Below are 144,179 nucleotides of genomic sequence, written 5' to 3'. Positions count from 1 at the left end.
ATGATTGTACTAAGCTGATTTATGAGTCAACTATAAAATACAGAGGATGTTAGAGGTGTATAATTGAATTTCTAAATAAGAAAATGGACCTACTTTTAATCTAAATATTGTGACTTCAATCCAAGATGGGGCAAAATATAAATTTGATCTTGGATTGAAGTACCAGATTTAAAATGAAAATATATTACATTAGTATTGGATTAGTGATCAATTAGTGTAAGATTCTTTCACAAATTTTATAATTATTTTTTTAACACTCACCCATTATATATCAAGATTAATAGATTGTAAGAAAGTATAACTAGGGCTTACTATTTCATATTTCTACCAATGATTATGAAAATTCATTCCAAGAACTATTTATAGTTAAATCTTTAAAAAAAAGACATTTAAAATTATTAATGTTTCTATTTTTTATTTTTTTATTTAGTAATTTAAATTTAAAAAGAATATGTAAGCATGTAAACAAGTATAGAAAAATTCTCTTCAAATCTAGATTGAAATGTTTCTATTTATTATCTAGTAGCTCATATTAAAAAAGAATCTAAAAAACTTTTAAAACTTATTAAAAAGTATAGAAAGTTTCTATAAAAAAAATAAAATATAAATATGCAAATATGTAAAAAATATTGAAAGATTTCACTATATATAAAAGTATACAAAGATTATATTAAAATCTAGATTTTTTCATGACTCATTTTACAAAAAAAAGGTTTGATGATGATTATTATTTAAATATGTTTTTTTTTTAAATATTTATTTATTTATAAAATTATTAACATTTTAGGCAAGAGCCTACAACACAATGGTAAATTGTGAGCCTCTTGTTTGAGAGGTCTTGGGTTCGAATCTACTCAAATTAAATAAATAAATAATAATTAATTAAAATACATAATAATTAATCTTGGCTTCGACCTCTTACCGATCTAAATATATATATATATATTAAAAGATATCAACATTTCTATTTTCTATTTAGTAATCTTTTTTATATGTTAAAAATATAGGGAAAAAAAATGGTTCATGAATTTTGAATTGATTTGAATGCAACCAAAATATTGCTTAAATATCTTTAAAATTACTCCTACAAAATAACTTTATAGATTTTACAATCTTGTTGCTCTAAACTTGAATATCTATATACATTACAAAAACAAAAATATTTTAACAAACATCCTACTTCTAAATATTACCTTACTTTTACATTTCCAAATGCCAATGTATCAACAATTTCTATAAGTAAACTACCGTTCTTCATTTCTATTTTAAAGAATTAATTAAATTTTAGAACTATTCATGTTCACTAATGTTATCATTCTACAAGGTAATAATGCATTACACTAAACATATCATTATTCATCTTAATATTTATGCTTTGTTCCCAAAAATGCATTTTGCTACTGGAAAAGTTGTAAGACTCTTCTCGGAAAATTAACTTTTCCCTTGAATTATTAACTTAATTAAAAATAATAATTTTAAATTTAAACTAAAAAGAAAAGAAATAATTTTTTTTTGATTTAAAATATTTAACCATCGATAATACAAATAATTCTCTTCCTTAAATAAATCTCATATATTTTCAATTAAGAATACAAATAGTAATTCTTGTTAGTACTTGCCTATAGGCTAAGTACTCTTGTATCACTTTTGATCGGTAAACGACTGAAGCCTTGTATTATATTAGATGTAAAAATTAGTAATTACAAAGTACTCTGTTCAAATAGGCATTGGTAGGAAAGAACAGAGGAAGAAAACCTCCAATCTTGCCCAGGACCGAAGTCCTATATTATAGAGAATTAAAAGAGGCATACCCCAGTAAATATGAAGCTCTATTGTTTAGGTTGATACATAATTAGAAGAAACAATTTATTAAAAATAAACTTTCAAGAGAAAGGCAATAACTCAAATATGTAGCATTAGGAATCCATCCATGTTATAGTGATCTACAAGCCATCTGCATGTTAAAGACAACTATCTTCTAATAGAGGATTAGTAACCCAACTCAAAATGATAAGAACAAGATGGAAGGAAAAAATTCCAATCATCATACTAAAATGATCTTCATAATTGAGCTATTAAGACGTGATTTCGTATCATTCCTAGTTTGATTTACCACATCTCAAAACTTCATATTCAGAGTTTTAATCAAATTATTATTATCGGTTAGAATACATAAATTCAACTTATCTAATGTTAGGCATTAATCAGAAGACTACTAAACAAAATCACTAAATTACCTATATTGTATTGATGGAATTTTGGACAATTTTAGTATTATGTATTAAATATATCCTTATCTTGATTTTCGTCCCACGACCTTTTCAATTAACAATTTATACTAAGAGAGGATTAGATATTCAAGGTCCCTTCCTAGCTCGACTATAAAACAAACACGATAATATTAAATAAATCCAATAATTTAAGATATTCATAGATCCATATGATAATAATCATGTGATAATGAGATAGAGAGGAGAAGTCCTCAACAACCAAACAAACTAATTGCCCACCTGAATTCATGCAAAGATCCAATCAAGATTATAAAATAGAAATATGGGGGGAAAAGACAACAAGCTTTGCAAAAGCATAATGAAGTGCAATCAAAACAAGTCAAAGAAAGGAAAGGGGAAAGAACACAGATCTCTGAGCATCATACAAAACCAAGCGTACAGACCCAGAGGTGTTTTAAATTTCCTCTAAAGTATAGAGCAACTAATATTTTAACCAAGCCACCTTCATTAATTATTACTGAGGAAGCAACACCATATAAATATTGCTCATCAATAGTAGCTTAAACCAACAATATTTGTTCATTTATAAGTATTATTTACAAAAGAAAAATCTGACATAGTCCCAAAAGACCAGAGATAGGAGACCAAAAAAGGATCAAGAGAGGCTTGCATCCAAGCTAGGGTTAGGCAACAACTAAACTTGTCATAAAATTCATATAAGATTCTTGCTTTACATTTAAGGAACCAAACTACACAATAATCTACATCCAGATAAGGAAATAAAAGAAAACACCAAAAGGGCACACCTAGGGCCAAAACTAATACAATTTAGTAATGCTAATATAATTAAACTAGAGCTAGGAAAGATGGACATAAACAATACGAACCAAAAAACCTAAACCACCAGAACACAAACGAATCATTGGGCCTTCTCCTCCTTCTTCCAATCGGCCATCACAATGCCTTTAGCTTTGTCCATGTCATAAGCTCTTGAACCCAGTGGGAACACATATGCTGTGAACTCTTTACTAGACTTAATGAAATTGGGCAGTATGAATTCCAACCTACCCAGATCCTCAAAGTTGATGTCAAGCTCGATGTAGGCTTCAAACACTTGAATAAAGTCAATCAACCAATCCTTGTTAGGGTCTTCACGGACTCCTCTCCATCCCAGCAAGAAATTGATAGAGGCCTCCATTTTTTGCCATGCATTGAAGAATTTTATATTATCCCTAATAAAAATTTACAACCTCTTGGCAACATTAACAAGCTGGAGCTCCTTTGGTTCATATGCCATATAGACCTTAGGGAGTAGGATTCACAACTTCTCATCCATGCTCAGAACTACATTCTCTAGACCCACAAGCCAGGTGAGGTCAAAGATGTTATAACATAACCTAACTATTTCCCCTTTCTCAACATTAGCCCTAGCCAAGCAACCTATAAATAAACCTATGCCAAAGTTGTTAGTTCTCTAGGTATAATCGTAATTAAACACTTTCTCCCCAATAGGCCAAGCGATAGCAAGCCTAGAAATATCATTTACCAGGTTAAGAATCCTATTCCACCTCTCTTGTTTTATAGACCCTCTAAACACCATAGTCCTCACTTCTAGAGAGTAAAAGAGGGCAATTGAAGACTCGTGCTAACAAAGTTCCTACAAGAATACCAAAGGAAGAAGAATCGTAAAAAAAATTTTGGAAGTCAAGCCTTAAATAATAGATGGCAATGCTTGGGGTACACAAAATGATTAAAATGATTAAAACCCTTTACTTCTACCAATGAAAATCAATTATTTTTATGTTTTCTTATAAAATTAATACACTGTCTTGTGAAGATGCAATTTTTTAATGCTTAGAAATGAAAAAACTAATTTATAACTATCTCATTGGCTAAAAGCATTTAGCCTCTTATACATGCTTTTTATGAAAGCACTATAAAAATACAATTTTTGAGGCATTTTTTTCAGGTTTATGAAATTGATGTAATAACTTACCCAATACTATTCATGATGCATATTAATAATGTTGGGATATAACATTAAAAATTATAATATAATACAATATTATAATCTATTTTTATTTAAATAATTTTATTACTATATAAAATATTATACTATAATATGATATATAATATAATACTACATCATATAAAATATTAATGATGATATATAATGTTAGTGAACAGATTGTCCCTTTAGAAAATACATGTAAATCTGACCTTGAATGCCCAAGTGGAAGGACAAGCTAACACCAACAGTTGGATAGGTTATCACAGGGTTGATAACCTTCCTCTAAATTTTACCGGATACAACTTCCCGTATGAAATATTCAATGAATCAAATGTGAATGCTTTTACCAGAAAGCATAAAAGGATATCAAACATCTACCCATAAATACAGCATAGATGCGTAAACTTATATTACTGCATAGAAAGAAAGAAAAGAATAGCAAGTGACACAAAGTTCATTTGTTGGACACTGCATTGTGTAATGAAATAAAATATATCTTCCATTCTCTTGAGAGAAACAAAACTCAGAGCCTTTAAAGATGTTTGAACTGATGATGTAACAAGAAAACAATGATATTGAAATGTAATTCAGAGAAAACTGAAAATGACACAAAGTTCATAATCAGTGGAAGGAAAATACACCATAATCAAAGTTTTGATATACTTAACCCTCAGTCTCCCTTCCCTGACTGCAAAAGATCACAAAATATCTTGTGCAAATTACAACCAAACCGCTATTTCAAGAAAGATAGAAACTCCTTTCACAATATTACATCAACTATCAAAATCTTATTTCTATCTCAGGCACACAGTTCTGAAAAAGAAAAGGAGGAAAAAGCCCATGCTCTACCTCTCATAACCTCTTAAGAAAAATAGAACAGTTTTGCAGAATCTCCTTCCCTTCTGGAGCACAAAGTCTACAGTCGGAAGTAGGAAGAATGGAACCCTTGATTACTCTGCTGTTCACTTATTTATTCCTCCTTCTGTCAGTTTCTCAGTCGTTTCCAATAATTGATTCTTGAAAGATTTTTTACCACCCCTTTTCTGTTTAGTCCCATGTCTTTCCATATACCTCTTTTCCCCCGATTCCTGGATATGTCCCTAATGTTTAATTGATCATTAAACATCTATCATGATCTTTTTTAAATCATTACATTAAGCTTCTTTTATTTGGAATGAAAAGTTTCCTTTGGGTTTTCATTCCATTAAGAAATAACCCTTACTTAAAAAGGGGGCTCCACATGTCATTATTTACTGACATCATACTTTTCTTTTTATTTGGAATGAAAAGTTTCCTTTGGGTTTTCATTCCATTAAGAAATAACCCTTACTTAAAAAGGGGGCTCCACATGTCATTATTTACTGACATCATACTTTTCTTCTTATCACATCTCTTGGGTTTTCGTTTTTATTTGATCTTTGAGTAATATTACCAAACAGAGATAATATAATGTTTATTAAAGCATTATAATATCTTTTCTCTTCTCTAATTAGAATTGTTGTAGTTGCCACCTGATTTATGTAATACTCGTTCGTGATGCACAGTAGCATCCCACGTTTTAATTATGCGGCCTTGGGTTTGTCTTCTTCAAAAAGTTTAGTTGGAATTGTATGGGATTTATCACGATCACCTTGAAGAGTATTATGGTCTCTTAATTCTGGTTCGAAATGTGAGTCTGGAACAAAATGCAGACGCCCATTATCAACTGTGAAGTTGTCAATGGCAAGCTAAAATGATGCAGTCTTGGTATCTTCTATTATTGTCCAGTAAGCCAAATCTTGGTGCCAATGAAATATGGTATCGGGCTTATTTCGTGGCTTGGCAAGTATCATAGTTACACTGCATATCAGGTCCCAAGATTTGCTTCGATATGGATGCTGCTCCTCTTTCAATAACTCAAATCCTTTCCAATATTCCTATGGCAAAAATTCGGTGTTATGGGAGAAACCCGTAGGCAGAACTCGGACTTTGGTGACAGAACATTGATCTTTCAAAAAATGAAGACCACATGGAGGTGGTTTATATCTGCGTGTGGATCTAAACTGTTATTGTGATGATTCAATATATACCTCTCAAACAAGATTTTGCTGAATGAGCGACACTGACACGAGATTGAATTGTCAAATACTTGCTACTATCGATATTTTCCAACAATATTTGATGCCGCCAATACTCTTCCCATATTTCTTTGATTAATATGTGTCATGATAATGTCAGCTGTATCTTCATTATAAAGGCGGCTGAGACAGTGGGGGCAGCACCCATGTCTTATCAAACAAATGGATCCATCTGTTTCTTTGATTTTCAATCCCACTTCCATCTCCATTTCCATCAAGAATGAACTTTCGGGTTTTCAATTTCCCTATGTGATATACGACTTGGATCATAGTTTAATATCATCATTATTTACTTTGACTGAGTATGTCTTCAACTCTGGCGCTATGGGAATTCTGGTGCAACACGCATATGAGGCATTAAATTTAGGTATCTCCAACCAGTCAGCTGGCATGCGATAATAGTCAAACATTTTGGGGGAAACTTCTATATCCCCCCATATGCTCGTGATAGAGGATAGGTGAAAAGGTTCCATGGTGAAGAGGTGCTTGTCAACAATCTATCAAATTGCTCAAACTGTGGACTTGAAGTGCAGAATAGAACTCTGAAACTGTCAAGCCACCTAGACTATTGAACTTTTGAAATTTTGAAAGGAACCTCAAAATCCAAATTAGCTTTTTGAAATGGACTGAAAGTGGATCCTAAACCTTCCTAAGTCAGCCAGTCTGTACTTTGAAAAATCTTAAATGCTCAAGTTCCAAAGCTCCGCACTTGTGAATGTTATACATTCTTAATTAATGAATCATCAATCCATACTATGAACTTGGGGTCTGAATGAACTCTTGAACGTGCATCTTAAACTGTGAACTTGTCAGACCTCTACTCTCGAATTGACTCATATCTTCAATCCCTAAGCTTTAGATCTTAGCATTGAACATGAGCATTTGAATCATTATACTCTGAACCTTTGGGACATTATGAAATTTGCTTGTGTTGAACCTGCAGGACAAGTCGTTTGAACCACTGAACCTTTGAATGAACCTCTCAGAATAGATCATTGAACCTGCACTTCTGATAACTTTTCTTTGAACACTTCTACTATGAATCAATGGAGTTGATAGTTTTGATTCTAAGATTCTGAATCTGCATGTTGAACTGATTTAAACCATCGAACCACTTTGAACTACTTCGAACTGAAGTTTGAAATGGTTCAAAAACTCTACACTTGAAGTTTTAAAACCATGTTCAAATTGGGTGCTAACATATAATTAGAAAAATACAACACTAAACTACAATTAAGATTATTAAATGATACAATTAAAATGTATTTAATTAAAATTAGAATTATGGTTTAAAGGGTCACATAAATACTTTTATGATATTATTAGGTTTTTGTACTTAAAATTTCAACAAACAAAAGGCAAGTACTTACGTATGACACTTGTTTCTATTTTGTTGGAGTTAAATTGTAGTGCTATGAAATCATAAATAGTAAATTACCTTATTTTTGAGCTTTTCTAAATCTAATTTTCTTTTTCTTGTATAAGTAACAAAATAAGAAATATTACATCTAGTCTTAAATGTGGAGGGATTAAGTAATCTAGCCATGTATTATAATATAATTGATCAAATAGGTTTCATGTTTTATGAGATGAAACGATGTTGCAATATAACTTTATTTGTTTTATAAGAGATTTATTGTGGTTTTCTTGTAAATCTTTTAGACTTTGATCTATAATAGATTTCTTTCATGTAAAAAATTTTTATTAGCGGTCATCGATCAAGTCACAATCTTTTGTTTAGAAAGAGATCTTTCTTTGATTTTTTCATTCAACAACCATTTCCAACTAAAATGAATGATAATTTTATGTTTGAAAATTTGGCTCGATAGTTTTGACTTAAGGAATGGGAAGGTCAATTCTAGGTAAAATGGTGGATTTTGCATATTAAAAATTATAACAAAATTAGTGTGACGTGGTAATTGCATTGTAATTTTTTTTAATGTTTCCATCTTAGATTTTTTAATTCTCAAAAGCCAGTACATTAAGAATCTACATTTGTTATTATTGTATTTGTCATAGACTAATATTATTACAATCACTTCAACTTAATACTGATTAATATTTTTAATTTCAATCAATTAGATCTATGCATTTTTATTCCAATTTTGATTCTTGATTTTTCTAATGCGTATGTGTGAGTTATTTAATTTCTAAAATCAATTAGGGAAAATATAAGCCACTATGTGGCACTTGCTTTTCTTGATCAAGAAAGCACATGCACTAATTTATTTTATTTTTCTCATGGATTCATATTTTAGTGAAAATGCATTAAGGAAGACACTAATGTGTATCTCCCTCAATTTAATTTAGTCTTAGCAATAATAATTTAACCCACTGATGTTGTATAAGTATATTCTTCCAATGACAAAATCTTTGTATAATCATTTGCATTCAATTGATAAAGTTAGTTGTAGGTGAAAAATAATTTCCTATTACATTAATTCCTTTTCAATATTTTGTTTGTTTGTAGTGTTTTCTAAAAGAATGTTGCACCTCAAACTTTTAGGTTATTTATTTATTAGTCATACACATCCATTTTTTTTTATTAAGTAAAACAGGTTTTAGAGGGGTGCTTGAAACCCACCAATCAACAACAAAAGGCGATAAAATTTCAGAGCATGTTTTAAAACAACAATTAACAACAAGCCATACCAGGTTGCCATAACCAAACTAAAGAAAAAATAGCCTCAAAGAGGAACAGGTAGGCTTAAACTACCAAAAGCTAGGAGCAAGACAAAAAACTAGGAACGTCGATCAGGGCACCGCTTCTTTGACCAACTCCACAGCATTGAGCTCCAACTTTTCCATGGTCTTAGCCACAATAGTCATCAAATGAATGTCATTCAGAGAATCCTCCTTTTCCCTCTTCCTCTTATCCGCTCTCCTTCTGTTGCTCAGGCTCTCTACCAGTAGGTAGTCATCTTCTTCAACGACCCTAATATACTCATTGTCCTTATCCTCTTTCCCCCTAGTGCTTTCCTCCATCACCGAGTGCAACTATTTTATATTATCATTCGAACCTTTGATAATGTTGAGGCTCTAGTTAGCCAAGTTGTGGAGGGAGCTCTCCATCCTTTCCACTCTTTTTTCCATCTCGGTTACCCTCACATCCAACTTGCTAATTCTGTCAGTCCCGTCCTCCTCTTCCTTCCTTTCCTGCCCCTACATTCTGATCTTAATCTCTTCTATTTCATGAAAAATCCACCTAATAGACCGAAAATTGTCCACCATATTGTTGCGGGCGTTGTTTAGGAGGTTCATCCCCACCTCCCTTGCATCATTTCTTAGAATCACCAAAGCCAAGTTGATGAGTTCCTCCAAATGAATCCTACCATCAGTTCCCTCCAAGACCTTCGGCTGGATATGTTCTCTCACTAGGCCCATTTTCACTGTACTAGTAACAAAGTTCCTCCAAGCTATTCTCTTGCCCTTAGCACCAAGAGTACAAGTGGTGTTTTCTAAACCATAATCCTCTTTACTCTCCTACTGAGCATTTGGATGGGTTTCCTTTCCCTTACCATGCGCCTTCTTAGCTTCCTTATCTCCTCCCCTCATCCTTTTGGTCAGGCTGTCAACCTTCCCACTTACCTGTACCTTATTGCTACTTTCCTCTTTCACATCATCCTCATCATCCGTTTCCATCCCCTCTCCCTCTTCATTGTGATCCTCCATAGAATTAACCTTAGGCTTAATATTCCTACCCTTTGGACCTTTCCCAGTCATTTTCTTCTTTTTCCTACCTAAGTCCTTCATAATCTTGGCCACTTCCTCTTCGTAATCCGAATGTAACCCTTCACTATCCTCAGTATTCGAAGGAAGGTAAGAGATTTTCATTTCCTTCGAGGACTTCACTTTATGGGCAATAGCTCTTCCACGGGTTTGAGCCTTAAAGTACTCATAAATAATTTTAAAAAAATAGTATACATCCATTATTATTTTTTAGTGATTTTTAAAATAAAATAATTTATAATTAATTTGCATTGATATATTATTATAGAATTTTATTATTTAATTTTGACTTATTAATGAAAAAATTATTTGTATTCATGAAAAAACTATTTTTTGTATGCATAATTGTAAAATTTAAGTTATTTTTTATATGTCATTTTATTAATTTTATAACTAATTTGATATTAAAAATTCTTATGTTCCAATGATTTTGATAATTTTTATCTAGGTTTTTAATTTTCCAATGTTGGAAAAAAATCATTTTTAGAAATTTCAAGGTTAACTTTCCTACAAGTTTCTAATCTTTTAGGCAAGTTTCTAATTTTCTTGTATATCTATAAAATTATTAAGAGTGTTCTATAAAATATATTTCTATATACTTCAAGTTCATTATCTAGTTAGAAGTTCATTATCTTTATTTTTCTAACTAGAGAGAGAATTTGGCTAAGATGTGATCACCAATACAATTCTAAGTGTAAATATTAAGCAAAACTAATTGATTGGTTTACCTTGGTCACCTAAAAAGTCACAAAAATTTGTGAAGGTCCATTAGACAATGCAAGATATAAATGGTATATATTTATATGGAGTGTTAGATAACTTGCCCCAATTTTTTTTTTTTGTAAGTTTGAGAGTTTTCCTTACCAAATTAAATTCAATATCTTGTTCAAGTTATTTGTTATAGAGTTTTGTTGTTCATCACTTAAGATTACTACCTCTCCCTCTGTGCACAGTAGCATAGTAGAAAACCTCTTCAAATGCATTCAATTACACAAATCATTTCTATCGACTAATTGTTCTACATACATAAACGCACAACTGCTAGTTTTATTAGCTGATAGAGTATTATAAGTGAAGACTTCATACAAAACCTATCCGTTCATACCAATAACATCACTTGTTTTAATCTTTGTTCAAAACTGCCCAACCAATAATAAATGAATATCTTTTTGCAATCACTTTTTAAGATTTCTGCAATCTGCCAATAGTGGCATGTTGTGATGGTTAAGTTAGTGCGTTGATATCCTTGCCATCAAAATTCAAATCTCATGGGGATGAGGTCTCCCGTTTGTGGCCTCACTGGTTCATAGCTCCAAGTCAAAGCATTTACCCCTCAAAAACAAAACTTTTTAAGATTTCTGCAATCTTATTAATATCTCAATCAATCTTTTTACAATTCGTAAAATCTGCTCATTGACAATATTAGTTGGCTAACTATGATATTTGATCTCCACGGACGGTATTAATTGGCTAGCTCTGATCTGCACGTACCATATACATTGATTTACTCAAATACGGCATTTTGGATATCTCCATATCTGAAAAGATCTTGTACTGATCCTGAAATCTAGCTCATTCCCCATTAATAATATTTGATACGTTTCCGGCTACTTGCATCTTCTATATAAATATCTGGAACATAAGTAGGAGCAGAAGACAAAGAGGGCAAAGCAAAATTTGCTTTGAGGAGAAGATAATAAAAAATCCTATGGTGATCCTCCAGCTGAAGCAATGCCAAGGCCTTGTGCTTCTCTTCTTCCGCATCCATCTCAGCTCAAATTCTTCGCATTTCTTGCATCACTTCAAACACCTCCTCCGACGTATCTGGAGGCTTCCTCTGCCTCTTCAAAGTCTGCAAACACATATCCTTTGTGGCATCCACATTTCTTATAAGGACCAGAGCTGCTTCCACCATCTTCATTCGACTGGGGAGGCAAACTCTTGTGCGTTCTTGTGACCTCCTGCACCACTTCTCCAAATTCCTCATCCTGCATTTGGAGGAAAACTCTTGTGATTCGAACCCGGGACGATCAACAAGTCTAAAACCCAGAAGTGAATTGCTTAAAAAACCCACACCGTCCTTTTATATCTTGTTTGCTTTGCTTCCCACCAACCTGATCTACCCTTTTCACATGAATCTCACCATATTCTCCATGTCTGAAACGTGAAACTTGGTGGTGTGAAAACTTTATCTCATCGTAGGAATCCCACCTCCCTATTTTATAGCTCCTCTTCTTCCATGTAGCCTTCACTCTTTCATCACTGTGTACAATTTATTTCCCTCTCTACTCTAAGATCACTCACAAGAAAAGAACACATTAAGCATAATCTGGGTTTTACAAATCATAACTTTCTTGAACATCCCCAATTGGTTGAAATGCTCTCAAACCATTGAAAACACATTAAGCATAATCTGGTTGAAAAAAATCCCTGCTATATAGTTGGTGTGCCATAGTTGACAACCTAAAACATGGATGGTAAAATCATAGTGCCACATGGAAAGACAAGGAAATCAGGGGGCTTTACAATAGGTGGTATCATGAATTTTTTTAGTAACATTTGATATTAAAAAATATGAGATCTCTTCCATGGCCAGAGGTTAAAGATGCGAAGGCTGCCACTCTTAATGATGGCTGGACTGTTCCCCAGCCCGCCCCCCAATCCTAAAGATGATTGGGGTTTTCAAGACAAAGATGATCCACCACCCTTGGCTGGCACTGCTTTGGCAGCCTGAGGTTGCCTTATATGTTTTTTTAATGAATAGTTTCTAATTCTGGCTTCGACCGTGTGATCTCTTTCGCAAGGTGATCTTGTATATCCCGACCCTTTTTTTTTTGTGAATTGTAAACTTAGTATATTTCATTAATAGAAAAGGTCACTATTCATTAAAAAAAAAAAAGAGTTGTTGGAAAATTTTGAGGGAGCTAATGGTATTATAACTGTTCAAACCTTAAAGAAATATTTAAAATATTTAAAATTGAGAATTGAAAATACACAATGAATAATAAATTTTGGATGATGAATAAGTGGAAATTTAATAGTTATATTTTGCATAGAGAGCTCAATCTTACGATATTTCTATTTAGTTATCTCACATGTCTTGTCCCTTTGTAACAGTAAATCTTTGAGGACCCTTCTCTCTCATGCACAATCCTTGCACATAATAGGCTATTCCCGAAGCCACTATTCCCTGCAGATTACTCTCTTGTTATCACCATGTCTCGAGTTCTACTTGGAAAAAAGGAGGAGTTTGGCTTAAATAGTGTACTCTTGGCATTGATTTGTTTGGGTGGGTCATCTTAAATCATACTAATAGATGGGTTCTATTGAAGAAGTGAGAGCGATGTCAAATAAGCCACATAATAAGTCACATCTTAGAAAACTGCTTAGGTGGCTTATTTGAAATTAGACCAATAGATGGAGTTTTACTAGAGAAGAAGATTTGATTAAGAAAAGAGTGTGCTTATGTGGCTCATCTTAAATCTTAACAATAGGCGGGTTGTACAAGAGAATTTGAATGTTATTCTAGGTAAGCCGCCTAAACAAGTCAAATCATAAAGTATGCTTATGTGACTTGTCCTAAATCACTCTTTAGGTAAGCTTTAGTGAATGAGATTTCAGATGAATCACCTTAGTAAGTCAGAATTAAGAGCGTGATGTTTAAGCCCGACCGAAAAAAAGAAAAAAGCAAATCTATCTTATAGAGTAGACTGTAGTAAGCAGGTTCATGTCAAATCTAATTTACAAGTTCATGATCTACCTGCTCCTATCATAAGAATATACACACTAATAATTTTCATAGGTGTTAGGTGTAGACACCTAAATTTGATTACACTGCTTTGGTAATCTAATTTAGCCATCTCTAAAAGCATCATTAATTAAATTCTTATTTAATTAATCCTTTTCCATCCCTAGCTGATTAATTTAATTAATCATCTATAGTCCTAATTGATAAATCAAATAAATCTATTATTTATCAATTAAATCCTATTCTTCTATCTAATTCCAAAAATCTCCATTTATTAAATAAATCTATTTGATAAATAAAATCCTCAAATCCAAAAACCCCTAACCTATCTCTAATCCTCCATTTAGTCTAATCCACCCCATCCACCCATACTAACCAAGCTTAGCCACTAACTCACCCACTCTCATTAATGTCATCCACTTGCACATCTCTAACATCCCTAATCTAATCCTAAACCCAAGCCTAATCCACCCCCTAATGTTGTCACATTCCCTAAACAAGTTTAAGACTTTCATAAACCAAACCAAAGTCTGCCCTCAAAAATCCCAACCACCAAGTCATGAGTGCTCTTACAAACCATAAAAGACTCTTACAAGCCCACTCATGACTCTTACATCCATCTTCCACACTCTTCCCTCTTCCACACTCATTCCTCTTACATCTCTCTTACATACTCAACCCCACTCATCATGCCTTTAACCAACCTTTTACCCTACCCTCTCACACTCATCCTCCTTGTGACAAGTGTCACCTTCCCATTGGTGCTAAACAAGCATAATCCATGTGCTCCCCTTTGAGTGCATCTTAGCCCTCCTTAACCATCTCCCCATCCTTGCATCTAAGCCCTCCATCCCTCTACTCCTTGGCCTATAAATTGAATCTCATCCCAAGCCATTTCAACGACAATCCTTGAGCTAAAGTTATCATGCCCTTTTGAGAGCCAAAATCCATACCCATACCCTTATAATGCCAAATTGAGAGCTCTCAAAGCTACCAATTTTCCATTACCCATCTCCATTCAAGTAGCTTTGAGCATCTTGAGCATACATCCACATCAAAAGACACATCTACAAAATCAAGAAAGCATGGAGTGTTTTCTCTTTTGATGTTTGCACTTCTTGTTTGCTTTTCTTTTTCTAAAAATATATGTGAATTTAGTTTTGGTTTGTGAATGTTTACTTTATTGTTAATGTTCTTTGCATACTAAATCTTGTTCTACATTTTGGCACGCCTGGTGGGATCCCACTATGGGTCATTTAATCATCAATTTCTATCTATATGTTGTTTTAAACTAACCATCTAATGTTAGTTGTTGTTTGAGTGTGTTGTGAGGGTGTTTTTCTTATTTTTGCAGGTTAAAGAATGCACTTGGGAAGAAGACATACCCTCAAAAATAACAAAAAATTAAAAAAAAATTCTGAAAAAAATCCACATTTTTCAGCTCTTTTTTTCGCGCAGCGTCGTCTCCGCAGTTTGGCGTCTGCACCTACAAACTATTGTCTCCGCAGATCAGTGCCTCAGTCGGCTACTCTGTCATCTCTGCAACCTAGACTGACCTCTCCGCCGCCGCCAACTTAATCTGTCATCTCCGCCTCTTCCTTTGTCGTCTCTACAGATTAGCGTCTCTGCAGATCAGCGTCTCTACAGTTTAGCATCTGCGCCTGATGAACTGTCGTCTTCGCCTGTCTCTGTTGCACTTCTGTTTTAAAATCTTTATTTCTGCACTTTGTAGTTTTAAAAAAAAAAAAAAGAGTATAAATCAAAATTTGACTTTTAGTGGTTCCATAGGATTTAGACCATTTTAAGCATTTTTACGCATAGGAAAAACAACAAAAAAAGTTAAATTTTTTTCCATAGTTAAACTCTCATTTTTGAAGATTTTGGGTAACTAACTAAATTGCTTTTTTTTGTCTCATTGCAGGTTGGAGCACATATGGAACCACTAACCATGTTTCTTGCAAGTTCTCATGTTGCTAAAAAATGAACTTGAATGTTTAACCATTTGTCTTTAAATGCATGTTACTAAAATGAACTTGAATGGTTAAACACATTTTCCATTGAATGAATGTTGCTCAAAACACACTCTTGAATGCCATGGATTAAAATCAATTTTCCTTAGAATGCATGCTTAAAACAACAAATCCAATCTTGAATGCCAAGGATCAATTAACCATTGCAATATCAAACACTTCATTTGGAGATTCTAAAATTGAACAAAACAAATCTCTTTTTCACATGCAATTTAGGTAAAGTTTGATTTTTGGACAATTAAGAAACTTTGTTAAGTTAAATACAAATTTGCAAAAATCAATTTGAGTAGTTCCTTAGACTCACCTCTTTTCTAATCACCCATCAATTCAACCATTGGTTGCAATCTCAGCGCCATTTATGGGGATGGGTCTACTTGAAAAAGGTGTTAAATGTTCCACAATCTAACTAACTCACTTGGTCTTTGAACATTTGCTTTAACTTTACCAAAAAATTTAAATGATCAAAACTCTAGATTAAGTCGATCACACTTCAAGTTTGGGCACTAAAATTGAACAACAATTGACGTGGAGAGCCTCCGGGCGTGCACTTGAAATCGAATCTCACACACTTTTGTTTTGGGCTTAAAACAAACTCACACTCAATTTGGAATTGAACATTGTCTCTTAAACATGAGTGCTTGCAAAATCTAGATTAGCACACATAAGATTTAGTTGGTAAAAGAACAAGCATATTTTTTAGCCCAAGGTCATCCAAGTCTTCTCTCCCCTTGTTGTCTTTCAAGGCCATCTTGGGTGCATAAGATTAGGATCCAAAACCTTGTTTCTTTTTAGGAGGTCTGCTTGAGGATTTCATCACCCCTTGGATGACCTCAACTCCAGCATTCCGACGGAGTATAAGAATTGGGAGGTGAATCGAAAGACACCTCTCTTGGGATCAAGATTTTGTCACTCGGGCTAAGCCTCAAGGAACTTTATACCCTTGAGAAGTGAAAGAGGAGAAGTGGGTTACTGCTCCTCCCGGCTGTGTGACATCTTTTTGGCCTCATCTACGGATTTGGGCCTCCGACAAAGCACTTCAAGAGGCCTAGTTAGAGAGCACCATCAAATTTAGCCAACATCCAAGAGTTAATCCTGCTTATGCCTTACCAACTAGGCATGATTTCTATGATTAGACACCCTTGTTTCTCCACATATTCTTGAATAAGCTTCACTTTAGAGTCATCTTTGTAGAAAAGCCAGCCATCTTAGGTCATCCCCTTAAGCATTATTAGCTCATCCATCTCATTTAGAATCAAACCATCTAGCCAGCACTCCAAAAACATTCACAACCAAGCCTTCAAAATTGTTGTCACCTTGCCAAAAGTTTTCCATTCCTTAAATCTTCCAAATCCACCAATCTCACCAAGGTTATCCCTTTGACAGAGCTTTGTTTAGGGTAATCTAGCTTTATCACTTGTTATCCCTCATCACCTTGAGCTAAAGGTTGGGATCCACAAGTGGTCAATCTCGTGTTATTCCTAAAAGATCATCAGTCTATCCTTAAGTTGACACAATCACCACCAAGCTTGCATATAGGAAAGCAGACCTTTTGTGCTTTGGCAACATATTTTTGAAGTTAGAATCCCCAACCCAATCCTCCTTAGGTTTTGTCATATAGCTTTTCCTCAACCTAGGAAATCATTTGCATAGAAAAGCCTTCCCCCCTTTTGCATCCACCAACATTTGTTGCATCTCATCCCTAGGAACATTCTGCATCTTCATGCCACCCATCACTCGCTTAGCCAAGAAGAAAGAAACAATGGAGCCCTATCATTTGGACCGAACAGCATCACCCCCCTTGAGCACTTAGCCATCCTTCAGCCTAGAAAAAGCTATGCCATCACTTACTGGCATTGAAGCTTTCATGAACCAACCAGGAAATGCAGTATTGGTAAACGCCATTATATACAAGAACAAAGAGACAATCATGGCTAATTTTCGAAGGGACAATGTAGGAACCTTTGACTTTGGAAGACCCCCTCCATTATCAGATCCATCTCACCCGTTGTTTGGGTAGCTGCCACCACCCATAGGCTCTTATGATCCAAATTATCCTCAATATATGCCAAAAGAAGAGCCTCCAGCCAATCCATATGATCCAACAGACCCAAACATACCATCATCCACCCAAGTTGAAATCTCTATGCCGCAAGCCAACCCAGCCACCACCACTCCATCCTTGGTTCATACCTCTCCGCTCCAAACCCCCTTTACCCAAAACACCTCACCATTCACCCCCTTCACTATTGCTGTTGTTGCTCCCCAACCCAGCCTTTCAAATCAACCCATCTCCCAAATCAGTGCTAGCATCTTTGGCCAACATACAACAGGGATGCCACCCATGGGGCCAAGTAATCAACCTTTCATCACCCCCAGCTTGTTCACCACAGCCCAAAGCACAATCCCATCATTTCCATTAGGTCTTGAGAGCTCAATACCATCAGCCACAAATCCACAAGCTACTACCCTCACTCCACAAAGCTATCAAATCCCACAAGCTACTGCCAATTTTCTACCAAGCTCCCAAGTGACCCCAGCTCCCACCACCACTCTACCAAGCTTCCAAATCCAGCCACCAAGCTATCAAACCCCATCAGTTCCATTCCCAAGCTTTCAAATCCCACCACCTCCACCACCAACTAATCCATTACCTCCTATTACCAACTACTTTTCAATGCCACTTCTAGGAGGCAATCCACCAATCCAGCCAACCACCAATTATTTGCAGGTACCATCCCAAATGGGGGTGCAACCCACATACCTTTTTCAAACCCCACAAGCCCCCCGATCCTTTCCCCAAGCTTCACAACCATCTTATACCTTACCTCCACAAAGCAATCCATTTATCCCACAGCCAGCTTATGTTCCTCAATCCCTACCTCAAATCCCACATCAACAGCAAGCCTCGCAACACATGCAGCAATATGTGCCACCTCCCCCTCAACAACCCGTCATCCACCATGCAGCTGCCCAAACAATGTACAATCCCTATCAGCAAATCCCTCACAGCCATCCATATTCAGTGGCCCCATCTAGTGCATACCTACCTCAAGGCACTCCTACAATGGGGGCACCCCAGCCATCACCTATCAATTTAGAATGAGAGCAAATGAAGACAGCTCTGAAAGCCATCCAAGAAGGGAATGATCCGAAGACATTCAAGTTTGAGAATGTGTGTCCTTACCCATTTGACAGAGCCATTACCATGACACCATTTCCCAAACACTTTGAGGTACCCAAATTTGACAAATTCAGAGGAAAAGGAGACCCTGTCACACATATCAAAGAATTTTACATGCATTGCCAGGACGTAGCATACAATGATGTCTTCCTCTTGCGCCTTTTTCCCAAAAGCTTGGCTGGGCCAGCTCTTGAATGGTTTTACAGAATCCCCTATGGCACAATTAAAAACTTTGCTGAATTATCTGAAGCATTTGTAGCCCAATATGCCCATCTTGTTGAAACAGAGCTATCAATAGTTGATCTTGTCCACACCAAGAAAAAAGGTGGAGAAAGCCTTGCCGAATACCTGCAAAGATGGCAAGCCCTTACCACCCGCATATCCTGCACCTTGCCAAAACGCTATGTGGTGAAAATGTTTATTGATAATGCCCATCTTAGCTTGGCACACCACATGACCATGAACTGTTTGCAGACCTATAAGGATATCAAAGAGAAAGGAATGATCCTTGAGCAAGGACTCATTAAAGATGGTGTGGTCAAGATTTACAAAGAGGCCAACCAAAATCAATCACATTCCAATGACAAGTCTAGGTATTGGAACAAAAATAAGCATGTTGCAACAGATAGGGTTACTGACACAAAACATGTGAATATTGTTGGTCCTTCTCAAAACTAGTCTAACCCACCATATCAAACAAACAACCAACAAGCTATCAATTACCAACAACGAAATAACCAAAGCTATCAAAACCACAATACAAGACGCAATTTTCAAGGGTCTAACAATCAAGCTAATGCCATCAATGTAGCTACAGGGCAAAAAACCAGATTCCAACCCGCACTTAGAAACTATACACCCCTTGGTGAGCCATTGGATGTCATTTTTTAGAAATTGGCTAAGGAAAACCTCATCAAATTTCTTCCTACCCAGCAAATTGATCCAAGCCAATCCAAAGCTGCATGGTACAAGGACAATGAGTATTGCAAGTTCCATAGAGTAAATGGTTACACCACCCTCCGATGCATGAAACTGAAAGATTATGTGCAGGACCTCATTGATCGAAAAGAAATCACTGTTGGTGCCCAAACCTCTCCCAATGCAAGCTTACAGATTTATCAAAATGCTTTTCCTCCACACAACAACCAAAATCCTGGAAAAGCACCTGTCCAAAACAACACCAACAACCACCAGCCAAACCAACAGCATGGGAAGAACAATGACCACACTTCATCCTATATAGACTATGGTAGCCTCATAGGTTGTATATCTGAGAAAGAGCCTTCTATCAATGTTATCAATATCCGAGGACCAGACAATGAGTGTGCAGTCACCACTCGAAGAGCATGATTTAACATCGCAGGCCCACTAGTTTCATCAGCACCATTAGCTCCATCAAAAAGCCGGTACAATATCTTGGAACACCTTGGGAACATGCCAGCCCAAATCTCCATTTTAGACCTTCTCTGCACTAGTCTTGTGTACAAAGACATCCTTGATAGTGCTCTCATAAAATCCCATGTCCCTTCTGATATCAATGCTACTGATTTTCGTAATCTTGTTGGACACCTATCCTCCTCATGTGCCCTATCATTCAAACCCACCGACATACCCGCGATCGAGCCAGATCACACCCTTCCGCTTCGCATAGCCATCATGGTATCCAATTTTTCCGTGAAAAGAGTAATGATAGATAATGGATCAGCCTTGAACATTTGCACCCTAAAATTCATAAAACAAGCTGGGTATACTGAGGTAGATATGATAAGTGAAGTTATCACCATCAAAGCTTATGACAACTTGGAAAGAACCACAGAAGGAACTATTTTGCTACCAATCAAGGTTGGGTCGGTCATCCAAGAGATAGTTTGCCATGTTGTTGATCTAAACCTACCATTTAACATCCTCCTCGGTTGCCCATGGATTCACGCTATGAAGGCTATTCCATCCACCTACCATCAGTGCATCAAATTTTCGCATCAGGGCACTGAGGTGACCATCCATGCTGATCCAGAACCCTTTGCTTACTACAATGCGGTTGAAGCTTCATATACAAACCATTGCCCTAGAATAGACATCGGCACAGCCATCGCCAGCTCATCCCACACTTGTAATGACGCAAAAACCATCCTCGCCTCCACCCTATCTACTGTAAAGATCAACAACAAAGGCTATGGAGAATACAGTCTATCAAATGCATTTTCTGTCGGAGCAATCCCACTTGATCCACATACCCATGGATGGACGACATATCACAAAGCTAGGGAGATTCCACCTCTCGATACAAATAGTTTGGCCCAACCACCTTTGTGTCCTCAAAAACCCCTCTTCATGAGGAGCTCACTCCAGATATCAACAATTGGTTACATAAGGATGCACCTCCAAGAAATCAAGCACGCCTTGATCACTTCGGCTAGAAGTATCCCCAAGAACATAAGCTCATCATTGAAAAATGGAACTATCAAGGTGGTGGACTAGGACCAAAAGAAAGGGGCATGCAATGTCCCATCGAAGCACATAAGTGGGAAATGAAGTCAGGTCTTGGCTTTAGCATACCCACAACTAGGGGCACCAACAAGAATGGTCATGCTTTTTCGAACATCCACCGCGACCTTGTCAAAATCGAAGACATTCCTGACGAAGTTGAAAAGAGAGCCTACGACGATATCCCAGACCAAATCTTCCTAGGAGATTCTATTCTCTGAGAACTATCCATCCATCTCATTGACCTACCACTCACTCATCCATAAGTCATAGATTGGGACCAACCAAGCATCATACACATTGATGAATTCGCATCAGAGGAAGCACTTCTAAGATTCATGGGAGCTAAAACACCTCACAAGCAAAAAAAGCCAGATTTTGCCTATATCTACAAGCTAGATCCCAAGGGGTATTTTGGAGAAAATCCCCAACCTAGTTTCGATACACCCAAAATTGGAACTAAGGTGAATCTGAGACTAGCTAAGATAGCGAAGAGAACCCCTCAGCAAGAAAATCTAGAGCCACAAGCAGAACATGAGGATTTAGTATTGCCTCCTCAAGATAATTGACCAGAGGTTTCATCTATTATAATAGAGGATACTAGAGAAGTCAACATCAGTTCTTTAGAGATCCCCAGACTTGTTCACATTGTTGCATCCCTATCACAAGACCAAGCTGACCTCCTCTTTGAGGTCTTACGAGAGAACATTGGCCGATTTGCATGGTCATATCAGGACATGCCAGAACTTGATCCAAAGCTTGTAGTTCATCATCTTGCAGTCGATCCAAAGATCAAGCCCGTCAGACAAAAGGTTAGAAAAATGCACCCCAAGGTGGCATTACTGGTCAAAGCTGAATTAGAAAGAATGTTAGCTACTAAGGTTATTCGACCTATCGACTACTCAGAGTGGATCTCCAATATGGTCCCTGTCACTAAGCCTTCTGGTGACATCAAAATCTGCACTGATTTCAGAGATTTTAACAAAGCTTGTCCAAAGGATGATTTTCCCTTGCCCAACATAGATATGATTGTAGATCTTACAGCTAGACATGAAATTCTATCCCTTATGGATGGATTTTTCGGGTATAATCAAATCAAGATTGCAGAAGAGGATCAACATAAGACAGTATTCACTACCCCTTGGGGAACCTTTTGCTACACCATGATGCCTTTTGGCATAAAGAATGTTGAGGCTACCTATCAAAGAGCTATGATAGCCATTTTTCATGATCTTATCCATAGCATTTTGGAGGATTATGTGGATGATATCTTGGTCAAATCTCATACCTTCATGGATCATCTCGCTGACCTAGAGAAAGTCTTTGATAGGTTAGCCCAATATCATCTCATGCTAAATCCCAAGAAGTGTGTCTTTGGGGTCACATCTGGCAAGCTTCTGGGCTTCATAGTTTCTAAATGATGTATAGAGATCGACCCCAAAAAGTTCAAGGCTATCTTAGACATGCCTCCTCCCCAGACACTGCGACAGCTTCACTCTCTTCAGAGAAAGCTTCAATCTGTCCGGCGCTTCATCTCTCAGCTTGCAGATAAGTGTACACCATTTTCACATTTACTAAAGAAGGATGAGGACTTCAAGTGGGATCCTTTATGTTAGCACAGCTTCGATCAGCTCAAGCAGTATTTAGCCAATCCCCCTATCTTGGTCCCACTAGTTCCTGTTCGTCCCTTGATCTTGTACATATCAGCAACACCTACTACTCTAGGGGTGCTTCTAGCACAACATGATGATTATAGCAGAGAAAGAGCCATCTACTATATCAATAGAACCCTAGTTGGTTACGAACTCAATTATACTCCTATGGAAAAAGCTTGTTTGGCAGTTTTTTTCTCAACTCAAAAGCTTTGCCACTACATGCTAAGTCATACCATCCAACTAGTCTCCAAGATTGATCCTCTCAAGTATATGCTCTCTAGAACAGCACTCACAGGTCGGCTAGCAAAGTGGGTTATGCTACTAAGTGAGTTTGACATCCAGTATGTGGATAGAAAGGCAATCAAAGGGCAAGCTATAGCAGATCACCTAGCTGATGCACCTCTAGTAGATCCATATCCTTTGCTCATAGAATTCCCAGACGAGCATATCTGCCTAATTAAAGAACAGCCACTATGGAAGCTTTATTTTGATGGCTCATACACATCTCATGGATCAGGGGCAGGAATATTATTAGTTACACCTCAGGGAGATTATATTCCAAAAGCCTTCAAGCTACAATTCCCTAGCACCAACAATATAGCAGAATATGAAGCTCTTGTAGCAGGATTAAAGATAGCTGCAGAATGGAATATCACTGAGTTAGAAATCTTTGGCGATTCCCAGCTCATCATCAAAAAAGTCTTAAATGAATATCAAACCAAAGATTGAAAGCTATTACCCTACAAAGAGCTAGTTGATCAGCTGACCTAGCATTTTACAAAGCTTCAATTTACACAAGTGCCACGAATGTAGAACAAGGTAGCAGACACCATGGCCACTATCGACTCGCTCTTGGAAATTCCCCAAGAAGCTACGCAGTATGAGTTTTTAGTCAAGCAGCTCCTCACACCCGCCTATGCGAATGAGGATTCAAACCGTGTTTGTATCTTGGTTGGTCCCCAATCCCCTTGGTACCATGAAATTCACGCTTACCTTAACGATGGTATCATATCCCCTCACCTCACACGCACCCAACGCCAGAACCTTATTCAAAAATCATCCCGCTATGTCATCATAGCCAATACCCTATATCGTCAGGGTTATCACGATACCCTCTCTCGATGTTTAGATGAAAATGAGGCTGCGATGGCATTAAAAGAAGTACATTCCGAACTTTGTGGTGCCCACACGAGTGGTATTGTCCTAGCACGAAAAATCTTTAGAGCAGGCTACTATTGGCCTACCATTGAAGAAGACTCCTGTGACTTTGTCAAAAAGTGTCTCCCATGTCAACAGCATGCAAATCTTGTGCACGCTCCAGCATAGGATCTACAGTCTATTGCACCACCTTGGCCTTTCACTTGTTGGGGCCTTGATCTAGTTGGAACTATCACACCTCTCTCATCTGATGGACATAAATGGATAATAACAACTACAGACTATTTCACTAAGTGGGTGGAAGCAGTCCCCCTAGTCTCAGCTACAAGAGTTCAGGTCTCCAAGTTCATCTTGTACCACATTGTTTGCCGCTTCGGCATCCCATCCACCATCTTCACTGACCACGGTGGTAACTTTGAAAATATCAACATGGAAGAATTATGCACTTCCCTCCACATCCATCACCACTTTTCTAGCCCATATTTTCCACAAGGTAATGGCCAGGCAGAGGCAACTAATAAAACCCTCCTCAAAATCCTAAAGAAAGTTGTCAATGATTTTGGCCGTGATTGGCACCTTCAAATAAATTTAGCTCTATGGGCCTATCGAACTTCCTTCCGTACATCCACAGGAACAACTCCATACTCCTTAGTCTATGGTGCCGAAGCGGTATTACCTATAGAAGTTGAACTTCCCTCGCTACGCATATCTTTGCAAGGGAAAATCTCAGATGAAGAATACAAAGTAGCTCGGCTCACCCAGCTAGATCTCTTAGACGAGAAGAGACAACAAGCCTATGACCATCTCACAGTCTACCAAACTCATCTCAAAAGGAATTTCAACAAGAAAGTGCTCCCATGACACTTTCAGCCAAGTGACATGGTGCTCAAAGAAAATATGAAAGTCCAAGCAGATCGAGAAAAGAAAGGCAAGTTTGAACCTACATGGCTTGGTCCTTATGTTGTCACTACATCCTTTGGCTCTGGAGCTTATCAGTTATCTACACCAGAAGGGGAACTCTTGAATGATCCTACTAACATCATTCATCTCAAGAAGTTCTATGCTTGAAGATCCTTGGTATACCCAGCTTTTGAAAAATACAAAAAAATAGTAAAGAGAAATAAGCATCCAATGGTGAAAACCTAGTAATTCAGGCACCTTGTGTACTAAAGACTAATCCATTATCTATCACTATCCTATCCCTCATCCATCCACCTACCATCCCATAAAATACATGCTTGTTCCCTTGGTGTTCCAACCAAATATCCAAAATCTAATGGAGCTTGTAAATACCTCTTGTACAGCTTGTAAATCTTGTACCTCAGCTTGGAAATCTTGTACCAAAGCTTGTATTATACCTTGTAAATCTTGTACCATACCTTGTATATTCGAATCTTGTCCAAAGCTTGTACCATATTTCAGCTTGTAAATAATCTTGTATCTTAGCTTGTATACTATCACGTGCACACACAAAACCCCATTTTCACTTAAGCCTTTCACAAACCATCTAACTATCCACCTATCAACCATTACAGATATCCCACCCTTCACAAACATTTCCATCTCACAAAAAACCAAAACATGAAAAAACTTGTACATTTGTAACATATCTTGGTCCGTCAGCTTGTACATCCTTTTTAGCTTAGTACCATTGTATCTATCTAGATTTCGTGTCAGTTCCTCCTTGATCAGCATGTTGCACACATCGCACAACCCTTGGTTAGCTATTCCAATGCATCCTTTAGCTATATTTCCTATCACCAAAGTGTTATCCTTCTTAGTTCAGCTTGCCAGATGCATCACTCATCCAAATCCACCAGCTTAGGTGCTCTCCGATAGGTCCTTGTAGAATATAGCTTTCCTCATGTCTGATCTTGGTCCGTTAGTACCTCGTCCTACCCATCTTGTTGGCAAACGGTTCTCTTTTGGATTTTCACTTTCTTTTGATTTGGAATCTTTTGTTTTGGGTCTTGAAATATCTTTTCCAAGCAATCTCCTTATTCCCTCCTCAAGGTTGCCATGATCTTCCATATTATGGTATGTTGCGAATGGGGCAATTAGAGTGTAAGGTCTTGATTAGGTGGGCATATGCACCGAGTTGTGGTGCCAAAAAGGTGACAACAAATTTTTTTTTCCTATTTTAAACAGCGCGTACGCACTATAGCGCATGCGCGCTATAGTGCGTATGCACTTTTTAAAAAATAAAAAGCATGTATGATGGGCTGCAAACCCGCAACCCATCATTTTTATTACCATTTTCTTCTACTCCTACAGCGAGCAGCGTGTACGCGAGTTGAAGACTCAACATTTGCACCACCATTTGCCAAAATGCCTCCTCGTCGACGAAATCCAAGACCACAAGCGCACCCACGACGATGCCGTAAGTGATATAAACCTAACTTTGCATTGTTTGATATATTTTTCATATTGTTTTGTAAGTTTTTTATATTCTTTTGTAGGGTTTTTACAAATTTCATTTAGATTTGTTTATTTATTTGAATTTCAATTGATTTTTTATTAGAAAATGTTCATAATCAACCAGAAAATTCACAAGAACACCAAAACCCTCAAGAACCCCAAAACCAAAACCCTCCTCGAGAAGAAGAACAAATTCTACAACCCGAACCAATTGGAAGACCTCCACCAGACACACAAGAAAATCTAAGAAATGAAATAGAGAGAGGCAAAACTGAATTAGAAGGAATCATTGCTCGGTTGAAAGAATCCGGACAAACCAATCCAATGAGGGCTCAATTGGCATCATCCCTCAAATCCATTAACACTTAGATAGCCTCAGTTAGTGGTCAGTTAGATATTTGGTGGGCTAAGAGGGATGAACAAAAAAGATTTTATGCAAATAAATTGTCATTTGAAGATGTTAAAAAAAAGGAAATACCAAAAGGTAGTATATGTGCATTATTTAGAAAACTCGGTGAGCAAAATACTGTTAGAGAGGGTACTAAATGATTCCCCATCCATTGGTGCATAAATGATGCTATTAGAAATAATTTTTGGGATAGATGGTGGATGGTTTTTGATGCCCCTTCTTGCAACAATCATGAGGTCCCCATGTATTTTTTGAAGAAATTATATTGTGAGTTTGTCCTTGGGGAGATCCCCAATTATTTTGATATGTTAGACTCCCAGGGTAGAGGTGGGGGGTCATCATTTGAGAGGCTCAGAGCACGTCGTGACCCTAATGTAGTTAGGGCACCCGTGGTCCATCCACAGCGTGAGCATGTGATGATTCCTTCAGTTGTGAAGGAACATGTAGAGGCCAGCACTCTTGGGACCATTAATGCTTTGACACAGACCCTCATCCATTCCACGAGCCCATTATTTGAGGGGGAGCCTTCTATACAGCATGGTCACATGTGCACTTCATGCGGATCCCTATGCACATTTGGTACTCATGTCGGAGATGGTGCAGATGATGGGCTTGTCACCGATCAGTTCCTGAATGAGACATTTGGCACTGACACATAGGTAAATTACTAATTTGATCACATTTCATACGTATAGTGAATGATTAATTAATTAGGATTTATTGACATTGTTCAAAATTTAGGGTCAAAGTGTTCCTAGGCCTAGCAATGATCCTCCAGGCCCATTTTTTGTCCCTTCAACGAGTCCTGAGGTATGTATCAATTTAATCATTTTAATTAATACATATATTTATTACGTAATCATATTAAGGATTGACCAAAAAAAATATGCATGTGCATCAATTCTCCATAGGACCCTCAACCTTTACCACAGACGCAGAGCAGAGACATCATACGAGCTTCACACAGGTACAGTTGTTTCATGTTAATTTAATTCATTTGATTATATTTATTCCATGTTTTATGTTAGATATAACGTGTATTGTATGATGTGCAGCTCATGATGTCAGACACACCTCCTCATCTACGATAGTCTGTTGATAGTGGAGTGGCCGCAGCTGTGGCTAGCTCACAGCCATTGACGGAGGTATGAAAGAATTTTCTTCATTTTAGTTGTTGTTTATAATAGTTAATCTCAAAATTTCTAATGTTATTTATAAGTGATTATATTTATTGAATTGTTGTAGGGTCTTATCACGCTTGATCGTCCACGAGCATTTGAGGTGGACTTACAGAGTGACTATTTGTTGGCAGTAAGAAAATAATTGATTTTGTGAGTACATGTATTTGATTTCAACGTATAATAAATATTGATTCATATCTACTTTCTTTGTATTAGTTGGACCTGGAGAAGAGCCTCAACAAGAGGTCAAGTGAGCGTGTCAGGAAGGCCTCGTCATCTCCATTGTCTCCCTCCACACGACGGCAGAGGACATCGAGAGACTTGTTTCCTTCCCCTCGTGGGAAGGAAAAGATGTAGTTGAGATATTTGATACATATATATAGAGACTTGTTTCCTTCCCCATGTATATATATAGGCATCTGAGAGACATATTCGATACACATTTGATGTACATATGACATTCTATATTTGATGTATGACATTATTGGTTAATATATGATATGTTTGTTCATATACGACATTATTGGTTATCATAATAAATTATGTGTTTGTTAATGTATATGACATTATTGGTTATCATTTTATATTATATGTTTGTTCATGTATGACGTTAAATTAGATATGTTCGTGTATGACATTAAATTAGATATGTGCATTTATGAAATTAAATTCAATTGCTAGAAAGTTGCCATTATGTCTACCAACTAGTAGATGTTCTTTTTTGCTTTATTAGTATTTCTCAAAAACTGCAAAGAAGCTGTTTCTGGTAGTATCTACTATAGTCCTACTCAAATATGTTTTCAAAAATACTTAGTATGGCAAATAAATGTCTATGGAAAGCTTGTCAAATAGGATATTAAAGAACTAAATGTGGATAGTCATTAGTACCCATCAATAAGAACACAGACATCTTTCTCAAGCAAGCCATATGACATTAGCAAGTAATTTATAAATTTCCTTTGCAAATAACTAGAAGATGCTATGAATCTTAATACAGAGTTAATCACGAACTCATTATTCCATCCAAGAAGCATATATCACCCTAAGCCAATTAACCGACAGGATAAAAATTAATTCAATTTCAACAAAATTTTGAGTATAACAAGCATCTTAGGGATTCTTACAAGAATTAACACGATGTTCACAAGAGCATTACAAGTTCTTGTAATGCTATTTCACATATTGTAATCATATTCAGTTTTGAATGGCCATTTGTGTTACAAGCATAAATGTTCTTTAAGGTCTTTTAATTCTAGACATGAATTTTATTATGAAGCTTTTTTATGACAACCCACTCAATGCATATATTGTTGTTCCACATTATGCTAATTTGACTTTCATTGGTTGATTTGGGTCTAGACATGACATTATTCACTACCTTTTTTATATATTATTTTTTTGTAGTGGGGTTCTGGCCTGAATGAATGTATTAATCATCGAAGTTGTGAACCTTGGTTGAGATCCTTACAAATATATTTTCAAATTGGACCTCAAATAGTTTTCTCAGACACCCCCTATACACAGATACTGAAATTGTAGTTAATTACAAAATTAATACTGAATTAACACAAGTTTAATTGAGAAGTATTATGGACCTCAATAGGCTAGATTATTATTGACCGGGAAGCTTTATCTTAGAGCAGTTGGTTTCCTAAATCTTTAGCGCAATGACAGTCTTATGGAATGTGGAATTAGGTCTGCTAGCTAAGGAACGTTCTTTAAAAGGTAGAGGAAACTCAAGACTCACATGTTTCCAATCAATATAAATGTTTAAATCGCTTCTCTAATTTTTTCTATTTATGATCTTCTTCAAACTTAACTTTCTAAATGCATTGATGGGGAAATAAAGATCTTCTAGGAACTAAAGGCTAATCATGTTTAATACTTACAATTCTCTGTTTTTATCTAATAATTTAAAAAAGATTGTACAAGTGTTTTCAAAGCGCAACACTTGTCACTAACATCATAAGAAGGAATATCCAAGGAGTCTTACCACTGATCCCCCACCACCAAATTCAAGAGAAAACAAAATTCCACTACTAAAGAGATAGTAACAATGATCATCCCTAGTCTCTCCCTTATCACAAAATGATTACCATCAAAATTTGCATTTCCAATTGCGTCATGTGCGTTGAAGTGATAGTAACATTTTCACTTTCTTACCTAATGTCTCCCATTTCTGAAACTCCTGGGGAAGGGCAAGGCCATCTTCTCAGTACTTCAAAATACAACGAGTTCCATTTTTTCACATATTGATAATTGTTGACTTAAATTATAGTCAAAGTATTGACAGCCCATAGATATGCCCCGTCAAAGATCGCAGCCCTGTGGCATTTAGTGACCCTTGGGACATTCTGGTTCAGCATGCCTGATAACGTTCGAGCACTGAAGGGGATAGGAAGAGGTTGAGGATAGGGTTTACCCGGCCACCCAGAGCTAATGGAGTAGACAGTTTGATCCCATGACGAAAGATGAGAGAGATTTGGCAGTTGGCAACTTTGTACTGGCCAAAACTACAAGTTTAAGCATCACCCGAGATGGCATTGTAGAATGAAAATAGAATGTGATCTCCAAAAAGAGAGAGAGGTTATTGTAGGTCTCTGCAACATAGTCCTGTAGGAATTGGAATCTCATCCATATCTTGCACGAGCTCCGAGATATGCCCCGTCAAAGATCGCAGCCCTATGGCATTTAGTGACCCTTAGGGACATTCTGCTTCGGCGTGCTTGAGAACATTCAAGCATTGAAGGGGACAAAAGAAGGTTGGGGATAGGGTTTACCCGGCCACCTGGAGCTAATGGAGCAGACAGTTTGATCCCATGATGAAAGATGAGAGAGAGTTGGCAGATGACAACTTTGTACTGGCCAACACTACAAGTTTCAGCATCACCCGAGATGGTGTTGTAAAATGAAAATAGAATGTGATCTCCAAAAAGCGAGAGAGGTTATTGTAGTTCTCTGCAACACGGTCCTGTAGGAATTGGAATTGCATCCATACCTCGCACGAGCTCCGAGATATGCCCTGTCAAAGATCGCAGCCCTATGGCATTTAGTGACCCTTGGGGACATTCCGGATTGGCAAGCCTGAGAATGTTCGAGCACTAAAGGGGATAGGACGAGGTTGGGGATAGGTTTTACCCAGCCACTCAGAGCTAACGGAGCAGACAGTTCGATCCCACGACGAAAGGTGAGAGAGATTTGGCAGTTGGCAACTTTGTACTGGCCCACATTGCAAGTTTCAGCATCATCTGAGATGGCATTGTAAAACAAAAATAAAGTGTGATCTCCAAAAAGTGAGAGAGGTTATTGTAGGTCTCCGCAACATGATCCTATAGGAACTGGAATCGCATCCATACCTTGCACGAGCTCTGAGATATGCCCCGTCAAAGATCGCAGCCCTGTGGCATTTAGTGACCCTTAGGGACATTCTGGTTCAGCGTGCCTGAGAACATTTGAGCACTGAAGAGGATAGGAAGAGGTTGGGGATAAGGTTTACTCGGCCACCCAGAGCTAACGGAGCAGACAGTTCGATCCCACGACGAAAGGTGAGAGAGATTTGGCAGTTGGCAACTTTGTACTGGCCAACACTACAAGTTTCAGCATCACCCGAGATGGCATTGTAGAATGAAAATAGAATGTGATCTCCAAAAAGTGAGAGAGGTTATTGTAGGTCTCTGCAACATAGTCCTGTAGGAATTGGAATCTCATCCATATCTTGCACGAGCTCCGAGATATGCCCCGTCAAAGATCGCAGCCCTGTGGCATTTAGTGACCCTTAGGGACATTCTGGTTCGACGTGCCTGAGAACATTCAAGCATTGAAGGGGACAAGACAAGGTTGGGGATAGGTTTTACCCAGCCACCCAGAGCTAATGGAGCAGATAGTTTGATCCCACGACGAAAGATGAGAGAGATTTAGCAGTTGGCAACTTTGTACTGGCCAACACTACAAGTTTCAGCATCACTCGAGATGGTGTTGTAAAATGAAAACAGAATGTGATCTTCAAAAAGCGAGAGAGGTTATTGTAGGTCTCCGCAACACGGTCCTGTAGGAACTAGAATCGCATCCATACCTTGCACGAGCTTCGAGATATGCCCCATCAAAGATCGCAGCCCTATGGCATTTAGTGACCCATGGGGACATTCCAGATTGGCGTGCCTAAGAACGTTCGAGCACTAAAGGGGATAGGACGAGGTTGGGGATAGGGTTTACCCAACCACTCGGAGCTAACGGAGAAGACAGTTCGATCCCACAACAAAAGGTGAGAGAGATTTGGCAGTTGGCAACTTTGTACTGGCCCACACTACAAGTTTTAACATCACCTGAGATGGCATTGTAAAACAAAAATGAAGTGTGATCTCCAAAAAGTGAGAGAGGTTATTGTAGGTCTCCGCAACATGGTCCTGTAGGAATTGGAATTGCATCCATACCTCGCACAAGCTTCGAGATATGCCCCGTCAAAGATCGCAGCCCTATGGCATTTAGTGACCCTTGGGGACATTTCGGATTGGCGTGCCTGAGAACGTTCAAGCACTAAAGGGGATAGGGTGAGGTTGGGGATAGGGTTTACTCAACCACTCGGAGCTAACGGAGCAGACAGTTCGATCCCACGATGAAAGGTGAGAGAGATTTGGCAGTTGGCAACTTCGTACTGGCCAACACTACAAGTTTCAGCATCACCCGAGATGGTGTTGTAAAATGAAAAAAGAATGTGATCTCCAAAAAGTGGGAGAGGTTATTGTAGGTCTCCGCAACACGGTCCTATAAGAACTAGAATCGCATCCATACCTCGCACGAGCTCCGAGATATGCCCTGTCAAAGATCACAGCCCTATGGCATTTAGTGACCCTTGGGGACATTCCAGATTGGCGTGCCTGAGAACGTTCAAGCACTAAATGGGATAGGACGAGGTTGGGGATAGGGTTTACCTGGCCACTCGAAGCTAACGGAGCAGACAATTTGATCCCACGACGAAAGGTGAGAGAGATTTGGCAGTTGGCAACTTTGTACTGGCCAACACTACAAGTTTCAGCATCACCCGAGATGGTGTTGTAAAATGAAAACAGAATGTGATCTCCAAAAAGTGAGAGAGGTTATTGTAGGTCTCCGCAACACAGTCCTGTAAGAACTAGAATCGCATCCATACCTCGCACGAGCTCCGAGATATGCCCTGTCAAAGATCGCAGCCCTATGGCATTTAGTGACCCTTGGGGACATTCCAGATTGGCGTGCCTAAGAATGTTTGAGCACTAAAGGGGATAGGACGAGGTTGGGGATAGAGTTTACCCGGCCACTCGGAGCTAACAGAGCAGACAGTTTGATCCCACGACGAAAGGTGAGAGAGATTTGGCAGTTGGCAACTTTGTACTGGCCCACACTGCAAGTTTCAGCATCACCCGAGATGGCATTGTAAAACAAAAATGGAGTGTGCTCTCCAAAAAGTGAGAGAGGTTATTGTAGGTCTCCACAACACGGTCCTGTAGGAATTGGAATTGCATCCATACCTCGCACAAGCTTCGAGATATGCCCCATCAAAGATCGCAGCCCTGTGGCATTTAGTGACCCTTAGGGACATTTTGGTTCAGCGTGCCTGAGAATGTTCAAGCACTGAAGGGGACAGGAAGAGGTTGGGAATAAGGTTTACTCGGCCACCCAGAGCTAATGGAGGAGACAATTTGATCCCACGACAAAAGATGAGAGAGATTTGGCAGTTGGCAACTTTGTACTGGCCAACACTACAAGTTTCAGCATCACCCGAGATGGCATTGTAAAATGAAAACAGAATGTGATCTCCAAAAAGCGAGAGAGGTTATTGTAGGTCTTCACAACACGGTCCTGTAGGAACTAGAATCCCATCCATACCTTGCACGAGCTCCGAGATATGCCCCATCAAAGATCGCAGCCCTATGGCATTTAGTGACCCTTGGGGACATTTCGGATTGGCGTGCCTGAGAACATTCGAGCACTGAAGGGGATAGGAAGAGGTTGGGGATAGGGTTTCCCCGACCACCTAGAGCTAACAGAGCAGACAGTTCGATCCCACAACAAAAGGTGAGAGAGATTTGGCAGTTGGCAACTTTGTACTGGCCCACACTGCAAGTTTCAACATCACCCGAGATGGCATTGTAAAACAAAAACGGAGTGTGATCTCCAAAAAGTGAGAGAAGTTATTGTAGGTCTTCGCAACACGATCTTGTAGGAACTAGAATCACATCCATACCTCGCATGAGCTCCGAGATATGCCCCGTCAAAGATCGTAGCCCTATGGCATTTAGTGACCCTTGGGGACATTCTGGATTGGCGTGCCTGAGAACGTTCGAGCACTGAAGGGGATAGGATGAGGTTGGGGATAGGGTTTACCCGACCACGCAGAGCTAATAGAGTAGACAGTTTGATCCCACGAAGAAAGGTGAGAGAGATTTGGCAGTTGGCAACTTTGTACTAGCCGACATTGCAAGTTTCAGCATCACCCGAGATGGCATCGTAAAATGAAAAAGGAGTGTGATCTCCAAAAAGTGAGAGAGTTTATTGTAGGTCTCCAAAAAGAGTATTTAAAAATGCAAAAATAGAGGGGGGTCCTTTGTATGGTTTGGGAGTTTGACCATTAAAACTAGAAATTGTCTTAGTAGTAAGTGCTGGTAATAGTTTTGAAATTTGATTGTTGAGTGTTGAGAAACCTCAATTTGGGATTTTTCTTGTTGGTTTGAGTCTATAATAACCATTTCCATCTGAAAAGTCGAGTGTTGAAACCATTTAAGAAGTATTTGCATAGTTTTCCCTAAAATTTGAGTGCATAAAAAGGGGTATGTGATTGCTCCCAAGGTGGATTTAGTGTTTTCTCCAAACAAGAGTTGCATTTTATGTTTGAAGTCATCTAATATAACCAAAGTGAAGGTGGTTGAACCATTTTGGGGTTCTAGAGATGTTGCAAAGTAAGAGTTCTAGAAAGCCCTAGGGTAAAGGGGCTAGAAAGGAAGGTTTTGTAAAAACCATTGTAAAGTTGATCATGAGACCAAAAAAATAAAAGAATCCTTGCATTTGAGTCGTGTCTTAAGACTTTTTTGGGTCATGGGAGTTCCAAAAGTCAAGGGATTGTGAGTTGCTTTGTAAATGGCCTCAAACTAGGCCTAGTTGGCAGACTGAAATAGCCAGTTTTGAGTGATATTTTACAAAACAAGTGTAGTTGGTTTTGGAGTATATTTTAGAGTGAGGAAAAGGGTATTTTAATCACCCAATAGTTTAGGACTGGCAAGGGCTAGTTGCAACAAGCCTAGAAGAGGCAAAATTGAGAAAGTGTAAGAGATGAGTTGCAAGAAACAACTACTGTAGATGATGCAAATATTGATGAGCTGTAAAGCGAGGGGGAGGAAATCACTATTGAATCCTTCCTAAAAATCAATGGCTTATTAGATGAACCAATTAACACTTTGTTGAGGAGTTATGGACAAAATATGAAGGGACTAGGTACAATTGCACCTAAAAATACCCAACTAGAAAACCTGAACCAGCCAGTGGACTATTATAGGAGATAAAACCTTGAGCATACAACAAACATTGATATTAGATTAAGCTTGGTAATGCAAGATTCACAACCAGATTGGTTGTAAGAGGTTGTCACAAACCTTGGGTAACCAAATACTTGTGGGGATGAAAATAATTAAATAATAGAAACATCGTAGAATTAATAATTCAGTATAATCATAACAAATAGACACTAAACAATCCCAAATTCAAACATACGAAGGTCCAACTAGAATAATGACTTTAAATAACCAAATACCAAAGCCAAACAAAGGAAATGGGACTTTTACCTTAAATGAATAAATTACATGAAGAAGGGTAGCTAGCTGTTTGGAAATCTACTTATTTTTCTTCTCTCCCTCCTGTCACCCAAGAGAACATGCAATGAAAGAAAAATATCCTCACAATAAGAAAATATGAAAAATATTGTTCTAGCTTTAAAAAAATTGGAGACATCAAAACATAAAATCTAGATTCTAAACAAATCAAAACATAAAATCTATGATTTAAACTAAATCTCATCACTTACGCATCATAACAATACGGTCCACCTTAGTCATGTGGACAGTCTTGGGGAAGAGGTTGCAACAATGTATTTGGATCTAGTTGATGACTCTTTCTCTCTCTCCCTCTCTCTATATTCAATCTAATGAGCCAACTGGATCTGCTCGACGTTTTAATGTCTCAAGTATTGCCTCGTGATCTAACTTGCAAACTCTCCAAAGATTCTTATTATGTGGTTTTCCACCATATTTTATCAAGTGGACATTTTATGCGACAACAAGATTTGAATAATGAAGAATCTTCCTCTCTGTTTTCCAATCCTCAAATAACCACAAGTTAGGGTTCTTCATAGAATATCATCTAAGCCATGTGCCAGTTACAACCACCGCACCGACATGGTACTCTAAACCAAAGTAACAAGAATCAGAATCGGATAAGAATCGGCAAGGCCGAATCAAATCATGAATTGGCAATGAATCGGCAAATTTGAAAAAACCCTTTAAATTTAAAGATTTTAACAATTTAAAACTTATTTCATGCACCCTTTATTGAATATAACTTAAACACACTATAAGATCATCAAATAGAAGTTAAAACTTAACATACATAAACATGGAACATAAAATCCATCACATATGTAACTATGTTATTGAAAATGTAAATTGTAGGCTAGCTGAAGTAAATAGAAATCAAATGATCACAATGATTTAAATCATAGAATGTATGTAAGATGATCCATAAGACATCAAATCATAAATGTATGTAAGAATCTAAGATGAAGATCCATGAAAGTTTGAAATATATGTCTATCAATGATTCAATATCAATATCTGTAAACAAAATATAAAAACAAGGCTCCAGCTCAAGCCTCAGACTCATAGTCATCATCATCATCCTCAACATCATCCTGAAGCTCGGCTGCAGCCTCACCCTCAGCCTCTAAGTATCCAGTCTGCCTAGTAGCAAGGCGTCTAATGTAGGTCCTAGAGGACCGCCGAGCCATATCTCCCGCATGTAAGATGGGCTCATGAATGTTGCTAGGGCTTGTGCCTATGCGTGCACGTGTGCGTCTACCAATGCCTGAAGAACGTGCTCTAGCTACCTCAACCTCTATATCCACCTGGTCAACCCACACACGGTCTTCCTCAGTGAAGACTGGATCCACAACCTCTGTGAGCCACTCTCATTCTGGATCAATCTCCTCCAGAATGATCGGAGAGGAGTCAGTGCCCAAAATCTGTCTGATCCTAAGACGGAGGTTGTAATGAACAAAGACAATATCCTTCAACTTCTGCACTGTCAACCTGTTTCTCCTCTTCGAATGGATGTGCTCGAACATGGACCAACTATGCTCACATCCAGAAGCACTGCTTGGCTGACTCAGAATACGAATGGCAATTTTTTGAAGTTTTGGGGAAAAATTGAAAATAGAAACAATTAGTCTCATTTACAAATTACAAGTTAACTCTAAAATTACATAATCAACTTTAAGATTAGAATCTAGATTCATGAACATTGAATATATTATTTAATTTTTACTTGGCTGTAGTGTTGTCTGAGCATTTATGGCCATCCTGCCAGAGAAAAGTGGCCCCTCTTTATTGTTGAACTGGTCTAGCTCAACAATCGCAACAGCGCTATCTTCATCGTTACTCAACCTCTGAATCACTGTGTATAAGCCAGTGAGAACCTCCGCATCCGCCTTGAACTCAGGACGGAAACGATATGCCGAATTCAGAAAGTAAGCTTCTGCATGGATGGGTCGATGGAGCTGATTCTGCCATCTCCTATCGATGATGTCCCAAATAGGGCCATACCTCTCCTGCACTCCTGCATATTGGGCTCTGATGGCCTCCTTGGCCCTATCCATGCCCTCGTAAATGTAGCCCATAGAGGGCTTCTCCCCATCAGCAGTTCGTAGCAAAGCTACAAGGGGCTCAGTGACCTACATATAAAGTAAAACAAAAAACTTGAGTCAAAACTTAAATATAAAATAATATAACTTAAAGTAAAATTAAAATACTAAATGTTAAATTGCAATAAATTTACCTGCAGGATTTCTCTAGCGGGTTTCCAAAAACCATCCTCATCAAATATGCAATCAGCCACATCTATCCCTATAGTGGTCATAGCATAGGAAGAGGAAATCCACTCCCGCCCAAAAAACATGCTCCTCAATTCATCCCTTGATGTCAACAAGGACTGCAAGGTGATGAAATTCGAGGCAAACCTCGTGATACCTGGGCGAGCTAACTCTTTGCCTTCTGTGTACTTCCTCATTGTGCTAAGGACAAATGAATGATTATAAATGAATTTGCATATGTTTTTTGCCCTTTCCACACATGACTTGACAAACTCAAGTTTGCCAATTTCCTCCAACATGAGGTCAATGCAATGTGCCGCACAAGGGGACCAAAATATGGTGGGGTGCCTCTCCATCAAAAGTTTACCTACAACAATTTTAAGTCAATTAGAAATTCAAATTTCAAAATTCAAATAAATTTATTTTCAAAACTTGAAAAGTTAAAAGTTTACCTACAGCAACATAACTTGCTGCATTATCTGTCACCACCTGGATCACATTTTGTTCTCCCACCTCTGCTATGACTTCCTCAATAGCCTCACATAAGTATGTGGCATTTTTTACATGTGCAGAAGCATCAATGGATTTGATGAACATGGTATATCCTACAAGTAACAAAACAATGAATTAGAATATTAAAATTAAATGGATCATCAACAAATTAGCATTCAACAAATCAAAATTTACAATTATGTATGTAGGAAAGTAGAATGATCAATTACCTCCACAAGATACAAGAAAATTGAGGAGTGTTCTATTCCTCCTATCTATCCAACCATCAGTCATGATGGTGCAACCCTTTGCAATCCACTCCTTTCGGTTCTCCTCGAGCTCAGCCCTCATGTCCTCTACCATCTCATCCAAGAGGTATCCGCTCAACTTAGCCTCAGTTGGGGCTTTAAACTCCGGACCACAAATAGCAACCGTGTCTATCATGTTCTGCCAATAAGGAGCCCTGTCACAAATAAAAATTTAGATGTCAAAGACTCAAATTATAAAACAAGTAAATATAATTAAAGTTTTACTTTTACTTTTAATTTTAAGTTTAAAGAAAACAACGAAAAAAAATTCAATTACCTGGCTGCAATAAATGGAATGTTGCAAAAGTACCAAAATTTGCATATCTCCTTTCTGGCAGCATCATGAATTTTCTTGTTCAAACCCATGCCCTCAAGCATGGGTTGGGAACCAGGAGTAGTGCGGGGCACAAAGTAACTATCCATTCTATTTTTTCGCAGTCTAGGCTGCAATAGGTTGGTGTGGAACTCTATCTCAGTATGTGACCGACTAGCACTAGCACGAGAAGAAGAACTAGGATAAAAAGGAGGCCTAGAAGAACCCTCTCCAACACAACCTACAGATGCAAAAGCTGATGCAGATGCAGATGTGGATGCAGCTGCAGATGCGGATGTGGGAACATGGGAGCCAATACCCCTTAACCCTTCAAGTTGCATTTTCCTATTGGCTTTGTCTTTTTCAATTTTTTCTAATGCCATTAAGCAAGTGCATTTTGCCTCAGGAGTTTGGTGAGTGCAAATTGTAACATCGTGTCCAGGTATAGCAGCAATGTGGTATTTCAATCTATAAATACCCCCAGAAGTTATTTTTTCTTTACAAAAAATACATTTTGTTTGATATTTGGTTCTTCCAGGAAACTCTTCATTATATTTCCAACATGCATCTTTTATACCCATTGCAAATTTGCAAAAAATGAAAGCAAAGGCTGCTGCAATAAAAATTTATATGTAAAATATCAAAGTTTGAATCTAATAAAAGCTACAAAACAACAAACCCTAGTTTGCAACTTAGTAAAAATAAAGAACATTCAAGATCTAAACTAAAAATCTTGAAAACTATAAAAATTTAACAAAAAATGCATAATACACTAACATGCAAAAAAAAAAAGAGCACTTACCTCTTGCAAATGAGTTGAGGAGTGTTGAGATTGGCTCCCTAATGCTCCCAATGCAATTGATGGCCTCCCCAAATGGATTGCTAATCTCTTTTGTGCTCTTTCTTCTTGCTGGTTAGAAACCTATGGCTTTTCTTTTCTCTTCTTCTCTCTCACTTTTCCTCTCTTCTACTCATGTTAAACAAATAGAAGACCCTTTAGGGTTATAACAAAGAGAATAGGTCAAAAACAAAGTAAAAAAAAAAGCAATTTTTTTAAATTTTACAACTCTATACTTTATTGGCAGTGGGCGATTCCTACCGATTTTTCCAGGCAATTCATGCAATTTTTTGGATGAATCGCCTGAATCAGCGATTCAGGCGATTCACCTGAAGAAATCAGCAATGGCGATTTTCGACTCCAAAAAAATTGCCATTGCTGAATCTAATCGCCGATTCAGGCGATTTTATGGCGATTCTCGTTACTCTGCTCTAAACCTTCACCATCTATAACCGAGTGATCCAATTTTTGTTTGGCTTGAACACAACGACACAAATAATAATCTGTCCCTTCTTCATTGTCTTCAGGTGCAATAACAACAAAAACATGGCCTACAGTGACAAATGTACAAAATGCGATCATTCATTCAGAAAATACTTACGTAAAAGTTACAAAGTTACATATTGAAATTACAAAGATATATAAATATATATATTACCAGGTTGCACTAGATCAGACAAGCAGTCAAAGTCAATAGACGATTCCATCTGTACCATTTTCAGTGCTTGTGGGGGACGATAGGTGTCAATTTGGTCCAAAACCTGTATATCCCATTTGTCCACCCATTCAGTCGACTCACAGTCATCCCAATTTTCCTCTGCACATGATGGACAATAGCATGCCATTTTTCGTGTGTGGATACTCCATGAACTTGCATCAAAGCTTCTAAAAGAGTGCAACTCACTGGATCCTGTTAGTGTGCAACAATCTTGATATGGTGCAATGTTAGTATTATCTATCAACCAAAAAAATCTACGAACCATAGACTCACCTTCCTTACCTGGACCCATTGTAGCGTTACACCACTGGACGATGGATTTTGCATCTGTCAATATTGCTCCATCTTTGTACTTTAGTTCTTCACGAGCTAAGGCTCTTTTGATGCATGCGCCTACACCATCGTGCTCTCCCTTTCCATGACCAGCCTCTGTGAAATTCCACATGTATTGAATTCTACACAACTCGTGCATCCTACTCAACCAATAGAACATCTGTGCATTCTTGAATTGAGATGCACAATTGTCTGACCAAATAATGTGCTGACGATATGTGATGCCCCTGTTAGCCAAATCTCCATAAAATAGTTGAAAACAACCATGTACGAACTTCGTAGAATGTGATCGATCATTGCTGATGTAAAAATGGTACTCCCTCAAAATCTTCCTGTCATCCTCTGTACTTGTAGGTGAATGCATGAATGTTATGTGAACAAATATGGAAACCTGTTGAGAAGTATAATACTTTGCTTGCACCTCCTTTTGTGGTTGTAGTGTGTAGTTCTCTACGAAATCTACAACCGAAACAATGGTATCTAGTGGAAATGTATCCTTGCACAACTTGAATTGCAAATCCAGCCATCGAGCTCTATGGGTATGCCTTGCATACTCGTAAATAATGTTTTCATGAAAAATCTTCATGAACTCATACACTGAAATCTTTTCAATGACTAAATCACATCTTTTACCATGTTTCCCATCTTTTAGAGCTTATGTCACTGTCTTAAATTTTCCATAATCTACTATTTCATTTCCAATTGCATGTGTACTATCCATATGTTGACAAGTTGATAAAAGTTGCAAAGAACCACAAAATAAGCACGTACCATCCAAGCATGATGTCTTGTCAAATTATTCAAATATTTGAATTACTTAAAATGTGTAAATTACAAATTATTCAAATACATATAAAAATTATAATTATTTGAATGAATACACAATATATATATAAAACGACTTGTCAAATTTCTAACCATTTTGAAATAACATTTCATTGAAACATACAAATTTCAATGAATTCACTATATATTAAACAACATGTCAAATTATAATCAAATTTGTATCTATATATCAACAAACAATATTTAAAATAGATTGCACTAACCTTTTCTATACAAGGAATATTCAAAAAGTCTTCAAATCGTGTATCCAATGATTGAATTTGGTGTTTGTTAGCTTCCAAAAGTGTTTGCCACCTTGAAATAGTGTTTGTTAGCTTGAAATAGTGTTTGCCACTTTGAAAGAATGTTTGCTGTGTTGAAACCCGCAATTTTTGTCGGGATAACAGAGTGCAGAACAGAACAAAAGTAGAGAATGAATGAAACGGGCCCCAAAGTTGCTTTTTGACCATTTTTAGGTGATTTCACATAGTGCGTACGCACTATATGAGAACACATCACTCTCCACCCTCCCTACTCTCTCTCTCTCCCTACTCTCTCTCTCTCTTCCTACTCTCTCTCCCCTCTCCCATCCCCTACACTCTCTCTCTCTCCCCTCTCCCATCCTTTACTCTTTAGATCTCTCACACAAACTCCCATCCTCCCTCTCCCACTTCTTACTCTCTCTCTCTCTGCCACCTCCTACTCTCTCTCACACTCTCTCCCATCCCCTACTCTCTCTTACACACACTCCCATCCGCTACTCTCTCTCTCCCCTCTCCCTGTGAAGAACCTCCTTATAGCAATATTGTGAGAATGCTCGAAATAACAGAATACAAAGTGATAGCAGAACTCAGAATGAATCTACTGATCGCAGGCCACTTCGAGGGGGTAACCTCCTTTGAGCAAGCTCAATACAATAAATTCGTCCGTGCCCATCAAGGGCCTCAACCTATTCTTATATACTGGGTACGATCTAGAAAAGTAATACTACCTATGCATGTGGGATAATAAAATATACTCACGGGACGACTTACAAAGCATATGCGTCCAACAACACTACTCTAACAAAATAAACAGAAGGAACACACAGGTTCCTAACATCCCCTCTCCCTTAGAAAAAAGCTTTGTCCTCAAAGCTTAAGGTGTGGAAATTGTTGTTGAATCTGAAGAAGGGGTTCCCAGGTAGCATCCTCTGGTTGCATGCCATGCCACTGAATCAAGACCTCAGAGATGGAGCGAGAGCGAAGCTGGCGAGTGCGCTGGTCAATGATTGCCACCGGCTCCAGGATAATGGATCCTTCCGTATCCATTTCAGGGATAGTAGTTTGTGCTCTGACAGTAGTACCCAGAACTTTCTTTAGACAAGAAACATGAAAGACTGGATGAATGCGGGAAGAAGGAGGAAGTTCTAGTTTATAAGCAACTGAACCAATCTTCTGCAGAACCTTATAAGGCCCATAAAATTTTGGGGCCAGCTTATGACGCCCTTTCAGCTTTAGGGAGGATTGTTTGTATGGCTGTAGACGAAGAAAAACCATATCCCCAACTTGAAATGAGCGCTCAGAACGGTGTTGATCTGCTTGCTATTTCATCCGATTACGGGCCATGTGAAGATTATCCTGTAAGGTACGAAGAATCTGATCCCTGCTGCGGAGAACTATGTCAACTGCCTGGACTGGTGAGCTGTTGGGAGTGTAGGGAAGGAGCACTGGAGGTGCCTGACCATAGACTGCTTCATATGGAGTCATTTTAGAGGCAGTGTGGTAAGAGGTATTGTACCACCATTCAGCTAAAGGGAGCCACTTGGCCCACTGATGTTGTTGTTCGGAAGTGAAGCAACGAAGATAAGTTTCCAAGCATTTATTGACAATTTCAGTTTGACCATCAGTTTGTGGGTGATAGCCCGAACTCATCTTCAGTTTGGTGCCAGTTTTCTGAAACAGTTCAGTCCAAAAATGATTGGTAAAAGTTGCATCACGATCAGAGACAATGGAAGAAGGGAGTCCATGAAGACGAAATATCTGGTCCATGAAGATTTGTGCAACAGAGGAGGCAGTATAGGGGTGGCTGAGGGCACAAAAATGGCTATATTTCGAGAGACGATCAACCACAACCAAGATCACTGTCTTGCCACCGGATTTAGGAAGCCCTTCAATGAAATCCATAGAAATATCAGTCCAAATCCGTGTAGGGATGGGCAATGGTTCGAGCAAGCCAGGAAGGAGGGTCGTTTCACCCTTGTGGCGTTGGCAAGTATCACATTCAGCCACCATCTGTTGAATCGTCTGTTTCATCCCTTTCCAAAAGAAGTTTCTCCTTGCTCGCTCATAAGTTTTGAGGAAGCCTGAGTGCCCTGCTGAAGGAGAAGCATGGAGTTCATAAAAAATAGCCTGATGTAGAGCTGGGTTCTGAGGAAGCACTAGTCGACCCTTGTATCGAAGAGAAGCACCATCCCAAGAGTAATGTGGTATAGCAGAAGGATTATTGGCTAGCTGGTGAATGATTTGAGATAAAGAAGAGTCACTGTCATAGCCCTGCTGAACAGACGCTAACCAATTGGGAATGGGCATAGAAATAGCGGAAAGGGAAGCTTGATTATCAAATGTGCGAGAAAGAGCATCTGCCACAATATTCTCCTTACCCTTCTTGTAGGTGATCTCATAATCATACCCCATGAGTTTGCTGACCCATTTCTGTTGTGTAGGAGAGGATACCCGTTGTTCTAGGAAGTATTTCAGACTTTGGTGATCGGTTCTGATGCAAAAATGACTCCCTAAGAGGTATGGCCGCCACTTCTGTACAGCATGCAAAATAGCCATTATTTCTTTTTCATAAGTAGAGAGGGCTAGATTCTTACCAGAGAGGGCTTTGCTAGTGAACGCAATAGGATGGTCATCTTGCAGGAGAACAGCACCCAATCCATTGCCGCAAGCATCACTCTCAATAGTGAAGGGTTTGGAAAAATCTGGCATCGCGAGAACAGGTGTACTGCACATAGCCTGTTTCAGTTGTTCAAATGCAGTCTCAGCAACAGGGGTCCAGGAGAAGGCATCCTTTTTTAACAGAGCTGTCAATGGTGCTGCAATTTTCCCGTAATCTTTGACAAACTTGCGGTAGTAGCCAGTCAACCCCAAAAAACCCCGAAGGCTCTTGAGAGTTTTAGGATGCGGCCAAGTTTTCATGGCATCTATTTTTGTAGGATCCACCCGCACTCCATGGTGTGCAACAATATGCCCGAGATACTCCACTTCCTCCTGGCCAAACAGACATTTAGATAGTTTTGCACAAAGTTGATGATCAGAGAGAAGTTGCAAGACAAGCTCCAGATGATGGAGATGCTCAGCCCAAGTTTTGCTATATATGAGGATATCATCAAAGAAGACCAGAATGAATTTCCGGAGGTATGGTCGAAATATGTTATTCATCACTGCCTGAAATGTTGAAGGAGCATTCGTGAGGCCAAAGGGCATGACTAAAAATTCATAGTGACCATCATGTGTGTGGAAGGCAGTTTTAGGTATATCCTCCTCATTAACCTGAATTTGATGATACCCAGAACGAAGATCTAACTTGGAGAAAAAATGAGCCCCATGAAGTTCATCAAGAAGTTCATCAACAACTAGAATGGGAAACTTGTCCTTTATAGTGAGATGATTAAGTGCTCGGAAATCAATGCAGAGTCGCCATGACCCATCTTTTTTGCGAACAAGCAGAACTGGAGAAGAAAAGGAACTGGTACTAGGGCGAATAATACCTTGCTTCAGTAAGTCACGGACAAGTATCTCGATTTCGGTCTTCTGATGAAATGGGTAGCGGTAGGGCCTGATGTTGGGCGGAACACTGCCAGGAAGGAGCTGAATACGGTGGTCCTCTGGACGAGGAGGAGGTAATCCCACAGGTTCAGCAAATATACCAGAATACTTGTCCAAAATGTGTTGGAGATCGGCAGGAGTGCTAGAGACTGCTGATGGCTGCATCTGAATGGAATGGAGCTGAGCGATGACACCATGTGAATTCTTCTGAAGAAGTTTTTCCATACGGTGTGAACTGATGATGCTGAGAGACCCTGGTTGTAAGCCTTTCAAAGTGTGTTGGTGCCCCTCGGCTGAAAACTGCATCCAAAGTTCAGCAAAATCCCAGAGAATGGGGCCAAGAGTGCGTAACCATTGGGCACCCAAAACCATATCACAACCACCTAAGGGTAAGGCAAACATGTCAGAGCGCATGTTATAATCTCCAATAGAGAGACGCACATTGCGACATTTCCCTTTACAAGGTAAAGTGCCCCCATTGGCAATCATGACTTCAAAGCTAGAGCAGGGATGGATAAAGCAATCAGCCTATTTGGCTATTCGTGGATCAATGAAGTTATGAGTGCTACCAGAATCAATGAGTATAGTAAGAGGGATCTTCTTGAAGAAACCCTGGACCCGCATGGTTTGTGGGGTAGTGACTCCTGCCAAAGCATGGACAGATATCTCTGGTGGAGCTTCTGGTGAAGGAGGTTCAGGCTGGTGAGGCTCAACCTCATCATCCACTGTTTCCTGAGCATCTACATATTCTGCCAGTTCCGGTGGAGAATCCACATCCAAGAGATAGAGTTTTTGCTGAACACATCTATGGCCCCGAGACCATTTCTCATCACAATTATAACAAAGCCCTTTGTCTCGCCTGACTCGCATCTCTGTTTCAGACAAGTGCTTGATCGGAGTAGTTCTGGGAGCTGGTATGACTGGAGGGTTGTGAGAACCTATATTTCTGAATGGAACAAAATTAGATCTGGAGCGTTGTAGAGCACTAATCTTGTCTTCCGCTAACTTAGCCAACCCAAGGGCTTCCATCATTGTAGTAGGTCGAAACATTTTGACTTTTGAGCGAAGTGCATCCTTCAGACCACTGACAAAACAACTACGGAAGAATTCATCAGACAAGCCCTCTGTGTAATTAGCTAATTTTTCAAACTCTGTCTGGTATTCTCTTACAGTGCCTGTTTGACGCAGTTTAGTGAGTGCTCCTGTGAAATCATCAAAGGAACTAGGGCCAAAGCGCTCCAAAATGAGGGTGCACAATTCTCTCCACGTTGGGCCTACATTAGCCTTGATGTACCAACGGAACCATTGAAGAGCTTCATGTTCCAAATGAAAAGATGCAAGGGGGACTTTGTGGTTATCCAAAGTATTATGCAAGCTGAAATACTGCTCTGCCCTATAGATCCATCCAGTCGGATCAGAACCATCGAAGTGTGGAAAATCAAGCTTTGGTCCACGGAAATTGCCAGAAGAGGACCCAGTATCTCCTGAATGGTTTCGGCGCATGGCTGACTGCTGAAAGTTAAGACCCAGAATTTTGTCATCCAGATCTTGAAGTTTGGTTTTGAGGGATGCAATTTCCTCTTCCATGATTTTTGCTCCTGTACGCGTAACAACCATAAAACAAGGTTTTTTTTTTTTTTTTTTTTTTTTTTTTTTTTTTTTTTGGAATGGGTAGAAGATGAGAAACAAAAACTTTTTTAGTTACGGCAAACTTGGATTTGGGTAAAATTCATATAGGAAATGGGTGTTCAACAGGTGGTGGGAGACTATTTGGGGACAAGGGAAAAAGAAAAATGAGGGTTTCAAGGGTAGGGAGGCGAAATGAGGCGAACAGTCCAAGAGGGATAAGGGAGCAAAATGAGGAATTGAATCTTGTGGCTCAGTTTGGTGGCGATTGGATGAGAGGTGAAAAAGATAGGGCAAACCCTAAAATTAGATAAATGAGGGATTTAGGGCTTTGATATGTAAAATTTGGGGTTGGGTCGCCAAGGAAGGAAGTATGCGAAATGATATTGCAGACGTTCTGTGGAAGTATGAGCAGAAACAGAAAGCAAACAAGGAAGCTACGACTAAAAAACAGAAAAAATTTTACTCTTTTTTTTTTTTTTTTTTTTTTTTTGAACAGTCGACTCACTCACAGACAGAACAACTGAAAATAGTTATTGCAATAACAAGAGATATTAGAAGTGAGAGGAACCTGAAGGCCACGACAGAAAAAAAAAATTTGATGTAATTTCCACCCAGCGAGCCCAAGAGAGTGCTCTGATACCAGATGTGAAGAACCTCCTTATAGCAATATCGTGAGAATGCTCGAAATAACAGAATACAAAGTGATAGCAGAACTCAGAATGAATCTACTGATCGCAGGCCACTTCGATGGGGTAACCTCCTTTGAGCAAGCTCAATACAATAAATTCGTCCGTGCCCATCAAGGGCCTCAACCTATTCTTATATACTGGGTACGATCTAGAAAAGTAATACTACCTATGCATGTGGGATAATAAAATATACTCACGGGACGACTTACAAAGCATATGCGTCCAACAACACTACTCTAACAAAATAAACAGAAGGAACACACAGGTTCCTAACACTCCCATCCCCTAAACTCTCTCTTTTGCAGATACACACTCCCATCCCCCTCTCTCTGTCCCCTCTCCCATCCCTTAATCTCTAGATCGCTCACACGCACTCCCATCCCTCTCTCTCTCTCCCTCTCTACTCTCTCTCTCTCTCTCCCATCCCCTACTCTTACTCTCTCTCTCTCTCTCCAATCCCCAACTCTCTCTCACACTCTCTCCCATCCCCTACTCTCTTTGACACTCTCTCTCATCCTTTCACTCTGTCTCTCTCATCTCGTACTCTCTCTCTCTCTGTCACCTCCCACTCTCTCTCACACTCTTTCCCATCCTTTCACTCTGTCTCTCCCATCTCATACTCTCTCTTTGCCACCCCCTACTCTCTCTCACACTCTCACACTCTCTCATATCCCCTACTCTCTCTCTTTCACAGACACACACACACACACACTCACACTCCCATCCCCCCTCTCTCTTCTCTCCCATCCCCTACTCTCTAGATTTTTCACATGCACTCCCATCCCTCTCTCTCCTCCTCTCCCACTCCCTCTTCCAGGTCACCTACTATTTCTCTCTCTCAAGTTCTCTCTCTCCCTCTCTACTCTCTCTCTCCCATCCCCTACTCTTACTCTCTCTCTCTCTCCCATTCCCAACTCTCTCTCACACTCTCTCCCATCCCCTACTCTCTCTCACACTCTCTCCCATCCTTTCACTCTGTCTCTCCCATCCCGTACTCTCTCTCTCTCTCTCTGCCGCCCCCTACTCTCTCTCTCTCTCACTCTCTCCCATCCTTTCACTCTATCTCTCCCATCTCATACTCTCTCTCTGCCACCACCTACTCTCTCTCACACTCTCACACTCTCTCCCATCCCCTACTCTCTCTCTTTCACAGACACACACACTCTTATCCCCCCACTCTCTTCTCTCCCATCCCCTACTCTCTACATCTGTCATGCACACTCCCATCCCCCCTATCTCTCTCCCTCTCCCTCTCCTACCGCCTACTAGATCTCTCTCTCTCAAGTTCTCTCTCTCCCTCTCTACTCTCTCTCTCTCTCTCTCTCTCATCCCATCCCTTACTCTCACTCTCTCTCTCCCATCCCCTACTCTCTCTCACACTCCCATCCCCTAATCTCACTCTCTCTCTCCCATCCCATACGGGCTCTCTTTGCCACCACCTACTCTCTCTCACACTCTCACACTCTCTCCCATCCCCTACTCTATCTCTCTTACATTCCCATTCCCCCTCTCTCTCTCTCCCTCTCCCACTCCCTCTCCCCCATCCCCTACTCTCTCTCTCTCCCCTCTCCCATCCCCTACTCTCTCTCTTTCATAGACATGCACTCCCATCCCCCCCTCTCTCTCTCCTCTCCCATCCCCTACTCTCTAGATTTGTCACACACACTCCCATCCCCCCTCTCTCTCCCTCTCCCACTCCCTCTTGCACCACCTACTATCTCTCTCTCTCTCAAGTACTCTCTTTCCCTCTTTACTTTCTCTCTCCCATCCCCTACTCTCACTCTCTCTCTCTCTCACCCCCATCCTGTACAAGCTCTCTCTACCACCCCCTACTCTCTCTCAAACTCTCACACTCTCTCCCATCCCCTACTCTATCTCTCTTATACACATTCCCATTCCCTCCCCTCTCTCTCTCTCACTCCCTCTCCCATTGCCTACTCTCTCCCATCCCCAACTCTATCTCTCTTACACACTTCCATTCCCCCTCTCTCTCTCCCTCCCACTCCCTCTCCCATCGCCTACTATCTCTCTCTCTCTCTCTCTCCCTCTCTCTCCCATCCCCTACTCTCACTCTCTCTCTTTTCCACCCCTACTCTCTCTCACACTCTCTCCCATCCCCTACTTTCTCTCTTACACACACTTCCATCCCCCCTCTCTCTCCCTCTCCCACTCCCTCTACCATTGCCTAATCTCTTTCTCTTCCATCCACCCTCTCTCTCCCTCTCCCACTCCCTCTGCCATTGCCTACTCTCTTTCTATCCCATCCCCTACTCTCTCTATCTCTCTCTCCCCTCTCTCATTCCCTACTCTCTCTCTTTCACACACACCCATCCCCCCTCTCTCCTCTCCCATCCTCTACTTTTTCTCTCACTCGCTCTCCCTCTCCCACTGCCTACTCTCTCTCTCTCTCTCTCTCTCTCTCTCTCTCTCTTTGCTACCCCCTACCCTCTCTCACATTTTCACACTCTCTCTCTTTCTCTCTTACACACATTTCCATCCCCCCTCTCTCTCTCCCTATCCCACTCCCTCTCCCATCGCCTACTCTCTCTTCCATCCCCTACTCTCTCTCAAGCTACTCTATCTTCCCCCTCTCCCATTCCCTACTCTCTCTCTTTCACACACATGCACTCCCATCCTCCTCTCTCTCGCTCTTCCTCTCCCACTCCGTCTCCCACCACCTACTCTCTCTCTCTCCCCCATCCCCTACTCTCAATCTCTCTCTCCCAACTTGTACTCTCTCTCTCACTTCCTCTCTCTCCCATCCCCTACTTTCAATCTCTCTCCCCCATCCCATACTCTCTCTTTGCCACCTCTACTCTCTCTCTCACACTTCCTCTCTCTTGCATCTTGTACTCTCTTTGCCACCCCTACTCTCTCACATTTTCTCTATCTCCTATCCTATACTCTCTCTGCCACCCCTACTCTTTCTCACTTCCTCTCTCCCCTCTCCCATCCCCTACTTTCTCTCTATCTCTCTCACACACACAAATAGCCATTCCCTCGCCCCACCCCCCAGCTCTCTATTGGTTTTGGTTTGCAATTTAGGTCTCAATAGTGCGTGCACACTATAGCACGTGTGCACTACCTCGAATTCAATAGCGTTTTAATAGGGCGTGCACACTATAGGGTGCACGCGCTATTCAAAGCTTTGCATCAAAACCAAGCCTAAGGCTTGGTTTTGCCTTGGAGATCCAACCCAAAGGTTTGGAGTTTATGAACAGGTCTGAGACGTGTTTTCCAGTAAACATACAAAAAATGATTGATTTTTCTTGTGTGCTCCCCTTCAAGATTCTTCGTGGTTGGGTATCGATAAGATCAGGTTACATAACATTATAGGTCTCTGTGTTAGCTATCTAACCATATAATTTATTTTTAATTTGAACTATTTTAAGTCTTTCATCTGTAATTTCTTTTGAATGTATGTTCATTTTTTGTCAAAAACCACCATGTACTAATTGGGCTGTAGATTTTAGCTCATTCATCTAATTTTGTAACAACTTAGTTTTTTAGAAACTAGACTCCATTCTACACACTTTGAAAAAAAAAGTTTTGATTTTAGATTAGTTTTCAATCATTTCTAGGGGGAGCACACAGATATTTCACGTTTTTGGGATGGGTCTAATTTAAAAATTCATTAAAAAAAAAATACACATTATAAAATTACTCGAAAAATCTGGGATAAACTACATAGTGTTAGGTAACTTTTGACCGGAGCGATTCAAGAATTTCAAAAAAAAAGTTAAAATTTTAGGGTGGCCACACTTTGTACTATGTTATGTTTTTTTGGAATAAAAAGTACCACTTTTTGTGGCCCCCTTTTTTGAGGACCTAAAACTAAACCATTTTGAAAAAAAATTAGTAGTTTAGAAACTAGATTCAAAGGACTACGACTTTTGTTTTTGTCATATCTTAAAATTTTGAGCGTAACTATCTTCAAATTCTTGTTGAAGTCCAGAATTTGCTGATTTCAGGAAAAAGTTGTCCACTTATACCCCCCTTTTGGCACCACAACTTTGTGCACTTACCCAAGTCTTTTGCTTGTTTTCTTTTTCTGCTTGTGGGTTACCTAGTGTCGTTTCCACGTTGCTTCCTCTGGGATTCATGTGTGATATTGGTGCAATCCTTGCATGTTTGTTTCGAGTCAGTTCGTCAGTCCTTTGGACGGTTGGTGAAAAAGATTTGATGTTCTTGGTAACCTTGGCAATTAACCAACAGTCCTATAGCAAATCTAGTGCTCAACTACATGGTGGTACTTCTCTTTGAAGTATCCCCCCACTCAAAAAGCTTCAATGGATTCCCTTCATCTCTATTATCCCCCATCCATATCCAGCACCTATCCCAGTTTATGCATTAGTATCTCTTTGGATCACTCCTCACGCTTAGCTTTAAGGATCCACAATCCTAGTCGTAGGGATCCACCAATCAAATCAATCCACCAAGCCTCATCTTTCGAGATCCACAATCCTAGTCCTAGGGATCTTTGAAAACCCATCTTCCGCCAATCTGACTCTTTGAAATCCTGTTGCATCAACTTTATCATTCCATCATTTATCCCCCTATCCATGGATTCCTTTTATAGCGCTCTGCTTCTCCATCCCCCCCCCCCAATCCTGGAAAGTCTTAAGCTTGCTTTACTCTTGTGCCTCTAATTTTCCCTTTATCATTCTCCCATAGTGAGAGTTTGAGCCAACTAAACCTCTTCTCTTAAGCCAATCTGAGTCTCCTTGCTCATCTCAGATTCTTGTACTTTTCAAGAAGCCGTCGAGCCTCTTTTATCTCTTCGCCACCTTCTTGAGGGGGCATCATCGAAGTCTAGTCTCTCCTCTTCTTATTTGAGACTGGGGCAACCTTGTTGCTAAAACATCTTCTTTGTGTCATCTTCATTCGAACTTCTTTGAAATAGTGTTGTCTCAACACTACGTCAAAGAGGGGCAAAATGTAGACACCTAAATTTGATTACACCACTTTGGTAATCTAATTTAGCCATCTCTAAAGGCATCATTAATTAAATTCGTATTTAATTAATCCTTTGCCATCCCTAGCTGATTAATTTAATTAATCATCTATAGTCCTAATTGATAAATCAAATAAACCTATTATTTATCAATTAAATCCTATTCTTCTATCTAATTCCAAAAATCCCCATTTATTAAATAAATATATTTGATAAATAAAATCCTCAAATCCAAAAACCCCTAACCTATCCCTAATCCTCCATTTAGCCTAATCCACCCCATCCACCCATACTAACCAAGCCTAGCCACTAACTCACCCACTCTCATTAATGCCATCCACTTGCACATCTCTAACATCCCTAATCTAATCCTAAACCCAAGCCTAATCCACCCCCTAATGTTGTCACATTCCCTAAACAAGTTTAAGACTTTCCTAAACCAAAGCAAAGTCTCCCCTCAAAAATCCCAACCACCAAGTCATGAGTGCTCTTACAAACCATAAAAGACTCTTACAAGCCCACTCATGACACTTACATCCATCTTCCACACTCTTCCCTCTTCCACACTCTTTCCTTTTCCACGCTCATTCCTCTTACATCTCTCTTACATACTCAACCCCACTCATCATGCTTTTAACCAACCCTTTACCCTACCCTCTCACACTCATCCTCCTTGTGACAAGTGTCACCTTCCCATTGGTGCTAAACAAGCACAATCCATGTACTCCCCTTTGAGTGCATCTTAGCCCTCCTTAACCATCTCCCCATCCTTGCATCTAAGCCCTCCATCCCTTTACCCTTTGGCCTATAAATTGAATCCCATCCCAAGCCATTTCAACAACAATCCTTGAGCTAAAGTTATCATGCCCTTTTGAGAGCCAAAATCCATATCCATACCCTTATAATGCCAAATTGAGAGCTCTCAAAGCTACCAATTTGCCATTACCCATCTCCATTGAAGCAGCTTTGAGCATCTTGAGCATACATCCACATCAAAGGACACATCTACAAAATCAAGAAAGCATGGAGTGTTTTCTCTTTTGAGGTTTGCACTTCTTATTTTCTTTTCTTTGTCTAAACATATATGTGAATTTAGTTTTGGTTTGTGAATGTTTACTTCATTGTTAATGTTCTTTGCATACTAAATCTTGTTCTACATTAGGTAGTTATATGGTGCACTGACTCAAAATTTATTTAAGTTGTGAGTACTGCAAGATGACTCATGTATATATATATTTGAGTTTCATTCAGAACTTTGAACTTTGATTGAGATTATTCTTACCTCTTAGCAATCTCGTACACCGAGTGTCAGTTTTTGCACAAAATAATTTTAGATAAATTCCTTAGCATATTCTTATATTTTCACCTTTCCTTGGATACATACAATTTTTTATGCTCTTGGCTATTTGATAATATTTTATCTTTCATATCCGTACAAAAGTGCATGGATCTTACATTTACACATTTTTTAGAACCCAATCCAAGTCTGTATCTAAACATAACCATGGCTGGAACAAGAAAGACACTAACAAAATTATTAAAACATGAAAAAAACCCAAATCAAATCCAATTTTGATAGAGAAAATCAAATCTTATTTTGAATCATATCTTAGCAGATTTGGCAAATAAAAAAACCTTTAACCAGAATTGATTTACCAGAACATGTTTTAGTGTCAGATAGGTTGTCAATATTTGTAAGTATTAGTGCAAGAATAGAAATGTAGTGGGAAAAAGCCTCAGCTAATGGAATATGTTGAATGAATAATGATGCGATACATAAGAATGATCAATATTAAAATATTAAAATAGGACTTTGAATACATACATTAGTTGCCCATGATAGAAATTCCTACAATTGCCCAATGCAGTTGCCCAATATGCTGAAGTAAATCTCCTGCATTTTTTTAGACTTGTTTTATACCAGAAAAATTGCCCTGTAAAACAATAATAAGTAGAAGATATGTTTTACTGAAAGCATAATGAAAAAGTAGACATTATATTATCAGATAACTTTACCTCAGTGTCAGTTTTTTCTGTACGATCGCTAGCAAATCTAAGAAATGTAGCCCCGCTCTGAAGAAAGGGAGCCTAGTTAGACAACTTATCTGTATTAGAGGAACTTGTGCTTGGAGTGTCCTGTGCATTTTGTCAAGAGAACAAATAAAAGGAAATAAATACACAATAAAGATCATCATAGTTAAGATTGTTTGAAGAAAAAGGAAATGAATTTTACAACTAATTACTAGTTGTTGTTGAATGGCGTTGATGAAATCATCTGCCTTATCAATGTCCGTATCTACGAAGCTCTTGAAGACTTCTGCCAGTGTTGGCGAGGTTTAGGATGTTCCACCTTCAAGTGAAGGATGTGAGGATGAAGACGACTCTTTTCCAGTTTGAACTGATGGATCATCTGTTGTTGGTGGTGGAGAAGGATATGGAGGCTTTGGCAGATGAGCAACATTTGTCTTCTTCTTCTGCCAGCAGCAATAACAACTTATTGTTAATTACATAAGTTTTCAATGCACAAAGTTTACCAGATAGCCTCAAACAAGTTCACACTCTTGGAATATTATAAACTTTGAAATCCTAAAAAATCTCTATGAGAAGCATAAGACTTTAGATCCTAGTTGTTTTCCACTGCGGTTTTGAATTTTTTTTTGTCAAATAGGAAAGAAACATAAGAATGATCAATATTAAAATATAAATATTGCTCTTCATTAGGAAGAGATAAGATGAAGATTAGGATAAGGGTATAATACTAATGATAAAAAATAAGGATATATAATATATAATTAGAGCTCTTGAGATTCGAACATATGTTTAATTGTAGATCTCAAAGTAAGTTACTACAATAAAATGGAGGGCTCTTAAAATTTGTATCTATAAGTTTGGTTGGGTGTAGTATTTGGGCATACATACATATACATACATATACACATATATACACACATAGAAATGTGTGTGTGTGTGTAATACTACTTCTTCAACTAATGGTGCACTTGCCTCGATACCTAACAAAATTAGTTACCAATGCAGGTCTTGAAATTCTATGGGTTCCCACATCCCCTTTAGAATAGTAGGGCTATCTCCCCCCACCCACCCATAGCCTTATGTACCTAGATGAACCTAGTAGAGGAGGGTATGAGTAACTTACCTAGATCCCTACCCCTATCCCCTACTATTATAAGGTAAGATAGGCAAGGTAAGGGTAAATGGGTTGTGTGTGTGTGTGTACTCTCACCCATGCTTTACAAACAAAAATAATAAAAACAAATTTAAATCTTTCAAACAACTCTAAATCTTCATAGATAATTGATTCATATCAGGCACATCACTTAATTTTTAGCATATCTTGCTTTTCATTTAAACCATACCAAAATCAATAAACAAATTCCACGCACCTTAAATTTCCTTAATCCTTACAAAAATGGTAGTTGAACAAAAAATGTGTACTTTAGGCATCTTGATGCCAAATAACTATTTAGGGTTTCTTTGTTAGGCATTCATTTGTGGTTAATATTTGTGGCAGATTTCTAATAGCTTGGTATATTGGGGTCAATTTACTAGTTTCATGTATCCTCTGCCCCAAAATATTACTACTCTTTGCACAGTATGACCTGCCCGACCAATAAATGTTTGAGGAAATTAGAGCAATTCAACCAACATCTTTGACATTCATGACTTTCAATAAAACATGATGAGGGACATGTAACTGTAATCTTAAAGAAAAAATATAATAGAAATGTACAAAATTTAAATGTCTTAAATACATTATGACAATATCATATTTAAATAAATATAGAAATATTTATATAGTTAAATAATATGTATTAGATATTTATTTCTTTTCTCAAAATGTTATTCTTACATAATATGTACTTAATTTTACATTTTTTTATTATATTACAAAATAAAAAATTAACATAGCACAATATATACTTTTAAATAAATTTGATTCTATTTTATTTTTTCATTTAATATTTTTTAAACTTAATTTTTTTTAATTTAATCTATTTTATTCTTGTTTCTATTTAGTAATAATTGTGATTGAACTATTGCACATTCTAAAAATAATTCAAATTTAAATCATTTGATTAATATACATTAAAATTTCAAAAGCAACTACAACATAACAACAAGAAATCAATGAACACCCATCATTCACATTATCTTCTACTTTGAAATCTAGAGTCAAATAACTTTTTGAAATGGTGTCATATTTTGATTGGGTGTTTGATTATCTTTAGGATTTTTCTATAAGAGTTCTCTTAAAGCACTCTATAATGCCATGAAGCATTCCTAATATATTCTTAGTCAATATTTGCTAATTAAGAATTTGGATGATCCCTATTGTAAATAGTTATCTATGGCTTGTAGTCCTCTTTTAAAATCTTAAATTTACTATAAATTCCCACGTTGTTTTCCTATAAAATGCTTTTCTTTATAATGAATCCGATTTTTTATTTAGTACTAGTTTCATAATTATATATGTTTTTGGTCAAAGAAAATTAAATGTAGTAAATTTGTATGAATCTTTTCCATGGTGAGCTTTCAAATATGATCAACTAGTTAGGATCCCCTACTCTACTATTCACATTTAGTGTCATGGATATTAAATGGGCACAATTTCAATGATTGTTCTCAAGTGACCTTCCAATTTGACTTTGTTTATATTTTTTTCATATTTTACATTTCCTTTCATATTATATAAAAAATAATATATATGACTTACAAACTATCTTAGGGCCCGTTTGGTTGCTGGAATACAACCGGAATAGGAATAGGAAATTAGAATATGATTTGTATTCTTTGTTTGGTGCGTGGAATAGGAATATGGAATAGGAAAACGTATTCTCATTTTAGCCCCAAAATGAGCTTTTGTCCATTCCAAAAAATACCTGTAATTAGAATTGCTATTCTTGAATTCATTTTAACTTTCTCAAATTTGATTAAATTTTCAAATCCGCTTTGACTTGGGGTGAGCGCTGGAACTCTGTTTTCAATATTTTCAAATATTTCAACGATTTTCCAATGGCGCTGATTGCATCTTCATAAATATTTTCAAATATTTTAGTGATTTTTCAATGGCGCCGATTGCAAGTTAACCCTATTCCAATTTAAGCTTGCATAACCAAACAAAGGATAAACAAGATTGAATTGCAGTTTTCCATTCCTATTCTTCATTCTCCATTCTCATTCAAATTTGAAAATATTGGGCCTGAAGCTTGACATATTTCTTCTAGAGGAGTTATAAAAGTCGATCTTTGTTATTAATTCCCTCTTTTGGGTAATTTTCTACAACTGAATTGCCCTTAAGAGTCACTTAGATTTACTTCATGTTAAAGGATTTGATAGAGTGGGATATATTCTAAAAGGAATGTATTCAATCATTTTTCCCTCACCCTCTAATTGATGGACAATCATTTATTTCTCCAATTGCTGATCCTTTTCCCTTAGTTAATTTCTTCTTCCTAATTATTAATTAGTTACATGCTACTGTTATCACATTCTTTTTGTAATATGATTCCGTTTTATTCTTTGTTAATGGAGCTAACTTATTATTTTCATCCATTCTAAAAGTAGAATTTTCAAGGATGCTTCTCAAGAACACTAATTGAAGGACCATTGGTGGTTTATCTAACAACTTTTGAGACAACATTTGTTATTTTCTCTTGGAATCCAATTGCCCTCGAAGTTATTTTACATTATCTTTGAGATGTATGCAAAACTGTTCTCTTTCGTTTATCTTTTCAAATGATTACATGTTTTCTTTTTCTAAAAGTAGAATTTTCAAGGATGCTTCTCAGAACACTAATTGAAGGACCATTGGTGGTTTATCTAACAAATTTTGTGACAACATTTGTTATTTTCTCTTGGAATCCAATTGCCCTCGAAGTTATTTTACATTATCTTTGAGATGTATGCAAAACTGTTCTCTTTCGTTTATCTTTTCAAATGATTACATGTTTTCTTTTTCTAACTATTCTTGGTTATCTTTATGCATGGTTTCAAGCTATGCTTCTAGTTCCTTTATCACATCGTGAAGCTCTCTACATAATTGCTCCCTCCCATTGAGATTAGCTTTCATGTTTTGTACATTTTAATGTCAAACTTCATTCTTACTTGTTGTTTGGCCTTTCTGAATATTCGTCTGTACTTCAAAAGTTGATTAGAATCAAGTTGCTTCTTTGGAAGACCTAGTTCTATGGCTCAAAGTTCAATGAGCTTAGAGTTTCTCCTGAGTCTCATTCACTGAGACTAATTTGCACAAAAATTGATGCATTTGAACCTCCTCTCATACAATCCTATAGCTCCGTAAGGAATATGGATGATTTTGGTTGCTAATGAAAATATAACGTTTCCAAGGGAAGAAAGTTTTTTATTGATAGACATGGATTCTTTAAGAGTTTCTTCCTGTGTATTAGTTTTTTCTATTTGGGCCAGAGAATTGGTCCTCATGTTGTCAGTTTTTGTTGGGAATTGGAAGTGTTTGGGTGCATGCCAAGGCGAAACTCATTTGAGAGCCATAAAATTAGCAATTCTTATTCAAATTTAGTTTAGTACAGAACACCAACCTCAACTTTTTCTTGGGGCCTTTCTAATTGTGGTGACTTCAATAATTCTATTGATCAATATGGGCTCCAATTTTTTATTCAAAACATTTTTTCATATTAACTGCCATTTGCATGTATCATGTACGTTAAAGAAATTATTTTATAATTTGATGCTGGAACAGATATGTCGCCTTTGTATGTTTTCTCAAGTGCACAAGAATAAAGTCTATAAGTTTCTGTGCGTTTTCTTGCTAAGATGTATGATTTGGCCACATAAAAGGACCTTTTCTTCTCGGAGGCCCCGACTCTTTACTTCTAGCTTCTTAGAAAATGCTGCTTCTTCTTCCTTTCTATCCCTCCTAGAAGATTCTAAATTAGATAAATATGTTGCATTCTGAATTAGGATATAAAACAAGTGGACAAACTCCTCTTATCTTTGCCAGTTTTTCATCCTTATTGTCATGCAAGCTCTGTTGTTGATAACTAAGCTCACTATTTGCAAGACTCAAACGTAGTTGATTGCGCTCCATAGCACGTTGAATTATAACACCTCTAACTACCTTACCAAGGCTACTGAGATCCACCTTCACATCTTTAGTATTATCTGTAATGACAAGATCATCCTGAACATTTCACCTGGCACCATGATATCCTGCAAAGATTTTATCCAAAATAGCAAGCCTCTTTTCTGTTGTCAGGGAACTTGATGAAGAATCATAAAGTTCCTTTTCTAATTCTTGAGATTTTAAAATAGATACATGATTCTGTACATTCTTAATAAGAAACTTTCTTGCAAGAAATTCTTCGTAAACCAGGTGGGTAACCCTCATGTTTTAATCCCACAAGTCCTCTAAGCTTCTCAGTCGGATTTCTAAAGTTTATTTTCCCAAATCCTTCCATGTTTATGAGTTAAATATCTGAGAATAATTTCTTATATCACTTGTATGATTCTAAGCAATTGAATCCAGAGATCATTCTTGTTAAAAACTATTAGCTGGCTAGAGTCATTAATAGTTTTGTTCTCGGTATTTAAAAAGTTATGTTGCTATTCGTAATCTTCCTATTCGTCTCAAATCAGGGAATCAGTAATGAGAAATCTTGAGAGGAAATGGGATGAGAAGGAGGGAAGATTTAGATATCATTACGACTATGCAAAATCCTGGATGTCTGACACAACTTATCCATCAGAATGAAAATAATATCTAAATTGCAGCAGGGAACAAGAAAAGCTAGTTTCCTTAAGTGAGAGGTAAACTCATAGGATGGATAGCATGCACCTCCACATGGCTAGATTGTAAAGTACCATTCCTCTTTAAGTGATTCCAAATCCATGTTCATGCAAATTTTTAACATTGACCCATCTAGCAAATTGGAATCATCATCAAATGGAATGGAAAATGAATTTCTTGCTGGCAAAGCAATTGAGACTGGAGATGAGAAATCCCAAAGTAAACAATCTGGCGCAACTTTCACTGAGATGCATGCAACATCAAAATTTTATAATCTTTGTGTTTCACCAGACATCTCTAATGTTCGTGCATTCATAGTACTATCAACACTGCATTGCTTGGTTCGCCAGAGATAGTTGTATCCTAAGGGTTGCCAAATATTCAGTCATTTTTTTTATCTTGACAGAACCAATTGTTTCATGTGGAAGAATTTATTTTCCTACCTCTCAACCTGATATACCTCAAATATAAAATCAATCAATTGTCAATCATAATGGCAGTCTTCTGACTAAAGAGTACATGGCTATCAAGCAGACAACAAAGATGTTAATCCCGAGCAAATAGCTCTGAATATAGCTATTGATATAGTTGTATCCTAAGGGTTGCCTAAATGTTTGCATCTTCATGGCTGCCTAATATTTAGTCATTTTTTTATCTTGACAGAACCAATTGTTTCATGTGCAAGAATTTATTTTCCTACCTCTCAACCTGATTTACCTCAAATGTAAAACCAATCAACTGTTAATCACAATGGCAGTCTTCTGACTAAAGAGTACATGGCTATCAAGCAGACAACAAAGATGTTAATGCCGAGCAAATAGCTCTGAATATAGCTATTGATGCAGAGAAATTTTGGTCAGAGGGTAATGTAGATATTGAATTTGATGGTATTACTATTTTATCAGGTATGGATGATGTCGACTTCTGGGAGCAATTTTTCACAAAGAGCCTAGATTCAGGGGATATAGAAGAAGTTGACTCTGAGATGAGTGATAATCTTATGGACCAAGATGAAAAACCACATAATGATTAAAATTGTTTGAAAAAGAGGCAAACATGGATGCTCTTACAGAACAGATGGGACAACTCGAATCAGTATCAAAACCCACAAATTTGTAACTCTAGGCTTTAATAGATGTGGAGATATATCTATTTTTTGTGTTTTATGTAACTGTAGGCTTTAGTGCTATATGATTGTAGGTACATGAAAATCATAGAAGCAGGAGGACTTCAATCAACAAGGGTTGCAGGTAATGTTTATTTAACACAACTGAACATTGAATGTAGATAAGATGAACTGAATATTTAGTTTTTTTTAAGCATTGTATCCAACACATCGTAGAACTAAATAAAAATCATTTACGTATGAGAAGACTCAGCCCATCGTCTGTATAGTTTGAACAAAAAATGAATCAGTACATTAGAAGGTGCTTAAATACATACTACAAGTGGTTCTGGTGGCTGCAATGCACTGGACAAAAAATTGCTAATGCTTCCAACTTACAGGCTCTTAACGTGTAAATAAATAGAGTGCAAAAGGGTTCTTAGAAGTTTAGGCCCTATAAAAAGTTAAATACAAGTAATAAATCTTATATCATAGGATGCCAAACAAAATATAACTAAAATTATAATTGCAATAAAAATAGAAGCTGGCATTCTCAATCTGTATGTCACATGATCCAAAGTGACCAGACAACATGTATAGATGATAATGACCATCAAATCTTGTTATGAAATTGTTAAGGCAAGTGGATGCCTGCAACATTCTAACTTTGTATATTAGATGATTATGTTTTTGCTTTTCGCTTTCCAGTAAGCTATAAATATGCCTTATCTTAAATTTGACCTTACTGCTATGGTGGATTCATCAAGCTGGCAACCATATGAATGTGATTCTACATCTATGACCAATACTTTTGCTAAGGTTTTCAATTCTTATGCAGGTTATTCATTATAAATTATATATTGCAAACTGTAGAACTGAAGAAACAAGTCAATATAATTCTGTAATACTTTTTTCAGGAATCGCCAATTTTTCTGTTACTTAAAGAGAAATATGTTGCTGAAGAAAGCTTAGCCACCTATTGTAAGCCTGTAGAACTCTACGACATTCTTCAGTGCTGAGCTTTAAGACATGAAATTTCTTTTTTTCGTTGTGCAAGATGGCTTTTAGTAAATTGCTTTCTTTTCTCTATATTGTAGTCACATGGATGGTAGGCTACAAATTTCTGCACTCTTCTATAAAATATATGAATATGAACAAATTCACAACATTTTGAATTACCAATATAATCTCATTGTAATTTCCTATTTTTTGTCATCAGTAAATTCGTGAAAATTTTAAATGCAATTAAAATTTTTTATTGTGGTTTTAAAATAAATTGGTAAATACTTTGTAAATGAGTAGCTAATTTGGGAATATTATCCAGCAAAATCTTTCTGTGAAAATTATAATTATATATATAATGATAAAGGTGTGCTAATTGTGTTTGAAATAAAACAAATTGAATGAAATTAATTTGATTTATTTTAAGTTGGTAATTACTTTTGAAAAGAATAGCCAATTTGAAAATAAAATATTCCATACCCACAGGGAAAAGAGTAATATGAAATTCAATGAGAGGCTTGGTGCTATGTGGAATTGAGTGAAAAGGCTTTCCAAAATTGTGCTAGTGTTGGTGATTTGAAGGAGAAAGTGGAATTGATTTTCCAGAAAGTTGTTATTGAAAAGATTCAAATGGTGTAACTAACACAAACCAGGTTTATGGATGTTGCAGGAATCTAGGAAAGTTCTGGCTCTGGAGGCAACTTGCGCTCTTTCCTTGTATGTTCTATGAGAAAATCTTGTTTCTGTTAGTACAACCAAACAGAAACCTTTAGGTGATAAAGAGCGCAGTAATGATGGCCTCAATGCATTAGAAAATAACTCAAAGCCTGAAGAAAACAAAGGGAAGCAAAGAGGAAAGAAGAAGAGAAGGAAATCAGGAAATAATTACGGGGAAGGGAACTGTTATGGTGAGGCAACTTTCTCTTCAACTTGTTCAAAGCAGAACCTTTGGGAGAGAATACTTATATGTCACCTGAAACATATGCTCAGGAGCAAGAATCATATTTTGATCCAAAGGACCCAGAATTGGAGATGTTGCTGGAGGCATGAAGACTTTTCTAGAGAGCATTAAAATCAGAAGGATCTCAAAAATCCCCAAGGTTTGTGATTGCTATTGTTACTCAAGATGCATCCTCTTTACATTCTTATTGAAACCCAAGTGTAAACATACCATTCTTGAAGTTTGTTATGTGTACAAGTCATTTTGCAATGACTTTTGAAAATTATCTTCTTGAATTCATCCTTAATGCTGTCCATATGTTTTTGTAGAAAGACTATTTATTTTATTTTTTATTACTTTTCACTGAGTTTTATAATGTTGCCATTGTTCAGGAATAAACTGTTAAATATCCTCTTCTATCAATTTGTTCAACTGTTTGGATGTTTGCATTTGAAATATTTTTTTGGTTATCATCTTTGTGTCTCTTCCTGTTTTCTGACTCTGTAGTCATTCATTTTCTTTTCAAATAGTATTAATATGTGAAGGAATGATGTTGTGACTAGTTTTTGTGCAAATTGAAACTCCCATCCTATGGTTGCTTTTTCAAAAAATATTCAATCTGATTATTATTGTTTAATGAATTTAGTAGCAAGGCACTCGAGATTTTAAGCCTGAACAAATACCTATCAAGGAAAGAACATTTGGTGTTGTGGCTCTCGACACCCTTGTTTTCAAATTTCAACCCCCTTCTATGTTGTAGTGCGATAACATGGATAGGGATAACCTTTCTTTTTCCTTTCACAGTCTTTTTTCTTTTCCACTCTTCACAATTCAAATCATGGATGGATGTCAATTTCTTTTACCTTAGTGAAGGGGGAAGCAAATCTGTGCACAAGAGAATGTGTCTGCCTAAAGAAGGTATCTTTTTTCCTTTTTTTCTTTTTTTCTTTTCACACTTTTAGCTAGAGCTTGTCTACTCTTTATTGCTTAATGGAACAAAAGAGAGTCTCACTGAGTAATTTCACAACTTCTTCTTTATCATAACATTAGATCTTCTCTCTATAAAATATCCAAATATAAGTAATACATCTCTGCCCTATGCATTTTGATGAGTAGATACACTGCATTCCAGCACTAAATTGGTTTATGTGCTATCACAAACATGCCCAAGAAAGAAGGCAGTTATACCTATTACTCAATTCATTTTCCTGTGATTTGGGATATGTTGAGGAAGTATGCTTCTGCTAGCTATGATTGTTTCTCTTGTTGTGAATTTGGTGACCTGAACTATACTTAGGTAATCTCCTGAAGTCATCTCTGACTTCTATTTTTAAAAGTCATTATGTTCTTTTCTTTTTTGTTCTAGAGAAATATGTCTCCCCAATCTTCTTATTTATACAATATTTACTTTCCTCCTACATTTTCTGCACAGAAATTATATCAAGTCTTTGTCTTAATTCTATTAGTTGTAATCTTAACAAAATTACAGAGAAAGAAGAAAAATTAATAGAAGTGACGAACATTAGAATATGATTTATAAATATCACATTAACATAGAATTTCAGCTCTATTTTACATACACATCTTTATAATAAAATGCTCTATTTCATAGCTGAGCTTTAAAAAATAATTATGACAGATTATTTGGCCCTGCAAAAGACTTCCATTTTTTTCCCAGGAAGAGAGATTTCCATTTAGTGGTGGTTCCCTTAGAGCCATGACTTGATGCATGCCCATAACTGTGTTCCATAAAAATCAAATTGAATTCTATATATTGTAACAGCAAGGAATGAATATTAATTGTGTCAATTATGATGCAGAGATCACTAGACTGTACAATTTTCTATGATTCTAAGAAAGTTCTGAAAGTGCCGAGTATGGAAATGATGACAGACCAAATATTTATTTTCCACACATCTACCAACAGATAGGTATCTATCCATTCACATATGTTTGTGAAATATTGTGTGGTTCTCTTAGGTAGGATTGCAAAATTCCCGTGCTTTTGTTTGTTGAAAATTTTACATAAATGCCCAGTCATGGGTCATTTTGAATTTTTTAACACTTTCGTTACAAGGTGAAGAAGAACTACGCTTGGATATTGGGTTTTTGGGCTTTGTGTGTTGATTTTGATGGTGTAATTTATAATTTAGAGGTTGATTAAATCTTTCCTAAGTGAGGAAAGCAAATAGTTTTCCTGTTTGATAATTTCTATATGTACGGTTGAGATTTTCAGACTAGAGTTGGTACTTGCATGTGTAAGATTACATATGCCATTTTTTAAGCTATAAATAAGTACAAAACTAGTAATTAAAAAATCTGAAGAATAAGATTACTAAATCATATTTACATTCATTGCTATGGGGTGTTGTTATAGTGGTTTGGAGAAGCTGTGGCGCATGAAGTCTTAAGAATAAAACAAAGTAACAAGAATCGGAATCGGATCAGAATCGGCAAGGTCGAATCGAATCGTGAATCGGCAATGAATCGGTGATGAATTGGCAAATTTGGAAAAACCCTTTAAATTTAAAGATTTTTACAATTTAAAACTTATTTCATGCACCCTTTATTGAATATAACTTAAACACACTATAACATCATCAAATAGAAGTTAAAACTTAACATACATAAACATGGAACATAAAATCCATCACATACATAACTATGTTATCTAAAATGTAAATTGTAGGCTAGCTGAAGTAAATAGAAATCAAATGATCATAATGATTTAAATCATAGAATGTATGTAAGATGATCCATAAGACATCAAATCATAAATGTATGTAAGAATCTAAGATGAAGATCCATGAAAGTTCGAAACATATGTCTATCAATAGTTCAGTATCAATATCTGCAAACAAAATATAAAAACAAGGCTCTAGCTCAAGCCTCAGACTCATAGTCATCATCATCATCCTCAACATCATCCTGAAGTTCGGCTGCAGCCTCAACCTCAGCCTCTGAGTATCCAGTCTGCCTAGTAGCAAGGCGTCTAATGTAGGTCCTAGAGGACTGCCAAGCCATATCTCCTGCATGTAAGATAGGCTCACGAATGTCGCTAGGGCCTGTGATTGTGCATGCACGTGTGCGTCTACCAATGCCTGAAGAACGTGCTCTAGTTGCCTCAGCCTCTATATCCATCTGGTCAACCCACGCTTGGTCTTCCTCGGTGAAGACTGGATCCACACCTCTGTGAACCACTCTGATTCTGAATCAATCTCCTCCAGAATGATCGGAGAGGAGTCAGTGCCCAAAATCTGTCTGATCCTAAGACGGAGGTTGTAATGAACAAAAACAATATCATTCAACTTCTGCACTGTCAACCTATTTCTCCTCTTCGAATGGATGTGCTCAAACATGGACCAATTGCGCTTACATCCAGAAGTGCTGCTTGGCTGACTCAGAATACAGATGACAATTGTTTGAAATTTTGGGGTTGTGGCTCCAAACATTTGCCACCATCTATCTACAATAAGGGAAAATAGAAACAATTAGTCTCATTTACAAATTACAAGTTAACTCTAAAATTACATAATCTACTTTAAGTTTAGAATCTAGATTCATGAACATTGAATATATTATTTAATTTTTACCTGGCTGTAGTGTTGTCTGGGCATTTATGGCCATCCTGCTAGAGAAAAGTGGCCCCTCTTTATTGTTGAACTGATCTAGCTCAACAATCGCAGTAGCGCTATCTTCATCGCTACTCAACCTCTGAATCACTGTGTATAAGCCAGTGAGAACCTCCGCATTCGCCTTGAACTCAAGACGGAAATGAAATGCCGGATTCAGAAAGTAAGCTGTTGCATGGATGGGTCGATGGAGCTGATTCTGCCATCTCCTATCGATGATGTCCCAAATAGGGCCATACCTCTCCTGCACTCCTGCATATTGGGCTCTGATGGCCTCCTTGGTCCTATTCATGCCCTCATAAATGTAGCCCATAGAGGGCTTCTCCCCATCAGCAGTTCGTAACAAAGCTACAAGGGGCTCAGTGACCTACATATAAAGTAAAACAAAAAATTTGAGTCAAAACTTAAATATAAAATAATATAACTTAAAGTAAAAGTAAAATACTAAATGTTAAAATGCAATAAATTTACCTTTAGGATTTCTCTAGCAGGTTTCCAAAAACCATCCTCATCAAATATGCAATTTGCCACATCTATCCCTGCAGTGGTCGTAGCATAGGAAGAGGAAATTCAGTTCCGCCCAACAAACATGCTCCTCAATTCATCCCTTGATGTCAACAAGGACTGCAGGGTGATGAAATTCGAGGCAAACCTCGTGATACTTGGGCGAGCTAACTCCTTGCCTTCTGTGTACTTCCTCATTGCGCTAATGAAAAATGAATGATTATAAATGAATTTGCATATGTTTTTTGCCCTTTCCACACATGACTTGACAAACTCAAATTTGTCAATTTCCTCCAACATGAGGTCAATGCAGTGTGCTGCACAAGGGGACCAAAATATGGTGGGGTGCCTCTCCATCAAAAGTTTACCTACAACAATTTTAAGTCAATTAAAAATTCAAATTTCAAAATTCAAATAAATTTATTTTCAAAATTTGAAAAGTTAAAAGTTTACCTGAAGCAACATAACTTGCTGTATTATCCATCACCACTTGGATCACATTTTGTTCTCCCACCTCTGATATGACTTCCTCAATAGCCTCACATAAGTGTGTGGCATTTTTTACATGTGCGGAAGCATCGATGGATTTGATGAACATGGTATATCCTACAAGTAGCAAAACAACGAATTAGAATATTAAATGGATCATCAACAAATCAAAATTTACAATTATGTATGTAAGAAAGTAGAATGATCAATCACCTCCACAGGATACAAGAAAATTGAGGGGTGTTCTATTCCTCCTATCTGTCCAAACATCAGTCACGATGGTGCAACCCTTTGCAATCCACTCCTTTCGGTTCTCCTCAAGCTCAGCCCTCATGTCCTCTACCATCTCATCCAAGAGGTATCCGCTCAACTCAACCTCAGTTGGGGCTTTAAACCTCGGGCCACAAATAGCAACCGTATCTATCATGTTCTACCAATAAGGAGCCCTGTCACAAATAAAAATTTAGATGTCAAAGACTCAAATTATAAAACAAGTAGATATAATTAAAGTTTTACTTTTACTTTTAATTTTAACTTTAAAGGAAAAAAAGAAAAAAGAATCAATTACTTGGCTGCAATAAATGGAATGTTGCAAAAGTACCAAAATTTGCATATCTCCTTTCTTGCAGCATCATGAATCTCCTTGTTCAAATCCATGCCCTCAAGCGTGGTTGGGAACCAGGAGTAGTGTGGGGCACAAAGTAACTATCCATTCTGTTTTTCCACACTCTAGGGTGAAATAGGTTGGTGTGGGACTCTGTCTCAATATGTGACTGACTAGCACTAGCACTAGCACGAGCAGAAGAACTAGAATAAAAATGAGGCCTAGAAGAACCCTCTCCAACACAACCTACGGATTCAAAAGCTAATGTAGATGTAGATGTGGATGTGGCTGCGGATGCAGGAACATGGGATCCAATACCCCTTAACCCTTCAAGTTGCATTTTCCTATTGGCTTTGTCTTTTTCAATTTTTTCTAATGCCATTAAGCAAGTGCGTTTTGCCTCAGGAGTTTGGTGAGTGCAAATTGTAACATCGTGTCCAGGTATAGCAGCAATGTGGTATTTCAATCTATAAATACCCCCAGAAGTTATTTTTTCTTTACAAAAAATACATTTTGTTTGATATTTGGTTCTTCCAGGAAACTCTGAATTATATTTCCAACATTCGTCTTTTCTACCTATTGCGAATTTGCGAAAAATGAAAGCAAAGGCTGCTGCAATAATTTTTTTAATATAAAATATCAAAGTTTGAAGCTAATAAAAGCTGCAAAACAACAAACCCTAGTTTGCAACTTAGTAAAAATAAAGAACATTCAAGATCTAAACTAAAAATCTTGAAAATTAAAAAAATTTAACAAAAAATGCATAATACACGAATATGCAAAAAAAAAATGAGCACTTACCTCTTGCAAATGAGTTGAAGAGTGCTGAGATTGGCTCCTTAATGCTCCCAATGCAATTGATGGGCTCTTCAAATGGATTGCTGATCTCTTTTGTGCTCTTCCTTCTTGCCGGTTAGAAACCTATGGCTTTTCTTTTCTCTTCTTCTCTCTCACTTTTCCTCTCTTCCACTCATGTTAAACAAATAGAAGGCCCTTTAGGGTTATAACAAAAAGAATAGGTCAAAAAAAAATTTAAAAAAACAAGTGATTTTTTTTAATTTTACAAGTCCATACTGTACTGGCTGCAAGGGATTTCTTGGTGATTTTATCAGGCGATTTGGGCGATTTTTTGGATGAATTGCCGATTTGGGCGATTCAGGTGATTCACCCAATGAAATCGGCGATGGCGATTTTCGACTCCAAAAAAATCGTCATCCATGAATTTGATTGCTGAATCGTCGATTCACGCGATTTTTGGGCGATTCTCGTTACTCTGGAATAAAATCACTTCCTTGAGCATCTCAGGTAAGGAAGTTTTTCTTGTCTATTTATTTCGTGATCTGCATGCATACACCATGGTTGACTAGATCTGTAACTTGTATATCACGAAATCTCACCTACTGCAAAGTTCGCAATCTTTTTGAAAGTAATAAATAGGGGAGTGTCCTTTCATATTTTTCCTAATTAGGTCGTTCTGGTATCTTTTTCAAAATATCCCCACAAAAATTATTGAACAATCAGATCTCCGGAGTGCAAATAAACCATCGTTCAAAGTACATTTGAGTCCAGTGATAATGGCTTCAGCAGAGGTAATTTGGTTTTCTTTATTTTTTCCCCTGCTATGATTTTAAAATAATTATCTTTCATCATTCCATCATTGTTTATTAAATTGATCAATGTATGTGGATTTAGTATTCTGAAAACTACAAACCGTGTGTAGTTCATTAGGTATGAATTTTAGTTTTCAATACGAAACATGAAAAATTGTTTTCTGCATAGAACAATAAAATGTGGCATCATCCCTCAATTGATCGGTTTGCAGTCGCATAAATTCACTCGTTGGTGAGTTAAGCAGATACGAATCATGTTCTTATTTGGTAGTCTTTAGTAGGAGCGAGAATGAGTGAGAAAGTAGCTCTACTAGTTTTGAGCTTAGGGGCTTGTATTTGGTAATGGCTGTGAGAGTAAGAGTGGTTAACTAGAATGATAGATTTGCATCTTCATTGCATAATTAGATAGATTCTCTCACTAAATCCATTCTCTTTCTTGAAGGTCAGAGATCTGTCAAACTCTCTCCAAATTAGAGGATGACATGGAGAGGAGATTTTGCCCTTGCTGATGGAACTGATCAAAATGTATGATCTATTCTCTTCATTTCTTATTTATTTATTTGTTCACTTATCTGTGACAGAATGATGGTCTTCATAGATGGGTAAAGCTAAATAATGTTTGTTATGGGGGTAGGTGGACTTAAGTGGAGGATATTATGACCCAGGAGATAATGTGAAATTTGGGTTCCCAGTGGTTGTTGTGCATTGGGCTATTGATTATCTGCCCAAAGCCACTTCTCATCCTGGAGTTTTATATGTGCGGCTTTACTCCATGAATGGATCATTTTCTTGGTAGATTGTGTAATATGATTAGAAATACTATAGAATATTTAGATTATGTAATATGGTAAGAAACAGAGGAAAAAATAACTTGAGTAGATAACATAATTTTTCACTTACCAACAAATTTGTCATGATAAGTATTATGATCTTAGTAGTTACAGGCCATCACTTTCTAGCAGACAGGTTTTTCATTGAGACTTGCCATGATAGCTCATGCAGAGACGAGGATGCATAGGGTCTAATCAATGTCAAAATTGTGGCAATATGTTGAACCCTATAGAGCCCATAAATCCTTCATGTAAGGTGCAAACAATGCTTTATCAATTTTATGATCTCTTTCTTCTTTGTCGACAATCTCTGTCAATTTGTTGTGAAAATGCATGCTTATCCATTTGTGGAGGTTCAGTCCTCCTACAAACAAATATCATTAGTTGGACTCTTTCCAGCTACCATCTCCAAGAGCTTAATATCACCCTTTGTGGACACATTCCCACCAATTCCATACTATGCAGAATAAAAAGTAAAAGAGTGAATCTCATTAGATGAAATGAATGAAATTAAAATATGAAATGTAGATAAATTTATCTATTATTGCAATTACATAGCCAAATGCAATACCTGGTGCAATGTAGCCCACAGATCCTTTCAGATTTAGAGTGGAACTACTTTGTGAGTCACAAGTACTGTTGTTTAAACCATAGACTATTCTGGAAATGCCAAAAATCTGCAAAGTGTGCTGTCTGGTCCTCTTCCATAACAATGTTGCTTGGTTTTATATTGCAGTGAACGACTTTCTAAAAATAGTCATGATAGAGATACTCTAATCCATAGATCACATCAATTGTATGTTTAATATCTCAATGAAGGTCAATGATTTAACATTGGAAAGAAAATGTTTCTCTACATTTCCTTTAAATATTAGACTTGATCTTGCGCTTCCTATAAATTAGTCCCAAGATCATTAAACAAACTAATAGGAAGGTAATGACTCCAGCCACTGGTTCTATTATTCTAATTCTATTACTGGGGTATTTTGGTGGAGCATTCAAAATAGAGCATGGAGGTAACTGGATCCATTCCCCACACAGACCCACATTTCCCCTAATTGATGCAGCTGTCAAAGTATAAAATGTGCCATGTTTGAGGATCTCTCTGCTCAAATTATTGAAATACAAATGCATGACCTCAAGCATTTGAGGAGCTCCATAGAGGTGGGGATCAAACCTAACGGTTTATTGGAAGAAAAATCTATGCTCACAAGACTATTTAACTCACTGAGAGAATATGGTATTGGGCCTTCCAATTCATTTGATGAAAGATTTAGATATTCAAGTTGTTCATAGCTTCCCAGAGTGGCAGGAATTCAACCTTCTGATCTCTTAGCTGAAATGTCAATGGCTTGAACATTAATCATCTTTCTGATTTCTCAAGGGAGAGGTCCTTGGAAGGAGTTTTTGGACAAATTGAAATATCTGCAAATTACCAAGACTAGCCACTTCATGGGGGATGTGTGCACTGAATTGATTGTTAGAGAGGTCCAACAATTTCAATTTGTAGCATTTCCTGTGACTTGTAGGGATACTCCTGGAGAATTGGTTTTGGTTGAGCACAACTTGTGTCAACTGTTGAAGGAAACCAATTCTCCCAGTGATCTCTCCAGAAAGCAAATAATGACTCATAGATAGCTTCACAAGGATTTTTAGTTCACCAATCTCATTGGGTAGGTTTCCTTCTATCACATTGTTGTCCAACAAGAGTCTTTGCAACTTATTCAAGGTTTCTTAAAGAGGATGAGATTGTGGTACGTAAGGAGATTAGAAGAAAAATTAAGGTCCCTCATATTGGTTATATTGGCAATAAGTGTAGGTATACTTCCTGTTATCTTATTACTATCTAGTCCCAAGAGAGTAAGATTTTTAGGGAGCTGCTTTGGCAAGTATCTAGTCAAATGATTGTAATCAATCCATATTTGATGTTGACTTGTACAATTCTGGAGGGCTGGAAGAATGGGGATTGTGACAGCACTCACACTGACGAGTTGATTAAATAAAGGACTTAGCATTTGAAGAACTAAAAGCCAACTAAAATCTAATGGTACTGCTCCACTGAGATGATTGAAAGAAAAATCATGGCTACTAAGTTGGGTGCATCTGGCAATAGTGTCTAGGATGGTACCTTTCAGTTGATTGCCCTGTAGATATAGAAACTCAAGACTAGAGAGCTTTGTAGGGAGGGAATAGGGTCTGTTAAGCAGTTGTCAAACAGAGTAAAGGAGACCAATCGAGACAACATTCCCAATTTAGGTGGAATGTGACCTTCAAGGGCAGTATCTCCAATACACAATATTTCTAGGTTGGAGAGATTTCCTATAGACAGAGGGATGTTACCAGAAATGCTATTGGAGCCGAGAGAAAAGAACTAGAGATTTGTAAGAAGACTCAAATCTGAAGGAATTATTCTAGTCAATCAATTGTCAGCTAGTAACATAAAGATGAAGAACCTTTTTAAGCTTTGAAGTCTGCACATTTCCTGCAGAATTGAGCCTACAAAATTTTTGTTGTCCAGAGACCAAGTTGCACAAGGAATGAGAGATTACCAATTGAACGGGAGATGGAATCTTTTAATTGCATATCTTGCAGCTCAAGTGGTTGTACCCTATTGCTTGTTGAATACAAGTAACGCTAGTCCAATTGCAGAAGTGAACATTAGGGACCCATTTTACTATGGAATGGAGAGGATCTAATATTATGGACTTCTAAAACTCCATAAGGCTGTGCTCATCAGTGATTGTGCAAGTACAAGAGTCTATGGAAAGAAGCAAAATAAAACACATCCTTAATAGGGTATGCATCTTGTTTAGCTGGGTGCTAGATGCTATTCACCAAGGATTTAAGGGCAAAACTCTAGAACATCTTAGCATCTTCTCTAATTTAATAACCATCCAATATTGAACAACTCCGAATTGGGGAGTCCTTTTAGATGCACCAGTACCCCATGAATCTGTCTGCATCACTCTAGATCCAGGCTTTTCAGTTTTACAAGGCCTAACAAGGAAAGTAAGCCAGCTGGAGTTATTGCATTGCTTCTTTAAAAACAGAGGAGTTTGTAAATCAGTTTGTAAAAGCTTCCACATATCATGGACCGATATTAGAAATGTAGTCACAGTAATTGAAGTTGAGCAGCTACAAATTGTCTCACAATTTGTTTGCACAGAGAGATTCATAAGAGAAGGAAGTTTTGCACTTCCCTTGCCGCTGTCTCTTGAAACACAAAAAGGTGGGTTGACTAGCCATTGAAGGTTGATACTTCTACTAGACCACCATGATCCTCCTGTCTAGAGATCTTCTGCACTGTTTGGATGGTCTCTTTTCCTTCGCCAATCTCCACCCATATTCTATTGAACTGAAATTAGTTTTGCAGACCACAAAACAAAAGCACCCTCACAACTCTCACATTCACAAGCTGCTCACAATACACACTTGTACAATCTTCTCTAGATACACACATGCTGACTGCACTCTATACACACCGTGAACACACACACACACATGAACTTATGGCACAAATGAACAGTATTTCCAAACTGTGATTTTACATAGTTTGACTGTGAGTGTCCTCCCAAGTCTCAGATTGAAATCATAGCCTAGATAAAAATAATTCAAGCTCTTTTAATGAATAAGAGGATTCAGCATATTACATCCCTGTCTTCAGACTTGAAATCCTGCCTCTAAATATTTATTCATTCTCAACCTGTCAACGCATGTCCAGATTTGATCGTTATCTCTTTGAATACTTTGAAAACTTTTTATTGCTACCACAGATGTATTTGATATTTCTGTGCAGGCACCATTTATGCTCTTGACCTTTCTTTCAATGAATAAGAGGATTTAATATGTTACATCCATGTCTTCAGACTTCAAATGCTGCCTCTAAATATTTATTCAATCTCAACTTGTCAATGCATGCCCACATTTGATCATTGTTATCTCTGAATAATTTAAAAAAATTGTTGCCACTGAAGATGTATTTGATATTTCTGTGAAGGCACCATTTATGATCTTGACCATATTAATAGTCCTTTCTTTCCATGAAGTCAATTGATCTTTTAACTCTGTATTTTTTGGTTCCTTTCAAGAACTTTATACCTAGTACCAACAGAGAAACAACATATTCTGTAATTTTTTCCCAGTAAAGATGGGAAGTTTGATATGGATAGGACTGTAGTGGATTAGAAGTTTAACATTTAAGAAGCTGGAAATGAAGAAGAAGGCTTAACTGAGACTAATCCTGGTGTAAATAGTAATTCTGGAAGGGAAATATATTGTATGTGTGGTGTACTCTATGATTTCTCTAATTCATTACAATTAGTACATCCAATTTTGGATGAGTATTTTCCGGACCCTGTTGCTTTTATTTCTTTACCACAGTGCCACTTTAGACTGATTCAATATAGAATAGAACAACTGCAATATGTTGACACTATAACAAAAATCCTTCACGACTTTCCTTTATCAAGCACTTTCAGTCAGAATTAAATTTGAATAGGTGCATTATTATTAGATTAGAGTTCCAGCAATCATAAGGTTATAGGAAGCATCCATCATTTCAAATCAACCACAGTGAAAACAAAGAATGAGCATGAACATCACTTGAGATTTATAGTGTGTCTAGTACTTTGAAGCAAGACAGATCAATTTATCCTTTCAGCCATATAACTCAAAATATTATTTCACAAATGGAGGCCTTTAATTTGCCAAAAAATTGGATTCCATTGAGCTACACAACTTTACATTTCTAGCAAGAATAAATAAACAAATAATGCAATCATATGATTAAACACTGAAAGTCTAGATTAGATTCCTGGTCCCTTCATTTGTTAAAGCTCAGAAATGCTAAAATCCTATTTTAGATACAATGGACATTTGGAACTAGGCTCTGGCAGTTGATGCTTCTGTGATAAACATATTGAAAGTCCTTCAGTGTATTGAGTGAGTTCCTGTGCATTTCTTAACAGCCTGGTGCATGCAGATAAACATTCATCCCTAGACGGACCTTTGTCAAAAGTAAGACGCCTCAATTTAAGCATCTTCCTTGTTTTTTTCTTCAACTCTTCCAGGTGTTCTTCTAACTGCTTGAATCTTTGCCTGAATTCCAGTGCTTTCTCTCCATGTTTCTCTATAAAAGAAAGTATATTTGTCAAATTATCCCGAACTGGAATTGGTACAAATCCCATGGTATCGTCTACATTGAAATTTATCATACTGCATATTTTTTCTACTTCATAATATTCAAGTTCATTTGGACTGCCTGTACCTTTAACAGGTAGCTCAAAAAATTTGCCCCCACCCACAACTCCATGTTGTAAGGCTCTCTCAGTAATCTCATTGTGCAACCATGAGTATTGTGGAAGAACTGACAAGGAGTCATGTGTAAATATCATTTCTATCTCCATCACCTTAGCCACTTTTAGCGCCAAAGCACGTCTTAATGTTGCTTCCATCTTATATTTCAAGGTTGTCACAAGGTCAGCAGCCGACAAAAATGCAGACCAATTCTTGTCAGTATCTTTGTGATTTAACTACAGATTCCCAAGATTATCAATTCCATAGCAGTGACCAATCAAAACAGAATGCCCTAGCAACTTTATCTTTTTGCAATAATCAAATGCTTTACCTAATGTATGCAACAATGCTACCTTTTTCTCTAGAGTTAAGCCTGCCAGTGCTGACGAAAATGAAACCCATCCCAGTTGCAGCGTGGGGGTACTTGAGTACTCCAAGTACTCGGTGTGGGGACATCTCATGGATGGCTACTTCGAGGTTTTGGGAGGGGTGCAAGTCCCGGTGTTTCACTGTTTCAAAGTTAACGGAGCAGTGTGCGTGTTGGGGGAAGTTGAGGAGCAGTTAAGATTGGGCTTAGTTTTCAAAGGACAAGAGACTTAATATCATATTTACTAAAAGAATGTTCTTCATGTCTAGTGTTGAAGAAGTGAGAACATTTTTTTTGTGGGGATATGTTCGATGTATTCTTACTGTATTTATTTTTGGATGGCAGGAAATGCTAACGTTTTGATCAATAGCATCTTGTTGTCTTCAAAATTAAAGGGAATGTCCTAAAATTTCTTCCCTGTATCTTAAGCTTTTTAAACAATCAACAACATAAGAACATTTTTCTTGTATTTCAGTAAAATCATAAATGGAAAGGTTGACTTCTTAACCAAATCTTTATGTTATGTATTCCCTAAAACCAATTAATGCAACAAACAACAACAAAAAGAAGAGCACAGAATGCCATTGTTTAGGTAAAGAAAATTAGTGCCCAAGATTTAGGTTTGAGACTTGAGTAGATCAGTGACATTGCTTAAGCACAAAACGGAGCACATGCATCAGAGAAGCATAGCCAAGGATTGAAAGGAATTCTTCAACTTTAATATTTCTGATTTGTTATGTTTGACTTTTCATTTATGGAAACAAATCTTAACGACAAATATTTACTAGTTAAAACATAATATGCGTTGGCTTTTATTTGATTCTTTGATGCAGTGGTACAAATCTAAACCCAAACAAAGCTTTAGTTAACTATTTGACTGGTTATGTTTTTGTGTTTTACATGGAGATGCTATAATTCAAAATTAAACAATGTCTCCTTTTATCTGGTCAGTTTATGATTTCTTGTCCTCATGGAGGTTCACTGTTAGTTACCTGGTGATTCTTTGTTAAGATAGCTTCAAGTGGGATTAATTAGTTACCTGGTGCTTCTTTGCCAAGGCAGTCTGGATGGGACTTTTCTCCTCGCTCCCACGTATTTGGCCACTTTATGTTTTCCAGCTCTCATGGAAATACAATGTTAATTACACTGGCAAATGTGAACTGATCAGGTTGGAAACCCATTCCTTGCACCTGGTGAAAGAGTGTGACTGCTTCATGAGGATACCCATGTCTTCTGTATGCTGTATTAATCATATTCCATGAAACCCTATAATGACCCTTCTCAAATCTGCTCTCAAAAATGTTGATGAAAGCTCAAGGAATTTCATCAAACAATTCACATGCAAGGGACTTATGACTGATATAGTATTTTAGCTGGCTTTAAATGACTCTTTCTTCAATTTGCATCAATGAGAATCTTGTGCCAGAAGACTCCAAATGGACTACACAATGTCCTAACATGAGTGTGCTACTAATTTTGACAATATTCAGTGCATATATATGATCTAAGCATGAGAAATGGATATCTACAGCCAACTGGCATTTTTACAAACAGTTGGTGTACTAGCTGATAAATAATGATATTGAATTGCTTCAATGACACCAGCAACTATTATCTTCTTAATTTGCAAGGAAATTTCTAATACAATGCTCATGAAATATGTTTCCAAGGATGTGAAATATAATATATATTAAAATTCATTAGAAAAAGTCAGAACCTAGAGTCTTTCTCAAATCCTCTTGAAGCTTGGTCTACCACTACTGAGAGGGAAAATGATAACAAATAAGATTGTAATTCTCAAGAACCTAACTGGCCAGCCTATTAGCTACTTTATTATGTTGTCGAGGGATATTGTTGAATTGAGCCTCCTGGAGCTTGACTTGCAAGCTTTAATATTTTGAACCCTCTTGTAGCCACTTTTACTATGAAATCCCTTAGGACTGGATAAGAAGCTGATGATCACCTTTAGATTAGATTCAGTTTGGAGTTTGTTGACGCAGTGCAAGGCAGGAGAATCCTCAAAGGAGATGTCCTAGCCCCCAACTATACAACTATGCAGCAGAAAGATAATAACAAGAAGCAACAATGCAAGGACAAGGAGCAATAATGCAAGATCTGATACCAAATCATAATAATATATTCATAAAATATAACTGATTACATGCAATGTGCCAGGTTGTAAGGCCTTCCCGGTTACAGCCAAATACAAAGCAAGTAATAGTTCTGCAAGATCCCTCAAGATCCAATCCCAAACCCTGGCTACTAGCCCTTCTCAAAAATTCTCTCTTCCAAGCTCCTCTACTTCTCCTTGCTGAATGATCATGCCTAAAGACTTCCTCACAACCCCTACTTATACCAATCTAAGCCATAGGTCAGCCTAAAACACAAATTAAATACAAATACATAAATTAAATGCCAAAGTTGGCCTCCTACAAAAATTAAATTCCCAAAATCGATGTCTTAGTAAAATTGTGATATCTCCTAGCTCTGGATTAATTAGAACTCGTTCTTTGAACCGTAGATAGAAATCTAGGCTCTTTTCAATTTTTCAAATTTTCATCCTGTAACTCATTATAAAAAATTAGTTACACGATTTGAAACAGGCACCAAATTTCCAGACCATGCCGAGCTCCCAGAGCATGCCGAGCAACCAATATTCACCAAGCTCCATAACCATTAACCAAAATCCCTCTCAAACATGTAGGATTGCAAGCGAACCCAAGATGCTCTTGCATCAGACACCCCAGGTTCGAAAAGATGTTCTAGTAATTGGAAGAACATCTTCTGGGATTCAACACATAAATCCCAAACTAGTTCTTTACATACACATCCTCTGATTCTTTAACTTGTACACTCTTTCCCTTGTTTTTCTTCTGCACATCCACCACAGGTGTTCCACAGGTTAGATTTCCATGTTGATCCCCAACTTTCTTAGAATTTGCCAATTCAACTTGACTGCCAATACTTAGGTTCCTCCTACTAAGGTCTTCATTCTGCAAAGGAAACAGGGAAAACTTCCTACCACCTTTTTCAATTGTAAACACATTCTTGACACAATCATGCACAACCCTGCAATCATATTGCCAAGGTCTACCAAGCAACACATGACAATTGTTCATATCCACAATATCACACAACACTTGATCCTTATATTGCCCAATTTGGAAATCAACAAGGCATTGCTCCCTCACTTCCAAAGCATGCTCACCCTACAACCAGCCAATCCTATAAGGATAAGGATGCCTCATTCTCTTCAAACCAAGTTTTTGAAACATCTCTTTAGCAACAAGGTTATTAGTACTACCACCATCCACAATCACTTTGCAGACTTTACCACTAGACTTACAATGAGTTTTGAACAAACTAGTCCTCTGACAAGAATCCAATGTCCTCTCACCAACCAATACTTGTCGAGCCAACAAACTCTCTCCTTGCTCAGGCTGACTCTCCTGGGCTTCAACCTCATTCACAACATCAACTGTCCTACCAATTGGACATTCAAAGGATCTATGCCCTTCTTGACCACACTTGAAACAATTACCTCTGAATCCACCTCCACCTGCCCTTCTTTTCTGTTCAACAGGATTTTGTTCACCTTCTGCTTTTGGTTTAGCTTGTGCTAAACAATCTTGCTCTCCTTCCCTCGAAAACCATGCTATTCTTCCTCTTTAGCTTCTCCTCTGTTTTCAAAGCATACTGATAAGCATCCTCAAATGAAGAAATATTTAGCATACCAACCTCATCTTGAATATTGAATCTCAAACCATTAATGTACCGAGCTACCTTCTCTTTTGACAATTCTCTATGACTAGATCGAATAGTCAACTTGTAGAACTCCTCTATATAATCCTTCACAGACATATCTTTCTACTTCAGATTCTGCAATCTTTTAAACAACTCTAGTTCATAATTAGTAGGAATGAACTTAGCCTTCAACTTAGTCACCATTAACCTCCATCTAGTGATCTTCATTTCACCTTCCTCTTCTCTGTCTCTTTGTAGTTCCTTCCACCAAAGAGCAGCATGTCCCTTCAACTTTGTTTGTGCCAACCTCACTTTGAGTGGATCCTCAATATCCTCAAGCTCAAAGTAGTCTTCCAATTCACCAATCCAATCAATCAAGTCTTCAGGATTCAAAGTACCTGAGAAATTAGAAATCTCCATCTTATGCTTTAGCTGCAACTAAGATCCAGGTCTAGCAAACTGACCAACCCTAGTTCCAATAGGTCTCTCCACATGATCAGTTCTATCCTCACCACTAGATCTAGCAACTTCAAAGACCTCTGCAACTTCCTCATAACTGCCTTCAGTACCCACATGTCTAGGTACACCACCTAAAGCACTCACAATTTCAGCAATCATATCACTCTTCATCAATGCTATCTGAGATCTAAAATCTGCCCTAACCTCCTCTATTTCAAATCTGAAATCTTCTTTAATCTTCTCTAAGAGCATTTCTTCCACAGCATCATCAATCTCCTTAGGTTCTGATCTTTTTGGAGGCATCTTCCAAATTATTAGAAAACCCTAAGCAACAAATCCACGACCAAAATCTACCTCTTCAACCTAAGTCCTGGTGAAAACTGCCTCAACTTCGGTGATCTATCCACACACTCAGGAACAACCTTCGCTTTGATACCACCTAACGTAGTGCAAGTCAAGAGAATCCCTAAAGGAGATGTCCTAGCCCCCAGCTATACAACCATGCAACAGAAAGATAATAACAAGAAGCAACAATGCAAGGACAAGGAGCAATTATGCAAGATCTGATACCAAATCATAATAATATATTCATAAAATATAATTGATTACATGCAATGTTCTGGGTTGTAAGGCCTTCCCGATTACGGCCAAATACAAAGCAAGTAATAGTTTTGCAAGATCCCTCAAGATCCAATCCCAAACCCTGGCTACTAGCCCTTCTCAAAAATTCTCTCTTCCAAGCTCCTCTACTTCTCCTAGTTGAATGATCATGCCTAAAGACTTCCCCACAACCCCTACTTATACCAATCTAAGCCATAGGTCGGCCCAAAACACAAATTAAATACAAATACATAAATTAAATGCCAAAGTTGGCCTCTTACAACAATTAAATTCCCAAAATCGACGTCTTAGTAAAATTGCGATATCTCCTAGCTCCGAATGAATTAGAACTCGTCCTTTGAACCGTAGATATAAATCTAGGCTCTCTTCAATTTCTGAAATTTCCATCCTCTAGCTCAATATAGAAAATTAGTTACACAACTTTCAACAGGCACCAAATTTCCAGACCATGCCGAGCAACCAATATTTACCAAGCTCCATAACCATTAACCAAAATCCCTCTCAAACATGCAGGATTGCAAGTGAACCCAAGATGCTCCTAAATCATTTGTAACACAGACTTTTGAAAGTCTATTTTATTATTTTATAAACAACTTCAATGATATTTTCAAAACTAGTGGTTGTATGTCCCATTTTTCAGCAAAGAAGGCTGCCAATTTATTTGAATATATAGAAATTCCAACCATGCTAGCCTGACCCAAATTGACCCTCATGGCAGCACCAGTGTTGAACTTATCATACACAAAAGATTTGTGCAAGCCCTATCCAACTGATTTATCTTTAAAGGCTAAAATACACTAATTGTTGAAGTCTTGGGTTGCAGAGAGAGTAATTCAAATAGATGCTCCCAATTTGGAGTGATAATTTAAGGTAGATAAATGGTATCCTTGATAGATTTAGGCATATAAATTTTGACCTTCCAAAAATAACCGATATCCTTGCTATTTTGCTTCTCTCATTCCAAGCATTCCATAGCATAAGGGTGATGCCAAACTACATACGAGTGGTTTTGACCCTTATGCAAATGCCTTAAACATTATTTAATCACCAATTTAAAACATTGAATGCTGATCAATGGAAGATTAAACACTTAGGTTAAAAACTGACATAAGGAGACAACCCATGGGCATTGGAAAAACAAGTGGATAATTGTGTCCTCATTGGCCAACCTCAATGCACATCAAAATTGGCCATAAAAGTCATGTTTCATGAGCCTATCTCTAGTTAAGACTCTTCATTTGACATTATGAATACAAAGAAACTCATCTTGGGCCATAATGTAGGCTGCTATATTAGTTCAAAAATTTCCTTCAACATATGCCAAGTATTCCCTGCTTAGAGTAGCATAGGTTGAAGATATTATATATTCACTTGTAGGGCCATTTCTCCAAGCTAAGGCGTAAGACACTGGGAACGTAGATAGAAGAATGTCCCTAGAGGATTTGATTTATGTGAGGTTGGTGTGCTTCCCTATGTGGGCCATTTGTTTCAGAAAGGAAATCCAACACTGCCCTATCTCTTAGGGAACTTATTTATATTATAAAAAGTTGAAACAATTCATATTGATTGCTCAACATATATTCAGTTGATCTTGGAGGAAGTGTGAGTACACTGTAAAGTCATATATTTCATGGTAATAAATACTTGATACACAGATGAATATAAGTTGAGTTTCTTAACTAGAAGCTTCAATAACTCCTATGTGATTAATCGTGACTACAGATTCACATTTTTGTGCTCCCTTTAAAAAAAATTCTTTACACATTTTTTATGAACTATAGGCTCAATGATATACATGCTAAAGATTGGAAAAATGAAGGGCTAGTTTTTAGTAGCAACAAAAATCATATTGCATTTAAATTTTCTATTGATGAATCCATCTTCAAAATTGAAAGTGTTTCAAGCAAATAAGCAAGAAAGTGGATAAACACATAGGCAAATGGTCATAGTTTACATGCCTATTAGTATGGCTTAATATCACTTGAGAAAAGGAAAGGAAAGTTTGTTTTATAGTCCACGACACCAGCCATAGGTGTATGGGTTAATATATGGTGACAATGTATGGGACTACCTCGTACTCCTTGTGGGAGGTATCTAATTGCACTACAAACAAGGCATGCATACCCTTACTCCCAGTGGGATTTGAACTTGTGACCTCTCTTTCGAGTGATACAAGTTGATGTTGGCATTCTTCATTACATGTCATTTATCTATTAGTATGGTTGCAAAATGATGTTTGTGTTATATGGGCTACAATTGATTAATTCACATGTCCTAAAAAGCTTGGGGGAGTTTTATCTTTGAGTCTTGATGGCCCAAAATTAGTCTATAAACCAAATAGGCTTTGAAGGATATGAAATCCCAAGAAGCTTTTAATGTCCTTCAAAATTTTAAACTTTGCCTCTCTTTTGGATGCATGTACAAGCAAATATAGAGGCACCTAGGGAGGAGTCTGGAAAGTGAGGCAATTGCAACCTTCGTTTCAATTAGAAGGGATACTTTTGTTGAAGATAAAAAGATTATGCTTCAAAATGCAACTTTGTTTTTAATGGCTCTCTGAAAAGTTAGAGAATTGTTCATTGAAGCTACAAACCAATATGTACTGCTCAAAACTTCATTCAGTGAAGAGAGATTTTTTTTTCTTGATGTGATAACTAGAACTTAATAGACAACAAACATTTCAGAATGTGTACATTGTGGTTGTAAGGAAAGATCACCTGTAGGCTGTGAATGTGGATGAGATTGGAATTTTGGAGATGGAATTGTAGAAACCATTAGGAAAGATCTAGATGGAAATGGACATTATGAAGGAAAGTTATTGCAAAAAGATTAAAGCGAAAGGGAATTGATAGGATTAGTCATCATGCTTTTTCCCTTCTGTATGTGGGCTTCTCTTCTTGTGTTGAATCCTCTTAAATGTGTATTGCCTATTCCTTTGTGAATAGACTAAAAGGTCTATACATGTTAAGGAAAACCAGCCTATTAGAATATTATAATGTATCTTCAATGGACATCTTAGTGTTTTGTTTATTAGGTAGTTTTGATTTCCTCTTTAGTTCACGATTATTTCTTTTAGAGACATCGTTTTTGTAAATCTATATAAGGATTTTTTATCTCCTCTACTTAATACAACTATGACATCATCGATTTACCAGAACGCAACCATCTATTAGTCTGTAAACAATTTGCAAAAATAAGAAGAAAGTTGAATTATTTGCCTCCTTTTCTAAACATTGATCTGTATTATGTCATGTTTACAAACAAAAAGATGATGTTGTATGACTATAATCATAGTTTAACCATTTATTTGGTTGTGCATCTTTCACTTTATTTCCATTTATTCAAGTTTTTAAAATGGCTGAAATGATTGTGTTGCAGGATGATGAGGCAAATGGATGTGAAGGAGAGGAAAGTGAATGCGATTACTCATACTTCACATTCCTTGAATTTTTGCATAATAAAGTGATGTGAGTACTGCATTGCTTTCTTTTGGTACCATATTTGGATGGAGTAGTTATCTCTTTGAATGGGTCTATAGTTTGTTAAATATTAGTACATCTGATGTGCATTTGTTGTATTTGAGAGCAACATAATATTTTCATTTGATTTGAGTAAAATTAAGCTCCATTGTGATCTGATTTTTTTTAGTAGTTATTTAGGTCCTAAAAATGCTATATGAGGTCATCTCATAGAAAAGACAAAAAATTTTAGCTTTGGGATAGTTGCATTGGAAGTTGTGAGTAGTATGTTCAACATGGATCCTACACTACCCATCAGTACACTATATATCTAGGACTGGGTGTGGTATCCTTCTACTTCAAATTTGTTAAGTATGAGGTTTTTTCAAAAGATAAATTTTGTTTTTTCGTAAATCTCCATGAAGTGGTTTGCGACAAATTATTATGACAAATAGTTTACATGAAATTTATGCAATGCAGGTGTTTGAATTTCTTAGTGAAGGCAAGCTTTTGGATCTTGTGGATCCAAACTTAGGAGATAATTATTGTGTAGAAGAAGTTTTGAGAGTTATTCAAGTGGCCCTTTTGTGCACTCAAGGAATGAGTTATGTCTGGACATCAATGAGCTTGGCACTTTCATTGCTATTATGGGAGGCTTCCATTGAGGATATATGCAGAACAAGCTTTGAAGATTCTGTACATGTAGTTTTACTACACTGATCAAGTATAATTGTCTTTTAGACTACTAGCACTTACTTTGGGATTGTCTCCTTCGTGGCGGGACTGTTGCTTGCAAAGCTTGCTGTAAGATCCAATGTCGTGATCCAGTTGATCCAGTGTCGTCAACACTATAGAAGTTTGATAATGTTCTCCAATGCTCTGATCCAGTGATCTAGTGTCGTCTCCTGCCCTAGCCGTGATTCAGCTGTTCGTGGTCGTACATGAGGCTTTTCTTCTTCCATTGTTGTGAGCTTAGCTTTGTGTTAGGGCCAGTGCCGGGTGTTGTGGAGCCAGGGCCATGCTTTGTTTGCAAGGCCAGTCCACTCTCCTTGCCATGAGCTACGACTATCAGAGCCGTGAACTGTGCCTATGTGACCTTGGGCCAATCCACTCTCACTCACTCTCCTGACGTGAGTTGCGACTGTCGGAGCCTGCCTGTCTTGCCTTAACACACGGGTTGGCGGAGAAGGCAACGTTTGTTTGTTTGCATGTGAACAGTTTGATAGAATGTTTGACTGGTGAATTGTGCCTTTGTGCCTTTGTTATAAGGGTTAAGTCTCGCAAATTTTATTTATTTTGTTTTGCTGGTGCCTAGCATTTTGGCACTGGCTTGTGTCCTGAGTGGTTTACCTCGAATTTGATAAGCCATTCTAAACATCATCCAACCAGGCTTTTCTTTTGTTTTTTGCTTTTGTGTCTACGAGTTGCTTGCAAACCGCTTGACAAAATGTTAAGACTTTTGTTCGGACCCAATCATATTCTAGCAGCTACTTGATCGCATGACAATAGTTGAGACTGATAGTGCAGCCCTGAAAGGCATTGCTATTGCGGCATCCTCGCTCTCTCTTAAGCTTTGTAATCAGCTGAAAGAGGTTGAATGTGAGAATCAAACACTTTGTGGTACAGTGCAGTCCTGACGCAAGATGGTTAATGATTTGAAACTGTACGCGGACAACTCTCTCACAAGTATACGGACAGATTTGAAGGACCAACTTGACTATTGCCTACAACAAAACCTGATCACCGACCTCAATAAAATTCAAGAAACACTTGAGCACACAACGCAAATGATGGATATACCATGATTTGAAGTTGAAACAAGAGGAACTCGATAAAAAACAATTCTCCCTACAGACTGAAACAGAACAACAACTGAAATCATGTGCATCTATTTGCAACAACCCCATTTCTTCTTCCCCTCCTCCTGCTACTCTCTCTGGCATTGAGAGGCTAGTCCAGACTAAGATAGCAGATGAAAGGGTCAGGCGTGCCCGTGAGCTAAACTTGAGGGTTTGCGGTCTCCCTCTTCCTTGCCCTGAGCCTCTTGCAATAGGCTACTCCTTCCTTAAAGACCAATTGGATATCATTGACATCTCACTTAATTGTGCTTGGGTTGGACATGACAATACTCTCTTTATCCGGTTCCTTTCACTTGCTGACCACCTTTAGGCGCTTAGGACAAAGAGGAAACTCTTCTCTCTCCCCATTAAGATTTATCTTGATGACAATCTCACTAGATCGTAGGTGGTAGAACTTAAGGAGGCTCAGGCTCTTGTTGTGGCTACCAGACAAGAGGGTAAATGTGTAGTGATCAAAAACCTTAAGGCTGTGATTTGTGACACTTTCTTTGCAGGTTGGGAGTCGAGATCGAAGTAGGTCCTAAAAAGGCTACTGACATTTCCTAGGTGGCAGCATCTTTGCCTCTCTCTCTCTCTCTCTCTCTCTCTCTCTCTCTCTCTCTCTCTCTCTATGAGCTTGGAAAATTGTTAGCCCTTCTCGGATTTTATATTTTCTGATAGTAAATCTTATCTTTTATTTCCACTTTCTAAATGTTTCTATATCCTCTATATTTCTAATTCAAATTATTCTATTATCTAAATTTGCAATTCAAACTATAGTTTCTGTTTTCTACCTCCACATTTGAAGGATTTTGTTTACCCTTTGTTTATAAGAACAAACTATTCTTCAAAGAAGAAAGCTCAAATTTTAGATAGTTGATTCGAATTAGGTCATTAATGTTTTCATTTTCTCATAATGTTGTTTGTTATTCTCAAATTGATCTCAATTTTGTAACATTATTCTCTGCAGATTTATCTTTGAAATGTGGTCATTTTTCTCCTATTTGTATATGTTGACATTGTTGAGGTATAATGATTTCCACATTGGAAAGAAGAAATCAAAGGTATTCATATCTTCTTAATTCTATGTTGATTTCTTTTAAAATCCTAGACGTATTTATATCTCATTTAATAATTATTTTAATTGATAAAGAAGGTTCTTTGAAGAAAATATAGGAAAATTGTACTATACTAATTGACAGTTTTAGTTATAATTTGAAATCTAAAACATCCAATATAGGTTTTGAAAATGAAAATGATTTTGCTAAGCTACTTATCAAAAGTTTTGCTAAAATATTGTAAAGAAAAATGAAAGTAAATGAAGAACAAAATAAAGCAATGCGTAAAATGGAAAATCTACTTTATAACAAAAGTCATATTGTTAATTGAAAAATTTATACAACTTGCAATGAGGACACCTTATTGACAAGTTGTCAATGTTGAATAGAGGAAGATGGCATTATTTTTCATAGACCTATATTTAATAAAAAAAATCTTTAATTTTTTTATCAGTCAATTATAAATTTAAAAATGAATTTATTTGAACACTAATTTATGTTTCATCTAAAAATTAAAAGAATACAACTTAACTTAATATAGAATTGAAAAAAAGAAAGAATAATAAGTAATGTTTTGATAAGTGATGTTTCTTAAATATTATTGATCTAATATAGATAGATTTTATTGAAATCTAGATTTTAGTTTTTAAAATTATTTTAAAATCATTGATAACTTCTTTAAAAAAATTAAAATCCGTTAATAAAATGATTTTATAGTTAAAATATAGAAATATTCTATTATGATCAAGATTTTAATTTAGAAATAATAAGAAAAATATTTAAAAAAAATCTACATAGATATTTTAGTTAAAATTTAGAAAAAAATTGTTGAAGTAAAAAAATAAAGTTTTAAAAATTAATTTTAGAAAGGTGATGACTCATTTTAATTCCTTTTAAAAATAGAATTAAGTTTAATATATAGAATATTTTTTACTTCATCTTAAAAAATACAAATACAAAAATACAAAATATGAAAAAAGGGGTCGAGTGCAAAAAATGAACATATATAATTTGTGTATTGAATTTGTATTGATTTCCTATTGATTTCCTAGATCTCGCTCCTTAAATCAATACGTGAGTTATTTTAAAAAAATAAAGAACAAATTTGTATGGTAATAAATAATATATAGGGAAGCTTATATTGTACAACAATGTTAATTTTTCATTGTCTATCTTAGGAGACCTTTCAAGAACAAAAAGTATTCATTTAGGGTGCAATCTTGCCCTCATTTATGGTCTCACAATCATGCACTCAACAAGACTTGATCTTTGGCGAACTCGTCCATAACCATTTAACTTCACCAACAAACCAAGACCCATTCATATTTTTTGTACTATTATCTATGAAGGTCATCCACAATATCTTTTTAACTATTCAATATGGGAGCATGAGCTAATGAATGAACCTCTTTGGCTAAGAGAAAAGGACTAAGGGGTATTCATTCTACCAAATTTGCTCGGGGCATAAACCCTACCTCATCCCTTTTAATGATATCAGGGCCTTAAACTCGACAAGACTTTATCTTTGGCGAGCTCTTTAAGAACCTTTCAACTTACACTAGCAGACCAAGGGCCTATTGATATTTTTAGTACTTTTATTCTTCCTCATCTTATATATTTATCTTATCCTATCTTCCTTTCCTTTTATTTCTATTTTTAATTTAACATCTTTAAATTATGATGACACTTCAAATAAAGAATAAATTTGAGTAGTCCTTTCAAATTAATCGCACTTAATAACATGAAATAATTTGATTTTCTGTCAAATATTTTTTTACTATATATGTTAAGTCAACAAGCGGGGAATAAATAGGCTTTTTTCTTAAAAGAAATTGTGTACAACCAAAGTTAATGTCATTGTAAGAAGTCATTATGTTTACAACCAAATATATGTCATTGTATGAAGTCACCAAGCTTAATGAGTGTTGTCATAAGAGCTCTCTTTCTCTTTGATTTTGTTTAAAAAAATATATAACTTTTTTTTAGTAGGAACGATATACATGCTCAATTATTAACTAAATCTATTTTAAATCAAAAACCTATCAGAGTACCCTTCCACCACCTTTAGGTGAAAGTGCTGGTAATAGTTATGTTCTTCCCTAGAATGTAAATTTGATTCAAAAATTTGTGGAGAAATTTCACAAATAGATTATTTGGAATTGAATGTTGCAGAGAGGTACTAATAAAAAAGGAGCAGTCAGGTACTTGAAAAATCTTCACTTAAAGATATTGTGCTCTTATATTTATGACACCCATGTGGCCAATACATAGCACCCAACAGCTACAAGGCAACTTATATACACTTGTAGTGAGTGTTAAATACTCAAATTCTTTTATATTTTCCTTGAATAGTGGTGTGTATATGTTGCATGGTAGATGGTGACTACATATCAAATCAAAGAAAAAGCTATTAGTCTGGTCCAATCACAGGAAAGATTGAAGGCGAGATCTAATTTTTGTCAAAGTATTCTGCAAAAATGTCATTATAAGTGTTATCAACACCTCATGGGTTTATCTTTTCTCTAGTATAACTATACAAATATAGATACATGCTACAACCCATGTAGCACCCTAGATATTATCCATATTACACGTTGCTTCAATCAATCAATGAATCCATCCATGAAAATGGATATATAATGCAATCAACTTCAAGATCTTAAACCATTAGGTTTTAAGGATATGGAAAACAAGCCCATCTACAAGGAAGATGTTGTGCAAATGTAGAGAGTCAAGAGAGAGGCGGTGGGGGAGACACATAAGGGTAGCGTTGTTGCTTGCATGCAGTCCACCACCGACATCAATGATGGTAGGGGTGTCTATGAATCTCGTGAGACCAAATGAAGTTGTCTATCACTATGTTTCTTTGTGAATGGACAACTTAACCATCACACAATAAGGCTTGATTTCTAAGCTAAAAGTGCCAAATAGTCAAAATTGAATTTTTTTTCAAGCTTAATTTTTCCCTTATGTGTGATATTTAAGGGTGGTGCTATGTGAAAATACCTTATATAAAAATGTTGCAAGAAGTTGGTAGAAATTCGATTAGATGTTTTTTGCATCATAAAGTCGTTTGACTTTTATAAGTTATGTTTTTGATATATAGGGAGAGGGAGAGACACAAAGATAAAGAGAAATGAGGGAGATAGTGAGGGAGGAAGAGAAACTAAGAGAAAAAGCTTCTTGTGTGAGTGAGTGAGTGAGAGAGAAGTGGAAAGACAAAAATATAATGAAATATATGAATACATAAATAGAAAAGTAGAGATATCGACAGATAGAAGTGGAGAAAAATAGAGGGACATAGAGAGGTAAAGAGAAGAGAGAAAGAATGTGTATGGGAAAATAGAGAGAGAGCGAGAGGGTGGGGCATATTTGAATTATTTTGAAATAAATGAATTTTAACTATAAAATATTCTGTTAATACAACACATAAATAAAAAACCCTCTACATTTCCATGTACATGTACTCTATAGAAAACCATCTTTGTGAGAAAAACATCAAGAGCAACACAAACATCTAGGAAAGCCATGACAAATATGTTTCAATCTATCAATTTTGATATTATATACATGAAATCCCCAAAAATATTTAAATTCATTAATGGAGTGTGGGTTTTCCATACTTTTCAATATATTATGACTATGGGCATATCCCTTGCACCTCATTTTAGTGTAAGTCCTAGTGAATTTTAATTTTTATTTCAAGTATAATAGAGGTAGTCTTCTACATATAATTATTGTTGTATCATATAAGTAATATTATCTTTGCATGAATATGTACAAGAAGGTGAACATAAATATCATTGGCTTTGAATGAGCCTACACACATAAGAAATAAAACGAATATAATTATTATTACAAACATTATACTATTTCATATGATCACAAAGACAACAATATGAATAGAAGAATATAAGTAATAGAAATGAAGTAATATTCTCATTGAATGAGAATACAAAAACAATAATAGAAAGGGAGTAAGAAAGAAAAAAAATACATTTATTATTACATGAACATTATATTACTATGAATGTCCTTAAATAAAAAATAAGAAAGAAACATTGAAGAGTATAACAATAATAAGCAATAGAAGAAATAGAACATAAGTAGGAAAATAAATACGTAATAAAAGTAGTGGAACATAAGTAGAAATATTAATATAATACATAAATAAGAAATAAAACAACACATGAACATGGGTAGAATATTCATAAAGTAATATTTTCTTTGAATGAGAGTGCACAAGAATTAAATTGAAGATAAGTAAGAAAGAAAATAAAGACAATAATTATTATATTGCTATGAGTGTTCATAAATAGTATATAAGTAAGAAACATTGAAGAAGAGTAGGATATAAGTAATAGAAATAATAGAACATAAGCAGGAAACTAATTAATTGATAAAAGTAGTAGAATATAAGTAGAAATATAAATATAACAATACATAAATAAGAAATAACACAAATATAAGGAAATGGGTAGAATTTAAGTAAATTTAACTATGTTAATGTATATATATGAGCAGTAAAAGTTTTTGATAACGGGAAAGTAGTTTTTGAAGGGGTCTTGTAACTAGTTACAACAAGATTGCATGTGATATATCATTGAAACCTTACCTTGACCAAACAACAAAAACATACAATATGATAGATAAAAGTCAACAACAAGATAAACTGAACCAAAAACCCATCAAGGAGAAAACAAGAAAACAAAAACAAAAAGAGGCACACAGGCCCACAATGGACACTAATTAAATGTTTTAGCGACTCAGTTGCTTCGAACTCAAGTTGGTGCATGTTATTAGTGGACATCTTCATCTCCATACATTTTCTATTCCTCCTTGCAAGTGTTCGCTCAAATTCTTTTGCTAGGGCTAGACATGGTATCACTTGGGCTATCTTTGTCACATTTAGTTATAAAAGTTTTAAGAAAATGGAAATAGTAATAAAAGGTTGACCCTACATTGAGAAATATACATTAATTCAATGCTTAATGTGTGTTATCTAATATCGACCATATTATATTTGACTTTTAATTTGTATAATATAGTGTATGATTGTTAAAACTTGTTCGAGTACAAATACTCTTTCCTAAAAAATATAAATTTTATTCAATAATTGTGAGAAATCTCATAAATAGGTGATTGGATTGAATCACACACCAGTGCAAATGAGGAAAATATGAAATAAAAAAGAATATCTGGATTAAATGACACATGGTTGTGAATGCAACATTACGAAGCCACAAAGAGGTACTAATAGAATGGACTAGATAGATTTTCAATAAATCTCCACAAAACGATACGTTGCTCTTATGCTTTATTATACCTAAAAGGCCCTTTCAAATAAACTCAAAGAAAAAGTATTTTTTTAGTTCATTTACAAGGAAGATTGCAAGTGAATTCTAAATTTTGGCAAAGCATCTAGAAAAACTTTCATTTTGAGTGTTACCTGTTAGAAAACTAAATTAATTATCAATTACCATTGTTGACAAATACCAAAATAGTTTCCACATTGATCATGTGCAACCACCCATAACCATCTTTAGCCTTTCATATTAACCTATGTTCACCTTTTCACCTACCGTCATGTAAATATTACATCTATCCCACATACAATGGATATTGCTAGATAAATTTGATTGACTTAAAATAGAACATCAATGCTAATATGTGTTTTTCTTCTCTGTGCCAAAGTTTTAACTTGGTATCAAAGGTGATGGTTGATCTTTTAAAGAGCTTGAGGTTTATCAATTGCTTGGATAGCCAAAATAATTAGGTAAAGGAGTGGTGAGCACCATCTTGAGAGTGATGAACATATCAATTTAGTTGTAGAGTAGTGTAAATGTAGTCGTCTACAAAGAATAGAAACCATGGTTGCTTGTGATTTGAAGGAAGACCATAAAAGTGTTGAGAGTCACAGAGAGCAAGGATAATTTGTAAGAGTGTTGATTTGGAGTGATGGTTGTCAAATCAAACGATCAATGGCATGCTATCATAATCCTTGCAACAATGTCTAATTTTAAAGCTACCAGCCATATTTTATTAAAGGAATTTGTACTCATACATTTTGAGATGGTAATCCCTAAACAAATGTAAGATATACACTATTGTTAGAGTAAATTGATATTTTCTCAATTTCACTCTTTACTTAAGTTTACTTATGTGAGTTTATTTATTTATTTAGGCAATATTTTGAGATATTTATGAGATATATATTTAATTCCTCTTAGGAATTAAACCCATATCTTCATTTCTCACACGACTCCTACCTTTGGTAGGTGCCTAACTTTGGTAGGTGGATTTGACCCTATGCCACATACTTTGGTATGTGAGTTTTGCCTATATAAACAAGATAACTCTTATGTATTAGCAAATAGGAAATATTGATGCTATTATGCCTTGAGCATTTACATCTCATATTGTTATTGTATTGTTATTCTGACAATTTCATTTCCTCTTTATTAATCTATGTTTTCATTAGATTTTGGTTATATTTGTTTTATACAAATTATAACATGGTATCAAAGCAATTTTGAAAGAGTAGATTATTCTTATTAGAGGTCTTTAAAATCTTGTATTGCTCTTCTCTTGCGTTTCTATACAAACTGGTGAATCAAAAAGGATTTAAGAAGACCCAATAATCCCTCTTTGACATACGTGTGTTTTTTTTAAATTTGTTGATTGCAACACTCTAGTGGATTCATAGAGCCATTTTGACTATTCCATTGCATCTAGAAGGCTCAAGAAAGTCAAAATCGACTTTTCTTTCATTCAAATTGGAGTTCATTTGCATCAGTTACAAACACATGCTTGTAGCTCAAATCTGGAGGAGGGCATGCAAAACAAAGCATATTCAAGCAAAATAGACCTCACCATTGTGTCGAGAAGGCTTGAGAAAGTCAAAATTGACCTTTCTTTCATCCAAATTTGAGTTATTTTGCATCAATTGCAAATATATGTCGCAGAACCACGTGAAGTAAAATTTGATGTCCATATGGCCATCTCTGTGAGTTATTTTTTCTCTGCTGTGACATCCACTAGCTCATCAATTTTAATCACGCAGGTTTCTGTATTACCCTTCTTCAATTGAATTTTTAATTTGGTAGTCTTACTTTGAATGGTCATATCTTGGTCATCCAAACTCCAAATTGGATGCAATTTTATTTTTTTGATTTGGGGTAGAATTCTCCAAATAATGTAATGGTGGTGTTAGTTTTGATTTTTGGATGCATATATTAATCTGAAATTGTAGGTTTTCATGACTGTAGCTATATAATCCTACATTTTGCAACTTCTAGAGCATCATATGGGCTCATACAAACACATTTTACAGTACCATTTTTTTTGAAAGTGCATGATTTTTTGAGAAGAATCCAGATATGCTATAAAAAGGTAGTCTTATTTGGATGAAATGTATACTTTTAAGCTTTGGCTAAAATTGGCACTTGTACTAGTTTGGATTCTTAGAAATCCATTATCCTAATTGTATAAGTCTACATGAATTCATATTGTAAGTTGTAAGTCCATTTTGGTCCATGTCTTGTAAAAGTGACAATTGTACATGCACTAAATTATAAAGTGCCAAAATCATATATTCTGCGGGCTGATCTCTGAACTAGTGAAATTGGGGGTGTGATCTTGTGTTGATCTGTTTTGAATTTACTGGTTGTAATAATACAAATGGGGAAATCACAAATTGAACTCCTAACTCCATATAATTATGAAACATGGAAAAAATTTGTATGGAATTATCTAAGGGAAAAAAGTTGTATAGGATATGGAAATGAAACTATTCCTGCACTTGCACCTAGTGATGCTATTTCTCTCCGAACATGGGAGATCAATCATAAAAAAGCTCTTGGTAACATTTTTTCACTAGTCTCTTTTGATTTACAATTTAATCTTAAATCATTGAAGACTCCTAAAGAGGCTTGGGACACTCTTGAAACCTTGTTTGGTAAAACTGAAAAGATTAAGGATTATCAAATTGATAACAATCTAATGAATATTGATCCAAAGAGTTTCAACAACATCCAAGACTACATCTCCAAGGTTAAACAACTAAGAACACAAATAAAGGATTGCAAGATAATTAAGGAAGATATATAGTTGATTTTCAATGTGCTACTCAAGCTTGGTCCTGAATATTATGTATTTGTTTTTACCTTTCATACTGGGAGCTGCATATGTTGACCCTACTTTTTATTCATTTTCAAATCTTCTAATCCAAGAGGAAGCAAAGCTAATTCAAATGGGTATCATCAAGACATCCAAGTCACAAGCATTAATTGCTAATGAGCCTAAGGTACAGAAAGAAATAGGGAATCCCGAACAAAAACAAAAGAATAAACATAACAAGTCACAGAGAAAATTTGAATCTTCTTCCTCAAATAAGGAATCATTTAAAAAGGAAAAGCCTACTTGTGCATATTGTGAGAAAAAAGGACATGAAGAACATCATTTCTACAAGAAGGACACTGATGAACTTAAGAATATTCTTAAGAAAAATCAAATAAATCTGCCTTCAAGAATGACTACTTCCTCTTTTTCTCATTCCAATATTGCTAAAGGAAAAGATAACAAGGGAAAAGGTCAAGCCTTAATTGCTACTTCAAGTCATGATTTAGGAAGATGGCCTCTAGATTCATGAGCTTCTCATCATATGGCATCTTCATAGTCTCTTTTTTCTTCATTTGAGCCTTGTAATGCACCACCTATTTTGATGGGCAATCATACTTACATGAATGTGATTGGGAAATGAACAATTGATAAGGGGAAGGGAACCTTCAAAGATGTGTTGTGTGTACCCCATCTTACTCACAATCTCCTTTCCATATATCAACTCACTAATGGGCTAACAAGAAGGATTGTGGAATTAAACCTCAAATATGTGCTTATCAGAGATTTAGAGAGCTAAGAGATCATTGCTACAGGAGTGGTTGATCATGGATCTCAAATATATTACTTTGTAGAGTTTTCTTTTGATGATGATATTGATTTTTCAGCATATTTTGATCAAACTTATAGTGTTGATTCACATATTGAGGAGAAATTTGACTACTTGAACTTGGGTATCCTTTCATGTGATCCAAAAGAGCCATCCATTACTTCTCCTATTGATATTGCACCTACGGTTGTCCCTGATGATGAGATTCAGTGCCATAAGATACTCCTTGTCTTCCATCTACAGCTTCTTGGGATTGCTACTTGATAGAAAATTCAAGTTTGTTTGTGGAATCCTACATTGTAGATTCAAGAGACATCATCAATGATATATATCTTCTCTTTGATGATGAGGATCCTTCTTCAATTATTGTGAGGGAACACTTTGACTCTCACACTCATACTCCACATGATCAATCTTTTGAGGTTGAAGTGATTGTGGATCCTTATGTACAATAGCTACAGGAGGTCTCTATATCTTCAGAGGAGACAATTGAGTCTTTAGTATCTGATCTACTTTCATTCTCACTAGATCTTGAATTTTTGTATTCAATAGAGTGGTTTAGTGCACCTGTCTTGGAAGGGCCAACCTTTCGTATCAACATGGGGACATTTGAGCAGTTTTCAAAGATTCCACATTTTTTGAGGTTTATTCCTATAGGTTGGGGAGATGTTTCTCATACACCTCTGGTCTGGTTTCTCCCTAAAAGGAGGAACGTGGTTTAATTTTCATGGAGCAGTTTCTGCATCTAGCTCAGAGCATCAATCATTGGTGTACATTCTCGATTAAGGGGGGCCTACTTGGTCTCTCTTCCTTGTTTCCTTCCTACGAAGAGATACTTTATAGTATATACATGACGTATGTCATACTGGGGAGTCTTGATTACTCCATCCATCCATGCATCTTGTATTTCCATCTCTTTTTTTGGGGGAGGGTTTTTCCCATGAGCTTTTCCCTCTTTCTCCACTTTATGAGAGATTGGATGGTTTATGCACATTGTACATGGGTACATAACATGGCCCAGTAGCCGAGACCCATCTTGCATTTCATGTAGCTTTGTAAGCTTAAGTTTGTCTCCCTAAGTTGCACTTAAGGGGGGGGTGTTAGAGTAAATTGATATTTTCTCAATTTCATTCTTTACTTAAGTTTACTTATGTGAGTTTATTTATTTATTTAAGCAATATTGTGAGACATTTATGATACATATATTTAATTCCTCTTAGGAATTAAACACGTCTTCATTTCTCACATGTCTGGACTACCTTTGGTAGGTGCCCTACTTTGTTAGGTGACTTTTGCCTATATAAACAAACAAACTCTTATGTATTAGAAATTAAGAAATATTGATGCTATTATACCTTTGAGCATTTACATATGATATTGTTATTGTATTGTTATTCTAGCAATTTTATTTCCTCTTTATTAATCTGTCTTTCATTAGATTCTGGTTATATTTGTTTTATACAAATTCTAACAACTATCATAAAGGATATTATTAAGAAAATGCAAAAGGATAGTGCGAAGTTGGATTATGTCATAGTTGTCAACATGGTGCATGCATATACACTTTGAAATTCTGAAACAAGAAGGAGAAAGTCTAGAGTGATCATGGTTTCCCCATTGTGATGGGTTGTGGTCATCAGAATCATGTACGTGTGAGGTTTGCAATGATCCAAAACCATTTGTTGAGAATTTTGTGGTGATCTTGAAGCCACTTGTGTGTGAGGTGTTTGGTCCAACAAAATCACTTGAGCACAATGTTTATGTTGAGCTTGAAACCACTTGAATATGGTAGCAATTAGGGATAAGTTGTAAAACTCAAAGTCATCATGAACAGCAAAAAAAATATGAATTTTTGATAAGTGATGTAAATAGATAGCTAACATGATTATAAGTGACAACCCATCTTTTTAAAATAATTAAAGAATATCAAAAACATTTTGATAATTAGAAATTTACAAGGAAATGTTAAAAAAGTAAATTAATTATCAACTGCACGACCATTATCGATGCAGACCAAAAAATTTCCACATTGATCATTTGCCACCTGCAGCTATCTTTTGTTGTTCATATTAACTAATGTTCACTATTTCACCTCCTTGTGATAAATATTGCAACTATATCTCTACACTGAATGTGTATTGCCTGTAAATTCAACATCTACATGAGCATGTTGTAGTTTACGTAGTAACCCTAGCATCTACCATTGTCCATATTACATGTTGCTTCGATCAAGCAATCAATCAATCTACACTTAAAGTGAATAAAGCAACCTTCAATGTGAATTCACTAGGTCTTGAATGGAGGGCTTAAACATCTCACACTAAGGCTTGATTCCTAGACTAAAAGTGTTAAATAGTAAAAGTTAACTTTTAATTTGCAAACTTAATTTCTTCCTATTATGTATGTGATTTTTAAGGGTGCCTCAATTCACTATAGAGATTACAAAGAATACAACTATTCAACATACCCATTGACTACTAGTGCTCCTACTAGAGAATGTCAATTCAATTCAACATTCATGAGAAGAATCTCATCCCAATCTCAAGGCATTTCACCTAGTAAAGGAAAAGAAAGGGGAGCAAGGACACTCGATGCCACACAGTTTTGAATTCAAAAATATACGTCGCAACGAGGTACTAATATAAAAGGAAGAGGCAGGTATTTGAAAAATCTTCACTAAAGATAATCTACTCTTATGTTTATGACACCCACATGGCTGATACATATCAACTCAAAGAAAAAACTATTAGTCTGGTCCAAACAAAGGAAAAATGATATAGTTGTCAACACATCTAGGGTTTGCCTCCTTACTTCTCGTTTCTAATTTCCTTACCAGTTTCATGGGCAAATTCCTAGTCAATTATAATTATAATATTTGTAATGAAGCCCAAAAACTCACAAACAATACTAGTTTCTAGAACCCAAATGTGGATAGCCATTTATCCAAAGCAAGACTAGAACTTTATAGTGAATTTATAAGGGTTTCCAAATTGAAAATTAGGGATCTAAAGTATGTCTTAGGAGTACTATTTAAAGGAATTTCTATGTATGTTATTGATTTTAATAATATATTTATTATTTTTGTGATAATTCAATTGGGATACAACCTGAATCCAAAATTAGAGTAACATTAAGTCTAATAGACAATAAAATAATTTTGCAAGAAGTGAATTCAACCAACACACACTAAACTAAAAAAACTACACACAATATAACTAGGAAACAAAAAGCAACACACAAGGCGAGCTAACAAGGCATTACATAGAGGGAATGGAAATCCCTTTCCAATCCTTGCTAGACTTCTTAATCTTGTCTAAGGAGGAGTTACTCTTGGGAGGAAGACCCATAAAAGCATCAACAAAAGTCTTTCCATAACCTTTGAGTGTCACTTGGAGGCTTTCCTCCCATTTCTTGTGCTTATCATTCTCATCATCTAGCTGTACATGTAAAGTGTTTAGGGAAAGAGAGTTTTTTTCCATTATCATCTTCCTATGAGCAACTAGGTTCTGAACTTTCTTGTTAAGTTGATATTGGTTGGCCTTCATATTTTCTCAAGAACTGACCATCTTGATCTTCTCTTCCTTAGTCAGAATTTGGACATTGATATCTTTAATTTGTTCCTCTATTACATACTAATAAAAAATAAGCTCCACAAAAAATGATGTTTATGAAAAGCATACTACTATTGTAAGAAGAATCTCAATGATGTTTATGATAAATCAATTCAACTTTTGTGAGAAGAATCTCATTCCAATCTCAACACATTTTCCCAAGCCCACATTTAGATAATGTAGAATCCAATAGAGATTATTAATTTCCCTTTAGACATTACATACTAATAAAAAATAAGTAAAAAATGATGTTTGTGATAAGCATACTACTTTTGTAAGAAGAATCTCAATGATGTTTACGATAAATCAATTCAACTTTTGTGAGAAGAATCTCATTCCAATCTCAATGCATTCCACCTACCCCATGACACACGATTTTTAAGAATAAAGTCTACTAATATAGAAGGAGCAGGCAGGCACTTGAAAAATCTTCAACAAAAGTTATTCTACTCTTAACTTTTATCACATCCACATGGCCCATACATATCAACTCAAAGCAAAAGTGTTTATTCGGTCCAAAGGAAAGACTGGAGCAATACGGTGTACTAATAGAGAAGGAGCAGGCAGGCACTTGAAAAATCTTCACTGAAAGTTATTCTACTCTTAACTTTTATCACACCCACATGGCCCATATATATCAACTCAAAGCAAAAGTGTTTGTTCAGTCCAATCACAAGGAAGACTGAAAGATATTCTGCTATTAACTTCCATGATAAGTCCTCTCCTTTCCTTTCCTTACCATTTCATGCAACAAGTGACACGTTGCTTTACCATTACCGCTCCTCTCCTTTCCTTACCACTTGATCCAATCCATGAATCATCTTAGGGTTTAGCCACTCTATATAACGCCTCAGCCTTTCAATCTGAATTACACAGAGATACAGATAACTGAAAACGCCAAAGATGAGTAAGGGGGGTCCCGTACGCTACGGAGACGTGTTTAAAGCAAGCAAAGATATGGCGAATAAGCCAATCACTCCCTCCGCTGCATCAAAAATGCAGAGGGCAGAATCAAAGGCAGTTGGGCAGACGCAGAAAGACGCCGTTGCCGCCCGCATGCAGTCCGCCGCCAGCAAGGGTGGAGGCAAAGGCAAATGAAATTATCTTGGTGTATATGGTCTAGAGGTGTGTTGGGGTCAATAATAAATGTTGCTCGTGGCAAACCTTGTTGAGTTGTAGTTCAGTTTAGGTGTCAGTTAGAGTTTTAGCTTGAATCAAGTTCTTATTAAGTCGATAGGCTTATATGTGTCAGCTCTAGATTTTATATATTTAGTAAATCTTATTTTTATTTCCACTTTCTAAATGTTTCTATATATCCTCTCTATTTCTAATTCAAATTATTCTATTATCTAAATTTCTAATTTAATTCTAACAAAATATAGAAAAATTGTACTATACTAATTGACAGTAGTAGCTATAATTTGAAATCTAAAACTTTCAATAGGTTTTGAAAATGAAAAGATTTTACTGAGCAGCTCATCAAAAGTTTTGCTAATAGATTATAAAGTGAATGAAGAACAAAATAAAGCAATGCTTAAAATAGAAAATCTACTTTATAACAAAAGTCATATTGTTATTGAAAAATTTATACAACTTGCACTAAGGAAACCTTATTGACAAGTTGTTGATGTTGAATAGAGGAAGAGGGCGTTGTTTTTCATAAATCTATATTTAATTAAAAAAATCTTCTTCTTTTTTTAAAAATATATTTATTATTATTTTTCTATTAGTCAATTATAAATTTAAAAATTTATTTATTTGAACACTAATTTATGTTTCATTTAAAAATTAAAAGAATACAACTTAACTTAATATAGAATTTGAAAAAAAAAGAATAATAGGCAATGTTTTGGTAAGTAATGTTTCTTAAATATTATTTGATAATATAGATAGATTTTATTGAGATCTAGATTTTAGTTTTTAAAATTATTTTAAAATCATTGAGAACATCTTTAAAAAAATTAAAATACATTAATAAAATAATTTTAGAGTTACAAAATAGAAATATTCTATTATGATCAAGATTTTAATTTTGAAATAATAAAAAAAATATTTTGAAAAAAATTCGCATAGATTTTAGTTAAAATTTTGAATTTTTTTGTTAAAATAATAAATGAAGTTTTAAAAATTAATTTTAGAAAGGTGATGACTCATTTTAAGTCCTTTTTAAAATATAATTAATTTTAATACGTATAATATTTTTACTTCATCTTAAAAAATACCAATACACAAACATGAAATATGAAAAAAGAGGTCGAGTATGCAAAAAATGAACCTATATGATTTGTATTCATTTCCTAGATCTCGCTTCTTAAATCAATACATGAGTTATTCTAAAAAATCAAGAACAAATTTGTATGGTAATAAGTAATATATAGGGAAGCTTATATTCTACAGCTATAGGTCTCTATATTTTATATCTCCTCAACAAAGCTTGTTAATTTACAACCATGCTATTGACCACACATACAAATCTATAGAAAAATGGATAAGTAAATAGATGCAATGTTCATTTTTCATTGTCTATCTGAGGAGACCTTGCAAGAACAAAAATAATTTATCTAGGGCACAATCTTGGGCTCATTTATGGTCTCACAGTCATGCACTCAACAAGACTTGATCTTTGGTGGACTCCTCCATAACCATTAACTTCACAAACCAAGAACCATTGATATTTTTTGTACTTTTATCGATGGAGGTCATCCACAAAATATTTTTAACTATCCAATATGGGAGCATGAGCCAACGAATGAACCTCTTAGGCTAAGAGAAAAGGAGTCGTAAGGGGTATTCATTCTACCAAATTTACTCAGGGCACAAACTCTACCTCATCCCTTTTAATGATATCTGGGCCTTAAACTCAACAAGACTTGATCTTTGGCAGGCTCTTTAGGAACCTTTCAACTTCACCAGCAGACCAAGGGCCCATTGATATTTTTAGTACTTTTATTCTTCCTTTTAATTTATTTCTAATTTTATTTTAACATTTTTAAATTATGATGACACTTGAGTGGTCCTTTCAAATTCATCGCACTTAATAGCATCAAATAATTTTATTTTTTGTCAAATATTCTTTATTCTATATGTGAAGTCAACAAGCGAGGAATAACGAAGCATTTTTTAAAAAAGAAATTATCTACAACCAAAGTTAATGTCATTGCAAGAAGTCATTATGTTTACAACCGAATATATGTCATTGTAAGAAGACACTAAGCTTAATGAGTGTTGTCATAAGAGCTCCCTTTCTCTTTGATTTTATGTAAAAAAATATGTAACTTTTTTTTTACCAAGAGCGATATACATGATCAATTATTAACTAAATCTATATAAAATTGACGATGACGAGTTTTAAAATCAATTATTAAAGCTTTGTATGCTCAAGAATATATTAAAATTATTAAATAGCCATTTCAACTTTCTTATCAATTAACCCATAATGCATTAAAACAGTATCCCAACAAAGCATTCACTTAGGCTTTAATCCAACTAAGAAATGGCCTTGTTTATATTATAGTAATTGGAAGAGGATAATACAAATAATTGGATTCCATGAGGATCCTAAACCACCCTAGCTTACTATCCAATTCAATTATCTAGATAAAATACTAAAATTCTACAAGAATAATGTAATCATTGAATATAAACATTTGAAACTTAAGATCACAAATAATTATAAAATTCATATTAGACAAAAATTGTATGTGTGCATTCTTTACAAGATAGTAATAGAGGATGGTTTGCAATATTACTTTATCAAACAATTAGTTCGTGCGATGAATTTATAAGGGCTTCCAAAATGAAAATTAGGGATCTAAAGTATGTCTTAGGAGTACTATTTAAAGGAATTTCTAGATGTATGTCATTGATTTTAATAATATATTTATTGTTTTTATGACAATTCAATCGAGATAGGGCTTGAATCCAAATTTAGAGTAACATTAAGTCTAATAGACATAATAAAATAATTTCACAAGAAGTGAATTCAACCAACACACACTAAACTAAAAAACTACAAGCAATATAACCAAGAAACAAAAAGAAACACACAAGGCTAACTAGTAAGGCATTACACAGAGGGAATGAAAACCCCTTTCCAATCCTTGTTAAACTTCTTCATCTTGAATAAAAAGATGTTACTCTTGGGAGGAAGACACATAAAAGTATCAATAGAAGTCTTTACATAACCTTTGAGTGTCACTTGGAGGCTTTCCTCCTATTTCTTGTGCTTATCATCCTCATCACCTAGCTTTGCATGTAAAGTGTTTAGGGAAAGAGTGTTTTTTTTTCATTATCATCTTCCTATAAGCGACCAAATTTTGAACTTTCTTGTTAAGTTGATATTGGTTGGCCTTCATATGTGTCGGAGAATTGACCATCTTGATCTTCTCTTCCTTAGTTAGAATTTGGGTCTTGATAGCTTTAATTTGTTCCTCCATTATCTACATATTATTGAGCTACAATAGATTTATTATTAATATGAGAAAGATTTTCTATTTAATTAGGTTAAATGAATCTATATCAAGTAATGTATTGTGGATATTTTGGTTAAAATGGGGCAATGTTTAAGAGATAAGAACCACACAAATTTTAGAGAAGCATATACTCGTGATATTAGTATTAAAATAAATATAACATATTCAACAAACTATATTACAAGAGTTGACAAATTTTTTTATCTATAATAATCACTCTAGTAAGATGGGTAAATGCAAGAAGTTGGGTCTCACTTTTGGGCAAAAAGTGGAAGTGTTTTTTTCTGTTTTTGAAATTTCTTGTCAATTGATGTCAAAATTTGAGGCATTTAGAAATTTAATATAAAAAAATCAGAAATAAAAATTGTAGTGATCGAAATCTATTTTTTGAATTTATTTTTATACTCATATGATAGATTTTTTTTCTAGGTATGGATATTTAAAACCCACTTTCTCAAAATGTGTGTTTCAGGACCATACCACACTCGTGTAGGGACACCATAATTTAACACAAAGAAATGATTTTCTGTAAATTCTTTTAAATGAAGTTACCTAACACATCAAAGATTGACAAAATTATTTTTCCTTAATTTGTTATTGAATAATTTTTTTATTACCAATTTCTAAATGGCTATAAAGGTAAATTTTAGAACCTGTCATGTACAAACACCATACTTTTGTACTTACTTTTATTTATACCTTTATTTGTACCTTATATGCATATTACTATCTCTATGTATATCAATATTTGAATTTGGGTGCATTAAGATTTGTCATGTCGGTTATATGATCTTATGGTCTTGAAGGGTTGCATGTTATTACTCTCAATATTTTTTAAAATCTCTGTCCATGTCCATTACATTTTTTATTTAATTATTTTGTCATTTTATAATACAAAAATATTGTATTGATATGATATTTTATTTTCAAGAAATTTATTGCATGGTAAGTTATTTTGTCTCAAATTTATGAGTATTGATTTGTAGAAACATCTTTTTATAATTGATGTATGAATTCAATAGAAATTATATCTTCTATATTTTTAGGTGGTGAGAGTTAACCATAAATCTTATGAATGTATTTCTAAATATTCAATCAATTTAACTTTAAATTTTGATTATGGTTTTTAAATCTAAGTTAAGAAAAAAAACTACATGATTTCCAATCATTCAATTATGAAATGCCATCCTATATTATCTATTATTGTAAATGAAATTATTAACATGGTCGAAATTTCCATGATTTTTATGATGTGCATGAATTAGCTTAAGAATTATTTTTTTCTTTTTTCTTTTTTTTGACTAAAAATGATCTTTTATGTGATGACTAATCAAATATATAATTGATCAAGGGCCCACAAAGAGCCCACCAGGGATCAAGTCTTGCTGAGTGCAAGGCTCTGCCATCATAAGGGATGAGGCTAGGATCGTGCCCCAGGTGATTTTGATGGTGTGGATGCCCCTCAGTCATTAACTCTAAGCCGAAGAGGTTTGAGACATGAGTGGGCCTGTATCAGGTCCCTAAAAAGTCTATGTGGTGGTCTTCACTAGTTGGTAGCTTGTAGGCTTCGTGCCTAGCTAGGTTGCCTTGCATGTTTGAACCCTCCATCATTATATATATATATATATATATATATATATATATATATATATATATATATATATATATATATATATATATATATATATATATATATATATATATATATATATATATATATATATATATAATTGATGATGACAAGTTTTAAAATCAATGGGTTTGGGGTCATGTCAAGTGCCTTGAATGGGTCTTTGCATGGATCTGGCTATTTTCCTGCTGTTTTGCTTCTGTCTCTCTATTCTAGCCTATTTATGACAACTTTCTTTGTGAAACTAAGGACTTTGACTTTCTGGGTCAAGGATGACCTTTTAGGTCAAAGATGACCTCAACCCTAACCTAGGGTAGGGTCAACCTCATCCTTGATCCCACATCCATTTTTGAATTTTTAGAGGTTTTGGGATATCAGGCTTTGGAAAGTTTCCTTTTCTTGCCTCTAGGTCAGTTGTTTCAGGTTTCATAATGGTAAACTCTTCAATTACATTTAATCTAGGTCTCTTCCTAGGGGTTAAGGTTAATTGGGATTTAATGCTCCCGTGTCAGCCTTCTCTAGGTGGTAGTGCCCTAGATCTCTATATAAGGAAGCATTCTTCCCTCATTTTGATATCTACACTCTATCCATTATTTATGAGCAAAACTATGATCTGATTTCTATGAACTAGGAGATATTCTTTTTGAAGTGCATTTATTATTCTATAAAATGAAGATCTACTAGCATTCAAGTGTTCAAGGAACTAATTCATTAAGGAGATCCATTGTTAGCTATTAAAGGATTCAATCTCTATGAAGCCCCCTTGTTGAAGATTTCTTCATCCACATTCATTCAAGCCTTCGTCTATGCAAAGATATATACAAGATTGGTGTTGAAAATCTAATGTCATTGATTTGAGATATCCTACATACATTTCTACATTCATTTGGAGCTTTCGTACTTGTAGATTCAAGGATCTAAATCTTCCACAAAGATTTCAGTATAAGCAAGGTGAATAGTTCCATTTACTTTGTTTATACATATTGCAATTTCATTTCAATTTCAAGGTTAATTCCAAACTGGGGTTTGACTAAGGGAAACCCCCCATCCAAACAAACAAACCATTTTTCTTACAGATACATGTGTGGAACAATGGATTGAAGAGCGTATTAGGATACCCATTTCGTCAAACTTGTGGGATTCACGAACAAAATTTTTGTCAGAGTAGTGTAGGTCAAAGTCGATTTTCTGGGGTACAATTGTGCCCCAAGATAAGATTGTGCCCCGCTATCAAGGTCAAGGTTGACCTCCCTTCAAAATGACAAAATTTTTCTAGGTTTTCTCTATCTTGACATTTCCAGTCCGTAATAGGTTGCAGAGATCCTGAAAATTATAGATAGACACCAAAAATCAACATTTTCTAGATTTATCCTATTTCAAGGTAAGTATTTCTCTTTTATCTATTTTAAGATTTAAGCACATACTTCTCAAATAGGAAGACCATAGGATCTACTTCTTTCTCCCTATTCTCCATTGCTCTATCCATTTGTACATTGGTCACTTTCTTGTGGTTAAATCAATTTGAATAATTTCTATTAGAAATTAGGGTCGAGGATAGGATCCATTTTCTTTCTATTCATTTTGGTGAACTTGACATGCTTACCCTCTCTTCTTTTGTGGAATTAGATGCCCTATTGTGATTTGTGGTGTTATATTTCATTTCATATTTTTTAGGTCTTTTCTTGCATTAAGATTAGATTTCATTTATGCTCTTGCATTTTAATTCAAAAGTACAAAAGAATAATTGCAATATTTATTTCAAAATACAAAAATATTTATGCTTTATGTGTTTTTAGTTTAGCTCATTTACATTGCATTGGTTTATGAGCTTTATTACTTCCAGTCCTACTTCTAATCTTAGGGTTAGATGTAGTCATAGAATTATGGGTACCTTTGAGCCTAAGTCTTCTTCTCATTTCTTTAGGATTCTAGATGAGACCTTGATTCTTCCTAATTCTAATCCTCTTATGGAGAAAAACTCTTCTCAGTCATCTCATGATGAGGATGACGCTTTAAGAGTTCCTCCTGAACAAGTCCAAAAACTTTCAAATGAACTTGATAAAATGGATAATTGGCTTCTTCAAGACAACCATAATCAAGATTCTATTCAAGTTATTGAGGCTCTTAAGAAAAACCTTCGTAATAGTGACCAAGGTGTTAATCTCTTGTGTGGTATTACTCACCTTTTCTAGTCCAATGTTAAACCTTTAGCTCAAGAAGCTCAAGATTTAGGGTTTTTTCCTCCTGTCACTAGTGTAGAACCTTCTTGTGTTCCTCTTCCTAGTGGTCCTATTTATATCCCTTCTTTGGTGATTGTGATGGTTCCCTTTATACCTGTGAGTATTCCTACCTATGACATGGGAAGTCCTTTGTCCCAGGATATTATTCGTACTCCCGTTCCTCAGCAAGCAGATATGCCTTGTCTTGAGAACTTTAATGTTAAGGGAGATCATGTTCATCATGTTAAAACATTTCAAATCTTTTGTAGTAATTATGCTCATGATCGTAGGATTTTAGCAAATTGAGAAGGCATTACAAAGGTTTTGTTCCTTGACTCCTTATTCTATTACTCCATTTCATCAACTTGCTAATGCTTTTATTCAACAATTTCAAAACAACATTGGCCCACAAGTTTCTTTGACTGATTTGATGCATTTAAACAAAATTTTAGAGAAAAATTAACTGAATTCTTTGGTAGATTTAAGCATTTGCATGCTCAAATTTCCTATCTTGTTCCCAATATTGATATTCAATGTATGTTTATTTGAAATTAAATTGTATGTTTACTCCTCTATCTGAAACTTTAAATTCTATAATGAATAGGTTGTTAATTGCTAATATGTTTACTTTACCTCCTATTCAACCTCTTTTACCTACTACAATGGTGTCAAAATCTTTTGATTTGAAATCTTTTTGTCAATATTGTTGGGTGATGCGACGCGCTCCCCTACCCACAGGTGGTTAATTATGTGGTGTTCCATGTTCACTAACAGTCATGGCTTTTGGTGCAATGGAAAATGGGCCCTACAATTGGTATGAGAGCCTGGTTTTGGCTTGGTCATGGGTTCAAATCTCCCCGGTGCCTTCCCGACCCGCGTAAGCACCTGGTATGCGCGTCGAGGGGGAGATTGTTGGGTGATGCGACGCGCTCCCCTGCCCACAGGTGGTTAATTATGTTGTGTTCCATGTTCACTAACAGTCATGGCTTTTGGTGCAACGGCAAATGGGTCCTACAAATATCATCGTCAGAATGGTTATGATACTGAGAAATATTATTCCATAAAACATAAAGTTCAGGACTTAATTGATTCTAATGCTTTACTTATTGATAATTTTGATGGTAGTGGGAATAAATTTGTTTCTTCTCCTAATCAAAATCTGCAAATCTATATGAATCCTCTACCTACACCTGATACTAATACTATTGCTTAGCTATCTTCTATGGATATTATGTATGATTCAAAGATGGATGATCTTAAGTCTCAACCTCTGCTTCAATCTCAAGTTTCAGCTCTACCTCAATTGAAACCTAAGCCTAAACTAAAGCCTTAACCTAAACCTCGACAACAAACTTAAAAAAATGACCTCGGGAACTTTTGATTACCTTTGATGATTCTGAGACTATTAAAGCTTGTGATGGTCCCCTTTATATTTATGCTAAGATTGTCGAGATACCCACTTGTGGTTGTCTTGTTGATTCTACCTCCTTAGTTAATGTGATTATAGAAGAATGTATTTTAATCAAAGGTTTACAACGTGATTTTTATAATACATCAAATCTGTAGATTCAAAATTGTAATGGTTTTCTTTATCCACCATTTGGTTCTATTGATTTACCGATTGAACTTTGTGGAAAAATGGTGAACACTACCTTTGTTGTTGTTCCTACTTCTGATAAGTTTCAAGTTAAGTTTGGTTAACCATGGCTAAATGCCATGCATGTTGTTGCTTCACCTATTCATAAATGTCTTAAGTTTGATTATGATGATGAAGTGAAGATGGTTAGTCGTAGCTTATATCATACTTCTAGGCCCAGGGATGCTGCTACCTTTGACTTCTTTTGGCCTTCATTACCTAATTCATGTCCTTTTCAACTTGATCATCTTTTCCACTCATATCAAGCCTATAAGCATTGTAAGATTCTTGAGTTAAGTCTACCTCCTATGGATCTTAACCTTGGTCTTTTTCCTACACCTTCCATAGCTCATTTATCTATGGCTTCTAAATCTATTAATCAAGCTCCTCCTATTGCTAGCTAGTCTCCTTACAATCCTATTAATCCACCTATAGAACCTGTGAAGGATCCTGTAATTGTTCCTTGTAGTTTTCAACATATTTCAAGTAAGAGAAAATAAAGTCGATATCTTAATGAACATCATAAAAAGTGTCATGCTCAAGCTAAAGATCATAATTCTATTCTTCGAAAATCCTTACCTACTTTAGATACAACTATGCGTGACGTGTTAGAAGTTGTTGCTAATAATGATGTTAAGATGCATGATTTTGATGATTCTATTCATATCGTAGATCCTATTTTGATTAATCTAGATGAAGAAGATACTCTTAATGATGTTGATGATGTTCATGATGAATATGAAACTATTAACATTAATATTGATTTGCCTAATATGCTTTCCTCACAATTGACACTTACCCCTCGTATTGAACATTGTGATTCTCAAGAGGATCCTTGTTTGGAACTGGCTATCATTCCTACTATGTTGGATATAGTCCCTCTTGCGAGTTACCCACCTCCTCTAAATGATATACAATGAGATGGGGAGAGTAGGTGGTGTGCTTGATTGGCTAGTCCTTGATGGTAGCCTTTGTTGTGTGTTTTTTTGTTGTACTATACTTCTCTCGTGATGTGTTTTCTATATCTTGTTAGATTCTTTTATACGATCTTTGTTGCTTTGTTGGTCCAAGGTCATAAAAGAATCAAACTGATTGTATATTCCTCTATATGTATCTTTATTTTTCCATATGTTGTTTCATGTTATGTTGTATCTGTGCTATTTTTTGTACATGTTTCCTTGTGTAATATGCTTGGATTCACAACTTGGTAGCACTAATTCTTTTTGGTCTACAAGTTATGTTCCAAAAAGATTCTCCTTTGTATCTCTTATGTGATATTTCCTCCTTTGTGATTGTAGTTTTACTTTCTTTGGGGAATGATGTCAATTCATTTGCAATAATATCATATATATATTATCTTATGATGAACTTGACCCCACATTAGGTAGAACCCTTTTGTGTTCTCTGTATGTTTATGTACTATTTCCCTTGATTTGTCTCCATCTGGGGGCATCTCATAGTGGAAACGTTATCTGTAGAGTTGTTCATGTTTCTGTCAATGCCATTGCTCTTGTTAAAGTGTTGGCAATGAGTTTAATGTGGGGGCATATGCTCTACTCACTTATTGCACATAAACACTTTTTATTACATAAATATTATTTTTTGAGATACTTTTCTCCCTATTTGGATTAGTGACTAATCCTTAAAGCGTGGATTTATATTCTAGGATCTCTTGATCCCTCTAGTTTCAAATATTTTTTATCCCTTTGGGTTGAAGGTGTCCTTAAGATTAGATCTCTTATTTTTTTTGGTTTTACTCTCATAAAATAGAGCATTCTTAAGAGTAAATCCTTGATGGGTTAACTAGTGAGTAGCCATATTCACTAGGTTGTTCAATTCCATCTTTCTAGTTGCGTAATTTCCTTGTGTGGTCCACAATGGGACATAAGTTTTCATTGGGTGAGATAATCACACTGTTTTTCTTTTTCTCTTTCTTTTAGAGATGTCTCTCTTATTGTGATGTTAGAGTTGGCAAAGACTTGAGTCTCTAGGAGCTTGAGGATCTCTTTGTCCCTTTGATTTTAATAAGATTATCTTTTCATTATGAAATACTTTACCAAGAGTTTGCATCGAGTCCATAGTTTTTCTAAAGTGGGGGCTAAATGTATTGTCTTAAAATAGAAACACTTCTATGTTAAGAGTGTTTAGCCCTTTGAGTAAGTGGTTTGGGGTCACTTTAAGTGCCTTGAATGGGTCTTTGCATGGATCTAGTTGTTTTCCCTTGTTCTGCCTCTCTCTCTCTCTCTCTCTCTCTCTCTCTCTCTCTCTCCAGCTTATTTCTGTCAACTTTCTCTATGAAACTAAGGACTTTGAATTTTTGTGTCAAGGACAACCTAAACCCTGACCTAGGGTAGGGTTGGCCTCATCCCTAACCCTAGGTCCATTTTTCAAATTTTAGAGGTTTTGGGATATCGAGCTTTAGAAAGTTTCATTTTCCCGCTTTCGAGTCAGTTGTTTCAGGTTTGGGAATGGTAAACTCTTCAATTACATTTAATCTAGGTCTATTCTTAGGGGTTAAGGTTAATTGTGATTTAATACTGCCTTGTCAGCCTTCTTTAGGAGCACTAGTGCACTTGACCCCATTTTTAGACCAAAATTTTCAACGATCTATTCAAATGTTTTAGATTGGTTGGAATATGCAAGGAAAAATATCTTTTTTTTAAAATCCATGCTCGTGTTGGTGAAAATTTTGACCAACACTAAGTGTTGGTCAAAATTTCAACCAACACAGTCTTCATATATTAAAATGAAAAAGGTCGATTTCCCTATTTACTATGGGCTCACCGAGTTTCCTCATTGATAATACTAGAGGGAGGCCACCAAATGTTCAGCCCAGGCCATGCTTCATGCACGCTGATGCAGCAACAAAATCTTGTCGGGGTGGAGAGGAGTTTTGGGAGATCACTCGACTGACTGATTGATATGGACGCCAAGGAAGGAAGAGTTGAAAGGGGTAGAAAGAAAGGTGACTCTGGTTGGATGGATGTCTTTGCTAATTTGATGCTTTCCTTAACTTCTTTCACTGGTATTATTCAAAAACACTAATCATGGCATATAGAGAAACAAAGATCTTTCTTTAATACATTCTTCCTCTTTTCCCCACCTCCTTTCACACTATAGTAGCTTTTTTGTAGTAGTTGAGGTAGCTCCTTATTAGGGTTTGTCTCAATCATTTTGAACACCCCATTACTAGGGTTTCTTTGGCCCATTCTTCTATTTATAATGGGTGAGCTAGGATTTAAAGACCCATCTTTATCTTCTAACAGTTGAGACATGTCCTTATTAGGGTTTCTTTGCACTGCTCTAGGGATTATAAGGGTTTTCTGGACAGGTTTGAGTCGATGGCTTATTGTTTATGCCATTTTGTTCCTTCATTTTGCCTGATTTGTAAAATTGTTAGTTCCGCATATACCTAAGCAAGAATCTGAATTAAGTGCAACTAATATAAATGAAATTTAAATATGATGACTTTGGCATTCTTGAAGTTAAGGAACATGTCTGTTTCATCACTGCAATTCTATTAGTGTTTCATTGGAAAGAAAACATTGAGCACAAGATTTTGAAACCTACATCACAATTCATTTTTTTTGTTCCTTTAAGAAAATTTTTAATTATATCCCATAGATTAAAACGGTTAATTTGACCTTTGAATTTTATCTATTGCAGATCAACCTATCATTCATAGAGACATTAAATCCTCAAATATTTTGGTGAAAAAAAATTTCAGGGCTAAAGTAGCCGATTTTGGCTTTTCTCGCCTTGCTCCAACAGATATTGGTGCAACTCATGTTTCTACACAAGTCAAAGGAACAAGAGGTTATCTAGATCCAAAGTATCTTAAAACCTACCAACTTACACACAAAAGTGATGTTTATTCATTTAGTGTCTTGCTAGTTGAAATTATAACTGGGAGACGACCAATAGAAAATAAAAGTGAGCTCAGAGAGCAGATAACTACACGCTGTGTAAGTCAAAATACTCCCTATTCAAATCATTTTTGTAGCATTCACCATTTGGCATGAATTGCCATAATATTGGATATCAATTCACATATTTACATATTTTAGTAAATTGAGATGAGGAACACAACAAGAATGTTTATGACAAAATGCTCATTTCTATTTGCAACCTACAATAATTTGAAAAAATAAACAAGATTCTCATTATCCATATGCTTTGGTAATATAGGGATGGGACACGAGCTTTATAATGAAATCTCAAGTAATGTTCCAGTTTCTTTGGCAGATTTATAGATTATAATATATATTGCACAAGCAACAAGCTACATTTTTTTGAAATAAGTGATATATATTTATCCTTGAAATTCAAACTTCTGCTTTATTAAAGCCAAAATTTACCATGATCTTTACTTTCCATTGCATCAAGCACGGTTTTTTATATGCTCTAATCATTTTATACATTGTTAACTTTCCACTATGAATTTTTAGTGAAGGAAAGAGAGAATTGCAATGTGGTAACAAAATAATTAGGCTTTCACTGTGTAATATGGCAGGTATTGGTGAGAATTGTCAATCAGTTATAATTTATATCTTTGGTGGTTCTAGCTTTTTGTTAAAAACTAGAGTAGCTAAATTTTGCAGAAAAATCTTGTGCATTCAAATGCAGATTTGGTAGCTCACAAAGATTGAACATGCAAATTATTAACTAGAAAGAAATTAATGAACAAAATTCAACTTGCATTAAGGTTATAAACTATGAAACAGAGATTTTAAATGCACAATCTTCAACTTGCATAGATATCAACCATGAAATGAAGATATTTGTTGCATTAAATTTATTGTTGAAGATTTTTCAAATTTCCTATTTTGAAGAACTTGTTTTATCTTGAATATTTAGTTGAATTTATCTTGCCTCTAAATACAGATGTATAAACTATCAGTGTTGGAGCTCTATTTCTCATGACAGATTTTGAGTTTTTGATCACTTCATGTATAAATCTTTTAGGCTCTAAAGAAATTTCTAGATGGAGATGCCATATTAATGTTAGACCCAAAAATAAATAGAAACCTTGCTGCAAACTTGGTGATAGAGAAAGTTCTAGAATTAGCATTCCAATGCTCTGCTCCTTCTAAACTGGATAGACCAACGATGCAAAGGACTGCAGAAATTCTTTGGAATATTAGAAAAGTTTATCGAGAATTATTAGCTTCAAATGGTGAAGATGTTCGACTTCTTCCACATCCTCCTGAGAAAGCCATGGAAGAAGAATCATCCAGTGACATGAAGGAAATCATTCAAAAGATTGAAGCTCTTTGATTCTAAAACAAACAAATGCCAAGATTGATTCTTCAATGTTTACATAGTCATCTTTGTGCATCGCCTTATGGAAATATTTGGTAGAAAAAGAAGCTCCCTAAGAATCAATGGACATGGCCTAGTTGTGGCAAACTCCTAGGAAAGCATCAACTAGATAAATGTGTTTCCATGCTTGCCTTGCACTTAAACTTGGGCATGGCAAGGTGAGAGTCCTATATTGTGTGCACTTAAACTAATATATGAATGTAAGAATGCAAGAATATTTCTTGTCCAATTTTTTCTCATGGTGTTTAAATGTTTATGCAACACACTTTTCTTTAGTGCAGGGTTTTTCTTTTAGAGGAATTCTATGGATCTTGTCTTGTTGGTAATAATATTTGAGAGATTTTCAAGGAACGCCAGCTAGATTATCCATTGAGAGAGTATTAGCACAGTGTTTGAAGTAAACTATTTATATTCTTTCTTTGAAGTGTTGGTTGGCTATAGCGCTTTTGTAGGTTTTTCATGTTTTTGCATCATCTACATCTCATTTGTGGGTTGTTCTGATTTACGGTCCCAGCTAGAGATGCAAACATTTTTTTTGAAAATTTAACTACAGTATATGGATTTGCTATTAAGGATTGGTTAAAAGGCTTGGCAGTGATTTGGTTTTGATCAATCAGGTATGCTTCATGTGTCTAGACTTTGTCTACTCAAAATTTAGCTCTTGTTTATGGCCTATTATTATTATGAGCTTTATAAGTTTATATAGTTCATTTCTCTGTTAAAAATTGCTATTACATTTTGGTTTTCTTTGTGTTGTACATAATCCAAATTAGCTTCGTTGTCTTGAACTTCACTTATTCATTTATGATCGTGCTTTAAATTTTTTGAACTTATCTCTCCCTTACACCACTTTGCATCTTGCAGATTGGTAAGGGGTTTCTCCTTTTCTACTGTACCAACCATTCCAATTGCATTTGATGATAGTGATTACCTATGCTATGGCCCTTTTTGTATTAATATAAAAATGGGGATTTAGGTGATCCTCTTTGACAAGTGCTCAAATATGTTTTAACTGGAATCCATCTCTCTTCTTATTTGAGCTAAGTACAATTTATTAAGATCTGAGAAGGATTGCATGCAATAGCATTGTTTGTCAAGATAGTTGAATGAAATCTATCAATGTACGAAGAAATGGCCTTTTTTTAGAGAGCCATCATCATAATATTTGAGAGCATACAATGTTTAAATAGGCATGAGACAAAAATGATTGTGGGGTGAAATCTTCTATTGTGTTCTTTAGTTTATCTTCTTTTCTACTAGTCTTTATACGATCTCTTATTATAACTGTAAAATTCTATTTAGTCTCTTTTTTTGTCACCATAAACATCATAAATAGAAGAGATATGTCACTGGGAGTTCCATCTAAACTCTAGCAAGTCTAAACAAACTGGCTATGGAGGGAGGAAGTGGTCTTTCTTACCCAGAAGCATACATCTCAAGATTTTTAAGATTGGAAAAAGAGGTGATGTAGAAAATAGGTGATATAGAGGTGCTCTAGTATGGTTAGATTTTGTTGCTTATTTTCAAACCCTAGGCTTTGCAATTTTGCTGCATAATTGGAGTTTATAGCTAGGCAAGATAGATAAAGAAATCTTGACAAACTCTAGTGAATTTCACCTTTCCAGTTACTTGGAAGCTAAGCATATTATCTGGATTTCTTAGCTTATTGGGTTGACTTTCTTTAGCAACTTTGGTAGGTTTCCTTGTTTCTTCTAGTTCCTGCAATACTATGGATATTGTCATTGGTATTGAGACCTGCCATGCTTTTTATGCTTTAGAATTATATGGGGCACAAAGCTTACCAACACGTAAGGTTTAATGTTTCCATTTTTTTTTGTCTTTTTAATTGAACACTATATACATTGCTAATTAAAATGATATTTGTTACATATTAAAAAATCTAGTGAAAATAGTCATACTTTGAGAGTCTGGATAGAATAATGGTCTAGAACATAAATTGTTATATTTTTCACAAATGTTGCAATGTGTTGGCTTATCATTTTCATTCAACTCTAGTGCTGCAGACCTGCATGTGCCCTACTTTGCTTTAAAGTAACTCTCTGCTATGTTTGACTGAGTGCTATTTCAGTTCCGTCAACATAGTTGTTTTTTCTCTTGCAGCCATTATAATTGACTTTAATGGGTTCTTTTAGACATTTTAGAGAGCAACCTTTAACTTGTAGCTCTTTGCAGTTTCTTATAAAACATTTTTGTATAACTACTGTTGTTATTTTTAAATGTTATCCAGCTTAAATCCAATAAAAAACATACACTATGAGAATGTAATAATAAGGATCAATGCCTATTTTTTTCAGATACATTCTTTGTTTCCTTGAGATGCCTATCTAGTCATTCACCGAATAAAATTTGAAAGATTTGTCAAAGCCTAAGGAATTTCACTTTTCCAATTAAGTAAAGAAAATAAGCCTCTTCAAATTAGCAATTCAGAAGGGATAATCTCTGCAAACAAATCCCACTAAGATTAAACATAGTAATTGGAGTTTGACTTTGGAAACCACCTAAAAAACAAGTTAAAAAGCGTAGATTGAGCCTCCTCAACTCTCCAATATCAAATCAGCATGACTAGGATCCCCTTGATAATCATCCAATGTTGTATCTAGACTAGTCATCTTGTCATAATCTAAGTTGGCCCACTATTCATTAAGTCACATCTTTTCTTTATTTTGCAATTTGTGCATTGCTTCTCCAAAAACAAAAGCTTCAATTTTTCCTCTATTGGGAGCTGCCATTTCTCTTAGCCTAGACATTTTTCCCCTATAAAAATTCATTAAGTAAAGCTATAATTCTTGATTAGCAGATTATGCTTTTATTTATTTGGAGGTTGAAATTAGATGTTCAATGACAATGAGTATTATTAGGTACAATTGGAAAAAATATTCCTAGATATGAATGAAAGCTAAAAGAGTGATGCAGGATTTATTTGTCTTCCATGACTGAGAAGCATTTGCTATCTTATACAATTTTGGAAAGCATACATAGTGCATTATGTAAGAATTTTTGGCATCATTTAGAATATGAGATTTACTCCCCATAAGAGTATGGTGCATCATTGCTTCTGCTTGCATTGGAAACTTTGTGATGATTTAAATCAAATTCTAATTAACAACTACTACCATAGTTGGATGTGAATAAGTTACATACTTCTCCTACATTGGTTTGTACTAATTCATTGCTAATATCAACCATGGTTTCATGTTCCCATTGTAATGCATGACAAATCCACCATCTGTAAACTACATATCAATGCTTGAGTAATAGGTTTATCTCAGTAGATGCCACTAAGGATCAATTGGTTCAACTATAATGTAAGCAAACCTGAAGGAAAAATGTCTAAGCTCTAGAGAATTTGATCAACTTTCTTGTGCTTTTGATAATGATATTAGATTGTCAATTAAGCTTTCTTCCATATAAAATAGGTCCACCCACAAACATCTGCATTAAAGTGAGAATGAATTTTGATGTCAAATATTTTGAGATATTTATGGTACCAATGAAATGCCTCATAATAGGTTTCAATGGCACCAGTCCCACTTTGATGCATATCTTTAGAGGAAAAGTCTCGTGAAGTCTTTTTGACTCATAAGATCATCATCTAGGAAGACCACTTCCAACTACAGGGTATGGCTAAGGAATATGGAAACTTAGTATTGAGTGGTACTTTGGGTTCTAAATCTTAACAAAACTCTTCATATTTTGAGAAGCTTCAAAGTAATAGCTATTTTCTTGCACATCTTGTAGTTGCTTCATAGTGGAGCATATGATGCATTGTGCCAAGTAAATTCATTTGCATTTTGCACTTTTGTTGTTTCTCGCTTGTAGCTATTCATAGCAAACCAAGTCTTCATGACACCATGATTGACATCATTGGCATGTATGGAAGACAAGTTGCTGATGATATTCAACATTCTCAATTGTTGAAGTCATCACCATAAATATTGTAGGAACATTATTAAATAACACATTGATATGTTAGGATTGTGATTTTTCCCATCTGTTTACTTCTAAAGTTTATGATTTTTGGACCATTCCTTAATCTTGTGCCCAAATACTACGTACTCTCAGGCATTGCCTTCACAACTAACTATTGTAATGTTGTACTCTATAAAGTGGCCACTTTTACATGTTCTACCAAATATTTGGTGCCTCTTGTAGCTGCTTTGTCTAGAAATCTTAATTGAGAGTGTGAGAACTGGGGATAGAATTAAAAAAAATTCACGGTCAAATTAGTGAACAAAAAATGGATTTGATGGGGGTTACATTATCTGGCAAAATGTAGATGACTTTAGAAATTTTAGCTAAGACTAATGTCTATCCATTAGGCCAGAGTCACCTCCTATTACCTGATTTATCATTGCACTTTAAATCTTGAATTCGTTGCACAACTAAAATGCATCCCCTTTGGAGAATATTTAGCCAATCCTCTACTTTTTTTTTTTTGGATCGGTAAAAAGCCAAGGCCTTGTTGATTGTGTATATTAAAAGAATAAAAAAATCAATCGTTCTCTTCTAAGTTCTTATTTTAGACTAGAAAGCTTTAAAAAAGTCCCACTAGGTGGAAATGAATTTGCATTTGTTTCTAATTGTCCCTGTTCTTTTTGGGAACTCTTAAGTTTGTCTTGCTGTCACAATCTTCCAAAGCTACTGCTATGAAGATGAACATTTTCATGAATGCATCTTCAAATTTTTCATTCATCTTTAAAATCTCTTCAATATTATTTTGCATGAATAACTCTAAATTATTGAAGAGTTGCACTAGAATTTGGAATGAATGCTGACACCACATATATCCAAATATGGGGCTCAATAATACTATTGAAAATGTTTCTAATTTGTTAGAAGAGACACCACCAATTTTTCTATTGAGTGGGGAGCCTTTTACCAATATTTAGTTAGGCTCTACTTTTCTTCATACTATCCTTTGTTTAACACAATTCTTGGATAAGCACATTTAAGTAAACATGTCAAGAGATATCCCATTATTCAATATCTTGTTACAAAGATTCCAGGCATTATCCATAATTGCATAATAACAGTAAAAATTAATAAGATTACTACATGTGAAATAATTAAATTGAAATACTACATGTCTACTTTTTGGTTCAAGAGGTCATTTGCTTCTTGTTGTTTCCCTTCCTCATTCAGCATATAGTTTTATAAATAAATATTGTACATAAATAAATAAATATAGTTTTATAAATAAATAGTGTCAAAAAATTCACATGCCTTGTCTATGCTTCCATTTTTCAAACATGTCTACCATGGCAATTGTGACTACAACATCTGACAAAAATTCTTTATGCTTCAATGCATCTCCATAGCTTATTCCAAAGCTCTTGTTTTGGCACAGGCATTAATAATGCTGACAAAGGTTGTGTGATTTAGCTTTATACCTGCCAATTGCATTTTCTTGAATATAAACACAAATATATGTGTTTAAACATATATAAACACACAATTTTCTTGACAAATTGAGTAGCTTTCTTTCTTAGTTTCAATGGTGTGAGCTCTTTCTTTGCCTCTTGGTCTATGGACTGCAGATTTTGAGCTCAATGGGCAGCCCATGGCAATCCCAACTAGGCACATAGTGCACCTTATACCCTTCAAGCAGCATATATCTATTGATAAAATCTTTAAATATCTTGTTCAGGGCATGCCCAATATGAAAATCTCCTGGCACAGATCCTACTCATGATTATGAAGGCACATAGCCTACACATGACGAAAGCCCTAATGTGCATCATAGTGATAGAGGTACATATTCAATTTTTATTAAAAATTAATTATGTAATTATTAATAAAATTTGGCATCTTAAATTGCAATTGGTGTAAGCTTTATATGATAATTTTTGAGTATGGAGAACGTCATGGTAATGGAGTTGACCGTGATGTTAGTGTTGGGTATGTTGAGGTTGGGGTTGAACAAAATGTGGTAGATGATGTGGCACTATCAAGTAAAGAAAAGTCCCTGTTATGTTCTTTAGATTAATGAAATACTTATAACATTAAAAAAAATGTTTAGAATTAAACCCATTTGTTTCTTATTACAGGGGCGCATCAGCCTTATGCTTGAAAAAAGAAGAGGAAGCCTCATGTTATAAGATTAGAACCACAAGAGCCATGGGAGAATGCCAAAGATAGTCACGATGTGCCTATTAGCCTTCATAATCATGAGTAGGATCTGTGTCAGGAGTAGAAGGATGTAGTGAAATGTCATGCATATTGTTATCATTGTTTGAAATTAACATCAAATAGATTATTTCTCATGAAGTTCTCAATTTTAGTTATTATTGATTAGGCCTATTTACCTTTGTGTGAACCAATATTATTGATTAGGCCTATTTACCTTTGTGTGAACCAATGCATCAAAATATTCTACATTTCTTTGGCCACTGGAATCTGTGTCGTGACGGGAAACCATTGCTTTATAGCCTTGTTTGAAGCCAATTTGTTTGTCCTCTTTTGTGGGCGCTAGATTAAATTTATATATTATAGAGACAAACAACAATTTATTATTCTCCTTAGCATAAATTGTTGTTTGTCCTTTAAAATAATATATATATGTATAGAGATTTATATATGTATATATGAATATATAAATGTATATATATATTTGCAATTGTATTTATGTAGATACATATCTTTAAATGTATATTTCTATATATGAATATATGTATGTATGTCTATATATATATATATATATATATATATATATATATATATATATATATATATATATATATATATATATATATATATATATATATATATATATATATATATATATATATATATATATATATATATAAACTATCTCCCATAAGTATATATACTTGTATATGTATACATATGCAGATTTGAATCATTCATACGCTCTCTTTCGTATATGTATATTTCTATTTGTGACCAAAGGTAGAAGTTAAGGTGCTAAATAGTTTTACAGATTCCTATTTTGAGAATAGGTGACTTGTCAGATATTTGTTTTAGGGGAGTAAGACCTATTAACCCCTTACCCTCCTTCTTTTCAATGCCATGGAATATTGTTTTTTTATTGCAGGTTATTCAAGGGTTGCAACATTTACCTCCAGTGTCCACCATTTCTTTAACCAGACCAAAGATCTCAAAATTTTGTCACTCCAATTTCCTCCAACATTAATATTTGTAACCCTCTTAGCCACTATTATTTGTAATCCCCAATATGTTGGGAAGGGAATCTAGCTAAGACAGATTTTGATCCAACCTTGTATTTGTTTTTGGAGGTTCTTCTATCATAAATCCTCCCCTTGTATAAAAGGAGGCATGCCTTCTTAAAGACCCTTATAAAGGGCATTTGTAATGTATATAGGACTCTGGTCCTGGGCTATACCAGGGGTTTTCTTTTCCCTGTTCTTTTTCCCCCGGTGCCTGCAGTTGAACAGGGTAAAACTTTTATAAAATCTTCTGATAATATAATATAAAGTCTTGATTACTATTGCATATTAATGAATTTTATATCATATTAATGAATGTTATGTGATTGTATTGATTGAATGTTATAGTTCATAAATGGATAAATGAGATGAATGAAGTATGTAATTAGATGTTAATGAGGAATTTAGATTGATGTTAGGGGGAGTGGGGTGAGGCCAGATGAGTTTCCACCTTCACGTGGTTGGCCTTGTTAAGTAGAGAATATTATAGTATTCTTGAAACCAAGTGAAGCTCAAACTAACATATTGAGGAATCACAAAACCCAAATCCATCTACCTCTCATCTTCTCATCCCAATAAGTCATCTTTTCTGCCACTTTTATTTGGAAGGGTCTAAAGCCTGATCAATTCATCATCTGCATATCCTGAAATCATAATGCTCCAAAGAAAAGAATGATGTGCTTGAATAATGCACACTGTTTCTTTCACCCACTTTATTTGGATGCCAATTGCTTGCATCACCAAGTTGAGGTAGTGTAACTTGTAAGCTGCCCAAAATATGTGCTCATATCTTGCCTCAACTGATGTAGAGTCTACAACCTTAATCCACCAAAATCTTCTTAAGTGCCTAGTAGCACCCAACCCACTGCAAGATGCCAGGCAAGGTTACCAACCTTTACCCAATGCTGACCTCTGTCTCTCCAAGTGGACTCTACTGCTCTAAGGTCTTACCCCCTTTCTAGGGCTCTTAGCAAACTTTGGTCAAATTAAGGCTTTAGGGACAGTAGCCCTCAATTAGGCCAAATATGGAAAATTAGGCAAAATGCTTTCAAGGCTTCAAAAAAAGATTGGTTTTGTCATTCTTAGTCCTATATACCTTAGTTTTTATTAAATACAAATACAATAACTCCACCACTTAACCTTTGATTCAAATATGACCCCATTTTCCAATAGGATTATCTAATATGAATCTTGAAATCTCTTCCCACGATAGTGGTTGGCTTTGACATGATTTCTGCTAAGTTCATTTTTGTGTATACAGGTTGGAATGGAGCATTGGGCTCGTTGGGTTCACAAATTTTTTTAGCATGGTGCTCTCTGGAATATCCACAAGGTATGAAATTAATGCTATTGTAGTTTGAGCTAAAGTGGACTTGTATTTTGCTATTATGTATGACACTGGTAAATAGAGTGGAAAGTGATAGTATCTTACAAGATGGATCAAAAATGTTTAAAAGGTTTGGTAGACTGTGGAGACCATAAAAAAACTTCTTTGTATCTTACTATACTTTTGTTTCCAATTTAAATCTATATGCAGTGCAATATGATCTGTGAAGCAACATCATTTTTGTTGGATGTTTTGAGGCCTAATTTTCCAGAACATGCACATCTTCAAACTAAGGCAAGTTGTTAATATGATCATGAATCAACTAGCTTTTAAACCTATTTTAAAATTACACTAATGTGCAAAGTTTGGAAAGAGTGAAAATGTAACTATTTATACATTATTGATTGTAGAAATTATTGTGGTTTTGTCTTTTCTAATTTTATTTTCCTTGCAGGTTCTTGGGATTAATTTGGTTACTTTCCCTAATGTTGCTGATGCTATCTTGCCAAATGGAATTTTCAGTCACTATGATCATCCTCATATAGCATAGTTGTGTGAGAAAGTTGGTTTATATATGCACGCACTTTAGGTAGGTGATTCGTTGGGAGTACACTTGAGCTTTAATATAGATTGAATATTTTGTATGAAATATTGTCTATATGAATTTTTGTGGAAATCTTTTTTAGGTTTACTCCATTTTTCCTTATGTCAAATGGTTTCCTAGGAAATATTTATGCATCAGTAATATTGTAATTTTGGTTACAACACTATATAGAGTTGCTTGATATCAAAGGTGTCATTGTCAACACCCACGCTATTGAGCCATAGGTTTGTGAAACATCCTATGCTCTTGAAATTGAATAGAAACTATCAATTCCCTTAGGGCCTGTTTGGTGAGCGGAATAGGAATACATATTCTGGACTACATATTCTAAAATAGAACGTATTCCTGTTCTCCGTTTGGTTCAACCAATATTTGATGGGAATTCGCGGACCCAAAAATTTATGTTTTCTAAAATAAAAAAAATGGAATAGGAATACGTATTCCAATACCACCTATTTTGGTGGAATTGTAAAACCCCAATTTTGGGCCAAAAATGGAATACGTATTCCATTTTTGCTTCGTATTCCAATCCCGTTTTGGTGCATCTAAACAAGGAATTCACAATTTTTGGAATACATATCTTAGAATATGTATTCCTATTCCGCTCACCAAACGGGCCCTTACTGATTCTAGAACTTTTCAAGCCCTTGTTGAGTTCTTTGGGACCCTTTCTAGAGATGGGCACTGGAGTGCATGAAAGATATAAATTACGCTATTGAGCCACAAGGTGACACGGTTCATTGATATAAATTATGTGTCACAGTTCATTTGTTTACAAAATACATGTAACAGGTTTTGAGTGAAATTTACTCAGAAATTAATAGCATATACTTATTTTTCTCAATTGGGTTTCAGGAAGCATATGTCTGTGATTGTCCATGATCCACATGGTGAGATTTTACTTTTATGCAAAGGTGCTACTAATGTCATTTTTGAGAGACTTTCTTCGGAAGTAGAGGAGTGGAGATACAAAACACTGGAGCATTTGAAGGAGTATGGAGAAGTAGGCCTTAGAACATTGGCTTTGGCATATTCAAAACTTAATGAAGAATCCTACTTGGATTGGGAGGCAAGTGCATTTAGATGTAGGTCTTGTTGTTTGTTGTTGTATTCTTGCACATTAGATTCAAGTAATAGAGATGAAAACATGAATTCATTCATTGAGATCTATTTCTATTTCATTTAATTGTAATCATTTTTAACATGTACAGAAGAGATGGATTAAAGAAAAATAGGATATTATTAATTCTGATGAACAGAGTCAAAGTTTGGAACAGTTAGCTAAAGAAATTCAAAGAAATTTGACTCTTATTGGATTGATATTTATGAGTAGATTAAATATGTTAAATAACATTAGCAATTTTGGAACAATGTTTTCCCTTTTGCAGGTCTACCAAGAAATTAGGAATAATGTAAAGGATGCAGTGATAAATCTGGTATATTTCTAAAAATGTTAATAATATGTCAACAATTCTTTAGAATTTTTTATAAGTTTATTTATTTACTAAATATGTTCTTATCCACAAATGTTATCTCATATTGATAAGGAACGTGAAGGAGAACAAATTGATCGAGCTTTGTTGAAAAATGTTCTTGGCATCTTTGTAGAGATTGGGATGGGTAGCATGGAGTTCTATGAAAAGTATTTCAAAGTACCCATGTTGGAAGACATTGCTTCTTACTATTCTCGAAAGGCTTCCTCGTAGATTCTAGAGGATTCTTGTCCAGATTATATGCTCAAGGTCAGCACTGAAGGGGGAGTTAGGAAAGGAAACATGATTTGACAATTTTGCCTTCTATTATGAAAAGGCACTTTATCTAAAAGTTAATGCATATCAATATTGTACTGCAGGCTGAGGAATGTTTGAGGTGAGAAAAAGAGAGAGTTGCCCATTATCTGCATTATAGTAGTGAACAGAAATGACTAGAAGTAAGTCTTTATAAAATACACTTTATTTCTATGAGAATCCATGGATTCAGCCAACGATAAAAATGTTGCTAATAAATAGACATGAAAATTGACTTGCTTGTTTTAGAATTTAGATGTTCAAGTTTTGATATTGTACTTCCCAAGGCTAATGTTTTGTTTAGTGCTTGATTTTGATATTGTGCTTGATTTTGTTTTAGAATATAAATGTTCAAGTTTTGAAAAGATAATGTATTTTATTTTTTTCTTAGCTCTATGTACCACGCATTAGTCATCTTCTTCAATATCTTTCTTAAGAAATCATAGATTATAATAAAAACATAATATAATGATGTTAAGTGAGGGGTCCATTGCATTTTATGAAGAATTTTGTCATGCTCTTTTTAAATATTTTAATAGGAAAGGAATGGTGACATGTGTGTTGAAATCATAAAAACAACAACATTCTATTTGATATTAAGAGTGGTGTCTTTAGAGAATTAAAATTATTCATCTAATATTTTCTTGGTTGACTGGTACAATCCTACTTTCAATTTCCCAACTTGTTTTAGATATAGCCTAAGATAAACTATTCAGATGACTTTGTGCAAAGTTGATGGCAGTTATTATTGCAGCTAAACATATGAGTTTGACTTGAGAGAGACTATAGTGTGCTTTTGACATCATGTTGAACTACAAATGATTTGGTTCAAATCCATATAATGCTATATTAAATTTAGGACTTTGTCTTGTTATGTGTTGTGATATATAATTAATAATTGTCAAAATTGCAGGAAGAAGCTTGTACAGAGACTTTTGTTTGATAAAAGTGCAAATGATGATCATGAAAGAAGCATATTAACAAAGCTGAAGCAACAATGTGGTGGTCAGTTTACTTCTAAAATGGAGGGAATGGTATGCTGCATCCTACATAAATAAAAAACTCACTCTCGTTGTATGGCAAGTCACTTCTCTCATGTTTGTGTATTGTTGTAGGTAGTATGATATTACTATAGCATATCATATCATTTTCCTGACTCAATAGTCTCAAATGCAAACTTAGCTCGAATTGGTGGCATTGGCATACAAATACAAGGGCTCGGTAGACCAATGAGCTACCGTCCCACAACAAGGTGTGCAACTACTAACTTTCTAGTAATGAGGGAATAATTGTGAGATTGAAGGACAATTGAGATGTTAGTCCACATGCACAGTCTTGTTTCAAACATTGCTACAAGGGGATAAATTTGTTCCAATGGTCATCTTAGATGATGAACTAATTGAATTTTTTTCAAACTTGTGGATTGGTGAACAAGATATTTTGTAGTAGTTTTTTTAATGCAAACACTTGTCCAAGGAGTAGAATTGTTGATCAAGCAGGTCAAAGAAAAGAATATTGAAAAAGTTTAATCACAGTTTTGAGAGAGTTCTTGTATTTTAAGATTGAACATAATTGTTGGTTGATTGATACACACACACACACAAACTTGAGAAAATACTTTCTCTTGATCAGATAAATATGATCATAAAAGAACTTTAAAGGTATACTATTCAATTTTTTTACACCTTAGCTCTAATTCATGCCACCTTTTGTATGAATTAAAATTAGCACTAACTTGTGTCCATTGTGACACTTAATCACCCATAGAATTGCCAACCAAAGTATATTTATTCTTAGCTTCTTTGAGGCATTCTATAAAACAATTCACATACCTTACTTATGATTTGACATTTTATATGCATCCTGCACTCTCTCATCCTGATGATGGATTATAGAGAGTGCAGGATGCATGCAAAATGTCAAATCATATGCAAGGCATGTGAACTGTTTTATAAAATGCCTAAAAAAAATTTACACCCAGGCGTTGGTCCAAATTTCAACCAATGCCCGATAGTTTTCTACTAGCATTAGTCAAAATTTTGACCAATGCTTGGGTGTTTTCTACCAGGAATTGATCAAAATTTCAACCAATACCAAGTAGCTTTCGACCAAACATTGGTCAAAATTTTGACCATTGCCTCATAGAACTTACACCATGTCTCTAGAAGGATTTTGACCAATAGATTGGTCAAAATTTTGACCAACCAGTATGTTGGTTGAAATTTTGACAAGAAATTTTTTGATCAATTTGTTGGTCTAATTTTGACCAACTTGGGTCACAATTTTGACCAATAATGGTTGAAAAATGGGCTCAAATGTACTAGTGGAGTTAGTGCCCTCGATCTCTATATAAGAAAGCCTTCTTCCCTCATTTCGATATCTACACTCTATCCATTATCTATGAGCAAAACTATGATCTACTTTCTATGAACTAGGAGCTATCCTTTTTGAAGTGCATTCATTATTCTATGAAATGAAGATCTACTAGCATTCAAGTATTCAAGGATCCAATTCATCAAGGAGATCCATTGTTAGGTATTGAAGGATTCAATCTCTATGAAGCCCCCTTGTTGAAGATCTCTTCATCCACATTAATTCAAGCCTTCTTCTATGCAAAGATACATTCAAGATTGGTGTTGAAGATCTAATGTCATTGATTTGAGACATCCTACATACATTTCTATATTCATTTGGAGCATCTATACTTGTGGATTCAAATCACAAGGATTTCAATATAAGCAAGGTGAATAGTTCCATTTACTTTGTTTATACATATTTCAATTTTAATTCAATTTCAAGGTTAATTCCAACCTAGGGTTTCACCAAGACAAAACCCCCATCCAAACAAAAAAATCATTTTTCTTGCAAATATAGGTGTCGAACAATGAATTGAAGAGCATTCTTAGATACCTTTTTTGTTGAACTTGTGGGATTTATGAAGAAATCTTTTGTTAGAGTAGTGCAGGTCAAGGTCAACTTTTCGAGGTACAATTATGCCCAGGGTAAGATTGTGCCCCACTATCAGGGTCAAGGTCGACCTCCATTTAAAAGGACAAAAGTTTTGTAGGTTTTCTCTCTCTCGACATTTCTAGTTTGGAACAAGTTGCAGAGATCCCAAAAACTATACACTGACACTAGAAATCAGCATTTTCTTGATTTATCCTATTTCAAGGTAAGTATTTGTCTTTTATCTATTTTAAGATTTAAGCACATACTTCTCAAATATCAAGACGATAGGATCTATTTCTTTCTCCTTGTTCTCCATTGCTTGATCCATTTGTGCATTGATCACTTTCTTGTGGTAAAATCAATTTGGATAATTTCTATTGGAAATTAGGGTTGAGGATAGGACATGTTTTCTTTCTATTCATTTTGGGGAACACGACACACTTAACTCTTTTCTTTTGTGGAATTAGATGCCCTGTTGTGATTTGCGGTGTTATATTTCATTTCATATTTGTTAGGTATTTTCTTGCATTAAGATTAGATTTCATTTATGCTCTTGCATTTTAATACCCAAAAAAATTGTAATATTTATTTCAAAATACAAAATATTTGCGCTTTATGTTTTTTTAGATTAGTTAATTTACATTACATTGGTTTATGAGCTTTATTACTTCTAGTCCTAATTCTAATCTTACGGTTAGACACAGTTGTAGACTTATTGGTACCTTTGAGCCTGAGCCTTCTTCTCCTTTCATTAGGATTCTAGATGAGACTTTGATTCTTCCTGATTCTAATCCTCTTATGGAGAAAAACTCTTCTCACTCATCTCATGATGAGGATGAACCTTTAAGAGGTCCTCCTAAACAAGTCCAAAAAATTTCAATTGGACTTGATTAAATGGGTAATTGGATTCTTCAAGAAAACCATAATCAAGATTCTATTCAAGCTATTGAGGCTCTTAAGAAAGTTCTTCGTGATAGTGACCAAGGTGTTAATCTCTTGCATGGTATTACTCACCTTGTGTAGTCCAATGTTAATCTTTTAGCTCAAGAAGCCCAAGATTTAGGGTCATTTCCTCCTGTCACTAGTGTAGAACCTTCTTCTGTTCCTCTTCCTAGTGTTCCCACTTATACTCCTTCCTTGGTGTCTGTGATGATTCCCTCTATCCCTATGAGTGTTCCTTCTGTGTCCCTTCCTATATCACAACCTTCTTATCATATTGTTCCTTTTAATTATTCTACTCCTATGCCAACTATAGTTCCTAGTGTTCCTTCTGTGTCCCTTCCTATATCACAACCTTCTTATCATATTGTTCCTTTTACTTATTCTACTCCTATTCCAACTATAGTTCCTAGTGTTCCTCCAATTAGGTCTTTTATTCTTGTAGCTTCATACACTTTTCCTATTGTTTCTAATGTTGCTAGTTCTCCTATTTCTTCTAATGATTCTACAATTATCAGTTTGGCTCAGATTCTATCATCTTTACAACAACTTGCAGCCTTGACTCAAAACAAGTTTAGTATTCCTACGTGTGACAAGGGAAGTCCTTTGTTCCAAGATATTATTTGTACTCCCGTTCCTCATCAAACAGATATGCCTCATCTTGAGAATTATAATGGTAAGGGAGATCCTATTCACCATGTTAAAACATTTCAAATCCTTTGTAGTGATTATGCTCATGATCATAGCATTTTAGCTAAGTTATTTGTTCAAACTTTTCATGACAAATCATTACAATGGTTTTGTTCCTTGACTCCATATACTATTACTTCATTTCCTCAACTTGCTAATGGTTTTATTCAACAATTTCAAAACAACATTGGCCTGCAAGTGTCCTTGACTGATTTGATGCATTGTAAAAAAAATTCTAAAGAAAAATTGACTAAATTTATTGGTAGATTTAAGAATTTGCATGCTTAGATTTCCTATATTATTCCTAATGTTGATATTCAATGTATGTTTATTTGAAATTTGCAAAAGGATATAAAAGATGAGATCCTGGTTACCAAATTTACTTCTTTTCAACAACTTTGTCTTGCGTTTCATGATTATCAATTACAAGTGAGTCAATTTGAGAACACCACTCCAATGGCTCATGTTCCTATTGATAAAAGTGATGTTGCTACTAATTTGAATAAAGTTCAAAAATTGGACAACTATGTCAAGATAAATAAACAAGAAAATGCAGTTGTTGATCAAGTTGTTGTTGCATCTCATAATGCCACTTCTACAACCACTATTTTTCAATTGAATCATACATTTACTCCTCTCTCTAAAAATTTACATTTGATTATGAGTAGGTTGTTAATTTCTAGTATGATTACTTTACCTCCTATTCAGCCTCTTTTACCTACTACAATGACATCTAAATCTATTGAATTGAAAGCTTTTTGTCAATACCATCGTCAGAATGGTCATGATACTGAGACATGTTATTCTTTAAAACATAAAATTCAAGACTTAATTGATTCTAATGCTTTATTTGTTGATAATTTTGATGGTAGTGAGAATAAATCTATTTCTTCTCCTAATCAAAATTTGCAAATCTACACGAATCCTTTACCTGCACATGATACTAATACCATTGCTAAGCCATATTCTATGGATATTGTGTATGATTCAAAGATGGATGATCTTAATCATGTCATTAATCAAGTGAAGCATGTGGTTCAATCTGTATCTCCACCTCAGTCTCAACCTTCGCTTCAATCTCAAGTTTTAGCTCTACCTCAATTGAAACCTAAGCCTAAATTGAAGCCTCAAAATAAATCTTGACAACAACCTTAAAAAAATGACCCTGAGAACTTTTGATTACCTTTGATGATTCTAAGACTATTAAAGCTCATGATCATCCCCTTTATATTAATGCTAAGATTGCTGATATACCTAGTCATAGTTGTCTTGTTGATTCTACCTCCTTAGTTAATGTGATTACAGAAGAAAATATTTTAATGAAAGGTTTGCAACATGATTTTTATAATACATCGGATGTGTGGATTCAAATGTGTAATGGTTTTCTTTATCCATCATGTGGTTCTGTTGATTTACTGGTTGAACTTTGTGGAAAAATGGTGAACATTGCCTTTGTTGTTGTTCATACTTTGATCAATTTCAAGTTAAGCTTGGTTACCATGGTTAAATTCCATGCATGTTGTTTCTTCACCTATTCATTAATTTCTTAAGTTTTTTTTTTATGGTGATGAAGTGAAGACAGTAAATCATAATTTATATCATACTTCTATGCCTAGGGATGCTGCTATGATTGACTTATTTTGGTGTTTATTACCTAATTCATGTCCTTTTCAACCTGATCATCTTTTTTGCTCATATCAAGCCTATAAGCATCGTAATATTCTTGAGTTAAGTCTACCCCCTATGGATCTTAACCCTGGTCTTTTGCCTACACCTGTCGTACCTCCTTTATCTATGGCTTCTAAATCTATTAATCAAACTCCTCCTATTGCTTATAGTCAGTCTCCTGATAATCCTATTAATACTCCTATAGAACCTATGAAGGATCCTATAATTGTTCCTCCTAGTTCTCAACACATTTCAAGTAAGACAAAATGTAATCGATCTGCTAATGAATGCCATGAGAAGAGTCATGCTCAATCTAAAGCTCTTAATTCTATTCTTCAAAAATCCTTACCTACTTTAGATACAACTATGTGTGATGTGTTAGAAGAAGTTGTTGCCAATAATGATGTTAAGCTACATTTTTGTGATGATTCTATTCATATCACAAATCCAAAACCATTTGTTGAGAAGTTTGTGGTGATCTTAAAGCCACTTGTGTGTGAGGTGTTTGGTCTAGCAAAATCACTTGAGCACAAAGTTTATGTTGAGCTTGAGACCACTTGAATATGGTAGCAATTAGGGATAAGTTGTAAAATTGAAAGTCATCACAAAGAGAAAAAGTAGTATACGATTTTTATAAGTGATGTAAATAGATAGCTAACATGATTATAAGTGATGACCCATCTTTTTAAAATTATGTAAGAATATCTAAAACATTTTGATAATTAGAAATTTAAAAGGGAATGTTAAAAGAGTAAATTAATTATCAACAACACGACCATTATCGATACAAACCAAACAATTTCCACATTGATCATTTGCCACCTCCAGCTATCTTTTGTCTTTCATATTAACTAATGTTCACTATTTCACCTCCTCGTGATAAATATTGCAACAATATCTCTACACTAACTGTGTATTGCCTATAAATTCAACATCTATATGGGCATGTTGTAGTTACATAGTAACCCTAGCATCTACCATTGTCCATATTACATGTTGCTTTGATCAAGCAATCAATCAATTTTCACTTAAAGTGAATAAAATAACCTTCAATGTGAATTCACTAGGTCTTGAATGGACAGCTTAAACATCTCACACTAAGACTCGATTCCTAGACTAAAAGTGTTAAATAGTAAACGTTAACCTTTTATTTGCAAACTTAATTTCTTCCTATTATGTATGTGATGTTTAAGGGTGGCTCAATTCCCTATAGAGATTACAAAGAATATGACTATTTCAACATACTCGCTGACTACTAGTGCTCCTACTAGAGAATGTCAATTCAATTCAATTCAATATTTGTGAGAAGAATCTCATCCCAATCTCAAGACATTTCACTTGGTGAATGAAAAGAAAGGGGAGCAAGGACACCCAATGCCACATAGTTTTGAATTCAACAATATAGACCGCAACGAGGTACTAATAGAAAAAGAATAGGCAATTAATTGAAAAATCTTCACTAAAGATAATATACTCTTATGTTTATGACACCCACATGGCTGATATATATCAACTCGAAGCAAAATCTATTAGTCCACTCCAATCAAAGGAAAAATGATATAGTTGTCAACACATCTAGGGTTTTCCTCCTTACTTCTCTTCTCTAATTTCCTTACCAGTTTCATGGGCAAATTCCTAGTCAATTATAATTATAATATTTGTAATGAAGCCCAAAAACTCGCAAACAATACTAGTTCCAAGAACCCAAATGTGGATAGCCATTTATCCAAAGCAAGACTAGAACTTTATAGTGAATTTATAAGGGCTTCCAAATTGAAAATTAGGGATCTAAAGTATGTCTTAGGAGTACTATTTAAAGGAATTTCTATGTATGTTATTGATTTTAATAATATATTTATTTATTTTATGATAATTCAATCGAGATACGACCTGAATCCAAAATTAGAGTAACATTAAGTCTAATAGATGTTTATGATAAGCATACTACTACTGTAAGAAGAATCTAAATGATGTTTATGATAAATCAATTCAACTTTTGTGAGAAGAATCTCATTCCAATCTCAAGGCATTTTCCCAAGCCCACATTTAGATATTGTAGGATCCAAAAGAGATTATTAGTTTCCCTGTAGACATTACATACTAATAAAAAAAAAGCAAAAAATGATGTTTGTGATAAGCATATTACTTTTGTAAGAAGAATCTCAATGATATTTATGATAAATCAATTCAACTTTTGTGAGCAGAATCTCATTCCAATCTCAATGCATTCCACCTACCCCATGACACACGATTTTTAATAATACAGTCTACTAATAGAGGAGCAGGCAGGAACTTGAAAAATCTTCACCAAAAGTTATTCTACTCTTAACTTTTATCACACCCACATGGCCCATACATATCAACTCAAAAGTAGAAGTGTTTATTCGGCCCAAAGGAAAGACTGAAGCAATACAGTGTACTAATAGAGAAGGAGCAGGCAGGCACTAAAAATCTTCACTGAAAGTTATTCTACTCTTAACTTTTATCACAACCACATGATCCATATATATCAACTCAAAGCAAAAGTGTTTGTTCAGTCCAATCAGAAGGAAGACTGAAAGATATTCTGCTGTTAACTTTCATGACAAGTCCTCTCCTTTCCTTACCATTTCATGCAACAAGTGACACGTTGCTTTACCATTACCGCTCCTCTCCTTTCCTTACCACTCGATCCAATCCATGAATCATCTTAGGGTTTAGCCACTCTATATAACGCCTCAGCCTTTCAATCTGAATTACACAGAGATACAGATAACTGAAAACGCCAAAGATGAGTAAGGGGGGTCCCGTACGCTACGGAGACGTGTTTAAAGCAAGCAAAGATATGGCGAATAAGCCAATCACTCCCTCCGCTGCATCAAAAATGCAGAGGGCAGAATCAAAGGCAGTTGGGCAGACGCAGAAAGGCGCCGTTGCCGCCCGCATGCAGTCCGCCGCCAGCAAGGGTGGAGGCAAAGGCAAATGAAATTATCTTGGTGTATATGGTCTAGAGGTGTGTTGGGGTCAATAATAAATGTTGCTCGTGGCAAATCTTGTTGAGTTGTAGTTCAGTTTAGGTGTCAGTCAGAGTTTTAGCTTGAATCAAGTTCTTATTAAGTCGATAGGCTTATATGTGTCAGCTCTAGATTTTATATATTTAGTAAATCTTATTTTTATTTCCACTTTCTAAATGTTTTTATATATCCTCTCTATTTCTAATTCAAATTATTCTATTATCTAAATTTCTAATTCAAACTATAATTTCTAATTTAATTCTAAGAAAATATAGAAAAATTGTACTATACTAATTGACAGTAGTAGCTATAATTTGAAATCTAAAACTTCCAATATAGGTTTTGAAAATGAAAAGATTTTACTGAGCAGCTCATCAAAAGTTTTGCTAATAGATTATAAAGTGAATGAAGAACAAAATAAAGCAATGCTTAAAATAGAAAATCTACTTTATAACAAAAGTCATATTGTTATTGAAAAATTTATACAACTTGCACTAAGGACACCTTATTGACAAGTTGTCGATGTTGAATAGAGGAAGAGGGCGTTGTTTTTCATAAATCTATATTTAATTAAAAAAATCTTCAACTTTTTATTTTTTTATTTTTTTTCTATCAGTCAATTATAAATTTAAAAAATTATTTATTTGAACACTAATTTATGTTTCATTTAAAAATTAAAAGAATACAACTTAACTTAATATAGAATTTGAAAAAAAAAAGAATAATAGGCAATGTTTTGGTAAGTAATGTTTCTTAAATATTATTGATAATATAGATAGATTTTATTGAGATCTATATTTTAGTTTTTAAAATTATTTTAAAATCATTGAGAACGTCTTTAAAAAAAATAAAATACGTTAATAAAATAATTTTAGAGTTAAAAAATAGAAATATTCTATTATGATCAAGATTTTAATTTTGAAATAATAAAAAAAAAATTCACATAGATTTTAGTTAAAATTTTGAAATTTTTTGTTGAAATAAAAAATGAAGTTTTCAAAATTAATTTTAGAAAGGTGATGACTCATTTTAAGTCCTTTTTAAAATATAATTAATTTTAATATGTATAATATTTTTACTTCATCTTAAAAAATACAAATACACAAACATGAAATATGAAAAAAGAGGTCGAGTATGCAAAAAATGAACCTATATAATTTGTGTATTGAATTTGTATTCATTTCCTAGATCTCACTTCTTAGATCAATACATGAGTTATTCTAAAAAATCAAGAACAAATTTGTATGGTAATAAGTAATATATAGGGAAGCTTATTTTCTATAGCTATAGGTCTCTATATTTTATATCTCCCCGACAAAGCTTGTTAATTTACAACCATGCTATTGACCGCATATAGAAATCTATAGAAAAATGGATAAGTAAATAGATGCAATGTTCATTTTTCATTGTCTATTTGAGGAGACCTTGCAAGAACAAAAATAATTTATCTAGGGCACAATCTTGGGCTCGTTTATGGTATCACAGTCATGGACTCAACAAGACTTGATCTTTGGCGAACTCATCCATAACCATTTAACTTCACAAACCAAGAACCATTGATATTTTTTGTACTTTTATTGATGGAGGTCATCCATAAAATAGTTTTAACTATCCAATACAGGAGCAAGAGCCAACGAATGAACCTCTTTGGCTAAGAGAAAAGGACTAAGGGGTATTCATTCTACCAAATTCGCTCAGGGCACAAACTCTACCTCATCCCTTTTAATGATATCTGAGCTTTAAACTCAACAAGACTTGATCTTTAGCGAGCTCTTTAGGAACCTTTCAACTTCACCAGCAGACCAAGGGCCCATTGATATTTTTAGTACTTTTATTCTTCCTTTCAATTTATTTCTGATTTTATTTTAACATCTTTAAATTATGATGACACTTGAGTGGTCCTTTCAAATTCATCGAACTTAATAGCATCAAATAATTTTATTTTTCATCAAATATTCTTTATTCTATATGTGAAGTCAACAAGCGAGGAATAAAGAAGCAATTTTTTAAAAAGAAATGATCTACAACCAAAGTTAATGTCATTGTAAGAAGTCTTTATGTTTACAACCAAATATATGTCATTGTAAGAGGTCACTAAGCTTAATGAGTGTTTTCATAAGAGCTCCCTTTCTCTTTGATTTTAGTTAAACAAATATATAACTTTTTTTTTATGGCAAGAGCAATATACATGATCAATTATTGACTAAATCTATATAAAATTGATGATGACGAGTTTTAAAATCAATTATTAAAGCTTTGTATGCTCAAGAATATATTAAAATTATTAAGTAGCCATTTCAACTTTCTTATCAATTAACCCATAATGCATGACAACAATATCCCAACAAAGCATTCACTTAGCCTTTAATGCAACTAAGAAATGGCCTTGTTTACATTATAGTAATTGGAAGAGGACGATACAAATAATTGGATAACATGAGGATCCTAAACCACCCTAGCTTACTATCCAATTCAATTATCTAGATAAACTACTAAAATTCTACAAGAATAATGTAATCATTCAATATAAACATTTGAAACTTAAGATCACAAATAATTATAAAATTCATATTAAAAAAAAGTTGTATGTGTGCATTCTTTACAAGATAGTAATAGAGGATGGTTTGTAATCTTACTTAATCAAACAATTAGATTCGTGGGATGAATTTATAAGGGCTTCCAAAATGAAAATGATCCAGTGGATATTTTCAATGAAAATTGAAGTGTCTTATTTCTCTCCAGAATTTTCACCATCAAAAAGATCTCCATGTCCTGATTCCAATGCAACTTGAACAGACAAAAATGAAGTTCGGATGTAGAAGTTACGCTCATTCAAAGTTTTGGTCAATAGGTAGACCAAAGGGCTAGATAAGGGGTGAAATCAAAACATCTCAAAAGTGGTCAATAATGGATTTCAAAATGAAGAGCCTGATGAGAGCTTTCCAATGGTGTTTGTTTCATCAAAAATGGACTTCATATGTGAAAGTTATGGCCGTTTGAATTTTGGAGGGAAAATGTAATAGTGATGACATCATCATGATATCAGTAGCTCAAGTGATGACAAATGTCAAAAATATGAGCAAATAAAATAGTGCCACATGGCACCTCAAGCTCAAATTTGGTGGTTTAAAAATTTGTTGAGGAGGTTTGAACCCTCAACATCTCATTCCCTACTTTCCCTCCTTGCCACTAGACCATGTGGAGCATTTAGCAACTTTGTAACAGATTTTCTATTTAAACTATGAATGTCGTCAAAGCTGTTTGAAAAGATGCATAGGTGGGAGTTGAACCCTCAACCTGGCCGCCCCTAAAATAGCTACGTACCAATACACCACTGATGTGGCTTGTTAAATACATGGCAGATGTGTTATTTAACCTGTATCAAACAACAAAGCCCCCTTAAAATAGATTTATTTGGTATTTTTAACAACATTAACCTCTAAAATTGTATAAATGCCAAAATGTAAAAATGGTAAAGGAGATTTTCGAGGGGGGTTGTTTTTTTTTATTCCCTATTATTAAATTAATTGGTTTTGAGCCAATTTAAGAAAATTATTTTGTATAAAAAGGGGGGTAGGATGTCATTTGGAGGCAACGGAAATTAAGGGAGACTTGAGAGAAATTGCTCTTGGTGAAGTTTTTTTTTTTTTTAAAGGAATAGGGAGATTGTTCTAGGAGATTTTTTTGGAGCCATTTTCGTACTTCAAAGTATTGTTATGCTATCAAAGTGCTAGAAGAAATGGTCTTCTTTGGTGCATATTTGTAATTGATTTCTAGAGATTAATCAGATCGGTTGTACTCTATTGGAGCCGACCCGGAGACATAGTCACATTTGTGGCGAACTCTGAAATCAAACTTTGTTTGCACTTCCTTTTCTTCTCTTTCTCAATTCTATTTATTTCTCCTCAAGTTTTTTTTTTTGAGTTTTGATGCTTGATTTATGTATAAATGTATTAAGACTTCCGCTAATTTGATTTTATTTAAGCATTCAATACTGCAATTAGTCTAGATCCGTCCATCAGATCAAAAAATTAGGGATCTAAAGTATATCATAGGAGTACTATTTAAAGGAATTTCTAGATGTATGTTATTGATTTTAATTTTATATATATATATATATATATATATATATATATATATATATATATATATATATATATATATATATATATATATGTTATGATACTTCAATCGAGATAGGGCCTGAATCCAAATTTAGAGTAGCATTAAGTCTAATAGACATAATAAAATAATTTCACAAGAAGTGAATTCAACCAAATAACACTAAACTAAAAAAACTACAAGCAATATACCAAAGAAACAAAAAGCAACACACAAGGCCAACTAGCAAGGCATTATACAGAGGGAATGGAAACCACTTTCCAATCCTTGTTAAACTTCTTCATCTTGTCTAAAAAATTGTTATTCTTGGGAGGAAGACCCATAAAAACATCAAAAGGAGTCTTTACATAATCTTTGAGTGTCACTTGGAGGCTTTCCTCCCATTTCTTGTGCTTATCATCCTCATTACCTAGCTTTGCATGTAAAATGTTTAGGGAAAGAGTGTCTTTTTTCACTATCATCTTCCTGTAAGTGATCAGATTCTGAACTTTCTTGTTAAGTTAATATTGGTTGGCCTTCATAAATTGATATTGGTTGGCCTTCATATGTGGCCACAAGGATTTCAATATAAGCAAGGTGAATAGTTCCATTTACTTTGTTTATACATATCACAATTTCATTTCAAATTCAAGGTTAATTCCAAACTAAGGTTTGACCAAGGGAAACCCCCCATCCAAAAAAACAAACCATTTTTCTTGTAGATATAGGTGTGGAACAATGGATTGAAGAGCATATATGGATACCCTTTTCATCAAACTTGTGGGATTCATGAACAAATTTTTTGTTAGAATAGTGCAGGTCAAGATTGATTTTATGGGGTACAGTTGTGCCCTAAGATAATACTATGCCCCGCTATCAAGGTCAAGGTTGACCTCCCTTCAAAATGACAAATTTTTTTTGAGTTTTCTTGATCTCAACATTTCAAGTCCAAAATAGGTTGCAGAGATCCTGGAAATTGTAGATAGACACCAGAAATAAACATTTTCCAGATTTATCCTATTTCAAGGTAAGTAGTTGTCTTTTATTTGTTTTAAGATTTAAGCACATACTTCTCAAATAGAAAAACCATAGGATCTACTTCTTTCTCCCTATTCTCCATTGCTTGATCCATTTGTACATTGATCACTGTCTTGTGGTTAAATCAATTTGAATTATTTCTATTGGAAATTAGGGTTGAGGATAGGATCTATTTTCTTTCTATTCATTTTGGTGAACCCGACATGCTTACCCTCTTTTCTTTTGTGGAGTTAGATGCCCTATTGTGATTTGTGGTGTTATATTCATTTCATATTTGTTAGGTCTTTTCTTGCATTAAGATTAGATTTCATTTATGCTCTTGCATTTTAATTCAAGAATACATAAAAAATTACAATATTTATTTCAAAATACAAAAATATTTATGCTTTATTTTTTTTAGTATAGTTCATTTACATTGCATTGGTTTATGAGCTTTATTACTTCTAGTCCTACTTCTAATCTTAGGGTTTAAATATGCAGTTGTAGAATTATGGGTACCTTTGAGCCTAAGTCTTCTTCTCCTTTTCTTAGGATTCTCGATGAGACTTTGATTCTTCCTAATTCTAATACTCTTATGGAGCAACACTCTTCTCACTCATCTCATGATGAGGATGATGCTTTAAGAGTTCCTCCTGAACAAGTCCAAAAAATTTCAAATGAACTTGATAAAATGGGTAATTGGATTCTTCAAGAAAACCATAATCAAGATTCTATTCAAGCTATTGAGGCTCTTAAGAAAAATCTTCGTGATAGTGACCAAGGTGTTAATCTCTTGTGTGGTATTACTCACCTTGTGTAGTCCAATGTTAAACCTTTAGCTCAAGAAGCTTAAGATTTAGGGTCATTTCCTCTTGTTACTAGTGTAGAACCTTCTTCTGTTCCTCTTCCTAGTGTTCCTATTTATACTCCTTCATTGGTGATTGTGATGGTTTCCTCTATACCTATGAGTATTCCTAAGTGTGACATGGGAAGTCCTTTGTCCCAAGATATTATTCATACTTCTGTTCCTGAGCAAGAAGATATGCCTTGTCTTGAGAATTATAATGTTAAGGGAGATCATGTTCATCATGTTAAAACATTTCAAATCCTTTGTAGTGGTTATGCTCATGATCGTAGGATTTTAGCAAATTGACAAGGCATTACTATGGTTTTGTTCCTTGACTCCTTATTCTATTACTCCATTTCATCAACTTTCTAATGCTTTTTATTCAACAATTTCAAAACAACATTGGCCTGCAAGTGTCTTTGACTGGTTTGATGCATTGTAAACAAAATTCTAAAGAAAAACTAATTGAATTTATTGGTAGATTTAAGCATTTGCATGCTCATATTTTCTATCTTGTTCCTAATATTGATATTCAACATATGTTTATTTGAAATTTGCAAAAAGATATTAGAGATGAGATCCTACTTACTAAATTTACTTCTTTTCAACAACTTTGTGCAGCGCTTCATCATTATCAATTACAAGTGAGTCAATTTGAGAACACCACTTCAATGGCTCATGTTCCTATTGATAAAAGTGATGCTTCTCCTAATCTAATTAAATTTAATAAATTCAATGACTATGTCAAGATAAATAAGCAAGCAACTACAATTGTTGATCAAGCTATTGTTGCATCTCATAATGCCACTTCTACAGCCACTACTTTTCAATTGAATTGTACACTTACTCCTCTCTCTAAAACTTTACATTCTATTATGAATAGGTTGTTAATTACTAATATGATTACTTTACCTCCTATTCAACCTCTTTTACCTGCTACAATGGTGTCTAAATCTTTTGATCCAAAAGCTTTTTGTCAATATCATCATCAGAATGGTCATGATATGAGAAATATTATTCTTTAAAACATAAAGTTTAGGACTTAATTGATTCTAATGCTTTACCTACTGATAAGTTTGATGGTAGTGGGAATAAATTTGTTTCTTCTCCTAATCAAAATCTACAAATCTATACGAATCCTTTACCTACACCTGATACTAATACTATTGCTTAGCCATCTTCTATGGATATTGTGTATGATTCAAAGATGGATGATCTTAAGTCTCAACCTCTGCTTCAATCTCAAGTTTTAGCTCTACCTCAATTGAAACCTAAGCCTAAACTAAAGCCTTAACCTAAACCTCAACAACAACCTTAAAAAAATGACCTCAGGAACATTTGAGTACCTTTGACGATTCTAAGACTATTAATGCTTGTGATGGTCCCCTTTATATTTATGCTAAGATTATTGAGATACCCACTCGTGGTTGTCTTGTTGATTCTACCTCGTTAGCTAATGTGATTATAGAAGAAAATATTTTAATGAAAGGTTTGCAACGTGA

General features: G+C 35.5%; 2 protein-coding genes, 2 long non-coding RNA genes and 1 pseudogene across 14 annotated transcripts; 3 read left to right on the top strand and 2 right to left on the bottom strand.

Moving 5' to 3' along the window:
* Positions 1-38,236: 38,236 nt before the first annotated feature.
* LOC149575583 (uncharacterized) lies at positions 38,237-87,041 on the bottom strand. 5 transcript variants are annotated; one of them, XR_016360184.1, is made up of 5 exons: positions 69,395-70,180; positions 69,040-69,272; positions 68,791-68,943; positions 68,305-68,705; positions 38,237-38,322 (listed from the first exon to the last, which is right to left on the bottom strand). XR_016360184.1 is itself a non-coding variant. In XM_089815341.1 (3 exons), the coding sequence occupies exons 2-3, from the start codon at positions 68,144-68,146 to the stop codon at positions 67,333-67,335; spliced, it is 687 nt and encodes a 228-aa protein (XP_089671467.1). In that variant the 5' UTR covers positions 68,147-68,200; positions 68,305-68,442; the 3' UTR covers positions 66,897-67,332. The 5 variants fall into 5 exon arrangements, 2 of the variants coding, with proteins under 2 accessions (XP_089671467.1, XP_089671468.1); XR_016360183.1 differs by lacking the exons at positions 38,237-38,322; positions 69,395-70,180 and adding exons at positions 68,064-68,200; positions 86,571-87,041; XR_016360182.1 differs by lacking the exon at positions 38,237-38,322 and adding an exon at positions 68,064-68,200 and having other exon boundaries at positions 69,395-70,214.
* On the bottom strand, positions 38,451-39,364 carry LOC149575585 (uncharacterized). Its single transcript, XR_016359697.1, has 3 exons — positions 39,183-39,364; positions 38,917-39,065; positions 38,451-38,827 (listed from the first exon to the last, which is right to left on the bottom strand). It is a non-coding gene; the product is annotated as an uncharacterized LOC149575585 (long non-coding RNA).
* LOC149575584 (heat stress transcription factor A-1-like) lies at positions 59,082-62,273 on the top strand (annotated as a pseudogene).
* LOC149575582 (endoglucanase 1-like) lies at positions 63,705-106,394 on the top strand. 7 transcript variants are annotated; one of them, XM_089815344.1, is made up of 6 exons: positions 70,485-70,735; positions 70,952-71,019; positions 71,483-71,565; positions 85,735-85,823; positions 88,623-88,716; positions 106,213-106,394. In XM_089815344.1, the coding sequence occupies exons 3-6, from the start codon at positions 71,518-71,520 to the stop codon at positions 106,231-106,233; spliced, it is 252 nt and encodes an 83-aa protein (XP_089671470.1). In that variant the 5' UTR covers positions 70,485-70,735; positions 70,952-71,019; positions 71,483-71,517; the 3' UTR covers positions 106,234-106,394. The 7 variants fall into 7 exon arrangements, 5 of the variants coding, with proteins under 5 accessions (XP_089671469.1, XP_089671474.1, XP_089671473.1 ...); XM_089815346.1 differs by having other exon boundaries at positions 70,596-70,735; positions 71,488-71,565; XR_016360185.1 differs by lacking the exons at positions 70,485-70,735; positions 70,952-71,019; positions 88,623-88,716; positions 106,213-106,394 and adding exons at positions 63,897-64,169; positions 64,252-64,361; positions 86,295-86,559.
* Positions 106,395-117,098: 10,704 nt separating this feature from the next.
* LOC149575581 (uncharacterized) lies at positions 117,099-117,734 on the top strand. Its single transcript, XR_016359696.1, has 2 exons — positions 117,099-117,164; positions 117,412-117,734. It is a non-coding gene; the product is annotated as an uncharacterized LOC149575581 (long non-coding RNA).
* The last annotated feature ends 26,445 nt before the right edge of the window (positions 117,735-144,179 follow it).

Source organism: Cupressus sempervirens, chromosome 2 (genome assembly GCF_028749045.1).
Source record: "Cupressus sempervirens isolate cs-2001-9-10 chromosome 2, ASM2874904v1, whole genome shotgun sequence".
Lineage (NCBI taxonomy): Eukaryota > Viridiplantae > Streptophyta > Pinopsida > Cupressales > Cupressaceae > Cupressus > Cupressus sempervirens.
This window is presented reverse-complemented; position numbering and strand designations above follow the sequence as displayed.

What these genes read in the sequence shown, in the direction of transcription:
- LOC149575582 (XM_089815343.1), top strand. Translation starts at nt 64,308, where the DNA reads ATGAAGACTTTTCTAGAGAGCATTAAAATCAGAAGGATCTCAAAAATC. An exon ending in GGATCTCAAAAATCCCCAAG is followed by an intron (nt 64,362 to 85,734) that starts GTTTGTGATTGC and finishes ATTGTGTTGCAG; the next exon opens with GATGATGAGGCAAATGGATG. An exon ending in TTTTTGCATAATAAAGTGAT is followed by an intron (nt 85,824 to 88,622) that starts GTGAGTACTGCA and finishes TATTCTCTGCAG; the next exon opens with ATTTATCTTTGAAATGTGGT.
- LOC149575583 (XM_089815341.1), bottom strand. Translation starts at nt 68,146, where the DNA reads ATGGGCTACATTTATGAGGGCATGAATAGGACCAAGGAGGCCATCAGA. An exon ending in CCAGACAACACTACAGCCAG is followed by an intron (nt 67,668 to 67,794) that starts GTAAAAATTAAA and finishes CCCTTATTGTAG; the next exon opens with ATAGATGGTGGCAAATGTTT.